A 139,920-nucleotide genomic window follows, 5' to 3' on the forward strand; every position below is an offset into this window, starting at 1 on the left:
TGTCTAACAGTCACTGAGAAGTTGCTTCGACGGGGTTTAAAAGAATAAAAACAGAATTTGTCCAAAAATAAATAAACAAAAGCCAAACGAACCCAGAAGTAGTTAAAAATCGATGAGTTGTGTTTTCATTTACCTACGAAACGTTACAGTACTGGTCACCGGCCACTAAAGCCTCACAAGAGCCTTATGGTGCGATAGGACAAGCAGGATGAGCACGAGTGGGGCTTCGGAGTGGGAACGTGGGGCGTACGGGATCTTTTCCAATCCTAAAGCATTCGTGGTATTCCCAAAAACATTCAGCCAGGCCCAGTTCGGGTTTTCACAGTGTCTGCCGCAGAGGCAGGCCGAATACCAGAACACCATGATTGTAGGAGGGTCGCAGAAAGGGTTGAGGGGTTCAACAGCTCAACACACGGGTATGGAAGTGGAACGGTGGTTCGCATTCACCCCAATAAAAACCACTTTTTCCACAGTTGTTAGGAATGAGGGGGAAACAGGGAAGCTACCTGGAAGCCATGTTCTAAATGAGTCGGGAGTACCGTTTTCCTTGGCTGAGAAAAGATTTTTTTTTTTTTTTCTGGCAATGGAAACATGCCAGTGCCGTGTGGCGACACTGAGGAAGAGTTAGCGTCAGGAACGCTTTGGCCTCATTCAGTTCTTGGCATTGTGACTCCCAGGAACCCTACACTAGCTGCCTAGGACAGATCTCCACGGAGGCGAGCAGAAGCAGGACAACGCACAAACGACTTTCAGGTTTTCTTCAACGATAAAGACACAAAATGCTACTCATTCAAGGTAAATGAAACAAAGCTTATTCAAAAATCTTTAGAAACCACTGAAAAGGTTTCATGACAATTTCACTGCGACAAGACTGGTTTGTTACAATCCCTCGTCTCAGAACGGCGAGCGCGGGTTACCGACAGAGAGGACAGACAAAGAGGTAGATTGATTTGAAGTCAGAGTGGTGGACAGAACAGTAACGACTTAGAGGAGGAAGGTAGACTGGAGGTATACATAAGTGATCCGACTTGAGGCAATACCAAACCACGATGGGAAGGTGGGGATGGGTGCTACATGATTCTGGACCTGTATTGCTCTGGTGATCCAGAATTGAGAGGGACGTGTTGCAACAAGGAGATCTGGTGGGAGGAGGAGGAGTTTCTTTAACACTACAGGCACAGCCGCGCGTCGGCGCCACGCGTGACTGAGCCAACCGACTTGTTGCACAGTGACTGTTGGCGACCTGAGGGCAAGGAACCTTTGGCTCAGAGTTCCATCCTGGTCTTTGAACGTTCGAGAGGGAATCCAGACAGGCAGAAGCTCGGAGTTGGAAATGTGTTTTGGTGCCCACCTTCCATCTGCTTTGCCTGGCTTGCAGAATCCACGAATACGAGTCTTTTCTGCTCTGCGAGCTCCGGCGGGGCCTCGAGTGCCAGCTCAGTCCCAGGGCTCTCTCTTCGGAGTCCGTTCTGGTCTCTGCAGGTGTCTTTGCTCTCTGGAGTGGGCGACCATGGGCTATTTCCGGAGGAACCGCTGGGCGAGGATGGCAGCATCTAGCGGACTGACGGGTTGGGCGTCGTGGCCCAGACGTCTAACAGGTGGGATGCTGCCAAACTGCCGGTTGCTGAGAAAGCTCTTGGCGTCGTGGCAAGTGTTCTTCTCCTCCGCCAGCAGCAACTGCTGGCGCATGTAGTTCTCAAACTCGTACTGTGAAGACTCTTCAATCGCCTTGGCCTGGGTGAAGAGAATATACTCAACTCGGTGTACCGCAATCAAAACACGTTCTCCAATAGCAGCTGTGGATCTGTGGCTTAGAATAAGTTCATCATAAATTAATAATAAGAGTTAATCCAGACGTATTTGTGGTTTGGGCCTGCAAACACACATCTGAGTAAATCTCACCTCTTGTAGATGTTCTGGGTGATTAAGCTGATCATCGATATCTGGAACCACCTGCAGAGGGCCGCTCATCGATGAAATGGACTGCCTACGATTCAAACAAACAAAACAATCAACAAAGAAGAAACTATTCACTGCCGTCCGCAGAGCACCCAACGGAGCTAAGCTCCCCGACTCATCGAACAGACCGACTGCTTTTTGCTGCCTGATAATTTACAAATCCTGATGTAGTTTCTCAACCGTCCAGCAGAGGGTGCATTTACCACGAGGCGATGATGGCGCTGAGCGACTCCAGCACTTCTCCTGCAGTCAGTCTCTGCTGAGGGTCCAGCACCAGCAGCTTTCGGATGAGGCACACCGTGTTCTCTGACACACGGCCGTCTCTGTGGGGCGGAGGGAGAAGAAAGGAGCACGTTTAACGACAAAACTAACCCCAGCCTTACAACGTTCACTTTAAAAAGGTCTTAAACTGGACAGAAAATGGGAAAAGTTTTCTGTAGATGCATGAAATTAAACTTCATCTGAGGCCTGTCCATCATTGAAGCTTTGAATGACGGATGAGGATGGAAAAATACCCTTAAATTGTTAGACCATAACCAAGCTCGATGGTGAATGAATGACCATGAATGAGATAACTCTTGTCTATGTGTGATTGCAAACACTCACTCGGGGATAGAGTACTCTGCAGCTTTGATCTTCCGGAAGAGCTCTTGAGGTATGCTGTCATAAAAAGGAAACTGGCCGTACAGCATGGTGAACAGGACCACGCCGAGCGCCCACATGTCACTGGGTTTGCCATGGTACGGACGACCTATGGCAGGAGGAAAAGGGCATTTGAGTTTGTTTTTCTAATTAACAACAGCACCTAAACACAAGACACAAAGCGTGATGTTAATTTGGCGCAATAAAAGTTTATATCCTCATGACTCAGACGTGAGCGAGCACGGAACGAGTCCAATCCCCGTCGAGCGAGCCGGTCTGATGATTAACAAAACGAGCAAACACAAACACAAGCACTGACTCAGTGTTCGTACGGCTCCTTACACATTCTCAGAACCGTGGGTGGACTTTGGCGTCGGGTCGGGGGGGCGGTGCTAAAAAGCTGACTGGTCTGTGGAAGTGTTTGTGTCCAGTCGCTGGTGGTTTAACTCATTTTAGTTGACTAAAAGTGTTTATCTTGCAGGAAAAACAACTTTATAATTGAGAAACTCACATTTCTGACAGAAAACAGAAAGGGAGGAAGAACGGACCCAACAGTCTGCGGACGTTTCGTGGTAAACTAGCCGGACGTATTGTTGGTTCCACTTTAAAAATAAAAACACGGAAAAACCTTAAGATGCACGACTGCTCAGAGCATGCAAGCTTCTCCTGAGCTGGCAGGAGCAGGATGGGGTTACCATCACAGCCGTGCATTACCGGCGTAGACCATGTTACAGCCAGGGTGGCGACAGCAACAGCAGTGAGCAATTATGTTAAAGCTTGTGACACACACACACACACACACACACACACACACACACACACACACACACACACACACACACACACACACACACACACACACACACACACACACACACACACACACACACACACACACACAGGCGGGGGATGGGAGTAGTTTCCCTCTAGTGAGTCATCAGTGCATGAGTCACTGATGCCGTTTCATCGTGTGCCTGTGTCACATTATGCTGATCTGTGTGTGGAGCTTTTATCTGCAGCTTTTTAACTGGTTGGACAGAAAATGTGTGTGTTTGAAACCATTGTGAATCCACGCTGCACAAGACGTTGCTCAGCAACCCTGTCCGTGATCAAACCGGTGCAGCTACGGTGGAAGAGCGTCGGCGTTAGTGGAGTGCAGTCCTCGTGGACCGTCGTTGGGCAACGAACAACGGGCAGCTGTGGAACAAAAGCCGATCCGAGCTTTTCTCAGACCAAAAGTGTTAGAAGGCAGCTCCCTCTGTATGTATGAGAAGGTGCAACATCCCCGCGATTACAGAGAAGAGGGGTTTTACCAGTCCGGGGTTGCGACATAGCATCCTACTCGTTGCTTAATAATTGGAAAATCAAACAGCGGACTGAACTGCTAACGTTGCACAATGCCTTCAGAAGGATTCCTCGGTTCTTTTGTGACTCACTCACGGGTGACTTCTCTCAGAGCTTTTAGCTCTGAAATTGCCACATTTTATTTGGATTATTGAGTTTCTCTTGAAAACAACATCAAGATTCCTCCCTTTTACCGGCCGTGATGACATTTTTACACTCACGCGATCAATGAAAGCAACACAGGTATGACTGCTGGGAGAGGAATTTCAAGGTGTCAGAAGCAACGGGACAGTCAGACAGAAGCTTGAAACAATTTTCCGCTCATAAAAAAATATTTTAAAGGTTTGACACGTGTCACATTTTCACTCACCACTTAATACATCAGGGCTAATGTAGGCGGGACTCCCTCGCTGGTCTTTCAGCAGGTCGTCCTCACTCACCAGATGCTTCCCCAGACAGAAATTAGTGATGGTGATGCGATGAGTCCTTGAATCAGATCAAAAGGAACACATCTGATGAATACTATGTTGTACTTAACTTAAACCTGGTGAAATGTATCAAATAGTTCCAGTTTAATGTGGTCAATATAAACTCATTTTGAGGATGTTGGGGACATAAAGCACTAGCTGGCCTTGAGAAACAAAGACTTGAGGAAGGATGAGCTCGTGTCGCCTGACATGGTCACGGGCTGGGTGAAGAATTTCAGTTTCAGCTCCAAATAATCACAAACAAAAAATAAAACCACAAAAATTGTCAGCACCAATTTCCAAGGAGCAAAATGTACGTGAATTAACGAAACGGTCTAATGTGTCAGTCGTGTTGGGAGGAAGGTTACATTGAAGCGGATTTCCTTCTCAGCCAGCAAAAACAAAAGAGGGCCGCAGCTACCGTTTCCAGTCAGTGAGTTTGTGAGGTTGCCTAGTCTGTCCTAAGCTAACGCTGCAGCGCGGCATTTTGTAATTCGACACCAGCATTAAACAACTGATGCCAGTAAACAGGAGTGACCCAGAGGTTATTTCTTGGACCACTAAGAAGCCATGACATGTTTTTGTTTTACTCTAATATCAGGTGAAGCAGGCTACTGGCTAACGTTGAGCTAACAATGCTAACAGTGAATTAGAAGCAAATAGTCTGCTTTAAAAAATATCTGAAACCGTTTTTCCAGTCACCAAAAACTCGATATTACAGTGAAATATCGAGTGTGTGTGAAGTGAATAATGAGTCAATCATGGCGTTTTACTTCCTTTAATGAGTCGTTCAGAACTATAACAGCAAGATGGTAAACAATCAGACGTCCTCTAATCTGGGAGACGTATTACCGTAATAAGTGCAGTAAGTGCTCCCTACCATAAAACACCCAACCGTGCCAACACCAGATATGACAATGTTTTATCTACTTATCACCTTGCTGTACGCGACTCATCTTCGCTTATCACCTAGAATCTTCCATAACTGGCAACTGCCTCGAAACTCACAGAACAGCAATGAAAAAGTAAAGTTTTGTTCAGAAAAATGAGCTGCAGTAACCAAATCTGACCACAGGATGTCATTCTTACATACTGCACCTTTAAGGTATGTCTTAATTGATTAAAAGCTGCAAAAATAATTTATAAATATTCATAATGCAATCAATCAAAACTGACTTGAAACGTGTGCTTGTGCCACTGCGACTCTTTTGGAATAATAATAATAAAACAAAACTCTATAAATCGTTGAATTAAAATCTGACACTCTTCACGTAATTTGGTGTTTGAAGAAAGGCGTTAAAATAGGTCATCAAAGTAAATTTAGCTTTCTTATGACAGAGTGAAACCTGCCAGTACTCGTCTGAAGTCGAAGGCACCGTGAGCGCTTGCCTGTAGGGAAAAAAAACTCATCATGACACAAGAAAGCGGCCACCGTCTACGGCTCGGGTCCTCTTTGCATCACGCTCTTTACCCACATCCGCTTTCTTAAAAGCCTGAGGTCAACAGCTTCCCCTTTTCTCTCTCACTTTCACACCCTGGTCCATCACACACATCTATTGCTCCCATTACAGCACCTGGAGCAAACGCCTGTCCAACACGCAGCCTCGATCCTCCCTGCACAGCAGTCACTGTGGGGTTGAACCCTTTTTCTAGCTGCTTTGCTAAGCCACACAGCGGCTTTGTGCACTGCACGCAAACCAGCCAACGGAGAGGAGCTTCTTGCTCAACAGAAAGGCTTCCTTTACAAGAGTCTGCGTGCATCGCGACCCGAGCTTCTATTCTTGCACCGGAGATTGGATAAATGAAATTGTGTGTTTGCCTCATGAGGCAAGACTCCCCGAGGACTGCAGCGAGACCGCACCATCCCTGCTTCCTGGTCACATGATGCGGAGTGTGCTAGGAAACCAGAGACCTAAATGCTCCAGTGACTTCTCCTTTCCGCCCCTTAATAAAAATACACCGGATGACGAGAAAGGAGGTTAAACTCAGGGCAGCTTCTTCATAAAGCAGCAAATATCATTTCTCAGAACTGTTGGGGGTCGGTTATTTAAAGGCCTCGATAACAGCTCGTCGTTTTCGTTGCCAAGTTTTAATTTAAAAATGCCCCCCACCCCCTCACATCTATGCTCTCATCAACAAAAATAAGCTGAGACGGACATCACATTTTCAGGAAATCCTGACTTCCCAACAGCTGTGAGAGGAAAGCACAGCACTGTTGCATAAACTGTTGTCATTGGTGCGATTCCCAGAACGATGACGAGGGGGCTTTTGAACCAGAATGCATCTGAACAGCCTACATGGTCCCACTCTGACTGCACCGTGACACCCATCTGAGCTGGGATGACAAGCAGCCACGCGAATGAAGCGTGGAGATGCACCAAGAAGACAAACGGAAAATGTAAATAGAAGAAAAACAAAACAGAACGTAGAGTAAATAAATGTTGATTATCTGTGTAGACGTGCGTGCGTGCGTGTGTGTGCGTGCGTGTGTGTGTGTAGCCTGCACTGCAGTGAGTCAGTTGTAAGCTATTGAGCCTCTGGCACAGCTCCTTTGTCTCCAGCTGGGACGAAGTGTTCTGCTCGTCTGCTCCTCTCCCCACCAACCCGCGTCCCCTGGCCAAAACACTCTCCTATTTCATCACTACTGCTTTTACTGCTGCTGCTGGTGGTGGAGGGGGTTAGGGGGCTGCCGTAGAAGGCGCAGAGTGTGTGTGCAATAAGAAGATGAGCTCTAAAGGCGCGTACTCAGACCTTTTATACAGGTGAAACAGTTTGGAGAACCTCGGTTATGATCACTGGTGGGAGATGCAAACATGCTTTATATTTAGGAGTCCAGGTGTGAGAAAAAGTAAAAATAAAACAATACGAGTTTAGAGATAATCCCAAACTTTATGTTGGTCGTGTTTTGCTACTGGGAAATGAGCGTGTTACTGTCTGCAGTAAGTCGGTTTTCAGTCCCTCAGCCGGCACAATGTGCTCCGAGTTGCCTGAAGTTCATGAAGAATCTAAACAGCAGAACTTCTGACACGCACGTGTGTGTGTGTGTGTGTGTGTGTGTGTGTGTGTGTGTGTCAGCTGCAGTCCTTTAGTCTTGAACCTGTAGCCACGCATTTCTTTCTAAACTCAAACTACTTTTTTTCAAATGCATGTTCTGTATAAAAAAATTGGCCAATCACAGAGCTCCTTTCACAGAGAGAATAACAAACAAGTCTCTGCTTATGCTTCGGGTGGTTGCCGAGTTTACAGATGACTTGTTTTTCATCCTGCGTGTCCCATCTGAGCTGCAGCCCTCTGACCCGAGGTATCCTCGGCCGGATCGCAGCGTTGCTCGTTCGCCCTCAATCCCAAACACTTTCCCACTGAGATCAAAGCGGAGGCAGACTATCTTTCTGTTCTGCTCAACACCAGAGTTCACTTTCCAAAACCCAAACAGAGCGAATGAATCATATCATTACTCAGCTCGCTGACAGACTCACTCTCATGCACGAGAGTCTTCAGGCTTTCGAGAGGAATCTCACTCTTGGTCAAAGAATGTGACCTGGTTTAAAGCTCCGAGCTGCTGGGGCCACTGAGGCATCCTGCACAGAACTGTGCAGGAGAAAATACCAGCTCTCTCACCAGTAAAGTGATCGACAAGCCTTACCGTTTGTTCAGCACCATGTTTCCCAGCTTGAGGTCTCTGTGCACAACGTTTTTCTGCAGAAAAAGGGAGAAGGGACAAGAAAGTCACACTGTGTTTCAGGGAGGGGCGCGCAAGCTTTGGAAACGACTAATCAAAACAAAAAATAAAGCTACTTCTGCTCAAGTTAGTCCGAAAGCTGTTTGAAAGTTTTCCCCATTAACTCATTCACTGCCATTGACGACAGAAGTCGTCATTTGCATTTTTTACTGTGTGGGTGTCGGAATGAGGCCCCTGCACCGTGAGAACAAACATCCCAGCTCTAAATCCGATCTTCATTCGCATACGTCACGTGACCAGGAAGCAGAAAATCCATGTGTTAAGCCGGGCGTACACTGTGCGACTATTTCACTTTTTTGAGCCGATTTTCCAGTCGTGCGAGAAGCCACGACATCGGGGCGAGTTTTGCGCCGAGCGGTCGTGTAGTGTACAGGGGGTTACGAGAGGCGATTAACACCACGTGACCAGCCGCCGATCAGCAGTCGTGAGGTCGCAGGGACTTTTGGCGTGTTTAAAATTTCGCTCGTCCCTCGTGAGGGTATCGCACTGTTGAAGCGGCGCTGCGAGCAGCTGCGACCCAAAAAGTATCAGAACCACTCACGGCGCATGCGCAATCCTGCATCAACGCCACTCGCTCGCTATTTCCCTAATAACACACGCTGTTCGTTTTTGTTTCTACACGTTTTTTTACTCACAAAGATTATCAAGAAAGCGTGTTTGTGGTGTTCATGTCAAATTAAACTGATCACAAAACACAGATTTACTTTCTTTATTTCGTTTTGCTCATCCAGCCCCCATAAATCCCTGTGTGTCCTCCTGCAGCACTCCCGAAGGACAACAGGCGAAACAAGACAAAAAAGTCTGACGTGTTGTGTAAAAACTGCTATTTTTAGCATATTTTTAGGTCCGACGTGTTGCTACCAGACGTACAGTGTGAGCAGTCAGGTCGCATCCGAGAACTGGGTCGTGCAGTGTGAGCACATGACTCGTGAGATCTGCTCTGCGAGGAAGTCGTACAGTTTGAGCTGAAGCTGAACACTGCGAGTGAAAAAGTCGCACAGTGTCCGCCCGGCTTTAGGAGACCGTTTTGGGCCGCTGCAAAAAAAAAAAAAAAAAAAAAGCGAACCGGAAAAGCTTCTGCTGATCACACTTCCACAACGGATTATTAAAGAACAGATAACACTGGAAACGCTCCGATTCTTCCTGATGTAAGAGGTGAGTCTCCTCTTTGTTTTGGTTGTTTGCTAGTTTTGGCGTTGACATCATCATAGAGCGCAACGTTCTGCGACTCTTAAAAAACAGTGAAAACGCTGAAAAACGCTGGCAGCGAAGAGCTTTTCTGACTAGGAAACGGAAGGCAGTGAATGAGTTAAGGAAAAATAAAGAAATCCTTTTTAAAGGGGACTAATCCTAGGACTGACCTTATGAAGGGTTTCCACCACACGCACCACATCGTAGAAGATGACAATGGCCTCGCGCTCGCTCAGCCGCTTCTCCTTTATGACATAGTGCTGGAGGTTTATTAGATCTGCCGTCTTGTCGCTGAAATCGTGAGCACACAGGCAGTCGAGTACAAGGCAGATCCGTTTCTTCATCTTGCGGACTTTGTGGGCCTCCGTGTCCTCCACGAGTTCATAGGCTCGGTCCTGGCGAGGAAACAGAAGAACAATCAGTGGCTCGTGTGTTGCGTCAGGGAGATAGAAGCCACAGCACGGACACTGGCCTTCACACTCTACTTGTTTTCTGCTCATTTTTGCATCGGGCTCAGCGTTTTCTGCCTCTTTTTTTGATTTTTGCAGATGCAGTCTGCAGCTCTGACAGCATACAGCCACTATAATAATCCAATCAATACTGCGGGCCTAGATGAGTCGGGCTGCACGGCTCACCGCGGCTATTCTGGGAACATCGGGGGGGTTAAATGGACAGGATGTGAAAGAGAGACAAAGAGGAACGCAGAGATAGAGAGCTGATGGAACAATAACAAAGTTAGAGGCAGATGGGATGGCAGGTGAGCGGGGGTATGAATGAATGAGGCCGTGAACAGAGAGTGACTCAGATAAATATAGCTTTTAATGGTCCTTCCGCTTCTCTATTGAGACACCCTTGATACGGAGAGCTGGCTGGACTAATGACAAGCTAACGGCTGCTAACAGAGCTAATGGTACTGAGCTGTTCCTTACACAAGTACGATGAATACGTCATCTAAGCTCAGTTACATAGAAATCTCCCCCACATGGTGGTGAGTATGACCCCAGACACGGTTCTTTAAAACCCGGGACATCTGACTGAAGATGTGTATAAAGGAACTTCTGGGCAGGTGTAAGCCTACCTGGAAGAGGCCATGGTGGTGTACCACCCCATCCTGGTTGTGCAGTAGAGAAAGGAGTGAGTACTCTGTGTGCAGCAGCATCTTCCCCTGCCTCTCCTCCTGAGTCTCCCCGGCAGAGTCCGCTCGCTCTTCCAGCGTGAGGATCTGATGACAGAGCAAGAGGATGAAACCACGACGCTACGTCTGAACAGAATCACAGATCAGAGCGGACAGAAGAACACGGGAGTGACCTCTGCATAAGCATGTGGGTTGGGCATTGAGCATCGACTGCAACTGGGATGCATTTTCCGTTTTTTCCCTGGAGTTATTCCAATTTTTTTATTTGATATCCAGTCTGCCAAATAACAACGAAGAAGAATTTGCAAAAAGCGTTACGAGTTCTAAAGCGTGTGAAAGTTTTAGAAAGTTCTTTAGAAAGTTTAGAAACTTTTGAACTTTTAAAACTTTAGATAGTTCATGGAATTAAAATTCATGGGAAAGTTCAGAAATTCCACCTAGTGAGTCCTTCGGTTAGATGGCCAATTCAAAACGTGTACCGTTTTTGACCCTGCCTCTTGAATCAGAATTGAGAATCGCTCTGAACCAGAATCGAAACGAAGAATTGGAACCAAAATCGTTCAAATTCAAACAACGCCCAACCCTAAAACCAGCACAATGCGTTTCCGGCCATCCTAGACACAATCCCAATCCATGGCTACAGCTTACTGAGCACGCTCACGACCAAAGTCCACCTCCAAAAGTCTTCCAACACTGCTTGAAAACCTACGACTCCCATCTGCAATAAACCAACGATCGTACGCCCAAAGAGTCGCACGAACAGCTAGTGCCGAGAGTAGCATGAGCAGCATTAGCAACAGAGGAGGCCACACAAAGGAACTTCTTTTTGTAATTATGTTTGGAGTCGAATAAGAAAAAGTGGTAAGGGTGGAGCTTATTTCTCTCTTCATCATCGTCTTGGCCGTTTGTCGGCTTTTAGTAACGTTTGCTTTTCTGCAAGTGTGCTCATGACGTTAGCGTGTCCTGCTAGAGCGAGACATCGTGCAGTTTGGTTCGGTGTCATCTTGGACCGTGCACTGTGCCTCGTGGCGTGAAACAGTCATGTGCAACAGCTGAAAAGCACAGTGTGCCCCGGGCTTCACCACCCAAATGGTGATTTTGGAGAGGACGTCCAGGTGAACGGCTTTCCTTTCCTTCTTTATCCTCTCACCCTACTTTAGAGCCCCCCCGAGTTGTTAGAAAAGCATCAGATGATCCTAGTAAAGATGCTTCCAGGCTCACATTCTGCTGTGAAAGACGGGCAATAAAACGAACACCAAAGAAAGGTCAAAGGTTCGAGGATCTTCTGAGACATTACTGCTTTGACTCTGCATCGCCTGTTGAGGTTTAAGCGACTGTGTGAACAAAAGTGAAACAGCGATCGCAGCAAAGAACGCACAGACTCCGACAGACTTACTTTCAGCTGATAGAAGTCGTCTGTGCCGTCTTTTCTGGCCAAACACTGAACTATGCTCGGCACCGGTGAGTTGCCCAGGCGAGGTCCTGCAAGGGTAAGGAAAAGAACAGCTGTGTAAGCAAAAGAGCATGTGCTCTCACTGTAACTCATTAAGGGCTCCATGTGCGTGTGCCCATCAACACCCAACGTGTAACGTTGCCTTTGGCACCAAATGCTGCAAATAGCTTAGGCACAGAAAAACAAACAGGCAACGAGAAAGAATGGAGGAAGAAAAGTTGTTCCAACTCAGACTTGGGCCTTTCTGGCCAATGTCATGGGGATCAGCAAAATTCCTCAAATTCTTGTCCCAGGCGGGAGTAGGTAAGCCCTCCGCAGCTCACAGTTCTCCCGAGTTTTCTGCAAATAAATGCTGCCACTTCTTCTGAACACTTTGGGTAAAACGTGGTAATAAAATCCCATACCAAGGATGAAGGGGCCAGCTCTCTTGGCATTACTGCCATTTATCCCGGGACACTGCAGCTGGCTGGCCCTCGACGTCTCTCCAGCTCCCCTCTCTGACGAGCGCCGCTTGGACATCCTGGAGCTCTACGAGGAAACAAATCTGATTAGTTTGTGGGCTAAAGATAGTCAAGTAAGAGGGAAAACACACACCTGGTGGTAAAGACACATTCTAAAAGGTAGATCGTAACACTTTGTGTCATAAAGTCTAGAATCTAGACGGTAATTTAAGAAAAACGGCATTAATGAAGAATTAAGAGCGAACGTAGAGCTTCAGCAGAGGTCACGCAGGCTGGTCATGAGTAAAGAGAGTTCAGGGCAGCTCCTGCCCCCTCCACACACATTTACACACCTCAATGCTAAAGCAAACCCATTAAGGTTCCATTTAAAATAATGGCGGTTGGTGTCAAGGGCAACACCTCAGATTCAATCTCCATAAAAGCACAAAACGAGCCAAACAGAAGTCTTCATGGTTGGTCTCTTTAATCCTGCAGCGGTGGACTTGGGTTTAGAAAATCCCTGGATTTTTAATCTGCACAGCCGGCTTATCTATACAGACCTCACTTTAAAAGGGAGTGCATGTTTTACCAAGGCAGAAATGTAAAATATAAAAGAAAAGCCACCAGGTTTGTGGGCAGGGCGATAAGGAAGCAGGGTTGTGCATGCCAGTGAGTGTGACACATCGCTGTTAAGCTACTTTAACCGACCGAGCCGATCTCCTTTACCTTCCTGAAGCCAGCGAGTGAGAGGTGTGCATTCTTTTCAGCTGATACCGAACGTCTGTGTGATGAAACACCATCTGTTTCTCGTAATGAGGAAGTAGAGCCACACATCGAGAGGAATGAGCCACCCTGCAGTCATCCCAAGTTTTCACTGGATGGAAATATTTAAATGTCTGGGTGACAACCAATCAAGGTGTCTCCAAACCTCTAACATGTGCGAGTATCTGGTGATGCCATTTGTATAACGTTACAGGGGAGGCGGTACGACATATTGACCCTTTGCACGTGACATCAGGCTGCTCTTCATGGGACCACCCCCTTAAACATGGCGGACAGTAAAAAGACTGTTCACACATGTTGAAACTTCATTGAAGCTAGTCAAAACAAACCAGTTTGTGGCTTTTATTGCTTTCATTTAGTTGTTTTCACAGTAAAATGGTAATAGCTGCTGTGCAGTTGGCAGAACTAGCAGACAAAGTCGGCCCACAAGTGAACTGGGCTTGAACTAGATGAAGCCATACTAAACATTGTTTTGCTCACTGTTTACTGTGCCTTTGCCATCTGATATGGCAGACCCATGTGATCAGGTGACGTTGGAGAAAAAGGATACTGAAAGCCATGAGATATTTGAGGCTGGACTTAATCGGAATATCAGGCCAGATGCTTCCAAGATAGCCTGGCCTGCTAGACTCGTCCTCTGTTTAAATCTGCACAGAGAAGAGAGTCTGGTAACTCACAGGCAGAGAGGCGCATGAGGGGCGGGACTAGGCAGCTCAAAAGTAACCAATCAGAAAAAAAGACTGAAATCCCGACCATATCGCACGGCGCTGTAGTTTTCTAGCTGTAGTAAAAAAAAAAACAGCGTCTAACAACGGTGCAAACATCTTTTATTTCTTTTTAGAAGAAAGGCTTTTAGCGCCTCTAATTGTGGTTTTAGAGACATTCAAGTCATTTAGAACAGAGGAAAGAGCTGCAGCGAACTCCGCTGCTGTCTTTATTGTTTATGAGGAACTGAGCGTCGCTGTGTGTGACGTCCGGGACCCTGTAGTTGTTTAGCTGTAGTTAAAATGGAGTCTGGGGACAGCGCAAACATCTTTCTTTAGAAGAAAGACTTTTAGCGCGTCTACTTGTTGTGTCCAAGTCATTGAGAACAGGGGAAAGAGGCGCAGCGAACTCCGCTTCAGTCGCCATGTTCGACAAACTCGGCGTTATGGTGTGTGTCGTATGCTACTCAGTGTTGATTGGCTCGGTTAGAATTCTCACGAGGTGGGGTTATTTGAACAGGAGAGTTGCCAGACCCTTTCTCTGTGCAGAATTAAACAGAGGAGGAGTCTGGCAGGCCAGGCTACTTCCAAGACACATCCAGAGTTATCGTGAGATCTCGTGGTTCCGTCACAATGAAAGCAGTCAGAACCGCTGCCACCTAGCAGTCGGAGTTTGAATTATACCAAACAAAAGAAACACAGTAAATAAGGGCATGTATATTCTCCGTTAGAAAACAAACACAGTGCTTTTAAATTTTGCTTTGGTATCATAACACAATATCGTTAACTCATTCACTGCCAGCCGTTTCCTGATCGCTAACGGCCTTCGCTGCCAGCGTTTCTCACCGTTTTACTGTTTTTTTAAGAGTCACAGAACGTTGCGTGCTAGCATGATGTCAACGCCAAAACAACCAAAACAAAGCGGAGACTAGGGCTGTCGCGGTTGAGGAATTCCCCCTGCAGTGAGTCAGGGCAGCTCAATATTGCGGTATGCGATATTATTGCACCCCGTTTTTATTTATGTACTTAGCAAATTTGTTTGTTAATTACTAAACTCATGGCAATATTTCCTTTGAAACATTGTGCTTACACATTTAAAAAATGTTAGAAAAAATACATGGCCATTTTTGACACTTTATTAAATGCAGATCGAAGGGCAGTAACGGCATTCTCTGACTGAACTTAAAAACAACATTCAGGAGGTTTAACTTTGAAATGCAAATTTGGCTTCAACATCTAACAAAATGAGATGTCCCAGGCACAGTCAGTTCACTTTCACACACAAGAATAACGCCGGGGACACACCGGCCGCGGAAGCGCCGAGAAGCGAATCGCTCACGAAATTCGTTCGCTGCTCGCCGTTTCTCAGTTCAGATCAGACGCTTAGAATAGCTTAACAAGGGCACCGAATGAAGGCGGTCCCATTTTCGCGGCGCTTCCGCGGCCGGTGTGTCCCCGGCGTAACTGTGATTTATAACTCGGTCATGTCCTTGTTACGCGCAAGGACCACCAGCATGTTAACCTTATGCGGTTTGAGAGAGGATCTGAGAGTGGTGACAACATTTCCAGCGACACTAAAAACCCTCTCGGATGGTGCGCTTGTTGCGCAAATACACATGTACTTACATGCGACTTTGGAGAGCAATGGAAATCTCTCGTGGTTGTTGCGCCACCATGTCAGAGGGTTTTCATTAGGGTCAATGGGTTCCTCCTGCAGGTAGCGAGTGAGCTCCAGCTCGGCTCTAACTCTCTTCGGGACAGTTGCAGAAGACGTCCTTGTCCGTGACTTCAGCAGGTCTCTAAGCGTTTTTTTCTTTGCCGCTGGTGGCAGCACTGCCTGCTCCAAGGTCTGGCTGGGCTGCAGCTGACGCACTGACACCGCTCCCTCCATCTTCCATGTGAACTATCTCCTCGATCAGCGCGGACTTTTCCTCTCAGCATGCGCTGTCGCGAGATTTAATCAAGTGCGGTAATGGCGGTGGCACGTCATGCAGCGCGGTGGGTTTCTTAATATCGCGATATTTTCTTCTTGCGGTTACCGCGACAGCCCTAGCGGAGACTCACCTCTTACATCAGGAAGAATCTGCGTGTTTTCAGCATTATCCGTTCTTTCATAATCCGTTGTGGAATTGTGATCGGCAGACGCTTTTCTGGTTCGCGCCTCACTTTTTTTACAGGAACGGCCCAAAACGATCCCCTAACAAATGGATGTTCTGCTTCCTGATCACGTGACGTGTGACGTATGCGGATGAAGATCGGCTTCAGGGCTGAGATGTTTGTTCTCTCAGTGCGGGGGCTCGTTCAGATTTTCAAACAGTAAAAAAATGCAAATGATGACTTTAGTCGTCATTTGCAGTGAACGGTTGATCTAAAATGACGACTTTAGTCGTCAATGGCAGTGAATGAGTTAAATTTCAGGGTGTCTATAATTTCTCTTACATCCCTAAAAGGTTTCATACAAACCCTCTCAAAAAATGTAAACAAGAACAGCCATATATATAAAGACTTAGTGGTAAGTGGTAGGAATGTCCAGATGCAACTTTTTTCACTTCCCATATGGTACCGATATTGCAGCCTTCAGTACTGATCGATACCGATATCAATCCAATATGAGGTCAGCACAAATCATACATGCTTCTATTCCATGGTGTGGAATGTATAAAAGGCTTGATAAAGTGATTTTACTCAAACAGAAAACAAAAGCCAGCAACAGTAAGTATAAAAAAATGACCAATTTTACATTGGTTGCATAAATGTTAACAGCTGAGGTTAGGGGCATAAGAAAAAAAAAACAATATTGCTCACTGACCAACCTCTACAAGTTGAGTGTGTAAAGTTTAAATTTCACACACTGCAAAAATCCCCATGCAATGTTTTGTGGTCCTGCTTCAAACGCACGATGAGGTTGGACATATTAATGTTCCCCGGTTCTGTTCCACTACAGGAAACTTGTGCATGACAAGTGTTGCACTGAGCTAAACTGTCTTTTCCTGACTTTAACAAAAATACCGCCACATGGCCGACATCGTTCCTTGCTACTTTGCTAGCACACACTGTTCTGATCACGTGGACTTTGCACGCTGGATCTGGGCGCTGCTGGATAGAATTGCTGGAATGGAATTTAAAGTGGAATGTACCGCTAACATCAGAGATTTTTGATGCAGTCCGATATAATCCGATAGTGTTTTTGGGCCGATATCCGATATCAATATCGGAACGGTGCATCCCTAGTAAGTGGCCTGTATTTGATACAACACTGTCTAGGGCCCTACAACCCCCCAAAGTGCTTTACAATACAAACACACATTCACATACTGAAAGTGATGTAGCCACAGCTGCTCTGGGGCTCACTGGCAGAGCACTGGCACTAAAGGTCCCTCCGACCACCACTTGCAGGCAAGGCGGGTTAAGTGTCTTGTCCAAGGACACGACTACTGCGACAGATGGGGCTCAAACCTGCAACCCCTCTGTTTATGGTTAACTCCTCTGCCATCATTGTCCCCAAAACAAAATATTTAATATAAAAAAAACTAATAAAACATTTCAGCATATATATTTTTTTGTCCTGACAGTTATGTTTATAAAAGTGCAAATCCACAAATTCTGCAAATTTTGCAAGGGAGGTATTCCAAAATTATTTTTTAATCAATAAACAACCTCTCTGTGCAGATTGCCAGTTGCCTTTTTTATTTTTTTTTGGGCACAGTTGGCAGTCAGTGAGGGCTAGTATGAATTCTCACTTCCACGAGGCTTTTATGTGATCCCAGACAGCAGACAGTGTCATCATCGTGTCTCTCGCCCATCTGTCTCCATCCATGCTAGTCATCACCCACCGAGTCTGATGAGTTGAGGCTTTATGACAGCATTAATGGTGCAAGCCAGAGTGACACACACACACACACACACACACACAGCCAATACGGCTTCTTACTCAGGTAACATGACCCGCGAAGCCTCTGGATGAGGGACTGCCTCTTTTATCCAGCAGATGAGACAAAAATATGTATAAATTAGCTCACTGCAGGGAAAACGACTCATCTGACTCATTCACATAAAATGATACACACATATACAGCAAACAAACCTGAGGCTATTCGAGTAAATAAAGCCAGCTGCAGAGTTGTGCAGCCAACCCCAGACGCATGTAAATGGCAAAGGTCGACGTAACCCACTACTGCACGCTGACCCAAATGACATCATTGTGATGACAGCATGCTGATATCCTCCTCTGACACCGCTGTGTCTCTCTGCACAGCCACTGGTTCTGGTAGGCAAAACTGCCTCTGAGTGTACCAGAGGGAGGACAAGAACAGATACAGCCTCTGAATCATATCACACAAAAGGAGGAGAGACACGCTGCTAATGCCCACGAGAAATGTGGGCGCCTTAAATAGTATCAGAACAAAACAACCACGTAGGTGTCTCAAGATCCACCAACCTAGACTGCTTGCCACTTGTCTGGCTCTGCAAGAAAAATATGCTTGATTGCAAAAACCAAGACAGCAGAAGCACAGATGAAAAACGGATGGTGCATGGTCATGATGATCCAAAACTGATGAATCTACAAGTCAAAACAATGTAGGAAGAACTGAAGCAACCACACACACACACACACACACACACACACACACACACACACACACACACACACACACACACACACACACACACACACACACGTGTATCCTGATTGGACATCAAAGCAATCTCAATGCCCTTGACCACACGACCACCTTGCGGACACAAGGTCACGCTATAACCCCCCCCCCCCCCCCCCCCCCCCCCCACAACTACCCACGCAGGCTGTCACACATTACAGGATGGTGACATTTTTCACAAGCAGCTCTGGACACTCTGTTCTGGAGTAAAAAAAAACAAACGCTGACGTTAAGCCTTGGAATTCGGACACAACCAGCACATGAATGGCATTTCACCTATCGTGCACCAGCTAATGTGTTGTTTTTACACGCTATAGCGCGCTGCACCGGCGTTTAACACCAGACGCGCTGATGAAACACAAATTCGCTAAAAGCACACAAAAACGAGTTTGTGTTTACACTCGGCACGGCGGTGGAGACAACTCCGTTCGGCTAAATACTGAAACAACAGAGTAGCCACACAAAGGGACAACACACGGAGTGCAAACTGTACAAAGCAACTGTTAGCAACGTCTCTTTGAAATGTTCTCGACAGGTTAAAATACCACAAGGTACCGACTTGAGCTAACGCGAAGCTGGAAGGCAGCCGGAAGGCCATTTAAACAAAGTGGGGAACGTTACAGCTGGCTAGCGCTGTGTCAAGAGAAAAGCCTCGCTTACCTCGAGCCAAAACCGCCGGGTACGATCTCCGTCGTCGCCTCAGATTATAGACATTTCGTGCATGGACGCGGCGGTGGGCGTACGGAGCGATTAGCTTAATCAGGATAGACCACAGAGGTTTGCTTTTGGTTTGTTTAGCTTCTGTTACTGAAATGAGCAATTAAGGAAAAGCCTCCGCTGATCGCATCTTTCCACAGCGACAGCACCACCTGACAACGGAAATGACGCACAATCCCTTTCTTGATTGACAGCTAGGCTCGTCCAATAGGAGCCTCTCTTTCTTCGTCGGTCCAACAGCTCCGCCCGGATGATGATGAAATTCTTTGCATAATAAAAGTTGATAAATGAAACCATGACATCATGGTAGCTTCGCTTGTAAAGTTTTAATGCCTTAAAATTGTTATTTTTTTATATGATGCAAGCTGCGTGATGGAGGTAGAGAAGAAATTAATATAAAAGGGCCCCAAATCCAGGGTTAAAATGTAAACAAGTCCGTAATAATGACAGCAAATACTAATGTTTGCAAATTAAAAGAAGTTAGTGGTAAATTAAATTCAATGAGGACATTTTAAAACAAGACACATAAACAAACATTTATAATACTTGAAAAGTAGTACATTATGAACTTTGTTACAGTGTCTGTGTCATTTATTTCATTTCCACACTCAGGGCTAATTATGTATGGAAGCCCATAACCGCCACCCTGATAAAAAAATATACATATTTGTATTTCATAATTATGACAGATATCTCATTATACTGCAACACCATCTCATTATCAGGAGACACTTTCTAATTATTATCAGATAGCTAAGTCATAATTATGAGATTTTTTTTTCAATTAGATTGGCGGGAATGGGTTTCCATAATATAAGGAATCTGTGACAAAAAAACTCACAAAAATATTATTAAAGTGATGAAAAATTTGGCAAGTTTAGCACATCTTCCTGTTTGAAGTGGCATGCAGTTTCCTGGCGCTAGGGGGCAGTACATACATTCCAGGGTAGTTTTACACCATATCGCCATGACTGTCGCTAGTTTAAACAAAACGCTACAGTAAATGCTGTATACCCGTAGAGCAGAAAGCATCCCTTGCAACCCTTGGCGGGACTCTTCAGACTTTGATTCAGTAAATTCCATCGAGAGAATGCAATGCCAATTGTAGTTTTCTGGCGCTGTAGTTTCTGGATCTGCTCGGGGTCCTGCACCCGCCTACTACTACTGGCCAAAATATATTGCATCTCTTTTTCGATGTTGTTCTTTCCCATAGGTTTTGGAAAGAGTTTAGCAGTTTTGTTATTAAACTCATGTTTCCTACAGCCTACATTTTTTTCAAATGTGATAACATAGTAAAGACGAAAATCCAGCCAATCATCTAGCATGACGTAATTTTCGGGGGCAGGACCCTGAGCCAGCCAGAAGGAAACATGGCATCTAAGATGCTAGATCTGCACCCTATGCACTCTAGACCCAATTTTTATGGTTATGTTATTAAGCCGCCAATATTTTTCAACAACAGGACATCATTTTATTCCTTTTCAACAACATTCGGATGTAAATTTCCAGAAATTAACGCTAAAAACTACACACAGCCACTTTAAATACCGAAATAAGCCTAAAAATCCAGAAATTAATACTTGAACGTTGCAACGCACAAGTGATATTCTATTTGAGATATACAGCATTGCTCCTCATTTAGGAATCACTAAAACTACATCTCCAAACCTAGCTCTTATTTATCCCTTCTATCCATATTTTCACAATACTACCTGTTTAAAGATTGCTTCATGCATGATGAAATGACAATTAACTGCCATTTCCTTGAACACAAAGGTCTTAGCAGAAAGAAAAGTCATGCTGTTTCACAACACTCTGCAGTCCTATTTGAGACTGCATGACATTTTGATTAGCCCACCTGAACTCCTAAAGTAGAATGACTGATTAATCTCAAATTCCGCCCACCGCTGCCAGTTTCCAATTAGTGGGTGGACGTGACAGACCCTGAGAGGCCAACCTAAATGGCAGACTTATTTAGAGTTTCACTCGTCTTCCTGTCTTGACTCAGCAGAGCGTAATCTCCCTCAGCCGCATGAAACACAAGTCAGGCTGCGGCTTTACAGTGTCCTGCCCGCACGCTTCAAAGAGGAAGCTGAATCATAACTAGAATTTGAGTTCTGTGAGAGAAATAGATTCAGAGGAAGACTGAATATTTTTCCCACGTGAAGAACTTTTTGACTGAAAAAGTTTTTTTTTTAACCCTGTGTGAGAATTATTTGTGCGGTTTGTGTCCTGAACAGTATCAAACTTACTCTTGTGCCTTTGAAAAGCTGAAATGTTTTCGAGTAAGTAATACTGAGTTGTATAAGTCCAGCAGGATGACAGGGCTTTGGTCTCTGTTTGCTGTGTCGGTAGGCTGTATCCTCAGGTCCTTGGTGCATCTTGTGTCTCTTTTTAGGAGATTATTGGGACAACCTCGCCAGAATCCTCCTCCCCCGGATCAATTCAGAGAATTGTCTCAGCATGTTTGCTGCTGTGGAATGCACTCGGTGTGAGTGACTGGGGGAGTGCAGATGCACTTTGACTCGTCTGCAGGCAAACACTAAAGGCTGTTAAGTGATTTAAGTTGCTATGGCGATCTTCATCGTAGGTTTGCTGTCTAAGCAAAGATAACCTGCTTTTAATGAGTTTATTTTGCTGGTAAACATTCAAATAAGAAGCACACAAATGCCCCTCTCTGTTTTTTTATTTGAATTTTTTGCCCTGCAATAATTTGGCAATGCAATAAACTCTAGGTTAGATAGTCAGCCTCAATTGTTGTAACTTAAATAAAATCATTATTAGAGCTAAAAGTTGAGACATGTTATGAAATGGCATGATCCTAAAAAAAAATCAACAGCTCCCTCTTCTGTTAGAATGAAATTAATACAGCATAACATTAAGTTTCAGGGGAATACAGTTAATTTATAATTGGGAAAATGGTCTTTGAGCCTCTACAAAGCACAAGGAGCTCTGTTGAGGCTCACAATGACACAGGAGCCCTGATAAAAGTCAAACAAAAACCGATAAATTAGATCTTTAATGAAAAGACTGGTTTGCCCCACCCACTAGGTCAGGACATGAATATTAAAGATGCATGAAGTAAAAATTACATCCTGTTGTCACATTTGGGTAATGTAGTCCATGTATTAAACATGCCCCTCCGGTTCAAGAGTTTCATGACGGTTGCCAGTTACAGATCAGCACCAGAAGACTCTAGATCAGGGGTGTCAAATATGCGGCCCGCGGGCCGGATCCGGCCCGCAAGCGGGTTAAATCCGGCCCGCAAGCGGGTTAAATCCGGCCCGCGAGATGATTGTGTAAACTTTATTTTCATACTTTACAATGTAGAGTGATAATAAACGTATCTTTGTGAGCAAGTTTTCTCTGTAATGAGTATAAATAAAACAAAGCTGTGCTCAAGGCTCACACAAGAACTAGAATCACATCCTGAAGTTGTCCGCCACTCAAAATGTGACTCCTGATATTGATGTGCCGGTGAAAGCTAAAAGATGTAAAGTAAAATGAGTCAAATAAACTTTAAGTGCTGCACGAAACTGATCTAGCCATGTGATCTGTAAGCTCTTTGAATCACTAAGGGATTTTTATTTATTTATTTATTTATTTATTTATTTTTTTTTTTTTTTCAAATTTTCAAGTACACTTCAGGTGTTGTACTTGTACTATTTTGGATACACTGTCCTCAGGCTCCAGCTTTGTTTTATATTGATTGTATTAAAACAAAGAAAACAATCTGAAGTTGTTTTTAATTTACCGGTCCGGCCCACTTGGGACTAGATTTCTTGCAACGTGGCCCCTGAGCTAAAATGAGTTTGACACCCCTGCTCTAGATGACAAGCAGACAAGAGTCACACACAGTAAGTTGACGTCACTGTGATATCGAGTTGTCGGCGATACAAAAAAGTAGCTTCAAATTCGCCGTTAGCATTGTTAGCTCAAAGTTAGCCTCTAGCCTTCTTTATCCAATAGAGTAAAGCAAAAAGATGCTGTGGCTTCTTAGCAGAAGAAGGAAATATCTTCTGGGACGCTCCTGTTACTGGTTAATATTAGGGATGTCCCGATACAACTTTTCCACTTCCGATACGATACCGATATTGCTGCCTTCAGTATTTACCTATACCAATATCAATCTGATACGATATCAGCAATAATCATACTTTTACCTATTATGTAAAGTGGAATGTATGAAAGGCTTGATGAGGTGATATTACTCAATCGGAGAAGAAAAGCCAATAACAATAAGTATGAAAACAAATGACTGTTTTCTTACCAGTTGGTTGCAAAAATGTGAACAGACTGCTTATATTGATTTTTGATGGCGTCCGATATAATCCGATTCACTGTTTTTGGGCTGATATCAAATTACTCCCAATATCAACATCGGAATGGGACATCTCTGGTTAATATACAATTCTGGTGTTTTTTTGCCAGCAAAACAAACTGTTTCTCGGCGGCCATTAATAATTTATACATACAGCAGTGTGAAAACAACACAGGCTTTTTGGTATGCAACAGTAGACATCCCACGCTGGCTTTGTTCAGTAAGATAAATGTGGATCTAAATTCTACTGATCCTTTAATAGAAATGAGTATTTATGTGTTTGTACACAAACCCAAACTATTTACTCAACATCTATTTATTCAAAATACTCAATTGCACATTATAATACAAGCTGAATTAGCAACATTTCCCTATACATAGGAAAATACAAAAAATACATTTTACAATAAAATAGTGATAAATAACCCGCACTTGTACAGCACCTTTCAAAGCCAGAGGAGTCCAAAGCGCTTTACACTTAAGTGCATCAATCATCCATTCACACACATATTCACACAGTGGTGGTAAGCTACAATGTAGCCACAGCTGTCCTGGGGCGCACTGACAGAGGACAGGCTTTCAAGCACAGGCATCACAGGTCCCTCTGACCACCATCAGCAGGCAAGGTGGGTTAAGTGTCTTGCCAGGATTGAACCTACAACCTTCTGATTACTGGACAACCCGCTCTACCCCCTGAGCCACTGCTGCCCCTAATATTCACAAATTCTTGTATTGTCATACTCTGTTATAACAACAGGGTCACAGTGAAGCCCACTGATGCACATTCTCCACCATTATCTCCATCACAGGGTAGTGGTGTTGGGTTATGTTTAATTAGTTTCTTTTAAACTTAGTCAACTCATTTGCGTAAAGTGTAGGGAGACGTTTAGAGAATCAAATCCTCTAAATCCAAGACCATGGTCTTGAGTCAGAAAAGGATGGAATGCTTTCTCCGGGTCAGGGACAAGGTCCTGCCTCAAGTGGAGAAGTTTAAGTATCTCGGAGTCTTGTTCACGCAAATTCATCCAGCCAGCCGCTAAAAGGTGCGTTTTGGTTTGTAAACGAGAACGCCCCCTCCAAAACGGGAAGCCCCTTCTTCTTATTCGGTCCTGAGATGTTACTTCACCTCCGATATTTCAAAATAAGATATTTTCTCCGCTCATCTATCTGTTCTGTCTTTTTTAATACAGTTATTGATCAGCTGTGCTCACCCTGCCCTTTCATTTCGTGCTACTGGTTTGACATGAGCACGCTCCATGCTCTCCAAACCCGAACCTGTGTTTAAGTCCCGCCTCCTGCTTTATCCACGTTAACGTTGTTTTTCCTGAAGTTAAGGCGTGGGTTGCGACCAACAGTGACCCGGAATAAAGATCCGAAACAGAAAGAACAAGTTGGAGTCATGGCAATATCTTTAAAAAAAATGTATAGGTGTGGTGGCTTTTATTTAGCCGTGGCGGTGCGACACGATCAATCAGTGTAGACTTTTATTTCGACGAACGTAGCAGGGAAAATAACGTATTTTGATGTCCATTCTGATTGGTTAGTGAAAAGCTACAACCCCCATTAAGGCGTTTCCGTAGCCCAAGCAGAAACGCCGCGCGGCTGGCTGGACCCTGCTCTGTTCACGAGCGAGGGAAAGAGGGAGCACACGGTTGATAGGTGCATTGGTGCTGTGTCTGCAGTGATAAGTGTGTTGTACCGGTCTGTTCTGTGCTGGAAGGCGAAGCTCTTGAATTACTGGTTGAACTACATTCCTACGCTCATTTATGGTCACAAGCTTTAGGGTAGTGACCGAAAGAACGAGATTGTAGATACAAGCGGCCGAAACCAGTTTTCCCTGCAGGGTGGCTGGGCTCTCCATTAGAGATAGGGTGAGAAGCTCAGTCATCTGGGAGGGGCTTGGAGTAGATCCGCTGCTCCTTCACACTGAGAAAAGCCAGTTGAGGTGGCTTGGGGATATAGTTAGGATGCCACCTGGACACCTCCCTGATGAGGTTTTCCGGGACACGCTGAAGGGACAATGTTTCTCAACTGGCCAGGGAACACCTTAGCGGCTGTATGTCAGCAGCTAATGGGGATCTTAATAAACAAACAAACAAACAAACAAACCTTGGGATTCTCCTGGAAAAGCAGGCCCAAGTGGCTGAGGAGAGAGAAGTCTGGGCCTCCCTGCTTAGGCTACTGCCCCTGCGACCCCAACCCAGACAAGTGGACGGTAATGAACGGATGGGCGGAGACATTTATTAACAGATTAAAATTAAAGAGAGTTCAAACCAGCAGAAGTGTTTCCTTGATTTGTGTGTTTTCATTGATTCTCCCACCCTATAATTTTAAATCACATGATCATTAGGATACATAAAGGGTTAACAACCTCACCAAGAATAAACTCTGAGTAAATCATGGGATTATTTTGCTTTAAACCCTTGAAACTCTGTGGTGGTTTTACATTTGTGACCAACGTCTAAAATAAAATGATTCCGTTTAGTGTAGTTCACTAAGATGACGTTAAAAATGTTAATTTAAGAAACACAAGCTACCTGTAACATCCTTTTAGAATACAGTTTAACTTAATCTCAGCTCAAAACAAATTTTATTGAATGGAGAAAAGCAGCACCTGTGGCAGTAGCCGCTCTCATAAACATCCTAAAACCAGCCCAAAACCGAAGGCTGTTGCAGGAATGGACCACAGACTGATTCTCAGGAGAGAGTTAATGACTTTTGTGTCCAAGCTCATGGGCACCTCTGTCACAGACCGTCCATCATGGCCAAAAGGTCGTCTCCTTTGCTGCCAGAGCTGGGAGATTGAGGTCCAGACTCGGTGAATTCTCCCATGATCTTGGCCAGTTCTGCATTGGTCTGCCGGTCCTGAAAGATAATGTTGGAGTAGTAAGACTTGCATTCTATGACACCAAACCCTTTTAAACCAGTGAAGCCTCAGATTCCACATCAATCGCTGCAGTCCAGTCACATGAGTAATTGGGACTGTGCTGCAAGGCTTTCGAAAAAGTAGCTAAATTTAGGCGCTTACAGGAAAAAAGAAAAGCCTGATGCTAAAACATGTTTGAGTTTGTTGCTAATTACTGTTAGTGTGCACTTTCCATCTGATGAGAAACTGTTGCTAGTTTGGAATAAAACCTGTTTTGAAATTCAGGTAATAAGTCAAACGCCAGATGGGTTCTTTTCAACAGAAAGAGTTTGTTAGTACCTTTGTTGCTTGGATGTTTATGACTCCATATGAAAGCTCATCCGGTCTCGACAAAAATGCTTCTCTGTCATTAAGAGAAGATAAATGTAATAATTCACCTTGAATAAGATACATTTCCTTTGACGAAAAATAGGACACTTACTCTTCTTCTTCATCCGTGGCAAAGAGATTGACCCTAAAGCCACTTTCTGTGTTTCCTGGTTTCTCCACGTCTAGGCCTCCCATCAACCTGGCCAACAGATTCAGTTCCTCTTTGGCCAGAGGGTTTGGGGCAGCATTGACCTGTTGATACACAATAAAGCTTGGTTTATGCTTGACGCATCCACTTTCCGCTTGGTGATGCGGTTCGCGGATGGAACGAGCTTCACAACTTGCAGCGTTTATGGTTCATGCGGCTTATCTCTGCGGTGAGCCAATATTCTCCCAAACTGTAGGGGGCAGCATGGAGCTCTACGGCATGCATCCAACACTACACCATAGTAGAAGTAAAAATTACTGTTGTTTACAACATGGCATTCCAGCATTTTTTTAATAGTGTCCTCGTCTTTTCCGACAGTGCGAGCTATTTCTCTCCAAGAATTATTAACATGTTGAACACGGTGATTTCTGCGAGCTGAATCATACAAATGTCTGTATTTACGAACCTCTGCCATACTAGTTCTTGCCAGTCCGCCATGTTTTTCCACGTCCGCGTGGTTAGAAAATTTCCTAGGTGCGTGGTGCGGAAAGTTTGGGCCGTGCGGAGGCGCGGTGGAGGGGCGTGGTTGTTAAAATGACGCAATTTCGCCGCGCGGAGCCATGCGGACACATCAAGCATAAACCAACCTTAAGTTTGTTCACTTCTGTACGTTTGCAGTTGAACCTGTTAAGTTAAAGTTAAAGTCCCATTAGTTGTCACACACACAGGTGTGTGTGCGAAATTTGTTCTCCGCATTTGACCCATCCCCTAGGGGAGCGGTGAGCTGAACACACAGCCGCGCTCAGGAACCATTTGGTGGTTTAACCCCCCAATCCAACCCCTTAATGCTGAGTGTCAAGCAAGGAGGCATTGGGTCCCATTTTTTCAAAGTCTTTGGTATGACCCAACCAGGAATCGAACCCTGATCTCCCAGTCTCAGGGCGGACACTCTACCACTAGGCCACTGAGCTGGTATATAATGTTGTTTCTCAGCTCCTGTTTCTGACTATAACAAAGGAAGTATAACGTAGTACCACCGACTTTCAGACACACGTGTGATCTGAACACTGCATAGAGGCTAACCTGTCAGAGCTACACTTGTTAATGTGGTTATACTAATAAAAAACCTTCACAACATACCTTTGTGTGCTGAGCAGAGTTTTTAGATGTGCCAGAGATGTGTGTTTCAACGGGGCGGCTTATACTGTACCTGAATGGAAGGATTAAAAAAAAGAACATTAGCAAATATAAGCATGAAAATAAAAATCTAACTCATAATGACTTCTTTACACGATGACTAATAAACATCGGAATAATCAAAAGTATATTATTTTCAGGGAATTTATCACGGGATGTCTCAAGAATCCTGGATAAGGAGCGAGGTCTAACCTCTCAGGCCCAGATGATTGGTATGTATTATCATTCCAAACAGAACAAAGACAGGAAATTGAATTCACATGAAGAAGTTTCAATATTCTTACATGTTGGTGCCTAGTTTTGTAACCCTGTCTCCAAAAATGTCAAAGGATCCTTCTCGGAGCGCCAAAGTGTAGTCCCCTCCGTTTATGAACTGCAGCCTGTTCAGCTCTTCACCAGTACAGCTAAAAGTCCTAAAATTATCGACCCAGACATAAAAACAGTTAAGGTGAGAAAACACTTCAGACAAGAGCTAGATAGCTCTTTAAGTGGCTTCAGTTTGGACAAACATTGTTTTTGATCAAACAGATGAGCTAATAGTTGGCCAACAACACTGATCACATAAATATTGTATCAGTTTGGGTAAATGCTATATTATAGCCTTTACTTCACCATAAATCCTGAATTTTATGGTAATTTAGGCAAAATATGATGTAATTTAGTTCAGAAATGCTAAAGTTGCTTAGCCTGGAATCTAGAACGCCATTTGTCAAAGCAAAAATTACAGTCTAGCAACGCTCAATGGGAACCTCGCAGCCCTGGCCAGTATTGTGGCTGGCCAATCACAGCACGTTTCTGTAGAAAACTACGTGTTATTTTATGTGTTTTTTAATGTTTTATGTTGTTCTTCCAGTGTTGTAATGGCCAGTGTTGGGAACGTTGCTTTAAAAATGTAATTAGTTATAGTTACTGATTACTTTGTCAAAAAAGTAACTCAGTTACTAACTGAGTTACAAGATCATAAAAGTAACTAATTACCAACAAAAATAACTACTTAGTTACTTTTTTCATTAAAGAATGCAAGAATTACCACAATAGTAAAATATAAATGACTAATGACTGGAACATAATAAAATGTATGTCCAAATGTTTTTTTATAAACCTGAATAATTTAAATAAATAAGCACTTAACAGGAGGAACTACTAACAGGAACATTACACTAATCTAGACTATTAAAAGGTCACTGTGTGATATTTAACAAGACCCCAATCAGCTAAAATTTAAAATTGCAAATAGAAACACCAGTAAAGGTTCCTGAGCCTTTAAATGGTCTCTCGGTCTAGTTAAATTACAGAAATAAATGTTATTTTGCACAGTATTCTAATTTTTCCAGCTTCACATAAATGTGTGTTTTTAGCAGCATTTCTGTTGCTGCTAATCTAGTAACGGTTAAATAAATAAATAAATATCCTTTAAAAAGACACTAGAACAGGCACAAGCCTGATGGAGGACTTACATTTACTAACTTGGGTCAGACCCAACCACAGAAGAGCTGAAGCTGGGTGGTAAACACACACAGGTAGTTCTAATAACACCTGAGCTCCACGACGTCTGAGACTGATGCATCAGTGTTACAGCGGGACTAAAGACATGATCAGAAACAGGTTACAGCTGGATGATCTAGGAAGGTAGAAGATCAGGATGTCTGAGCGGTGAAGAGGTGAGCGGACCTTCAGGACGCCCCGCTGTCACGCCAAGAAGGGCACGGCTGCAGACCCGCAGATTCCCACCTGCAGCAGCGAATCTGCGGGGGGTCTGCAGCCGTAGATATCCATCACGTCTTCCTCGTTCTTCACGGGCCGTGATGCTCTTGGATGAAAACATCTACCTCTTTAGCTCCTGATCAGCTGATGACAGCTTCAACACACCGCGCTGCTTAACGCACGCATTTCCTTATCAGTAACAGAAACGACGTTTTGATAAAAGAAGACGTAATTAATTAGTTTGCTCGTTACTGAAAATTTTTTTTTATTAACGCGGTTATTTTAAACGGCGTTATTCCCGTCAATGCTCTGTTGTGTCTACAGCATGCAGCGACTGAGACCGTGAGGGTCTCCGCCCACCCGGCCAATCATCATCGTGTTTGTAAGTGCGTTACCGACACCTCTCTCTCCCTGGCTGCAGCTGAAGTGTGGCGGTCAGAAAGCCTGACACTGTTGCTCAACGTTCGACAAGCACATAGTAACTCACAACCTTCCGTCCCCAGTAACGGTAACGGCGTTGCAATGGCGGGAAAAGTAATTCATTAGATTATTCCGTTACCTATAAAAGAACGCCGTTAGAAACGCCGTTATACTTAAACGGCGTTACTCCCAACACTGGTAATGGCAGACTGCCCTGTTGACTGACATCCATAGCAGTCCAATCACAGTGCTCTATTGGTTTGGTGGGCCAATCACAGCACTCTGTTGGTAGGCGGGATGTTACTGCGGGATGTTACTGATGGCACGGATCTTTTGAAACGGTTTTGGCATCAACTTTGGACTGTTTTGACTTGGGCTTTTCTTTTACTCAAGAGCAGACAGAGTACTTCAGTTTATTAAGAAAAGATATGTATTTGCATCTTCTTCAACGAAGTATGGCAGACTGCCCTGTTGACTGACATCCGTCGCGGTGAGTACGTCACGTTGTTTGTTATCCAACACCATGCGGAGACAGTTTGAAAGACAACTGTATATCCCGCCCCATGACTGAGAGCCGTCAATGGACCATGGCCAGACTATATACTCACATATATAGGAAGGCTGCCAGGCTATAATTTGCTAGCTTTACAGTTAATTTCCACTGCAACTCCCAACTGTGTAAACAACTACGTAATATGAACCTTGTGGTGAAAACATTTATAAAACAATGTTTGCATCAACCACTACAAAATCTGACACTAAGACTGTTTAGAGGCAGCAAAAATATATATATATAAATAAATAAATACATTTTTGTATTTCTCCAAACTGAGGCTGTTCAAAGAGCTATCTGTTTCATAAAAACCTCTCCACAAAAATCTCACTTCAGAAGATGTTAACTATCCCTTGACAGGTTATCTGCAGGTTTAGGGGAGCCAAATTTAAGACATTTTAAGACCCTTTTTAAGGCCACTTTGACCAAATTTAAGCTATTTTTTAAAATAAAATTTAAGCTATAATTTCCAGCTATTGCCTGGAACCGGTGCTAACCACGTCACGAACGTGGGATTAACCATCCAGTTACCATTAAACTTGCACTTCCCCATGGCACGAGCTCCCACTAGCTTAACCAGCTAATGTGCTCATCTAAAAATAGCCCCTTTTCACAACCTGAACGAATGTGTATGGTTCCGCTTACGCCAATATCATACACAAAAAATGCATGAATACTAACTAGAAATTCACGAAAAATTTATAGAAATTAAAGAATCTTGGTAATTTAAGACCTTTGGAAACTGTATTTAAGGATTATTTCAGGGGTGGACATTAACTTCAAAACCAACCGGCCAGCCGGGCCGGTAACTCTGAATATTTACCGGCCCCACCAAGAATCTACCGGCCCCACTGGTCAGCTGCCAAAACGAGTCAAAATAATAACAGAACTGTTTTAAATGTAATAAACCTTTATTTTGTACACATTCACAAACATAATAACGTATTCAAGTTTGAATTTGTTTGTTCCCTCAACAAAACACGATTTTGTCGTCGCATACTTCCGGCATACAACGCAGTACATCACCAACTCCGCTTTGCTGTATTCGAGCCATCGGCTGTGTTCGAGATGAGCCAGTTCTGCGCAGACTAGACCAGCGGTGATCGGCGAGCAGTGCATGCCGGTTAGATTCGTGTCCGAATTGATGCCGACTTGCTCTGACGTCATGCATACGTAGACAACGATAAACTTGTGAGATCAAGGCGGCCGCAGATTTTGGAGCAAGGCGCTGCAGTTGCTCTCCCTCGGCTGCAAAACCTAGATGATGATGGGAAACGCCTGGCTCTCACCTGATCTAAGATCTGATTGGTTCATATTTTGATCCAAACATCCGGTGGTAGAACATGAAACGTTAGTTGGTCACATGTATTCTATAAATCACATATAGGCCATAAAGAGAAATGTGTTTTGTTTTCTTTTGTCACGTTTCCTATGAGCACACTAAACCTACAGCTGATAACCTTTAATTATTACAGTCAGGTCTTCATATACAATATGATATCCACAAGCACGTGAGGATGTTTCAGCTGCTAACAGGCACCAGAATTAAAATTGAAAATTAAACAAATGTGAACGCTGACGCGATATCTTCAGCCATCGTCACCCCCGAGCTACACATGCAGGAAAATCCAAGAGATTCAACTGGCAGAAACAACTGGTTTACAGCATAGTCAGTCAGTCAGTCAGTCACTCTCTCTCTCTCTCTCTCTCTCTCTCTCTCTCTCTCTCTCTCTCTCTCTCTCTCTCTCTCTCTCTCTCTCTCTCTCTCTCTCTCTCTCTCTCTCTCTCTCTCTCTCTCTCTCTCTCTCTCTCTCTCTCTCTCTCTCTCTCTCTCTCTCTCTCTCTCTCTCTCTCTCTCTCTCTCTCTCTCTCTCTCTCACTCACTCACTCACTCACTCACTCACTCACTCTCACACACACACACACACACACACGTAGAGGAAAAGAGCTGAGAAAAGAGAGAGGAAATGGAGGACAAGTAGTTAAAAGAAAAACTACAGCTGAGCCGGGGCGCGTCTGATCTGAACTGAGGAGCGGCGAGCAGCGGCCGAATTTCGTGAGCAATTCGCTTCTCGGCGCTTCGGGCGCTTCCGCGGCCGGTGTGTCCCCGGCGAAACGCCGGCTTTCAGCCACTCCCCCCGCTGCTTCCGTCTTCTCTCGCCTGTTTTCCAGGCGATGCGCTGCTCAACTCGAACACGGCCATTCTCTGCGCCTCCCTTCTTCTTTAAACCGCCAAGAATCATTCCACCTACGCACACGCTTCTCTGCTTCATACCGTTTCGAACTGTCTCGCTTCTCCTCACCAGTTTTAAAGCGTTTTGCCGGAGATTTCATCAAGAAATCCCATCCCTGTGGTGGCGCGATCTTCCTGCGTGCTTGTGTGTTTCTAGCGTGGTTCCACTTCGTCTTTAATAGTGAACTTATAGTTCACGTGACTATAACTAGAATGTGCAGTACGTGCACTAATCGTACAAGTGCAGAACGTGGCTAGAGGCGCGCAGGTTCACGCGCGCGAAACGAAAACGGTGGCTTCCTACAGGGTGGGGCCATGATGTAGGTGAAAGCCAGTGTGTAAATGACAAATAAGGCTTGGGCGCCACCCGGGCGGTAAGTCGTCAAGTATTTACCGCCCGACGAGAAAATTTAGCGCCATTGGCGCTCGGGCGCTTTAACGGTCCACCCCTGATTATTTGTAATTTTTAAGGATTTTTAAGGCCTTAACTTTGGAAAAGCAAATTTAAGACTTTTTAAGGACCCGCAGATACCCTGCTTTAATGGGTTTAAGAGCCAGGCCTTTTAATTTTTCTTAAACCAGATAAACATTTAGCTCTAGATTTAATATGAGCTAATATATCCTTTGTGCTTTGATAAAAATATAGTTTTTTTAATGTAACCCAAAATAACATGCCACCTATCTAAAATTAGAGGTTTAATGCTGGTTTTGCAAAACCCCTGTGATGCAATTAGCGGAGAAAAGGCCGGCTTAACATCCGATTTCATTGTTTGGGTAGAATCGCTAACGGCCTATGTGGAAAAAACCAAGATCTGTGTGGCACCTTATCAAACCTGGAACTTGTGTTCCATGAGGCACGGGACCACTGGTGAGGAGCACAAAACGGCCGTTTGAGTTCTGAACTTTATCTTTTAGGAAAATAGACACCTGACAGAGAACACAGAAGCAAGAAAAATTGCCTCAATAATAAAAATAAATATGAAACGTCTCTCTTCTGTGACAAAAAATGAACTTACCCTTATATGCATGTCTTGAAAGAAGATAAGAAGAGTTTGTCTAATCAGTTGGAATTCACCGTTACATAAGGGCGTATACATCTGAGGAAGAAAAAAAAGCAAGAGGAGATTAAAAATGAACACTTTTACTGTTACTTCTGTATTATCTGCAGTGTTTTAGTTTGTGATAAGAGAAGTAGGGGGATGTGAAGGATTTGTTTCCCCTCAGATAAAACATTTCCCACAATAATTCAAAGGAACATGCTGTAACTACACTAGCATATGCTAACAAGAATGCATTTTGCACCCAGTTATGGATTTTATCACTTGCAGTTTTTTTATGGAGACACATTATTACATTTTTTTTACGTTTTAATAGTTCTGTGGTCGACGTGAATATTTTTATGAAGTTCTTTTAACTAAATTCCTCTCACATAGTGATTTCAGCAGCTTTACTCTTGAGATTTTTAGCTCCTTCCAGAATGAGTCATTTCAGGGCTCTGTCACTTGTAGAAAAAATTTATTTGGCCACACCCACTCATCTGACAAGCTCTGAAAATCATAGTGGTGAGGAGTGTTTCTATTGTAATTTCCCTGTTTGTGACATCACAAATGGGGACTTGTTGAAACGGGTTGTTTTAGGCTCATAATTCCTTAAACAAAACACCAACAGAAAACGGATAAACCTTTTTTTCACATTTGGGTGTTTATTGAGACAGTAAAGACTCACACGGAAGCACAAAAGGATGCACAAGGTGAGTTTTGCATCATTTGTCTCCTTTAATTTATTATTTTAATATAATTGAGATGATACATAATAATTACAAATTATTACTAACATCTTGCTGCTGGTGAAGTCGCAAATAAATGATGCCTGGTTTCATGATGTTCATCAGTCTTATGAAAGCATGCTTATTTGTATTTTTATGTACTAACTGTGTCGGATTACTGAATTAATAACTAAAAATGATCATGGATTACCTTGTTACTTGTTCAAGGAGCAATCCGGATTATATGCTATCAAAACCATGCCAGTGTGACATAATAATTGAATTAAAAGGCCAACATCACTGTTTAAAGGGACTTTACGGACTTTTGAATTTTTATGCTCGCGGTTGCCCCCTCAGGCCAAAAGCGTAACGGCAGCTTCAATAGTAGGCTTGTGCACGAGGCGCGCATGCTGTACGTGCACACTCCTTAACGAAAATAACAGCTGAGACAGTCCTGTGTGTGTGTGTGGCCCGGAGGACAGGAGAACGCGCAGCTAATTAATTAAATAATTTGGTTCTGTACCTTTTTCTTCAGCACAGCCGACAAAGGTTTATGATGGGTCAGTCCTCCTGCATGCTCAGATCATTCCCTTCCCTTGCTTGAAAAACTGTTCCAAAATGAAAGTTGAACTCACATCTTTTTTTATCTGTGAATTCAATGCCGTTCGGCGAGTCTCAAATAAAAATTTGAGCATCTTACTGTAAAAAAAAAATACCATTAATGTAAAAAAGAAACTCTAAATAAACTATATTCACACCCAGAATCGGACCCAGGTCTTCTGCATGAGAGTCAGACATCTTACAAGGTGAGGTACACTCTAGCAACGTTCATAGCATCTGTAACTTTTATATCCTTGATGACAGCTGAAACAACGTGAAACCAAAGAACGGTTCAAAGCGAAAATGGCTATTTTGTTGCTAATTTGCAGGAAATATCTAGAAGAAAGTTCTACAGAAAGTAGCTAAGGGTCCTCAGAAATGTAGCTAGGTTCATCACTAGGCGTTAGGAACAGCGACAAAGTCGCTGAGTTGGCACTACCTCACTCTCTGCTGCTAAAGCTACTGATAGCAAATGCTACGGGCTATGCCTGAGCGTGAACGCGCATGAAGCAGCCTGCTCGACCCGAGCAGCTCTCTTTTTCTGTGATTTTACAGAAAAACAGGCAATCACAATAAAAATGCCAGGGCTCATTCTACAGGACCAGGGCATTGCAGGAGAATGTATGAAGAAGAAATTTATTATTTCTATACATGTTTTGGCTGTCAAAATTCCATAATGCCCCTTTAAAAATGAAGTAACAAAAATGTTCTTCTAATTTCATGATTTTATGGCTTTTTAAAAAAATGAAAAACAAAAATAATTTTTTTTTAGTGGCACAATGCAGAAAAAAAGCCATCTGAAATACAGCAGTGGCAAACATCCTTTACCTCTATGAGTTGTTGGTAAGTTTCATCAACTTGGCTGAGAATGCTGGGTGTGTCTTTCACAAAGTCTTTGATTGCATCCATGTGGTTAAAGGAGACAAGAACGATGTCCTTTGGGCGGGAACACAAAAGCACTTGGTATTTAAACGCCATGGTCATCAAGTCATAGAGCTGTCAAGAAAAGACACAATCGCAAATGAAGCATTCAGTTACCGTCAAATCAGCAGCAGAGGGCGCCACATAGAGTCTAACAAGCTGTCATGTAGTTAGTTGGAAGGAAAACATAAATGCCAGTGTATGTGATCAAAACTATTGAAACATTTGAGTATTTGTGCTCATCCATGAAGGAATGTGACTGAGGTGTGTGAAGCCAAAGCCTTACCTTGTCCATACTGGCCTGATTGAGTCTCATTATGGACGCGTGGGCCAGCCTATCAAACACAGTCCGCAGAGCCTTCTTGGAGTAAAGCTCCTGTGGCTTGAAAAGCTCCTCCAGGAACTTTTTGTTGAACATGGTGGTGATGATGTCATTCATGACTAGTCAGAGCAAAGCAGCACAACACACAGTCCACATAGAATGGACCTAAGTTAGATGAATGTACTTTGCTTTGGACAGTGCAAGTTCAGAAGACATTCTACAATAAAAAGGCTTGCCATAATAATTTCATCCAGAACTTAAGAGGAGGATTTTTAACAGAGCAGCGAGGTGAGTTATTAGAAGCTTCCTACTTGGTAGTAGATCTAGATTAGGAAGATTTTGTTTTGCATTTTGCATTGTGACTTTATCAAATGAAATCAAATGTCTTATAGTTTTACAGTTGAAAGCAGCGATGCACCGATATGAATTTTTGGGCCGATACCGATATTCGATACTAATGTCACTGATAACTGATATTTGCCAATACCCATATACTGACATTAATGCTTCTAAAATCATCAGATTTTGTATAGAATGAAGGCAGAATTTACGTTGTTATTATGTACACACACTACACACATTTATGCTTCTGAGATGATTACAATCACTGACTGTCACGTGACTAAACAAATACACACACCCTCACCCCTGAAACTGATAAACAAATGGAAACAAGATAGAAAACCAGGGTATCTGCAGGTTTAAGGGAGCCAAATTTAAGACATTTTAAGACCTTTTTTAAGGCCACTTTGACCAAATTGAAGCTATTTTTTTAAACTAAATTTAAGCTACAATTTCCAGCTATTGCCTGGAACTGGTGCTAACCACGTCGTGAACGTGGGATTAGCCATTCAGTTACCATTAATGTTGCGCTTCCCCATGGCGCAAACTCCCACTAGCGTGCTCATTTAAAAATAGCCCCCTTTCACAACCAACCGAATGTGTACAGTTCCGCTTACGCCAATATCATACACAAAAAATGCTGAACTAACTTGAAATTCATGACAATTTTATAGAAATAAAAGAATCTTGTTTATTGGGTCTTTGATAATTTAAGACCTTTGGAAACTATTTAAAGATTATTTGTCATCTTTAAGAATTTATAAGGCCTTAAATTTGAAGAAGCAAATTTAAGACTTTTTAAGACTTGTTTAGGACCTGCAGATACCCTGGAAAACATATCGGTTGTTAATATCGGCCTAGTTTTATTTATCGTTTCGATACGTTAAAAAATGACTAACACACTTCACCAAGGCTGCATCGGATCAAGGGTGCAAAAGGGGTGTGATCAACTTCCGCACTTGAGAATAACGGGCACCCTACGCCAGAACTATTCAATTCCGGGCCTCAAGGGCCGATGTCCAGTTTGTTTTGGTTTTAACCCTGCTTCAACACACCTGATTTCAATGAGTAGGTAATTAACAGGCTTCTGCAGAGCCTGATGAGCTGCTGCACACGTGATTCAACCACTGAATCAAGTGTGTTGGATCAGAGAAACCAGTCAAATGTGCTGGATACCGGCCCTCGAGGCCGGGAATTTGATAGCCCTGCCCTACGCACTCGCAACCCTGGTCGGGATCGCGCAATTGAAGGGCATAAGGGTGGAAGTGCGAGTATTGGGTTTAGGCCGTTAAAAATGGTTTGTGAGGGCTGACAATCCCCCCCCCCCCCCCCCCAAAAAACAAACAAACAAACAAAAACCAAATACCCACCATGCATAAACAAGTGCCCCACATACACCACCCCATTAAAAGTCCTGGACACGCCACTGGGTTCAACATATGCAGAAAGCCAAAAGAGCATGTTTAAGTTAAGACAAAATGAAATGTGCCTATTACAGAGTTTATGACATAATTTGCAATTAAATCATAGATGGGGTTTTTCTGCATACTGTGTAAATACAATGAGGCGTCTAGGAGTGCAACATACGTTAGCTATTGCAACTGTTATTGAGATCGGTGCAGTAACAACTACAGAGCACTTTTTTGAGCTAGACTATTAATTTAAAAAGTGTTGTTTAAACGGTGCACGGATTTCAGCTAAGCCAAAGCAGAGCAAAGAGCTACTATGCACAACTGTGTACTTTAGACTAAAATCTTGTACTAATAATACCTCTCTTTCTGTCCTCCTCTATCCAGGTCGCTATGTTTATAAATTAAAAGAAGATACATAAGTCAACTTGTGCTGAAAAATCATAGGCTAGTAAGTAATTTAGACAATTGCAAATATTGAGGTTAATCAATACACCCTTTGATGTAGGTTTGGAAAAAGCTGATTCCCAGAGCACAATAAAATTTGCTAAAAGTGATCAAACTGGAGAGAACAACAATGACTTGTTTACGTTAACATTCACTTGACAGAAACCAGAAAACTTGTTTCACAGTCATTGGTTTTGTGTCATCTGGATTACTGTCCAGTTGTCTGGTCCAGTGCTGCTAAAAAGGACTTGGATAAACTACAGAGAGCTCAGAATAGAGCTGCAAGGCTAGCTCTCGGTTGTCCTTATAGAGCCAATATCAACTGGATGCATCACAGGTTGTCCTGGATGAAGGTAAATGACAGATTAGCCTGTAGCCTGATTCTCTCTTTGCAGAAAACTTGGATATCACATAAACTTTTTAGTTTGTTCACAAAGTTGCTACCGACATGTAAGAGACATGGTTTTAACACAAGGAAAGCCTCCCAAGAAACCTTTACCCTTCCATTGCCAAAAACTAATGCCCTCAAGAGAACAGTCATTTACAGAGCTGTTTCATATTGGAATATCCTGCCTCCAGGAGTGGCATTAAGAAATGATCATGGCAGATTTAAAAAAAATCGTAAGACTTTGGTCACACATAACAATTTAAAACTAAATGACTGATGTGGGGTTTTAATTAGGTTTCTATAGTTATTAACCGGCCTGTGTGTGTGTGTGTGTGTGGGGGGGGGGGGGGGGGGGGGATTGGTATATTAATGGATATGTTTGTTTAAATGTTTTGTATGTTCTTTTTCCTACACTGCATATGTACTATTGTAAATGTTTTTTAATGATGCGGACCCTAGGAAGAATAGTCTTCACTATGGTGAAGACTAATGGGGATCCTTAAATAAACAAATAAACAAACATAACGGATTTTTTTAAATCATCCAAACTTCTCACTGCAAAACCTAGTGAATTAAACTGCCTCCAGTAGCAATGACCTTCTCAGGGTGTAGCATTTTACGTTTTGCTGCAGTAGAATGACGATCGGGCTGTTAGCACATTAGCTGCTAAGCTAACTACCTTTTTTAGCTTTGTCGGCGGGTATATTCTGAGCACGAAGCCGTTGGTCCAGGATGTAAAGCATTTCGCCGCCAAGATTAATAAAAAGCAGCGGCAGAGTCCTTGTAGACATGATGGCAGTTGGAGTGTTGAATCTTCTCAGGTAACAATCGATGGCTGGTGGATGGAGTCAGGGGTTGATGTTTGGTAAAGCCTCTTTCTGGTTGCCAGGCCACGAAGAAAGCAGCCAATCACAGTGGAGTGACGTAAAGACGCTTAACGTAGTGGCTAAAACGTTAAATTTAATGTATTTTCCCCTGATTTTTCCTCAAATAGTGCATACTTTTCGTTATAGACTGCAACAAATAATAATATAATCTTTAATTAATTATTTTTTAATTCCCGTAAAATATTATTCTCCTTGGTGTAACATTTTTCATAGCTATTTCAGATTAGTAAAACCTCATTGACACACCAACAAGTTAAAATTATAGATTATTTTTGAATATTTAGTAGTACAAATTTCAGACAAAATAAACAACAAAACAAAAATATGTGTTAAGTTGTTGCTCTTCTGGGAAGGAATATGACAGGTATGGAATGACCAAAGTTTTTTGGAAAACATCAGAAACATAGGATTTTTGCCAACAAATGCTGGAACTGACTGCAAAGAGAATTCTGAGGGAGCAGTGGGTACATTAGATTAATTTGGGATGAACTGAGAATGCATGAATGTCACAAGTCTGGTTGAAGCCAAATAAAGAACAACAAATTCCACCTGGTCCTGCCCTGGTCCAACAGTTCTTGCAGGATTAGAGTCAGGACAGGTGAATGACCAGATCTGATGTTCAGTGCATTCTGAACTCTCTCCATTAGTCACTTATTATTAAAACTGTGTTGTGGCAATGTTGTCAGTTTCCTTGCCTATAATTAAAGGTGCATCATGTAAGAATGAAGTAAGAGCGACATTCTGTGGTCAAATGTGGTTTCTGCAGCCCATTTTCAAAACACACCAGTCACTTTTTTACATTTCTGTGAGTTGTTCCAGCTATGGATCAGCGCCAGAAGATTCTAGATGATGAGCAAAGACAGGTCATTCACAGCAAATTGATAAATAGATTTCAATGTAATTTGAGAATTTTTTGGGAGGCAACTATTTGTTTCTAATTCATTGTTAGTTTTATGTTAGTCTCCAGCCTGCTTCATCACTGGCTTTGGCTCATTACAAAACACTGCTGAGTTTTGCCGGTCTCTGTGGCAGTACAAATGCTAACGCAGCTGTGCACATTTGGCAACCCTGATTTGTTTACAGATTGTAAACAAAGTTTATATCCCTCTTTGGCCTTTTTAAAAAGTGAAACATCAACAACCTCCCAGCTGGCTGAGAAGGAAATCTGTGTGCATCTTCTCTCCAACATGACTGATACATTAGACAGTTTTGTGATTATTTCACAGTAAAATTTTGTACCTTTGAGAAGGGCCAAACAATGTATCACCATCGGTTATTTATTTTCACCATTTGGTAAATCCCCAATGAAGTCTAGGAAAAACAAAAAATGGTCTTCCAGTGGTTGCTTCTTTTTTTATTTGCAGCCTATGTGGTACATTTTCAAGTGAAATTTCACTTGGATTACATTTATGTATACATGACCAATGAAATATTGTGAAAAAATAATCAGTGTCGTATCAGAATGAAATGCTTTTGGTAATCCATCGCCCTATTGCGTATCCGGATCCAGTGGTGGATTTAGCAATTTGGGGGCCCAAGGCGAACACAGATATGGGGCCCCCTTACACTAAATTTTCGACAATCTTATCTTTAACTGGATTTGCAAAACTGTCCCCTCTTCTGCCATGAGTTATTTTCACTTTTTATTAGTCCTCTTCTTTTTTCCTGTCTTTCTCTCCCTTTGAGTGCTTTTAATATTTGCTCTGCTTTCTTCTTCCTGTCAGTGCTCCTGTGCTTTTGCCTTTCTTTTTTTTCTTCTATTTTCCATTTTGGTCTATGTTTTCCTCCCTTTAAACATTTTCCATTGTCTTTCCTTTTCTGCTTCCTTTTGATGTTTACGTAGAAAAACTACGTCACTTTCAGAAGTGAAGATTAAATCTTTTTTTTGAAGCTAGCTGCTTCTTTCTCTTATTGGAGCCACTAGGATGACTCCATTTTATGCTTAATGTTTTGCCTACCGCTTCGAGTTAGTTATGAACGCTCCCGCCTCTCTTCTTCTTCTTTTTCTGCATTCTCTTATTATTATTATTTGTGGTCTTATGGCACTTGGCAAACAACAATTTGGTGCATTACTGCCACCAACTTGATTGGATTGGAATGACTACCAATCACTTCCTGTTTGTGCATTGGTGTTTTAAAGGAATAGTCCATCGTGGCATTAACAGAGAGGTTCCAGCAGTCAGGGCTAGAGGGCCCCCCAACAAAAGGGGGCCCCAGGCGGCCGCCGACCTATGCCTAATGGTAAAACCGCCACTGTCCGGATCTGGGTTGTGGAGGCAGCAGCTCTAGCTTTGAAACATACACCACCCCACCAGACAGACTCCAAAGTATTATCTGGCCAGTTTGGAGATCGAATCCCTCAAGAGTGTGCTGGTTAAACTCAAAGACCTCTTGCTGACAGGAGACGCAAAAAAACACCTCCTCTGGGAATTGTCCAGGAGGCTTTTCTAACCAATTGCACAGACCACCTTTAGTGGTCAGATCCCAAAAATCTAAAACTGCCCATTAGTATTTGTAAATGTAAATCAAGAAGTCAGATAATACAACTTTTCCAATTCTAGGAATTTTAAAATAGCTCATTAAGGTCTGTCTTAGGGTCTAAACTCAGAATGGTAGACTTCGGCATTTAGGAGACAACACATAAATAGTAGCTGACACTTTTGATTTTATATCACGTCACGTACATTTGCATTTAGAGTTTTCCAATAATTTCACATTTAAATACACAGAAATGTTAGATTTCAAATGCCAAATTTGTTCAAAACACACAAGATTTTATTATAACCAATTTATTTACAATAAAGCTAATTATTAAAATGACCAATCTGTTGTTTCAAAAGTACAAAGAGGCATTTTTGTTTTCATTCAGCATAAACAAGCTCTAGAAATGAAGAAAGGACTTCCACAACTGCTGGACAGCTTTAGAAAGTAACTTGTTACAGTGAAATGTCTCCATTCCTGATGCGAATTTCACGTGCCATCCTGCACATTTCACATGGTCCGCAGAAAAAAGTCATCAGGGTGTCATTGCATATTGTCCCCTGTGATTTAAAGAGAAGGACAAGAGAAATTTAGAAAAAGGAACACTTGTTCTGTTCAGAGAAACGTGATGCAATTCAAATTTTTTTGAGGTCAGAGCAAACCGAGTTCATGAAATCTCTGTATGTCATAAGAGCTCAGAGGTTGACACTTGTTCACACCCAAAAAAGAGGAAATTGATTATTTTTATATAATAATGTTATAAGTTGTTAAAATTTAAATTGAGATAGAAATACCAAGAAAATTAAACTAAAGCTGTGCTGTAGTATGATGTCATCAGGGAAAGAGAAGGAAATTTGAAAATTTAACAGCTAAAGCACCCACCCCCTAGCCTGGCCTGCCAGACTCATCCTCTGTTTAATTCTGCACAGAGAACAGAGAAAGAGTCTGGCAGGCCAGGCTACCCACCCCCTTCTGGAAGGAGCTGAAAGCCACACCTCATACGACGCACACATGCACGAATAGCCTTAGTGCTAACCGACAAGTACTGTTTTTGTTATGTTCCTGCTCACACACACCTGATTATAACGGCTGAATTATCTCCTCAGCCTTCACTGGGTTCTGCAGGAGGTGCTAATCACTCATTTTAATCAATTCTGCAGTGCTCAAACATCTAAGACTAGCAGGAATCTGGCACTTGCGATGCTAGCACACCCGTGCTAACGCTACAACATGCTGAAACAATAGTTCGATGTAGTTCAAGGTAGAAAAAGATGGAGGCTCAGTTAGCATTTAAGCTAGGTTGGTGTGCTAAGCTCAGTGAGCCTCCGGGGATCAACCTGCAGTGCATGTCGGAAACTGGGGCACATTCTAGTTGACTGACGTCTCCCTCTTCTGAATATGCAAATCTAATGGTCAAAGCTTTTTTGCTGGCACTTGGGGGAAATAAAAATTATGAAAGATTGTCTACTTTATAGCGCAGGGTCAGATGGTCAAAAGTAAGCATTTTTTAATACATGAGCAGTCGTATAGTAAGAATGAATGCCTTGTAAGTCGTACTCTGGGCTAATATAGCTCCGGTGCACCAGTTTCAGGAACTAGCAGAAGGCCACATCAGAGGAGAGCTTCAGATGGCAGGATTTAGACTCAAATTTCCTGAGTTTTCGACATCTCGCCTCTGATTGGCCAACAACAAAGTGACTCTACCACTGACTGTTTGCTTTGCAACATTGATGTTTTATCTCCACAAATACCACAAGCCTGGAGGAGTTTTGCTGTGTAGTGGAGTTGCCAAACAGTTAGCTTTTACTAGCTGAGACATTCTCTGCTGTTTCCTGGACGGCAAACCAACAACAGCCTTTCCCGTCACGAGTCAAGAGGGGTGAGTTCATGAATGTTAACTGACAGTGTGACGTAGATCTGTCAGGATTTTCAAATCCTAGAGTTTCAACATGCATTTTCTATCAGAAGCTAAAGCAGGAAAGTAGGTTTAGGAGATTATATTAATGTTCAGCCTGCATGCTAAACTTAGATCATTTTCAAAATAGTAAGTCTGAAATGGTTCCTTAGTGAATTTGCTCTTTAAAAAATCAAACTACATAATCCTGATTTAATATCAGAGAATGATAATATATGGGAGTAATATTTCGTTTTAAATATCCAAATTTTTTTAAATAATTTTTTTCAGTTCAGTAGTTTCTTCTCCAGTTTAGCACAGTGCATTGTTCAGTAAGATGTGTGATGTACCTGCCAGTTAAAGTGTTCATACTGCTGACTTACCTGAATGCCATACGTCAGTCTCATATGAGTCCTTATGGCGGTCATCCCTCCTGGCAACCATGCCAAGCAACAGTTTTCTCCATACTTATTAGCTGTGTAGCAGCTCATAGCCATCGGACAGAAAAGACCAATGGCACCTAAAAATATAAATGCATCATTAAAAATATATTTTCAGAAATAGAAAAACAAAAATATTTATTACTGTTATTATTTTAAACTAAAATGCAAATTAGGAGACTGTACTCACAGACCAAACTGTCACTGCAGCAGGAACACAAGCCTGTGCTCCAGTCTCCTGTTTGGACGTTGGTCCCATATCCGCCTGCTCCAGGCTGATGGGTGATCACTGGGTTTGACATCTGGGAATCTCAACTGTCTAGACTGTATTTAGCTGCCAATGACACAATTGCTGAGCGGCAAGAGATACCCAAAAAATATTTCCATGCATCATCATCAAAGTGAAACACAAAGCTTTGAATTGAGTTATTTGGAATTAATGTTGTAAAATCTATAATTTCTACTTTTCATTCAAATGTATGGCCATGTCTTGTTCTATACATGACTACTTATTAAAATTGGGATGATGATCTTTCAGCAAAGCACACAGATGTTTCATGTCCTGTCTCTTTACTGAGACTTTAAGACAAATTAATTCTAGCACAAAAGCAAGTGAAATGAAACTACACACCGAGGTGTAAAACCAGTTATAGAACCAGAAAGAAGTTTGCAACTGAATCTTATGTCATTTTGACTAAATTACCAGAGACGTTTGAGCTAATCTACTGCCTGAAAAAATGAAGGTGTAACTTACCAGAAGTGCCTGTGAGACTGAGCTCCACCTGATCAAACCGACAAGCTCACACACCACACAGGAAACAGTGACGAACTCGAGCTGTGAAACGTCGCTTTGCCAACAAACTGCTGTTTCTGAGGATGACAACGATCTGTGGTGGTTTGAACTGGGTCAGTTCACAAGAACTGCTGGTGTTTGATGGTCAAGGGTCAGCTGCTGCAGGTCAACCACGCTAACACCTGGATCTTAAGAGTTCTCCCACCAGAAAATGGCTGTTCCGGAAACTAGTATTCTTGTGAGAATCGCTACAACCAAAGTTTTTGTGCAACCGCAGAATTCATCAGGTCCTTATCAGACAGCTTGCGGTTTCACTCAACCAGCATAGCATGACACAGCCGCAGTTTGGAAAAGATTTGCTCTCAGTGTGAAACGGTGAAAAAGCGCATGCAACTCTGGATCTGATTTTGTGCAACTCCCAGAAAAAGGCCTTAAACATTCAGGCTTATGTAGCAGGAACTGATGTAACTTGGTTTTGAGGTTGGAGGAGTGACATCGACTTGAGACCTTTTGCAAAGTAACCCGAATTTTTCTAAATCAAAAGCTACCAAAGTTTCTCGTATTTATTATTTTAACCAACTCCTGGTGTCCTTTTTGTTACCCAGCAAATATCAGAAAATATGACAACACAAATAAACTAAATGACTGTAAACCCCATGTTCCTCGTGACTCCTGGGAAGAAAAACTATTAAAATTGCACAAAACTGGAGTTTTTACCAACTGCAGATGTGAAACTACTGGCTCCTAGAATGTGGACAAAGGTGGACAATGTGGAGTTAAGCCACAGACAACAAAGCAAAAGGTCTCCACCACATGACTACCATTTGATCTGCGTCCTATTTAGTAGACAATTTGCATTATTTTTTCATTTAAAACATTTTTTCTAGCTTAAGAGTCTTAGAAATGAAGTATTTTGGAAATCTGAATATTTTGCACAAATGAGATCCATCTCATTACACTTGCATTGATCTCTATAGGAATGATTGCTTTATAAGTTCTTCTCTCATGAGGAGAAAAGCTCAGATGCGCCTGAATCAGGCTGGAGGACTTAGACCCGATCATAACACTTGCACTTCCACCCTTGCGTCCGGGGGTGCGACTGCGTAGGGCAGGTCTATTCAATTCTGGGCCTCGAGGGCCGTTATCCAGCATGTTTTGGTGGTTTCGCTGCTCCAACACACTTGATTCAGTGGTTGAATCACCTATGCAGCAGCTCATCAGACTCTGCAGAAGCCTGTTAACAGAGGTGTGGACTCGAGTCACATGACTTGGACTCTAGTCAGACTTGAGTCATTATTTTAATGACTTCTGACTTGACTTGATAAAATGTATAGACTTATGATGACTCGGACTTGAACGCCAATGACTTGCGACTTGAATCGACTTCCATCTGTTGACTTGAGCTTATTTGATATTTTAGCACAAAAGTGACACGACATGGACAAAAATCATAAATCCTTCTTCGTTCTGGGTTAGATCTTGTTCTGCTAAATGCAGCAGCTCTTTGGTTATAACCAACTTCAGTTGCACTTTGGACTTCCACATCTTTGACTTTGGACTCGACATGGACTTGACTCGACTCGAGACTTGACTGGAAAGACTTGTGACTTGCAAAGCAGTGACTTGGTCACACCTCTGCCTGTTAATCACCTGCTAATTGAAATCAGGTGTGTTAAAGCAGCGTTGAAACCAAAGCGTGCTGGATAGCGGCCTAGAGTTGAATAGCCCTGGCGTAGGGTGTCCCACATCTCAAGTGCGGAACCCTTGATCCGCATCGATGCGAACTTCGGCGATAGGCATTACCCACAATTAATTACTGCGTGGGAATTTTGAGAAGAACTTATTTTGGCTCGAGGGCCTTTTCTGAAAATATGTATTTTCAAATGACTTGAGACTTCATTTTGGTGCGATTAGTAATTTTTATGCTCCGAATGTTTTAGACAAAGATTTAATGTGAACTCCAATTAATGTAAATCAAGTCAAATCAATGTCTGTTTGAAAGTTAAGGATTATTTTAAAAAGCAGCACAAACGACCAGCATGTTGACGTGCGTTGTGGCTGATGATGCAGTGTTCCATCCCAATTTGGGGCACTTAAGTGCTACGCATTCGAACCCTTATCGTAGGGCGCAGCGCAAATACTGGGATTGGGCCCTAGTAGCATCAGACGGCAAGACTTTCCTGACAACTCGTCTCAGATTTGATCACAGCAACACGACTCAACACGCTGACTTGCAATGTTGACGTTTTATCTTCACGAATAACACAAGCCTGTGTGGAGGAGTCGCTAATGCTAACTGTTAGCTTCTACTAGCCAAGACGTTCTCTGCAGTTTCCTGGACGCTAAACCAGCAACAGCCTTCCTCGTTGTGAGTCAAGATGGGCGAGTCCATGAAAGTTAAGTGACAGTGTGACGTAGATCTGTCAGACTTTTCTAATCCTAGTTTTCGTCTGTTTTCTACCAGAAGCTAATGCAGATGGGTGTAGTTGACTATGTTCATGTTCAGCCTGCATGAAAAACGCAGACACCGCCGGTTATGATCAGAAATAATAATTACAAAATGTTTTTTCAGTGTTGCACACCTCTAAGACTTATAGTCTAAATATACGGGGAACAGATGACGTGAGATTGAAGTTGGAGGTTAAAAATACAAATAAACAGAAAAAGAAGCAGTCAGAACTGAAGGTTACATAGACTACTTTTATTGGTTTTGAACTTTAGTTGGATTTTCTTTCGTCCGTGTTGCGTGAACTCTGCTTCAGCCGTTGCTCCGCTTTCTGCTTCTGCACAGCCTTGAAAACCTGCAAAGCAACACATGACGAGTGTTAGGGTGTGAAAAATAGCTGAAACCAACATCCTGAAGCTCTTGTAGTGATGCTGATGACAAAATAATAAAAACAATAAACGGTGCAACAAATCATCTTTGCTCGCCCCCCTCAGGGACTCGCTGTCATTTGTTAATAGGCTGGAGAAGTTCTTCAACCCTCACATCCGTCCGCTCTGGCGTCAGGCATGGGCGGCGAAGGAAGAGGCCCTCCGGACTCGGATGGCCCGCACCACACAGTCTCTGAGAGAACACGTACGACCGCCCCTGAAGTCCCTGCTCTTCAGAGAGCATCTTCTGAACTAGCACCCTCCCTGCACCCGTCCCCCCTCTCTACCGTCCACTCCTTTGTTCCCTCCTCTCCATGATTGATGTCAAGTTGTTGTTCTTGTTAGCCTCAACGGCAACATGCCGATTATCACTCGTGAGTTGCTTTGGACAAAAGCGTCTGCTAAATACATAAACATAATAAATAAACCCAAATGTGAACAAAACAGACATTTTTCTTTTACCTTGATGCAGAATTCCTTCTTGGCCAGCCAGCGTTTGGTCGCCCGTCTGTAGTACTCTGGGGGGAAGGTGTAGGTGATGCCAAGCTGTTCACACACCTTCTCAAAGCTGTTATAGTTAGTCAGCCGCAGCCTTTTCAGAAGCTTTTTCCTCCGGTCAATGTTCATCAGCATCCGCCTCTTATTGGCTTTGTCCTGGAGAGAGAAGAAAACAAAAGCACCCAAAAATTATACATAAATGAGCAGAAAGGAGGAAACTTTGCCTATTAGGAACTCAGAAATGAAAGCTACAGTTTAAACTAATGGCCCATGTTCAATAACTAGCATCTAAAAGAAGAATCTTTAAAGCGTGACGTGATACGGAAACTTCCGACCATGAGTGTGCTTGTGCATGCTTTTATTTCAAGTAGGGTCGTGACAGGATTTCCTGTAGAACATCGTCTCCTCTCACCAGTGGATGTCAGAGACGAGAGAAGAAACCCGAAGCACGAAATCACTTGTGACACAATCAAACCCTGAAATGAGACTTTTTAAACGAGTCAGTAGAAAAGATGAGACAAATCCATTTCATTCACCTTGCGGTGTTTTTCCAAATGCTCCTGATAGTTTCGAATTCTTGCCGTCAGATCGGCCACTGGGAAAAGAATGATCGTTATAATCCCGTCGACCATCTTTGGATTTCAGTAGAAACGCCTTCCAAGTTCAGCCGCTCACCTCTGACCTCCACCGAGTCACGGTCAGTCTCATCCTGCTGGACCTTTGCAATCAGCTGTTCTTTCTTCAGTTGTAGTTTCTCTTTCTGCCAAAAAGAAAATCATCAATATTATTTAACTACGCGTTTACAGCAGCTAAAGCTTCCCACTAATTACCTAACTTATTAATTATATGTGTAAATAGAACAGAAATTTTTATCAATGTGAAAAAAGTTTTTTTGTCCCACTTCTTTCCTGTAACGGGTCATTTCAAAGAGAAAGATGAAACTTTTCCAAAACCATTAAAACTAATTTTTGCTGAGTCATGAGTCCTTACATGACTTGCCAGTTCCAGAGAAAGAAGACGTTTGACAAGGTCGTCCGTCCTGCAGGAAGAAAATACGAGTGAAGAGCAAAAGATCAACAACCTCCAAATAATACACTATAAATGCATCAAGAATGGTTTTTTTCCTTTTTTGAAAGAACAATACATTCTCACTCCCAAGACGTCTAAATATGACGCGTGACCAAACCTCAATATATGACGATTCGGGACGCCCCAGCGCGTGAGAGGGTGCTCGCTGCAGAACTACAAAGGTGGAGCTGCACCAGCGTCGTCCCCCCCCCCCATTCATGCAAACTCAGCCTAGCCCACTGACTTCTTCTGTTTTTGTTTTCAACTTTATCGCAAACTAACCTGACCCACATGAATTACGGCTGTTACTAGTTTACATTTGTTAATGCTGTGTTCTATGCTCCAATTAAACAAGATAAATATAACTTGCTGCTTGACAAAGCCTGAATATATCCCGAAATAAAAAGGTTTCTTTTAGCGAATATCTGCAAACAGCCACTCCAACAAAAGGGGCGTACAACAGCATTTAAGGCAATCGAATGGGTTTTGGTAGTCCAGTGGCAAGATCATCAGCCTTAAGTTTTGCTTCCCCCTCTGCTGATGCTGGTTCGACTCTCGGTGGGGTCGGCAGCAATCTATTTAGCCAGCTGAAACATTTAATTTGTTTATATTTTAGTTGTAATGTTTATTTTCTGCAAAATATTTTTGTCTCTAAAATTTCTTTGAATTTGTTCGTTCCTAAACAGCATTTTAGTTGAAACTCTGCTCACAAATGTTCTCACACTGGCTAAATAAACGAATAAATAAAAAAATCCCACATTAGTCATTATATTGTAAACGGTATACCAATAAATTGTTGTAAACATAGTACTGGCAAGTGTAGCTAGAAAAGAAGAAAGAGGGTTTTAAACTACCTAATGCTTCCGCTACTGGAAGGCGAACCTGCGCATAAACAGCATGTCAACCTGACACAATAACCACTTCACCACTACATCTGATAAAAAGCTAGTGGTGTCACACGTAATTGTGCCATCCAGTGTGTCTTTGTAGATGGGATGTATGGTTTTTCCGCCGGTGTCTCAGTAGAAGTCATTTCAGAAATAATTTGTCAGAAAATTCACAGAATATCCAGATTTGAGAACCAAGACCAGACCCGCTTCGGGGAAGGAGACCAAATTGAAGCTGAGTTGGGAGGAAAATGCATGAATGAGGCCAAAAATGGCTTTGGCGTGTTTCTTATGAGGAAATGACAATATAACATGGTAAAAAGTTCCAAAATTTAGATTTTTAATTATATGGAAGCTTTACAAAATCGGTTCAATTAACCTCTCAACTCCGTCCTCAATCTTGCATTTTAGATGATATTACTATAACACCCTCTTTGGTTCCAGAATGCTATCAAGTCTGACAACTGGAAGGAATTGGACTGACTCTGATGGAATGGGCGGGGCTGACTCTGGTGCAGCTCCACCTTCTGGTGCAGCTCCGCCTTAGTGGTTCTGCAGCGAGCACCACTTGCAGCGCGTCAGGAGACGACGATCAGGGACAAGCTGGGTCACGTGGCTCCGCTGGCGTCACTGTTTGACGCGCGCGGTCACACGGACATTATTCGACTATTTAACCTTCCCCTCACCCCAATCCTGACCTTAAGGTCCATAAACTGTGACCTTAAGGTTAGGATTGGGGTGAGGCGAAGGTTAAGTAGTTCACAAGTAGTTCTAATGTCCGTCTCACCACAGGCGTCGGATACCGACGCTCTGGGGCGCTGCGTCAGCTGTTTGTCCCTGATCGTCGTCTCCTGACGAGCTGGGGCGTCCCGATTCATCAGATATTGAGGTTTGGTCACACACGTCATATTTTGACGCCTTGGGCGTGAGAATGTGTTGGAAAGAACGATTGTGTGTTTACGATTGCGCAAGAGGGACTGCAGCATAATCCTTCTTCAGCAATGATGGAGGAAGATCATCGAGTTGGCTGACAGAGCCTGGAAAAAAAGATGAACAGAAAAAAAAATGTAAGCAAAAAAAAAAAGTGTACATGTGACCTTGTGGAATATTGCCAAATTAATACCAGTCTTCTTTTTCGTTGCGACACGAGCGTAATTTCTAACCGGCACATCGAAGCTTCCTGCAACTGAAGAACAAACAAGCGGTTAAAAATTAGGACCCACTTTCTCATTTAGATTTTCACTTTAAGTCATCTCGACCTTAAATGGATAGGTATAGAAATTAGGAGCAAATAAAAACGTATGAATAACTTTAAATACATTTTATTTTCCCTTGAAGCCACCAGCCATTTTCTTTGTTGGCTGAGCTGCAAACTAAAGTTGGGCAATTTAAAATGTTTTTCTAAGCGATATTTGTCAGTTCAATAAATGACCAAGGGCGAAATATTTAGGAGATGTTTAGGTGTTCTGTGGGCCTTGCACACTGCAAGGAGTATCCACCAATCACAATCGTTCTTACTCAGTTAGCAGACGCAGCCCACGAGCGTACCACATGAGATTTTGCTGTTTTCCTGTATTTTGTTTGCTAACTATAGACTTTGGCCAAAGTTGGTTGGCTCTACACATGTGATAAGAGGGTGGTACTTCTGACCCGTCAATCAATAGCTGATGACGTTGCCTCATGATTTTTTTTGTCATTTTTTTACCTTTTTGTTTTTGATTATTTTTGTTACCGGGTGTTTTTTATTTATTTATCGCAAGTAATATCGTCATTGCAATTTTAACCACTGTTATCGCATATCGCAGGTTTTCCTAATATTGTGCAGCCCTAATATAAATGTGGCCACTGGCAGAGATTTAAACTCTACAGTCCAACCGCGACTGTGCATGAACGTCGTCAAGCGGCGTCACCGCTGGACCAAAGCAGCAGCTGTAGGAGCGAGGATGAAGACGTTCTTGTAAAGAAGACGGAGTTACGTCGGATCTACGGACCTGGTTTGGGTTCAAGGAGCCAGATGGTGATTGAAAAAACATCCTCATTAAAATGTTCTCGGCGACAGTAAAGCTGTATGTGCGTTAATAGCTTGCAATGCGGATTTTAGGCTACATCTCCCATTCCTAGTTGGTAACCCTTCAACTGTTTGGTTTGGGAAGATGCCATCTGGGAGTATAAGAGATGCGTCTGAGGGAAAATTTGAATGTTTTCCTCTGTAAATTATGTTGGATTGTGAACATAAGACTTGTTTTGGACCAACTGGGACTTCTGGATATAAAAGGATCATTCTTGTTGGAGATAGGCTCGACCCCGTCAATGACGCGAGTTAGGCTCTACCCCGTCAATGACGCGAGCTAGGCTCTACCCCGTCAATGACGCGAGCTAGGCTCTACCCCGTCAATGACGCGAGCTAGGCTCTACCCCGTCAATGACGCGAGCTAGGCTCTACCCCGTCAATGACGCGAGTTAGGCTCTACCCCGTCAATGACGCGAGCTAGGCTCTACCCCGTCAATGACGCGAGCTAGGCTCTACCCCGTCAATGACGCGAGCTAGGCTCTACCCCGTCAATGACGCGAGCTAGGTTCTACCCCGTCAATGACGCGAGCTAGGCTCTACCCCGTCAATGACGCGAGCTAGGCTCTACCCCGTCAATGACGCGAGCTAGGTTCTACCCCGTCAATGACGCGAGCTAGGCTCGACCCCGTCAATGACGCGAGCTAGGCTCGACCCCGTCAATGACGCGAGTCAGGCTCGACCCCGTCAATGACGCGAGTCAGGCTCTACACCGTCAATGACGCGAGTCAGGCTCTACCCCGTCAATGACGCGAGTCAGGCTCTACCCCGTCAATGACGCGAGTCAGGCTCTACCCCGTCAATGACGCGAGTCAGGCTCTACCCCGTCAATGACGCGAGTCAGGCTCTACCCCGTCAATGACGCGAGTCAGGCTCTACCCCGTCAATGACGCGAGTCAGGCTCTACCCCGTCAATGACGCGAGTCAGGCTCTACCCCGTCAATGACGCGAGTCAGGCTCTACCCCGTCAATGACGCGAGTCAGGCTCTACCCCGTCAATGACGCGAGTCAGGCTCTACCCCGTCAATGACGCGAGTCAGGCTCTACCCCGTCAATGACGCGAGTCAGGCTCTACCCCGTCAATGACGCGAGTCAGGCTCTACCCCGTCAATGACGCGAGTCAGGCTCTACCCCGTCAATGACGCGAGTCAGGCTCTACCCCGTCAATGACGCGAGTCAGGCTCTACCCCGTCAATGACGCGAGTCAGGCTCTACCCAGTCAATGAAGCGAGTTAGGCTCTACCCTGTCATTGACACAAGTTAGACATTAATATGAATTTCCGAGTGATAAAAGTGTTTGCTATGGCCGAATCCTTGATTGCAATATTTCATTGGAATCACAAGAATCACGGCTTTCAAATGATGTGTACTATGTATGTCTACATTAAACAAGTGTAGAAAAATGATGCTGATTTGATGTGGGAGTTTGTAATGTCCCATCCGTGAGACTAATTCATAGGCATAAAAAATTTCAGTGACAAAAAATGATCGGCGAAAGGCGTCAAATCGCCCAACCTCAGTTCAAACCCTTGGATGCATTTCTGTTTGCTGCTACTGGCAAGAAGCATGTATGTATCCACCTACATAGATGTCCTACAGCACTGATGATTATACTTGCATGTGATGAAAACAGACTTTTCAGTATCATCACAACAACATATGAAAAGCCTTCCCCCAGATACCAAAAGCTGTCTTAAATTAAAAACTTATTCAGATTTATAACTGATAATAATTTATGTGTGGTTTTGGTAAAAAAAAATTGCAAGATACGGTTTTGAGACAATTTAGATGAATTTGGCTGCAGGTTTCAAGCAGTTCTTTGCTGATTATAGCGGTGTTAAAAAAAGTAATCAAGCAAGGCTGGGGGGAAATGGGAGCACAGCTTAGACACTCCTGATACGATGACCACAAAGGAAGAAGATGCTCAGATTGAATAGATAAAACAGGACTCACACACAACCACTTAAATGAAACAAACTTATGACTCTAGTGATGGGACTTTTTTGAAGGGGCCTGTTCATTCGAGAGCTGTTTACCTCAAAGTCCTGCTTGAAACTATTCTGTATTTTTGTTGTGTTTATTTTCTTTTTGCAGACATTGTTTTACAGCTCCTAAACTGTGATTTATTCGGCATAAATGTTGATATTAGCAACACGATTCGTGTATGCATTGGTGTTTAAATCTACTGCTTCCTTGCAATCACTTCTGTTACAGTCTGCCCATTCTCCTCTGACCTCAACACGACATTTTCATCCACTCAACTGTTTCTCGCAGAAAATTTGTCTCTTTTTCAGATCATTCTTTGTAAAAACCCAACGATGACTGTGGGTGAAATTCACAGCAGATCTTAAAGATCAACTTGATGCATATTTTAATACATTTGCAGTGGTCTCTAGGAATGAATGCCCTGCAAGTCGTTCTCCGGGTGCAAAAAATACCGGTGCACCATTTCTAAGAACTAGAAGTGAGCCACATCACAGCTGAGAGCTTCAGACGGCAAGTTTTAGAGTTTTGTTTCCTGATATTTGGACATCTCTCCTTGGATTGGGTAACAGCAACACAACTCTACCACTGATTTGCAACGTGGCTGTTTTATCTTTACAAATAACACAATCCGAGGTGCTTTACTGTGTGGTGGAGTTGCTAATGCTAACGGTTAGCTTATAATAGTCAGGATATTCTCTGCTGTTTTCTGGACGCTAAACCAACAACAGCCTTTCCCCTTATGATCATCAAGATGGGTGAGTCCATGAATGTTAAGTGACAGTGTGACGTAGATCTGTCAGGCTTTTCAAATCCTAGAGTTTCACCGTCTGTTTACTATCAGAAGCTAATGCAGGAGATAGGTGTAGGAGACTATTTTCATGTCCAGTCTGCATGAAAAAGAGGGACCGATTATAATGAGAAAGAATCTTTAACAATGTAATATTTTTTTAGTTCTACACTTTTAATGTATTGCGTTGCTGCCATGCGAATGGCCGATTAGCTACTTTTCCTAATAAGCAATTGCATTTGTGCACCTAATAAAGTAGCTCGTGGGTGTTGCTTTATTATGAGCCTGCAAATGGAACACAAAACACAAATAATAACTGAATTCATGACGCAAATGGCACGAATTCAAACACACCAGAACATAGTTTTTTTGTAGATTAAAACTGTGATGTGGAAACTGAATATTTATGTGGAGCAAATTAACAGTCCTGGTTAATATTACACTCCTGTCAGTTAATTAAAGCTAAATGTTATAATCCGTTCCCAAAATAATTACACGAATCGTGATTTCCACTAATATAATCAATACCAACTTGATGCTAATAGCGCCCTCTGGTGTTGATGCCCGCTAACAGAAGATTAGCTAAACAAAATGCTAACTTTGGTGGATTCTGACAACAATTTAGCATAAAGAAGAGCGGATACTGGTAGGTTGTTTTTTTTCCACAAAGTAGCAACTGTTCCGTTGACTGTTTACTCACCTCCGTTGCCTGTCGGTCCAGATAAAGTGGAGCTGCGCCTCCAGGGCTGGACGCACACCGCGGAGCACAGAGCGGAACTCTCACACAGAACACCGAAAGAAGACCTCACTACCGCCCGCAGACCAAAGCTGGACAACATGGTTCACTAGACAGATGGCTGCTTTCTTTTAAAATGCTCGAAATGTGACATGAAATCACACTCGACCCCTACACGAAGCTCGCCATTTTGGCTAGACCTAACTAGTTGAGCGTGAAACAAGGCTAAGCAATCTATCCCAGAACGCATCGACAGTAGACTGATATCAATATTTTTACTTGTTTTTCGCGTATTGAATAAAATGGGTTTAAGTGAATAAATTATATTATAGATATAGCTGGCGTACCGCAAAAATAACTCTCATAAGCTCACATATGTAAATGTGGTCACTTGTCTGATAATTTGCATAAAATATGTAGAAATCTAATATGTAGGACAGCATATTTTCTAAATACAGCTGATTTAGCTTTTAGTAAAAACTTAACTTAGAGAAAAAAAATCATGTGTGCTCCAACAATAGAGGAAATCATTATGATTAAAGTTTATTGGGCGTTTCCTGTTTCCAGTGTTGCACTCCGGTGATAGAACATGAAGTTAGTTGGTCACATGTATTCTGTAAATCATGTTATGTTGATGACAACTATATAGGTCATAAAGAGAAATATGTTTTGTGTTATTTTGTCACGTTTTCTATGAGCACACTAAAATTACAGCAGCTAACCTTTACTTATGTAGCAGGATGAGGTAATCTGCTCCTGACTTTAATACCAGGTGTTATTTATTAAAATCAGGAGCAGATTGCCTCATCCTGCTACACTTATTATTACAGTCATGTCTTCATATAGAATATTTGATATCCACAAGCACGTGATGATGTGTTTCAGCTGCTAACAGGCACCAGAATTAAAATAGAAAATTAAACAAGTGTGAACGCTAACGCGATATCTTCAGCCACCGTCACCCCCGAGCTGCACATGCAGGAAAATTGTGTCCGATTATGCGCACAGCAGATCTGTTCCGTAACATAAGGAGCCATATGATTGGCTGAAAGCGAACAGCCGTGGCAGAATCATATATTTGATTGACAGATTCATTAGCCAATGGTGACGTTTGTTGATCTGCGACGTTAGGAGAGTCTCAAAATTCAGCACACAGATTTCACTCACGAACGCAGAAAGGTCCACAAATGAGAAGCTGTTCATAAATGCAGAGCCGGATTAAATAAATGGACTACACTAGGCAGGCTGCATTTTTAGGCCCCCCCTCCATCGATGTTATTTAATGAATTGGAATCTGAAACTTACCAAAGTTACTTATAAAAGTTCATTCACATTTTACATAGCCTAGTTTTTGGTTACAAATTGGTTGTTCGTATGCCAAAATAAGTCATGTGTTGCATGTTAAACATTCTATCAGACAAATTTTTTGATATTAATAATTTATACGTCATTACACAGCTGTATTAAATGCTAATAAATTATCCTCATCTTATTGATTGGGACTGCCATTGTCAAGGCGGTACCAGTAAATAACCACTAGGTGTCATTAAACTATGTAAACAGAGCAAATATGTGTCTTTGCTCTGTTTACATTTAATCACTACATTTAATTAAAAAGATTTTCTGCTAAATACAATAGCTTACAACATTTATAAATGTTGACAAATTAATCACATGATGGTGGAAAGACATTCAAGAATAAATAGATTAATTTGAATGGACTGAAGCATGTTTTAAAGTCACAAAAACAATCTATAAACTTGCAGCCTAAATTATTACAGTATAAATTTAATACAATCTATAATCTTAAAAGAAAGTATTTTAATAATATTTGGACACTCTACTTTGCTGGAGTTGCTCCGGGTGAGAGGCGGAGGGTTGGGGTTGGCTTTTTGTTAGCCCCGAGACTCTCTGCCTGTGTGTTGGGGTTTACCCCGGGGGACAAGAGGGTAGCTTCCTTGCGCCTTCGGGTCGGGGAACGGGTCCTGACTGTTGTTTGTGCTTATGGGCCAAATATCAGTTCAGAGTACCCACCCTTTTTGGAGTCCCTGGGACGAGTGCTAGATAGTGCTCCATCAGGGGACTCCATTGTCCTGCTGGGGGACTTCAATGCTCACGTGGGCAATGACAGCTTGACCTGGAGGGGTGTGATTGGGAGGAACGGCCCACCTAATCTGAACTCGAGCGGTGTTTTGTTATTGGACTTCTGTGCAAGCCGCAGTTTGGCCATAACGAACACCATGTTCGAACATAAGGATGCCCACCGGTACACTTGGTACCAGGGCAGCCTAGGTCACAGGTCGATGATAGATTTTGTAGTCGTATCATCTGACCTGCGGCCGTATGTTTTGGACACCCGAGTGAAGAGAGGGGCGGAGCTGTCAACTGATCACCACCTGGTGGTGAGTTGGATCAGATGGCAAGGGAACATGCCGCGTAGACCTGGCAGACCCAAACGCATAGTGAGGGTCTGCTGGGAACGCCTGGCAGAAGAACCTGTCAAGACGGTCTTCAACTCCCACCTCCGGCAGAGCTTTGACCACGTCCCGAGGGCAGTGGGGGACATTGAGTCCGAGTGGGCCTTGTTCCACTCTGCGATTGTCGAGGCGGCTGTTGCTAGCTGTGGTCGTAAGGTGGCCGGTGCCAGTCGTGGTGGCAACCCCCGTACCCGCTGGTGGACACCAGAGGTTCGGGGAGCCGTCAGGCTGAAGAAGGAGGCCTACAGGGCGTGGCTGGTCTGTGGGTCTCCGGAGGCAGCAGACAGGTACCGGATAGCCAAGCGGGGTGCAGCAGTGGCAGTTGCCGAGGCAAAATCTCGGGCGTGGGAGGAGTTTGGTGAGGCCATGGAGAAAGACTATCGATCGGCTCCAAAGAGGTTCTGGCAAACTGTCCGGTGCCTCAGGAGAGGAAGGCAGCAACTCGCTCACACTGTTTACAGTGGGGATGGGGAGCTGCTGACGTCAACTGAGGCTATAGTCGGACGGTGGAAGGAATACTTTGAGGAGCTCCTCAATCCCACCAATGCGCATTCCGAGGAGGAACCAGAGCTGGGAGGCCTGGGGATGGACTGTCCGATCTCGGGGGCAGAAGTTGCTGAGGTAGTCAAACAACTACACAGCGGCAGAGCCCCGGGGGCGGATGAGGTTCGTCCTGGGTATCTCAAGGCTATGGATGTTGTAGGGCTGTCATGGTTGACACGTCTCTACAACATTGCGTGGTCATCGGGGGCAGTTCCTAGGGAGTGGCAGACCGGGGTGGTGGTCCCCATCTTTAAGAAGGGTGACCTGAGGGTGTGTTCCAACGATAGGGGGATCACACTCCTCAGCCTCCCTGGAAAGGTCTACTCCAAGGTACTGGAGAGGAGGGTCCGATCGATAGTTGAATCTCAGATAGAGGAGGAGCAATGTGGTTTTTGTCCTGGCCGTGGAACTGTGGACCAGCTCTATACCCTTGCAAGGGTGATGGAGGGGGCATGGGAGTTTGCCCAACCAATCCACATGTGCTTTGTGGATTTGGAGAAGGCTTATGACCGTGTCCCCAGGGGCACCCTGTGGGGGACGCTCCAGGAGTATGGGGTGGGTGGCTTTCTGTTAAGGGCCATTCAGTCCCTTTACCAGAGGAGCGTGAGTTTGGTCCGCATAGCCGGTAGTAAGTCGGACCTGTTCCCAGTGAGGGTTGGACTCCGCCAGGGCTGCCCTTTGTCACCGGTTCTGTTCATTACTTTTATGGACAGAATTTCTAGACGCAGCCATGGTGTGGAGTGTGTCGAGTTTGGTGGCAGGAGAATCTCGTCTCTGCTTTTTGCGGATGATGTGGTCCTCCTAGCTTCATCCAGCTCTGACCTTCAGCTCTTGCTGGGTAGGTTCGCGGCCGAATGTGAAGCGGCTGGGATGAGGATCAGCACCTCCAAATCTGAGACCATGGTTCTCGACCGGAAAAGGGTGGCTTGCCACCTCCGGGTCGGGGGAGAGGTCCTACCTCAAGTGGAGGAGTTTAAGTATCTCGGGGTCTTGTTCACGAGTGAGGGTAGGAGGGATCGGGAGATCGACAGGCGGATTGGTTCGGCGTCTGCAGTGATGCGGACGCTGAGCCGATCTGTCGTGGGGAAGAGGGAGCTGAGCCAGAAAGCCAGGCTCTCGATCTACCGGTCGATCTACGTCCCAATCCTCACCTATGGTCATGAGCTTTGGGTAATGACCGAAAGAACGAGATCGCGGATACAAGCGGCCGAAATGAGTTTCCTCCGTAGGGTGGCCGGGCTCAGCCTTAGAGATAGGGTGAGGAGCTCGGACATTCGGGAGGGACTCGGAGTAGAACCGCTGCTCCTCCGGATCGAAAGGAGCCAGTTGAGGTGGTTTGGGCATCTGGTCAGGATGCCTCCTGGACGCCTCCCCGGGGAGGTGTTTCGGGCATGTCCTGCCGGCAGAAGGCCCCCGGGTCGACCCAGGACACGTTGGAGAGGTTACATCTCCAATCTGGTCCGGGAACGCCTTAGGGTCCTGCCGGAGGAGCTGGTGGACAAGGCCGGGGAGAGGACGGCCTGGAGCTCCCTAGTTGGGATGCTGCCCCCGCGACCCGGACCCGGATAAGCGGAGGAAGACGAAGACGAAGACGATTTTAATAAAATGAAAACGTTATCTTAAGTTTTGATCTTGCTTTATGCTCATTCAGGCTGTTTTCACCTCTGCTGAATCAGAAATTATGTGTCAATTTTCGGAGTGTGAACTTATTGTTTTGCTATTTGAACATTAATAAAATTATTTGAAAAATAATTAATAAAACCAGCAACACTTAACAAGGAAACCATTTAGTATGCTCCGCTCCGGGATAATCTTCAGCCTTCCAGCATCCCAGGCCTCAATCACAGCAGAAACACGTCTAAAGAAATGTTCCTTGGTTAAGCTTCGGTTTATGTCTCCATATTTCCTCTCTGATGCCGAAGAATATCCAATATTTTGAGAGGGATGGTTTAGTGCAAACTACTCACGCATCCTGTCATCAGTTTGGTACCACTTTGCAGGATCAGATGGGTAGCTAGTTGTTATTACCCTTTCTGGGTCTAGAGGCTCCTGTCAGACTATATTGGGCTCACTTCTGGCTGGCTGCTGATCTTCCAGTTTGTCCTGTGAAGGCGCTGATGTTGACGGCGTTGGTGCTACAGCGTCTTCCGCTGCATATTTCACCGCGTCTTTGGGTCGTGTCTCCTCCGGGTCTGACTTGGGCCCGGCCTCTGGCTCTGCTGACTCGAGCAGGTTCACAGCTGTCGGACGGCTGCCCGAGCAGCCCGACAGAAACGTCTGAAAAGCCCCCCGCTGTCTCTTCTTTTGTTCCTCTTCATTTATTTGATCTTTTTTAACGTTTTGCCGCACCCGAAAGCATCGTGAAAGTTAGCCTACTCACAAACACCTGCTAGCTTTGTTGTGTCCCGCTCTGACTCTGACCGCTTCTCTGACATCCTTACTTGGGTGGTGCCTTAATGTGACGTAGCCAATGAAACGGTCTATGGTTAAGATAAACACTGTCACTATTTTCAATTAATTAATAAATATTGAAATAAATTGTAGATAGGAGTCCTATCTACAAATTCTATCATAGGACATTTGTACATTTAATTTTTAATTTATTTATTTTTAATTTTGTTCCTCTGTCTGGGCCCCATCCACCCAATCAGGCCCTAGGCACGTGCCTACTTTGCCTTTGCGTTAATCCGGCTCTGCGCTAATGCACGTTCAGCAATTCTTATGATCTGTGAGTTTATATTACAAGTGTTCTTACAAATAATATTTGTGAACCACAGAGTGTGAACTTCGGAATTAGCGTGTGCATTTGTGGAAAATGTTGCGTGACTTATTTTTTCACATTATATTTATGAGTCAAAGAGTGAGGATTTCCAAATGAACGTGTGCATTTGTGGAAAACGTTGTGTGACTTAATTCTTATGTCACTGCTTCCGCTCCAATCGGGGTTCCCCCCCCCCCCTCTCCTCTTCCTGAGGAGGATCCACTCCCTCTTTCCTATTCACTCTCTCTCTCTTTCTTTAAATTTTTAATCACAATTGTCTATTTTTTGCTCATTTTAATTTAATCATTTTCTAAATTCTTTTTTCTATTTTACATTTTTTGTTTTTGTGAAGCGCCCTGTGATTTTTATCTTGAGAGGCGCTATAGAAAATATCTTTTCTTCTCTCTCTCTCTTAATTCATGCACTTAAATATTAATGTTCTGATTTTATTGAAAAACTTGTTCTGTAATAGTTCCTTTACTATTGTGTTCAAAAAAATTTAATCTCAACTCTGAGGCTGCTCTGTAAATAGTTTTCAAATAAACAATACACATAGCAACTTCTGATCAAACTTAAAATAACGTATTGATGTAAACCACACCCACTTCCGGTTAAATTACACCCACATCCGGGTTAGGCCACGCCCACTCCGAGTACAGATACAGATAATTTAGATGGTTGAACAGATACAGATACAGATAGTGGTGTACTCGCTCATCCCTAATAGCCCCCCAAGGTGCTTCACATAACTATCTTTCGTTCATCCATTCACACGCTGGTGGCGATGATTAGCCACAGCTAGCCTGGGGCGTGCTGGCAGGCACCACCACCACCACCACTAGTAGGCAAGGTGGGTTTAGTGTCTTGCCCAAAGACACAACAGCAGTCTCTGGAGGGAACCGGTATTGAACCTGCAACCTTCTGATTGCTGGACAACCCGCTCTACCTCCTGCTGCCGTCCACAAACCCTTCAGATTATTTTGGGTTCAAATCCCAGTAAACCAGCAGGTTCTGAAATACTCAACCAGTACTAAGTTACTGAAGTGTCACGTTTTTCTCCATCTGATGTTCAGTTTGGAGTCCAGTAAAGCACCTACCTAGACGACTAAGGGCATTGACTCGCTGCCCTGTGATTGGCTGAGCAGACATGCTCACCTGATCAGTATATTTAGACCTTTAACTAAAACTCTTGTTTTGTGTCTGTGTCTCTAAGCCAAGGAGTGGTGGTTGATCGGAGCGTGTGTGTATCAGGACAGCTGGGGATGGATCCGGCCAGCTGGTGGGAGGCGGTGTTCAGGCCCAAACCAGACAGGTGTCATCGTCCATCTGCTGATTTCACACCCGCACACCTGAGATGAGGCTATAGTTACTTTAGTATTCTGGAAAGTAACTTTTTTAGCATGACTTTACATTAATAACCAGTGTTAACCAGCAGCTGTGTGGGAAAACATTCTTTACAGTAAACCAATGAATGATGAGTGAATGAATGATCTAAAACAACACAACAGCTGCTCTGCAGATGTAAAACTATCCAAACATTCAGCCGTATTAACAAAATAATCCGCTAAGTACGTAGCAGCTGCTCTGACTGTGCTTTGGCTTTAAAGTGTCACCAGGATCATGTTAGCTCTTCATGGGACAAAGTTCAGGTCCATGTGTTGCAACAGTCTGTTGTGTTTTATTCCTAGGCTCTCGTGAACATGGGGGAGATCCTCCGAATGGCTGGATGCACTTATGAGATCGGTGAGGCGATCCTCTGTGTAGAAGCCATTGTTCTGCAGATGTTCTTCATGCAGTTTACTTTTATTTCTGGCAGTTGTTAAAACCACCGTGCTTCTCGCTGACATCAATGATTTCTCAAATGTCAATGAAGTTTACAAGCAGTGTGAGTTGGCTTCCCCTCTATAGATAAGAGCTGTTGTACAACCCTGACCGCTGCATGTCAGCACAAACTAGCTATACCACAAGTCCCATTTATTTAGCATGAGGAGCCTTTAGATCTGCCCGCTTTGCCCATCTTTCCTTAGTTTACTCCATATATGTTTTTATATTCCCTACTTCTAAATAAAGTGATCTTCTGTCTGGAAGAGTTTTTATGGCTCCATGCTGATGTGAGGAGAGATCACCACATGTTGCATAAGCCAGTTAAACACCGAAACCAGAGATGATTCAATGTTACTGTAGGGTTAATGACCTAAACATAGGAATTAAAGGCTGTTGCTATCAGCTTATATTTTAATTCCTAAGATCAAACAAATTGACGAATGAGATTATATATGGATATATAAATATAATAGGTATACATTCATACACCAACTTGCTTGGTCTATGTTTAATCAAAAGATTATAATATTTACTTTTAAAGATTTAATTTAATAGCAAAGATTATTTGTTAATTCAGAAGATCTAAAGATCTTTGCCTGTTCAGTGATCAATGTACACCCACTCTGTGTTTATTTCAAGAAAGAGTCAAGTTTAAGAAGGTTAAGAAATTTATTACTAAACAATTATAAAACATGACAATTTATAAAAGACTTTGATATTAAAAAGACTTTGGTATTAAAAAGCAACCCTGTGTTTGGATGAATCTAATATGAAGTGTTTGTTTGCGGGTGAATGCAATGTCTCAGAACGTGTCTGGCGCAGGTGCGTTCTCTGGAGGGCCCTCGGTCGACGCTGTAGCGTAATGGTTTATTGACGTTACAACTCGCAGGTGCAGTCAGAGATCAGGGTCAGCCAGTGTGGTCACAGGGTGGCTTTCAACCTTCCCCCTGTGGTAGGCGAGTCACCAACGTCAGGTCTAGAGGTCACTAGCACCAGCTGTAGGAGTAGGGTCAGTGATGTTGTCAGCCCCCCCCTTCAGCAGGTGGCATCCCCACCGCAAGGTACTGGGCTTCAGCTGGAGTCTCAGCGCCACCATCAACTCCCCCTTCGGCAGGTGGTGTTCCCACTCCAGTGTGCGGAGTCTCAGGTGCAGTGCCACTGCAAACTCCCCTAGGTTAATGTTGGTTTATGCTTGACGCATCCGCGAGGTTGCGTCATTTTAACAACCACGCCCCTCCACCGCGCCTCCGCACGGCCCAAAATTTCCGCACCGCGCACCTAGGAAATTTTCTAACCATGCGGACGGTCGGACGTGGAAAAACATGGCGGACTGGCAAGAACTAGTATGGCAGAGGTTCGTAAATACAGACATTTGTATGATTCAGCTCTCAGAGATCACCGCGATCAACACGTTGTTAATAATTCTTGGAGAGAAATAGCTCGCACTGTCGGAAAAGACGAAGACACTGTTAAAAATGCTGGAATGCCATGTTGTAAACAACAGTAATTTTTACTTCTACTATGGTGTAGTGTTGGATGCATGCCGTAGAGCTCTACGCTGCCCCCTACAGTTTGGGAGAATATTGGCTCACCGCAGAGACAAGCCGCATGAACCTATAAACGCTGCAAGTTGTGAAGCGCGTTCCATCCGCGAGCCGCATCACCAAGCGGAAAGTGAATGCGTCAAGCATAAACCAAGCTTTAGGTGGTTTTCCCACCTCCGAGTGAAGCAATCTTGCTGCAGAGACGACACAGACTCTGTGGGTGTCACTGACCTTGGAGGCTGTGGATCGACTGGTCACTCTGACAGCGCCGTTGTAGTTAACAACACCTAGAGAGGGAATGACACGAACACGAAAGAGAGCCCATAGCTCAGGAACGGAGTCAAGCTTGACAGGAGAAGGCAGATGAGCTGTTGGATCAGAAAGGTACAGGATCATCCTGCTAATATCAGAGTCCTGGGACTGAAGACTGACAAGGTTGTTTTCAGAAAAGACAGGAAGAACAGACTCAAAACCATCGGACGGTCGAGAGGTGGACGCGTTAACGGCCTGAGCTCAAGTCACGACACACACACGGGGTGGGTTTGACCGAGAAGACACACTGTCAGGGAGCCACAAGGGGTTAAAGGACCATGGGGTACCAACAGCTGCACCTTGTTTGGCAAGACAATCTGCAATCAGATCCTTATCAGTTCCGGGTACACGAGAAAGACCTTTGACTTCACGCCAATAGATCTGCATGTCATGTGATGTCGCTAGGGTTTTCACAAGCCATAAAGAGGTCTTGATGTTTAACGGGCTTCCGGTTAGAGGTTAAGAACCCGTTAATTTTCCAAGAAGGTAAGGGAGGTGGTGGAGGACCTAAACTTGGAGACGGCCACAGAAAAGGAAAGCTCAGAAAGATAGGAGGAGAACCACTCCAGAGCAGTTCCTGATAGAACTGCCCAGTCTCTGAGCCTCTCCAGTAGCAGGTGATGGCCAACAGTGTCAAAAGCTGCAGTCAGGTCCAGCAGGACCAGAACAGAACAGTCCCCTGCATCACTGAGTCATAAGGTCATTAGAGACCCTAAGAAGAGCTGTTTCAGTAGAATGAGCTCTACGAAAACCTGACTGGAAGCAATCATAGATGATATGTTCATCAAGAGCAGCTGTGAATTGTTTAGCCACAACCTTTTCCAAGATCTTGGAGATGAACGGAAGTTTAGAGATGGGTCTGAAGCTGCTATGGAGAGAGGGGTCAAGACTCGTTTTTTTAAGAAGCGGGTGGATTACAGCGTTCTTAAAGTAAGCAGGAACCTGACCAGAAACCAGAGAAGCATTAATTATAGAGAGCACGCTGGGACTGATGGACTGAAAAGCATTATTTGAACAAAGATGAGGGTAAGATGTCAAGGGGGAATGCAGAGGTCTTCATAGAGTTAACTAGTTTGGTTAACTCTGGCAAAAAAACAGGAGCAAAGCTATCTAGGATGATGGGTCTGGTTGGAGTTGGGAGAGACAGCGATAAGGCTGAAGGAGAGATGCTAAATCTAACCTTATTGACTTGTCCACAAAGAAAGACAAAAAGTTCTCACAGTCTGCAACAGAGTGGATGGAGGCTGTAGGAGAGGCAGGAGAGACGATACTGCTGATGGTGCTAAACAGCACCTTGGGGTTCCCTTTGCTCTGGGACATCAGGTTGGAAAAATAGGAAACCCTTGCATCTCTGACTGCAGAGTTAAAGGATGTCAGAAGATCTTTTAGGTGCAGCAGATGGACGTGGAGATGAGTTTTCTTCCACAAACGCTCAGTTTTTCTGCATTGGCGCTTCAGGCTGCGAAGGCTGTCATTAAACCAGGGAGTAGGGTTCACTGCAGGAACTGATCTGGTTCTGACAGGACAGATATTGTCCAGAATGGAGAGGCAGTGATCGTTAGACTGAGAAGGTAAGGAATCTGGGTCGTTATCAGAAGAACAGGGTGGATCAAAAGCAGCAGAAAAATTTATAGCTGTGCTCTCACTAAGAAAACGAGAACTAACCATACGGCGAGCAGGAGGTGGGGACGCAGAAACTGACAAGTTAAAGAAAATGCAATGGTGATCTGAAGTAAAAACAACGTCCAGAGTGTGCCCCCTGGTGTGTGTGGGGCCAGAAACATGATGGGTAAAGCTGAAGGAGTCCATAATGCTGGAGAAATTCATGGCAAAGTGATGGGAGGGATCATCAACGTGGATGTTAAAGTCACCAACAATCACCAGTCTGGACAGCTTCACAGTGGAGGATAGAAAGTTACTAAACTCCTGAAGAAAATAACTGTTTGGACCAGGTGGACGATAGACCACAGCACAGTAGAACGGGTCCTTACGCCCGACTTTAATCAGCTGCAGTTCAAAGGAAGCAAAGTGACCAGAGGTTGTAGAGCCACATGGAAGATGGTCTCTGAAAACAACAGCTAGGCCTCCCCCACGACCAGAACCCCGGGGCTGGCTAAGAAAAGAATTACCACTCGGGCAGAGTTCAACCAGACCAGAATATCGTGGGCGATCGTGAACAAACGGAAGGACAAAAGAGTCTGGCGATCATAGGAGATGGTAGCAGGGACACTACTGAAGAGTATCGCAGACAGGAGCAAGGTGGAAAAGAGGAGGTTAGCGGAGAAAAGTTTGAAAAAGTGGCCGGTGACTGCGGCTAAGCCAAGCACAGGCGCCATCTTGTTACAGACCGGAAGCGGAAAGAAGGTCACCGGCCGATGTTGTGTTTCAATGACGATGATTTTCTGTCCACCAATGTAGCTGGAAAAGTGTTTAACTGCCCACATGGTGGAAAGCAAAGCTTTTCACAGTCAAGAGTATTTAAACTCAGGACCGGACAAGAGCTTACTAGCAGACGCTACGACACGCCTGTCACAGTCATATACTTGATAAAGACCGACACTGAAGCAGTTAGATGAGAACACGACCTCAAGGTGGAACTCTTTGTCACAATCAGGAAGCGCCAGGCACGGAGCTGAGCATAATGCGACCTTCAGGTCGTACATGGCCTGTCGTTGCTGCTCAGTCTGAGGATGTGCCTTTCGAGTAGACTGAGCCATGCACGCGTGGCCTGTTGCTGCATCTCATTCCCTCTTTGGGTGTTGTTAACTACAACGGTGCCGCCAGGGTAACCAGTCTGTCCAATACCTCCAAGGTCAATGACACCCACAGAGTCTGTGTCGTCTCTGCAGCAGGATTATTTCACCCAGGGGTGGGAAACCCACCTGCCCTAGGGGAGGGAGGTTGACAGTTGCAGTGGCACTGCACCTGAAGCCTGATTCATGCTTCTCCGTCTGCGTCAGTGCGGAGACACGCAACGTCCTTGCGGGCCTGCCGGAGAGCTCCGCAAGGATGGATGGAGTCGAGCTCTCTTTTCTAAACATCCGTCAGTCGAGACGGACAACGCAAGCTTGTGATTGGTCAGGACGCCGCTGTTGTCTACACCGCTGCCATTGCGCCCTCAAAAGCATAAACAGAGCCGAGGATAACAAGCGGCAGACACGGAAAAGCTTGAAGAATACATCGCGACTTAACTCTAAAACATGAACGTTTAATTCCCCCGTGACTGGAGGAGTGAAAAGATACACAGCAAGCGTTTTATTTGTGGACGAAAATGACAGGAAACGTGGGTTTAGAGGTGGTGAGCGCATGAAGAGGTGGAGGAGGATGAGAGACAAATTTGTCTGTGTTAAAAAGTCTCTTATATACAAAAAAACACAATATAAACGCACTATCTTGGACCGGATACACGACAGGATACCACAGAACAGCGCTACGCCCTCTGTGGTCCTGCCGGGCAATTGCTTTGCAACACTCTCCAGGAGACGGAGAAGTATGAGGGCAAAACGCTTCCATCAATCCGTGCGCGTCTGTCCCTTGCGGAGCTGACGGAGAAGCATGAATCAGGCTTGAGACTCCGCACCCTGGAGTGGGAACACCACCTGCCGAAGGGGGAGTTGATGGTGGCGCTGAGACTCCAGCCGAAGCCCAGTACCTTGCGGCGGGGACGCCACCCGCCGAAAGGGGAGGGCCGACAACATCACCGACCCCACTCCACTACAGCCGGCGCCCGTGACCCCCAGCCGAGCCGGCGAGTCACCCACCGACGGGGTGGCCGAACGCCCCCCGCACCACCACCGGCCTACCCCGATCTCTATGACTGCACCTGCGCGTCGACTGAGGGCCCTCTGGAGCGCACATGTGTCACCCTGAATCAGTTTTTCCTCTAAAAAAACAGATGTGTCACTGTCTATTTCCTCTAATTCTTCATCAGTAGGAGACATTTCCTCCTTTTCTTCTAAAGAAAGTGATATTTCATCAATCTCCCCAAAGTTCTCCTCCATAATTGTGGAAAGACCAGCTTGATTCTCCCAAATATCCCTCTCTGTAGTCAGAGACAGACCAGCGTCCTCCCCCCATTGAGTCAAACACATCCACATCTGACGTAGTTACTTCATCTGACGTAAAACCAGAAAGATGCTCCACCTGAGACTAAATCTGTAAGGCTTGTCACCAGCATTCAGACATCAATTCTGTTTGCTTCACAGCCAGACAGGACACGGTAAAAAAAAAAGAGAAAAAAAAAAGAAAAAGAAAGATTTTTCAGTCAGTGGTTCTGCGTCTTCATGGGCCACAGAGAGACTTGTTTGGGATCCAGAATCCTCTTCATAGAAAACCGATTGTTCGACGTCTCTGAGTAGACTAGTTTCTATCTCCAGGCCAAAACCATCGCTGCTTTCATATTCTGGTTTTCGCAAAGTGGATAAACTGTCTTCTGTTTCTCCGTAAGAATGTTCAACATCAGTTCTGTCCGCTTTCAGAGAGAGACGATTCGTCCCTTCATCGTCTGTAACCGATGGGTCGATGTCTCTGTAAAGAAGAAGAAAGTATCATTTCTATAGCGCTTCTCAAGATAAAAATCATGAGGTGCTTCTCAAAAGCACAAAATGTAAAAATATAAAAAAGCATTTAGAAAATGTTTCAAATACATATTTAAAATGAGCAAAAATTGGCAATTGTGATTAAAAAAATGTCAAGAAAGAGTGAACAGGAAAGAGGGAAATCAGTGGATCAAGATAAAGACGTGTTGATTTTCCGGGTCCAAGGCTATTAAAATCAGACTCCGGTTGTTCTAAAGAGGATAAATCCTCTTTTTCTGCGTCTCCATAAAAGTATTTATAAGCGTTTCTAACCGCTTTAATAATCAAAGCACCTGCTACCAACCCAGTAACGGCAAACATGGCCGTATTTCTTTGAGTTTTTGATTGTTTTATGCTCTGACATGTACTGTCAAGGATCGTCATGTCCAATCTGTCACACCCTGTCCTGTCTCCCCTTATGGTTTAGTCATGTGTCTCTGTTAATTGCTCCCACCTGCCTCTCATTTTCCAATCACTGTGTTTCGTATTAAAGCCTTTAAACCATTCCTGCTTGTCTGCCTGCCTGCCTTTGCACCCGCGTGTGGATCCTGCCTCAGCTTCACTCACCGGCACGCGCCTGACAGAAACAATGATCCAACACGAGACAAAGAACTGAAGGGGTTTAAATACAAGAGGTTGGGAACTTGGGTGATTGGAAAATGAGAGGCAGGTGGGAGCAATTAACAGAGACACATGACTAAACCATAAGGGGAGACAGGACAGGGTGTGACACAACCAACTGAATTTCACTTGGCAGTTTAGGCTTGTTTTAGCACCCCCTAGTGTCCGTTAGTGAAACCAAACGTAAAACTTATCTCCTCGCTGTGCGTTCGTATTTTTATTTTAACACCTTACCTGGCTTGCCACCTCCGGGTCGGGGGAGAGGTCCTACCTCAAGTGGAGGAGTTTAAGTATCTCGGGGTCTTGTTCACGAGTGAGGGTAGGAGGGATAGGGAGATCGACAGGCGGATTGGTTCGGCGTCTGCGGTGATGCGGACGCTGAGCCGATCTGTCGTGGGGAAGAGGGAGCTGAGCCAGAAAGCCAGGCTCTCGATTTACCGGTCGATCTACGTCCCAATCCTCACCTATGGTCATGAGCTTTGGGTAATGACCGAAAGAACGAGATCGCGGATACAAGCGGCCGAAATGAGTTTCCTCCGTAGGGTGGCCGGGCTCAGCCTTAGAGATAGGGTGAGTAGCTCGGACATTCGGGAGGGACTCGGAGTAGAACCGCTGCTCCTCCGGATCGAAAGGAGCCAGTTGAGGTGGTTTGGGCATCTGGTCAGGATGCCTCCTGGACGCCTCCCCGGGGAGGTGTTTCGGGCATGTCCTGCCGGCAGAAGGCCCCCGGGTCGACCCAGGACACGTTGGAGAGGTTACATCTCCAATCTGGTCCGGGAACGCCTTGGGGTCCTGCCGGAGGAGCTGGTGGACAAGGCCGGGGAGAGGACGGCCTGGAGCTCCCTAGTTGGGATGCTGCCCCCGCGACCCGGACCCGGATAAGCGGAGGAAGACGACGACCTTACCCCGGGTTTCCACAGGAGCCGTCAGCAGCACGTTACTGCAGCAGCACGTTACTGCAGCAGCACGTCTTGCTCGCGTAAACTGCTGCTTGGCCCTTCCCACGGGAAGCGAAGCAGCAGGGCAGCAGCTGTCACCGACCGAGCACGAAGTCACACGAGTGACTTCGTCAGTAAACACAACAACAAGCAGGAGAAAATTACAACATGGTTTGTGTTTTATGTTCTGTCCGTTTTATAATCGCCAATACGGACCTGAAAAACAAAGGAGACCGCTAGCTAGGTGATAACTTCTCACGGGGCTGCACAGTTAGTAACGTTTTTTAAAAGTAAAGCAACCGGAAGGCAGCACGTTCTTTATTCTGAAAATCTCGGGAGCTTCTCTCCATTTCCGCGTCCCATTTCCTGTCTTTCCTTCCCCAAAAATGTCGAACTTGACCCGTTTCAGAGGCGTCGCGCGTAGAAAATAGAACCGGCGCGTAAAGGCCGCGACATGCTGCTCCTGAGACGCGGCCGAATCGCGCTGCCGACGGCTGTTGACGGCTCCAGTGGAAAAGGTTCTGTTGATCACAGCGGTTCCTATCAGCAGCTGTGACGTGCTGCTGCAGTAACGTGCTGCTGACGGCTGCTGTGGAAAGCCGGAGTTAATCTAACAGCTGAAATGTATTTTCATTAGTGTCTACAGGAGTGATTCATCACTAAATAAAACAAATCAGCTGTGTTCATGATCTAAAACATGCAAGAAGCTGGAAGCAGACTGCAGCGCCAGGTATGTCAGCTCCTTTTTCTAAGTCCAGCGAGGAGTGGCCCAACACTCTAAAGTTGCAAGTGCGGTATTTTGGCCACAGAGGGCAATGGGAGTCTGAGTGGCATTTCATTAAACCTGTAAAGGGTCATTTTAGCACATACTGGGTCAAGAAAATGATTTAAAAATATGAAAAATTGGCAAAGTATGGCTTTAAACTTCAGAAACATCTGAAGGAGGATCAGTGGAAACAGGATGCAACAAGACAACATTTAGAGCTTGATGGCAAAGGCTGTGAATATTAATGTACACGATATTTCTCAGTGATCTTTATTTTAATAAATAAAAATAAATTCAAATCATCATTATGGGTGTTGTGTGTGGAATTTAGACTATTTTGGTATAAGGCTGTAATATAACAAAATGAGAGAAAAGTGATGTTCTCTGAATATTTTCTGAATGTACTGTATTTTGGAGAAATTATCATGCTTTTAAAAGGGATATTCCACCCCTAAGTGAAGTTTGGTCTACTTCCATTTTCCCCACAGTTAGAAAAGTGAGAAAAAGCATTTAGTAACCAGCACAGAAATTCTCCTGATCTGGCAGCAGTACGTCTGCTTTTTAGCTTAGCATCAACAGTGAATGACAGATACAAGCAGTTTGTGTGCAAAAGTGATTAAAAATAGTCAATGCAAATTGTTCTTGGTGAGCTCAATAATCGTGTCGACGGAAAATATAAAGTAAAAGGTAACACGAAGGATTTGCAGGAGCCGATTTAGACTTGGAACTACATTACGACAAAGCACCACTGTAGCCTGCCGCTGCATGGCGTATGGATATAACACAGCGGTCCAAAAAACCTCCGGCTTCTGTAAACAAACATCTGTGGGAATAACGTGAAATACGCTGCAGCTGTATGTCTTTGGCTCATTTTCACATCCCTTTGCTACATAAGTAAGGCTTTTTCTTGTATTACACCTGTATAACAAACTATGAAAAAAAATACTGTGCAAATCACAAGTAATTTTTGACCACTGTGTTATATCCATGCGCCATTCAGCAGTGGTTACAGTGGTGCTTTGTCGAAAAGTAGTCCCTAGTCTAAATTGGCTCCTGCAAGTCCTTTGTGTTATTTCCTAGTTTTTATTTGCAGTCAACATGATTACTGAGGTCACCAAGAATAATTGGTATCATTATTGAGTAATTTTAATCACATTTGCACACAAAATGCTAACTTTTGCTATTCACTTCCATTGTTTATGCTAAGCTAAAGCAAATGGACTGCTTCCAGATCAGGAGAATTACTGCGTTGGTTACTAACTGCTTATTTCTTACTTATTCAACTGTGGGGAATACGGAAATAGACCAAATTTCACTTAGGGGTGGAACATCCCTTTAAATATATTGAAACCCCATCAACAAATTTGCCAACTTTTGATTATGACCAGATTGATAGTTTTGAAATCTTGGCATTGCTGTTTTTTTCTACAGCGCCGTGTTTTCAAAATAAATAAATTCACGGGGATCATTTTACCGTTGCACAAACTCCAAAGTCTTTGCTGCCTCATCTTGATATTGCAGGTTGAAGATGTAAAATGTGGCAAACACCGCTGCAAGCCCTGTTGAAAATGTTGGCAGGACCCCCTCAAAGATGACATGGCCTTCAGCACTGACCATCCATCCACTCAGTTTTTGCTCATTGCCACCTGTGGTGGACAAAGATGAACGTTTTTGTTACATTTTCTCTCAAATTTTTATCCACACAATATTTTAAAACATCAGAACTTCATTTAAGGTCGGCAAGACAATTCTATTCTAGTAAAGGCTTTTTAACAATGTTAGGCAAGTACCTTTGGATCCCCTTTTTTACAAGTGTTTATATTCTTTTTACATATATACATATTAAGCAACTTTAAGCGAAACATGTGAATAGTGCTAATAAGTTCTGAACTCACTCAAAATCAGACGAGGGCTGGCTGGCAAACTTAGGCTGGTTTCGACATCCGCTGCCATTGCAAACTCCTGTAAAACATGGACAAGTGTACATTAGCAAGACAGTATGCATGTACATACAAAAATGGACGAAGCTCATAATATTTATGTGCAATAAGCCTACATCAGTAGTCAGAATCAGCCCATCAGGGGACTCCTTGAAGTGAGCCATCAAAAGCTGGACAACAAGCAATGTTAGATCATCAGTTTCTTCTTGTGCCAGGATTGTCTGGACATTAGCAGTCTTGACTTTAGTGCGGAAGTACTCCACAATGGCATTAACAAACTCCTCAATTGACAGTTCCAAGGCACGGAGGATGGCAACATCAGTCAGCAACTCAAAGTGAGAAAAAATTCCACGTTGTGTAAACAGGTAAGGCCAGCTGGTTTGCAGATCAGTTAAGGAGGGAGCAGGGATCCTGTTTATATGTTTGCGCTGAAGGCTAAATGTGGTGTTCATCAAATCAGTCACTTCGGGCCTATCCTGTCTGTTAATGCCATACTTGCTGTGAGTGCTCTGTAATCTTTGACGTTTCTCTTCCACTGTGTCATCAGTTTCCTCTGGAGGAAGTTCTGGCTGGAATCTTGTACATCCATACATATCAGTTGGTCCCCGCTCGCAAGTGATTCGGACACAATCACGCTGCCATCTTTTTATTATTTTTACAAAACGCAGGACCAGAGCGAATACGGTTTGGTTAGAAAATGAGACAGTCCAAATGTTACAGTTTTTTTCGATTGCTAAAACACGTTTTTTCAAAACTGTACGTTTCTTTCAAAACTGCACACACAAAACCCCAAACATAACACACAAATTCCTAAACCGTGGCTTCCCTTTGCAACAAAACCCTGACATCACGCATCTTAACATGTTCCCAAAATGGAACACGTGTTGTCATTGGTAAACACAGCCACATTTTCACATGACACACACATACCATTCATTGCTAAAACACAAGTAGCCTTTGGGTGAACACTACCAAGCATGGAAAGAACAGTGAAGAGCAAAACTGAAAACACAACTGTCTAAACGGAACACAATGAATTACACACTGAATGTATGACAGTGCCCACTTTTCTCTGAGGCCTAGTCCACACATAGCCGGGTTTTTTTTAAACGAATATCCGCCCCTCCAAAAACTTGCATCCACACCACCTCGTTTAAAAAAAAAACTCTGTCCACACGTACCCGGATAAATACTTTGTAAAGGACATGCCAGACCTGTAGACAGCAGTACTTCCCCCGTTCTTAACCTCGTCCTTCGTCTGTGGTCTTCCGCCAGGAGCAGTAATTCCGCTTGCAAAAACAAACAAGCAAAAAGCGCTTGGACAATTGATAAAGTGAGCGCAGCTCTGAGGGCATCCATGCTGTCGGCTAGTGTAAACACAGGTCGCACACGTGATGTCAGCATTTTTTTGTCGCGGAAAGTGACGTTGCGGACCTTAAAACTCCGGTTTTGTCTGTCCACACGCAGACACCCCAAACGGAGAAAACGCAGATCTTCACTTTGGCCGGAGTTTTTAAAAAGATCCATTTTCGTGTGAAAAAACTCAATTTTCGTGTGGATGACAGGCCAAAACGTAGAAAAATATCTACGTTTTGGCAGATCCCCGGCTACGTGTGGACAGGGCCTAAGACAAACATTAGACATCACACAAATTTTGAAACAAAACATTTTATTTTTACAGTTAACCCCCCACCCCCACCCCCTCTCCCATTCAAGCATAATCATGGGCATCATGCCTCCTGTCTCTGTCTGGCCAGAGGGCCTCATCAACATCACAGGCGATGTCCTCCTGGTCCAAATAACGCTGGAAGTACTGCCTCGAGTGCCTCATGAAGCCCTGACAGGCCTCAAAGGCCACATCTCTACAAGCCTCCTCCATGGCTTGAAGCAGTGGGACCTTGCTCTGTGGATTCCTTTCGTACACCTTCCACCTCCAGGCTGAGAAAAACTCCCCAGTGGGATTGAGGAAGGGGGAATAAGGTGGAAGGTATAAAATGGAAAACCGTGGGTGGTCCTGAAACCACTCATACACCTGGGTAGCCTTGTGGAAACTTACTTTTATGCTGCAGTCCCTGATTGCAAATTGCTCGCCAGACCCGACAGTTTAGAGATTTGAATATTTGTGTGTTGTTGATTGAAGCTTTGAGAATTTATGTGAGAAGTGTGTGTAAACCTGAAAATTGTGTGTTGTGTTTTGACAGCAAGGTAATGTGAAATTGACATCAGAGTTTAAAGGAGGAAAATCAGAGTTCAAATATGATAAGGAAATCTTAAGTAGTGATAAACTGAGTCAAGCGAATGGGAACAGAAGTAGAGGTTGTGAAAACTGTGCCTCATTTTTGCTTTTTGAGTTTTAGCAATAGAAAAAACTGTAATAGGGCCACTGATAGCTTACTGCTATTATGGACCAGTCCGAAGTCGGCATAAAAAGCGTTGGTACCAAGCCCCCACAATGCGGCTCAAAAATTGAGGCCAACCCGGAAGTACCAAAAATTGCAGTTCCACTCTCATCCACTGGGGGCTGGTGTCAGAAGCGAGCAAATCCTCATTGACTCCCATGTTAAAAATACCATTTTCACAGCAGAAATAAACATGTTTACAGCCTGGTACCAAAACATGTTTTTGGTTTAAATGATCTAGTTTACACTCATGACAACTCTGAGGGGGGTGAATTTTTTTCTCACTCTTCTGTTTAAGTGTATTAAAAGCCTAAAATTCTGTATAATTAATGAGCATCAGACCCACGTGACCACAGAGCCAGCTCAGGGGAAAGGCCTCAGTAGAGCCTCGGTCTGGCCTGGAAACTGTTCTGGGATTTTGAGTCTCTGTGTTTGTGTATTCTTTTTTGGATATTTTTTGTGCAATTGTTGGACAAAATGACTTGCTGTGGCATTAATTGCACTAATAGAGCGTCCAAGGAGTCTCCACTTCATTTTTTTCGGTAAGTAAAATTATATTTATGTATTTTAGGTCACTGCCGAGCTGAGCTTAGATTTTAACATGTACTGTTTAACCATGAAATTTAAATGTAATAGGGTAAAACCCAGTGCATTTAACATAATGCTGCACTTTAGAAAATGGGTTGAAATATAACATGTTGGTGGAGCTGGGTTCCGACTATCGGCTTGTGGAGCTCTCGGGAGACCGATGTTTTCTACCCGGTTCTCCCCTCCCCGCAGCTCCGCGCATCTCTGATCGCGGCTTCTGTCTGCTGCGCGGTAGAGCCCTGCACGGGCCTAAAATCTGAGCCCGTGTTCAGCCCGGCCCGAGGGGGTGGAGCCCCAGCCTGACCCGGCCCGAAAAGGTTTTCAGGAGTCTCTGGCCTGACCCGAGCCCGACTATTTTTAACCAACTAAATGAAAATAAAGTGCGTCAATCCTGACCAATGTGTTAAAAGACGTGCAGGATCCGATCAATTTGTTTTTCCCTCATTTACCGACACGGAGATAACAGCGCAGGCTCTGGTCTTAATCAAGTTAAATTTTATCTCTTTCCAACAATTTTCACAAGAAAACAGAACAGTTAAAAGCAGGGCTTGTGTTGACCGGACAGTTCCCGTATTTGACGGTTTATTTTGACGGAGAAATAATAGAAAGAATTACCCCGACGCATGCAGACGAACTGACATTTTATTCTACACACATCGCAGATGTAGCTAAATCACTCAAGAAAAGATTCCCATCTGAACATCTGAGCTGGACACTGCTCAGCGCAGCTCGCTGTCAGCGTGTACTACATAAGGTACACAGCGAGCTGAAGATGTGGAGAGGAGCTTGGAGCGCGTCGCAGAACCAGAGCGCATGCGGGAAGATTCCTCCCACTGAAGCGAGCGTTTTCCAAACCCTGACTCTCAGAGAGAACTGTCAATTAGAAAATGTTCCCTGATTATGAAACTTTGGCTGAATAGTGCTTGTTCCTGTCTCCAATGATGTGTAAGCGAGTGAAATGGCGTCACATAGCCAGAGTCAAAGGCGCTGGGCCAACAGCGCTTGCCCAAGGGAAGACTCCCTGTAGTGCACAAACATGATTTGTGAGCGGCGAATCCCTGAAGTGCGTGACACATATCGTGCGAGCGCGCGCACTGGGCAGAGAAGATGGGAAGCCGCCTTCTCCTCAGAATTATGGGGAGGAGGAAAAAGTCCAGCCAATGAAATTGACCTGGATTTGAAGGAAGTATTAATGTTTTTTGGGCACAAAGGCTGGGTTGGGGCATAAAACAGCAGACCCGCCATCTTTCCGGATCCTGAGGCATGCGGGAGCCACTGAGAGGGCGGTTTGGTCGCTCACTCTCGTGACTGATGCCAGTGCCAGCAGCAAGGCAGTTGTAAGTGACAGGAACTTGAGTGAGACCTGGTCCAAGGGCTCAAATGGGGCTTCAGATAAGCCACGCAGAACCACCGTTAGATCCCACAGGGGAATTAGCGGACGGGACACAGGTCTGTTCCTTCTGACACCTTTTAGAAAACGTTTTGTGAGGTGATGATTGAAAACAGATCTATCACCAAAACCCTGGTGACAGGATGAGATAGCTGCAGCATATGTTTTAATAGTGCTGAATACGAGGCCCCTGTCCGTCCGTATCTGCAGAAACGATAGGACATCCGCCAGCTGGCAGGAGAGCGCTTGAACATCCCGCTCTGTGCCCCAGTTCTGGAAAGCTGCCCATTTAGCAGCGTAAGATGCAATGGTAGAGGGCGCCCGCGCACTCTGAATCGTGATGACCACATCATGCGGCAGCCCAGAAACCCCTAATCGAAACCGCTCATCGGCCAGACCCACAGCCGATGGCTTATTTCCGGAGGATGTCTGATTATCCCATCCGCCCGGGGAGGGGCGTCCTCCCTTCGCGGGAGTCTCCACGGGGAGCCGGACAGTAGCGCTTGCTGGTCCGGAAGCCATGACGCGGACAAGCGTCTGGGAGCCACCAGAATTACCGAGAGCTGTTCTGACCGAACTCGGTCCAGGAGAAGGGGAATCAGAGGGACTGGTGGAAACGCATAAAGGAGCGTTCGAAGCCTGGGCTGGTGTGAGAAGGCGTCCGCTCCGAGCGAGGTTTGGTCCCGGAGACTCAGGGAAAACCACAGGCGACACTGAGCGTTTTCGCGAGCCGTGAACAGATCCACACGGTTCCCCGAACCTTATCCAAATCTGTGATATCAGCGCGGGATGCAGACGCCAGTCGGAGTCGCGGGGACCCCCTCTCGACAGGATGTCTGCCGCTACATTCAGGATCCCCGGAATGTAGGTGGCACAGCAGGTGGACATGTGCCCAACACAGTAAATCTGTGGCTATGCGCAATAGAGGGGGGGATCGAACTCCCCCTTGGCGATTTATGCAGGCTGCCGCCACCTGGTTGTCTGTGTGAACTTCGACATGACGGCCATCGAGAAGGGCAGCGAAGTGCATGAACACATTCCTCATTGTCATAAGCTCCAACACATTCATGTGCTCGTGCGTGTGGGAGGGCCAGCGATCTGCTGCGTAACAAGCACGTGCCCTCCACCCCAGACAGTGACGCATCCGTAAACACAGATACGTGTGACGCAGGATGTCCGATGGGAATCCCGTGTGAGGGGATGCAGGGATTCCCCCAGTGAGCGAGGTCCCCGCCCACTGAGGGGGGAACCCTCAACATACGTCTCTTCTGACGTATCGGGTGTACCCGGAGGCAGATGAACCAACTTTGCAAGGCGCCTCGAGTGCAACAACCCCAGCAGCACCACCGAGTGGGCTGCAGCCATCATGCCCAGAAGTCTCATGACTAACAGGGCTCTCACGATCTCGCGGGGTTGCACGCGGGAGATCACCGTGGTGAGATCTGCCGCTCTCACCGGCAACGAACGTGCTCTCATTAGAGAGGCGTTCAGCTCCCCCCCCCGAGAAACATAATCAACTGGGATGGAAGAACAGAGTTCTTCCCCCAGTTTATAGAAAACCCCAGGGTTGACAGATGCTCTGTTAACCTCCTGGTTTGCACTGACGCCCCGTCCTCGGACCAGGCGCATCGGAGCAGATCGTCCCGGTAAAATAAAACCCTCGTTTCCGCCATGCGCAGTGGCTGCAGCGCGGTCTCCGGACATTTGGAGAAAGTGCGCTGGGCTAGCGAGTAGCCGAAAGGGAGGCATTCGTGCGCGCGTTCCGACAGCGGACGTGTGCTCGAGGTCACGTGAGCAACGTCTGAGGATTGGTTTCGCGCCCTTACCGCCGTCGCTCGTACCAGAGAACTGGGAGCGACCCATGGAGGGCTGTGCTCGAAAGAGCAAGTGTGAAACAGCTGGAAGAGGCTGATCCGCACCGCAGAGCGTGGAGTCCATGAAGGACGAGTGGGAGCCGGGCCCGTGCACGGGAACGTCAAAGTGCCAGCGGATGGAGCCGCGCAATGTGCGCGCTTTGCGCGTGGTCGCGACAGCGCCATGACATCCCGTCCCACCCAAAGTTGTGGGGGAAGCGGGATGAGTCGGGCCTGGCCGTAGGCTGGGGGCGGTGTGCAAATGGAGCGCACCCTTACAGCTACCCATGTAACATGACCGAGTCCGACTGTGTGAACATGCAGATGTGCTGCAGTGCTTGGTGCGGGGAACATCATGTGTGAGGATTCGGCAGAGGGTTCTGCAGAGGACTGTAGGATTGTGCTCTCGATGTGACGTTTTTTGGGTTTTTATTTCAAAACCAAAATTATTCACAGAGTTAACATTGCAGCCATAAGCACACATATTCCCCCCAACGAGTCGTTTTCGTGGTTGTTTTCGGCGAGGTTCCTGTGACTGCCAAGGCTGTGTCTGCTGGCTCGTTCGGAACCGTTTGCCGCCAACTCCCTGGTCCCGCCTCAGCGGGAGGCCGGCTCCGCGGGGCGGGCCGTGCAGCTGGGCGCATGGAGTTTCCGCACCGTCCGTCCCATCCTCTGGGGGAACGGCCGGAGTGCAGGCTGACCGAGAGTGGACCAGGTCTCGCACCGTGGCTGAAAGTTCAGCTGCTGAGCCCTCTAGATGATGCTCGTAAGATGGGGACCAAACAGAACGTCAGAGGTGATGTGGCCTTCCAGCATCTCTCTGTGCAGGTGTTCAGGAATGGAGGGCAGGGCCATGAGCCACAAGGCCGCTGGATAAGGGTCTGCCAGGCAGCAATGCGAGCAGAACCGGTGAGTACAGCAGCGCACAGATTGAGGATGGCATCAGCAGTTTTAGTAATGATGGTTTTTGACTCGACAGGAGAGTCAAGCTCCTCCACCATTTTGGAAACGCCAAAGGCGAGAAGGCGATGTTATTTCCTGCAGCGCCGGTCTGGAAGGCGCACTGGCGTGCGCGATCGGCGAGCCGCCTCAGCAGCTGATCATGCTTAGTGGGAACTGCTCGCGGTCCAGTGAGGTGGTTCTTGACGCCACACTGGAAATTGGCGCCTCGAGCCTGGCAGGCTCGGAGAAGGCGGCGGACCAGCAGCTCATGGCAGCGGGGAAGTGCGGCCAGACGGGGTCTGGACAGCGCGTCTGTGTTGCCCCAAAAATTCCCGCCAATTCATCCGCCTCAGGGGAGCCGGTTCTGGAACGGCTAGCCACCTGCGGGTCGCAGCCGCGGAGATGATGGCGGGCAGCTCCTGGAGCAGTGCTCTAACTGCTGGCAGGGAGGAGCGAGAAACCACTGGGGCAGAAGGACCCGCTGAGCGAGGCTCGTCGACCTCCGTGTTGTACAGGAGGGAATAATGGCTGCGGCAGCCAGCCTCGTCGTGCTCCTCACGAGGCTCGTCGACCTCCGTGCTGTACAGGAGGGAATAATGGCTGCAGCAGCCAGCCTCGTCGTGCTCCTCACGAGGCTCGTCGACCTCCGTGTTGTACTGGAGGGAAAAAGGGCTATGGCAGCCAGCCTCGTAGTCGACCTCCGTGTTGTACAGGAGGGAAGGGCTATGGAAGCCAGCTTCGTCGTACTCCTCGCTGTCGATGACATCGTCCAATCGGTAGGAGCCAGCCGGCTCCTGGCCGACGTTGAAGAACCGTAACGCCTTGTCCAGCGAGTACGTGCCAGCCACCGGAATTTCCTCGTCGGTGGAGGGGGTGAAGTACTCGACCCGGCGGACCTTTTCAGCCACGGGCAGAGCGGTACAAAACGGGCACGAGGCCTGGGGGTCAAGGCCAGGCCAGCGTGGTGAGCCCCGAGACAGACCTCACACTTGGCGTGCAGGTCGCCGCTGGAGATGGAGCCCGTCTGGCAGGCCGGGCAGGTCCTGGCGTCGCTGGACATGGTCGGTGAGTAGATTTTTCTTGTATAATTGCTCTTAAAAGAAGCTCTTAAGCTTGGCGTGAAGAGAAAACGGAGGCGAACAGTGGAGTCGCTCCACTTATATAACCCACAAGGGGTGCCCACGTGGTGGGCGTACATTTAAGCTCTTCATGATTGGCTGATGCTGAGATCACCCTTCCAATAGCAGCTCGCTTAAGGGCTAAGACTAGACGAACTAGAACTAGCAGAGGGATAGGAAACACATATAACACAATACCCAGAATGCAACTGGCTTACAACCCCAGCCAGGTCATTACAATATGATTCTGCCAGGGCTGTTCGCTTTCAGCCAATCATATGGCTCCTTATGTTACGGAACAGATCTGCTGTGCGCATGCGTATTGCAGTTCACACGGCAGAGCGGGATGGACCGGTCACAATCTGTGAGTAACAGTTTTATCTTATTCCCTCGTTGTAATTGATGCAATGTTATAGAATTATGAGTAGAAGCGTTCTTCATTGTCAAGTAAAATGTTTTATGTTCAATTCAGTCCAGACGTTACGTGAAGTCTGGTCCATTCTTCATCTAGTTTAACATCAAGCTAAACTCAAGCGAACATTTGTTTAGTTAGCGTGTCTAGGTACCATTTTTTTAGGCCACGGTTGTCAAACTCAAGCCCTTGGTCTATTTTTATTTGCCCCGCGAAATCAAATATCAAATATATAATATTAAAACTGGCTCGCCGGGCGATTTTGCTGATAAGACTACTAATCCCACAGTGCTTTGCGGCGTTAGCGCGCGAGACGAAACAAGCCCTCTTTTATGTTTACGATCATTAGCATCCATGCTAGTAGAATCAGCGTGTGCAGCGTTACCCTCAGTCTTAAACAACTGAAGATACTCCTCTAAGCGCCCAGTTTCCTCAGCGAGTTTCCGACTTTGAACGCCTAGAAAGAAGGTATCTGGCTGGAACAGGTGACCATCAGAGTGGAGAGAACTGAGCTTGAAACATTTAATCGTCATGAACTTTTTCTGCTCCAAAGCATGAAAGTTAATAACTGAGATATTTTCATAGAAGATAATTGCTATTTTTGGTTTTTGTTGTTGGCCTGTAAAAAAAAAGATTCAACTTACTCTAAAATGGGAACTGGACAGACTACAAATTGAAGAATAGAATAGAAAATCCCTTTATTGTCCCTCAGTGGGGAAACTGTGATGTCACAGCAGCAATAATGTTCATTACAGAAGCCAAACAGGAGAGTAAAACATAATAATAAAGAGTAAACTAAAAGAAAACATAAAACAGACAAACTTAAAATATCCAAAAGGTAAAACAATCTAAATACTGAATATGTACACATTGTAAGGAGTAAAAAGAGTAAATAAAAATTGAGACATAAGTAACGAGTGATGTGTTTTATTTAAAATGTACTTGCTCGTGTGTAATTTGGTCATACCAGATTCTGTGTTCAGATGCAAAAATAAGTTTCTTTCCAGTTGAATAACAAGACATCTTTAAATAAACTTTTCAACAAATATTGAGTTTGGCCCGCAATTTTGTCCCAGTTTTTAATTTTGTCCCATTGTGAATTTGAGTTTGACACCCCTGCTTTAGGCTGTGCGTGCAGTAATAAGGAGACAGACACTGGCTGAGCCGGTGCATAAATGTTAGATTTTCTCGTGGTGTGCGATAGTTAAAAGAAATATTATTTTTAAAAAAATAAAATACATCTTTAAATTTTGGCCAATGAGCTCTGGCACATAATAAACAGAAATACTGCTTCATCATTTCATGTACCTTTGAATCTACCGTTGGTCTTATTTAAAACATGTTTTTTTATTAAAACTATCATAGCTGGAGTGTAAAAAAATAAAAGTGCCATAAGATATTTGGAAGTTGTTATTTTATTTCTATTACCCAACAGTTATCCAATTCATGTTTGTTCTGTTTTTGTTTTTTTTCCTCTAGGAATCATTGAGGCGTGACATCCTTCAGAGGTTTTACGATCGACTGTCAAGCATCTTGGAGAGGCAACCTGTTGATGGGGAAGGGCTATAGTTGTCTTGTCACCATTATTTAGTTTTATTAGGTGCTCTAGGTGACATTGTTGATGTGGGAGGGAGAGGATATACTTTCTGCTCTTTCCGATCTGAATACTATTATCCAGCAGGAAAGAGATAATCAAAAGACATTAATAACAGTACACGTTGAAAGAGGTTCTCGTGGCCATCAACGATTGGCGGTGTCGCGAGAGGCTCTCAAACACCTTGTGGAAATGGGTCTGCCAACAAGTGTCATTACCAAACTCCTTGGTGTATCCAGAGCAACTCTATTTAGACGGATGTCTGAAAATAATATATTTATTTATATATTTGTATCTGCCACATACAGTAAATGCAATGATGAGGAACTAGATTATTTTATCACAGTAATTAAGAGCAACATGCCAGATGCTGGGTACAGGGTAGTCCGAGGTGCTCTACTTGCCCAGGGACATAGAGTACAGTGGGACCGACTGTATGCATCCATGCATCGTGTGGACAGTGCGGGTGTGCTTGCTCGAATGACACATCTGGGATGTGTAGTGAGAAGGACGTACACAGTTCCTTGCCCAAAGTATATGGTGCACATTGACACCAATCACAAGCTCATCAGGTAATGTCTGTGTTTAATTGGAGATGTTATTTTTTGTTTTGGGAGTTACATTTTTAATTGTCTGTGTTTTAACGTTGCACTAGCTGTTTGGTGTTTGGGGCTCGCTAAAACTGATTTAATTTCTCTGTACTGGGATATCTCTGAGTTATTGTAGCACACAAGCACGCTAAAACACACATTTTCTGTTGTTCCACCTAGCTTTTAGGGAACCATTTGAGTTCGCACGCAGTTTATTTGGTGTTGAACTGTTTGCTCGTCCAGTTAGCTTAGCCTCAGCACGGCTATGGCTACTTCTGTCTCTGCTTCTCCGTCTCCTATCTCTTGCTCTCTGTGTCAGATGTTTAGTTACTCCTCTGCCTCCTTTAGCGATAATGGTACGTGTAATAAATGTAGCATTTTTGTAGCTTTGGAGGCGAGGATGTCGGAATTGGAGTCCCGGCTCCGCGCTGTTGAAAAACCCGTAAACAACCGTATGTCTGTGAAGGTTCTCAGTCATCCAGGTCATTGTAGTCTAAGGAGCTTTGAAAGAAAAGCGTCTGGACTTCTTTGAGTTGCTTGAAGACGTTTCACCTCTCATCCGAGAGGCTTCTTCAGTTCTAAGGTCAAATGGTGGAGAGTCCCAGATTCAAACCCAGTGGGAGTTTCCCCGAAGAGGGAACAAAAAACTTTGTCTACTTTTAAGACTAGGCTTAAAACATTTTTATTTGATAGGGCCTATGGTTCAAATCTGATGCTAGCCCAGATCTGGGCAAGTGGAGGGAGGTGGAGTGTACAGTCGGTAAAGACGGCTCTCCTTTGCCCTGCCTCCAACATGCCTCCATCTAAAGAGCTAGGTTATCCAGAGTTGTCTCTGTAGTTATGCTGCTATAGGCTTAGACTGCTGGAGGATACACTGACCACTTTCCAGACTCTACTACTTTCTTCTACAATCTGCTCTTTAACTGTATTATTTCCTGCTATTTCAGCTGTTAACTTTATTTTTTCTCTAAGTGTTTTTCTCCCAGAAGAAGCTGCAATGATGTTCTGCTGAGCTGTGGTGGCCTCATGGAGGGGGCCTTTGTCTAGCTAGCACTGCTAACCACTTAAACATTCTCCCTCTCCTGATAATAACTTTTTGCTTTCCTTGACGTTGGATGTGCTACTACTAGTTTATCCATTTAATTATAGATCCACTAGGATAAATACAATAAAGTTTATCTCTCACCAAATAGAATATTTACTAAGAAATCACAATATAACTATAGACACATTACTTGTCTTGTGTGTGTGTGTGTGTGTGTGTCTGCTCTGTCTTCTCAATCCCCATGGGGATTGAGAAGACATATAAATATAAATAAATATATATATAAATAAAATTGAATTGAATTGAATTATGTTGCTATTTGAGAAAAGCAAATAAGATGAGTCCCATCATACTCTAAAAGATGACCTGGAATAGCGTAAAACTAATCTATTAAACAATGATAATAAATTAAACTTTCAGACATTTTCATACAAAGCAATGTAAAAACATTTTATTTTCTCAAGAAGCATGTACATGCTATATGTAGCCATCAAAATCAAGAAATATTTAACAGATTTGAAAAATAAATCTAAAATGTACAAGCTAATTAACAACAAATCAATTTATTCTCGCAGTCAGCAGCACACTTTCAGTCATTTTCTGCATCATTCATTGCTAATGCCTGGAGAAAAGGAAAGTCATCCCAAACAATGGTGGACTCTTTCTCTCGTTCAGGTGAACAACCATCACATGGACTGAAAAAACACTGCTCCCTTGACATCTCATCCCTCGTCACGTTCTGGTAGCATTTGGGACTGAAAGACTCTTCTGTTTCTAAGAGGGGCTGCGTGGATTGTGAGCGCAGATAGACATGAGGCTGTTTGAGTGGCGGGCCGGAGAAGAAGACAGTGGCATAAGGAACAGAGTCGCTGTTAGAACCAGAACATCCAGGAGTAAACGGCGAACCACAAATGGACTCTCCAAGATCACTGGTGTCATCAGTGCTGTTTAACCAAACGTCATCTTCTTTGTTCAGAATTGCGGTCGACTCCAGGAAGCTAAGGTGCGACAGATATACTGGATTTGGCTCCTCACTTTCCCAGGAAGAACGGATGTACTGCAAAGAAAACAAACATATACCCCCACAGTTATTTATACATTCAGTAATTCAAAGCCTTTAAATGCAGCCTTGAATTGCATGAAAACAAATTTGGACACATACCTTTAGCAGAACTGTAAGCTTGTTTTGGGGTCTTGTTGGACGCAAATTTTAAAGACCAAGTTCACTCATTTTTTCAATACATCTGCAGTAGTCTAATATAAATGAATGCCTTGTGAGTCCATCTATGTCTCTAAAAAACACTAGTGCTCCTGCTTCAGGAAGTAGAAGTTAGCCAGAGGGACAGAAAGCAGCAAGATTCAAAGTCTTATTTCCTGATATTTGGACATCTCCTCTCTGACTGGTTAACAGCAACGCGACTATCACTGACTCTGTTCGCTTTCCAACATTGATGTTTTATCTCTATAAAAAACACAAGCCTGAAGAAGTTCTGCCATGTTGTGGCGTAGCTGCTAATGCTAACGTTTAGCTTCTACTAGCTGAGACGCGCTCTGTTCTTTCTCCTGGACGCTAAACCGCCTTCCTTGTTTCAAGTCAAGATGAGTGAGTCCATAAATGCTTATTTTCAACATGACACACTACTGACTGGCTTTCCTGATCCGAGTGTTTCCACGTCTATTTTCTATCGGTGGATAATGCAGGAAATAGGGGTCGAAAACTACTTTTATGTTAGGCCTGCATGTTAAACTCTGAGTGGCCAATCCTATTTCTAAAAGAACAAGTAAAAACCGGTTTCTCAGTGAACTTGGTCTTTAAAGATTTTAATAACACACTTTTATTAAGTGACTGCTAAAACCATCACGTGGCTCTAGTTTGATTCCTGACTAATTTGCTTCATGTCAGCTCTCCGCCCACTTTCCTGTCTCTATCATTTCCCGTCAAATAAAGGTCCTTTTGGGCCCTAAAAATCACATTTTCAAATAAAGGTCCTGTTGGGCCCTAAAAATCACATTTTCGAATAAAGGTCCTGTTGGGCCCTAAAAATCACATTTTCAAATAAAGGTCCTGTTGGGCCCTAAAAATCACATTTTCAAATAAAGGTCCTGTTGGGCCCTAAAAATCACATTTTCAAATAAAGGTCCTGTTGGGCCCTAAAATCACATTTAATCATATTTAGGGTGGTGGAACATCCCAACGATTGCATATTAACTCTTCTTCTTCCAGCTCTTGGAGGGTGTAGACACTTTTCCCCTCCTCTCCTCCATATCTTATCCTCCCCTCAGAACTCCCTCCTCAGAAGATATGTGGAATGTGCTGTCACTATGGCAACTCAACTCTGTCTCCTTTCCCAGCCTGGGCGGGACTGCGGGAAGGCCGCTGAAACGTTCCAGGGTCACTGCAACCCTCCAACCCTCAATGCTCCTCCCCCTATCCACACTGAGGGTGATGTGTGCTGCTTATAGTGGCTGCAGGAACTGAAGTGGGGCTAGTCCCAACCCACCACCCCACCTAGTGGACACTTACGTTGTGTTGTCTGAAGTCTGTTGCATATCTGACTGAGGGTTTTTTTTTTTGCAGAGCAAAGCTGCCCTCCTGCTGTGGAGGGTAACTCTGAAGTGCCTTTTTTCCCTCCACCTGAACCAACCCTCATGTAACCCTCTTATCTCTATTAAGGTAGCACGATTCAAGGTTGCGAATGACCACAGACAGCAATTCTTGTCATGTGTCTTACCCATGTATGTGTGATCTGTGAATTGTGTGTACTGAAACTCTAAGTTCCCTCTGGGATTAATAAAGTATCTTTGATTTCATTGAAATACTGTTTAGTTCATTTAAATATTCTACACTCAGTTTTCCAGGTAGTTCTCAAATTTTAGAAATCCTCTTCCTGTACCTGATTTGATTCTAATGTCCATCGTTTCACGCTGCTGTTGGCTGGATCAGGAACAGCGGGACAAAAGTGCCCCTTCAACCTAAAAAAAAAGAGGAACAGAAAAAAATCTGTTATTTGTCTAAAGTAAGGACCCTACAAGCATCACTAAACGTGATCAGTCTCTAGAAACAGGAAGAAGCCTTTGGACCGGACAAATATTCACAACTAGCCAGATTTGTAACAAATTATTGTCTAATTTGGTCAGATGGAGACTCACAGCTAGAAACAGCACAGTGATAATCCTACCTTTTGTGTTTGATTAAACAAGTCAGGACGGTAATTATTATAAAAATCATCAATCCAACACCTGAAGCAATTACAGTCATTGCAACAGCGACCACGTCTGGGGAAAGAAAATCAGGTCATGGTGTCAAATCAAACGAGAAAACAAACATGCTGATCTTCTCTGATCTCTAAGACAACAATACCAACCAAAGGGCTCGACTTCAAAATGAATCGTTGACCCATTCAGGCTCCCGCCAAACGTGCTGACCATCATGAACGCTTCACACAGAGTCCCGGTGTTCAGGTCTCTCAGGATCACTGTTCTCTCTTTTGGCTCTACAGTCACAGCTGGAAAGAAAGTCAAAAATGAGAGAGCATCAAGTGCCACCAGAAATGTAAGGCCTTTAACTTACCCTTAACTACTCCTTTGTCCTCCCAGTAGAAGACTTTATAGTCTTTGATTATCCCGTTCCTTTGCTCTAAAGGTATCTCATCCCAGGAAAGCTCAAAAGATGACTTCCAGATCTTTTTAATTTGCATTTTAGGAGCCACATCTGGAGCTTTGAAGAGAAAATACAACCTGTGATCCTAGAGACCAAGAATAGAAACCTTTTCCCTCCACAAGAGGGCACTACTTCCTCACACATCATGCCTCCAGTAAGGGGATTGCCCAGTTGATGTCATCTGATTTTTGCCAGTGCTTTTCTCACTACTTCAAAGTTGATACAGGCTGACTCTTGCACCTTTGCTTGCTCTTTGCACAATCCTCCATGACTCACCCTTTTGTTGCAAGAAGGCATCAACAGTTTGCGGAGGCCCGATCCCATCCTTAAATCTGGGATATACGGAGATCCCGTAGGGCTTGTAGGGCTCAAAGCTGCCTATTGATGAGGGTGGAGAGGTTAGAGTGGATCAGTGGCTGCTGGATGGTAACAGTGTGTACAGACGGCTTATGCACGACAGGAAGAGGGAGGAGGTTCCTTCTAAAACGTGTGATAAAGAACAGTTTGCTTACCATAAAGGGAAAGACTGGACTGGTTTTTGTCCACAATTTCAAACAGGATGTGTGAGAGGTCTGATTTTAACAAAGGCCTCCATTCTACCACGTAACCAGTGAGGTCTGATGGGGCCGCGGTTGTCCACTGGACCAAGAATGATCCATCATGAGGAACAGCTGTGACATCCAACACCGCCGTCTGAGCTGCAAACATAGAAACTTTTAGTTGCGTGCAGAAACCAGATGTTCCCAACGATATTTTCAACAATTATTACCTTTAGTTTGGTAAATCCACACTTCAGTAGGGGAAGATGCTCCTGCTCTGTTCACAGCTGTCAGATATACTGTCTTTACTCTTGCAGAAAGCTTGAAAGTACAGTGATTCATGCCTGTGGAGCACACTTTCCACCTTTCACCAAGCCGTTTCTGGAGCGAGACCACGTAGGACACATTTTGTCCGTTTGCGCGGAAACGTCTTGATGGCTAAAACGTTTAGAAAGAAGTAACAAAAGCACAACCTCTCAAGCTCTGCCAGAACCACAAGTGAAAAGGCATTCACCTTCCAGAACAATTGTACGTCGAGCTGCTTGTGCATTTGGCTTTTGGAAACCTTCATCCACGTGTTCAAACGTCCAACAGGAGCTGAAAGGAAAGAAAGTGTCATTAAAAAGCCTCCAAACACTTTAGAAAGTGGAACTTTTTTTTGTTCAAGGCAGGTTTTTATAGATCCGCTGGCGAGGTAAACGACAAAACGCGATACTTGCAATTCAGCCTAAGCTACAGATGCAGACATGCATATGTGTGTTGTCGTTGTCGTCTTCCTCCGCTTATCCGGGTCCGGATTGCGAGGGCAGCATCCCAACTAGGGAGCTCCAGACTGTCCTCTCCCCGGCCTTCTCCACCAGCTCCTCCGGCAGGACGCCAAGGCGTTCCCGGACCAGATTGGAGATGTAACCTCTCCAACGTGTCCTGGGTCGACCCGGGGACCTCCTGTCGGCAGGACGTGCCCGAAACTCCTCCCCAGGGAGGCGTCCAGGAGGCATCCTGACCAGATGCCCAAACCACCTCAACTGGCTCTTTTCGATCCGGAGGAGCAGCGGTTCTACTCCGAGTCCCTCCCGATTGTCCGAGCTCCTCACCCTATCTCTATGGCTGAGCCCGGCCACCCTACAGAGGAAACTCATTTCGGCCACTTGTATCCGCATCCGCGATCTCGTTCTTTCGGTCATTACCCAAAGCTCATGACCATAGGTGAGGATTGGGACGTAGATCGACCGGTAAATCGAGAGCCTGGCTTTCTGGCTCAGCTCCCTCTTCACCACGACAGATAGGTTCAGCGTCCGCATCACTGCAGATGCTGAACCAATCCGCCTGTCGATATCCCGATCCCTCCCACCCTCACTCGTGAACAAGACCCCGAGATACTTAAACTCCTCCACTTGAGGTAGGACCTCTCCCCCGACCCGGAGTTGGCAAGCCACCCTTTTCCGGTCGAGAACCATGGCCTAAGGTTTGGAGGTGCTGATCCTCATCCCAGCCGCTTCACACTCGGCCGTGAACCTAACCAGCAAGAGCTGAAGGTCATATTTGTGTACTGAAACAATTGAATTTCCCTCTGGGATTAATAAAGTATTTTTGAATTGAATTGAATTTGAGAGTAGAAAGAAAAGGGCAAAGATTAAAAGTGACTGTGTCATTTTAAATTGATCTGAGCCCGACCTGTCTCCGGGGTGACTCCAGACTTGCTGCTGCTCCACTCGCTCCAGGGGCTCTGCTTGTATTGGACTCTGATCTGGGCTAAATACTCAGTCCCAGGAAGGAGACGACACAAATCCATCGGTCTGGGCGATCTAGTCCTGTTTGGGAAGGTCTGACAAAAATCGTGCAGCCATGACTGTCTGCAACTATCAACACTGCATCTTTACTCTCTGGAGACTTGCTGAGGAAACACAAGAGCACGCTGTCATTTTATATTAAAGGTGAATTGATTTAAACTCACCAGTGGGTCGGACCATTGGCCGCTGCCAGCAGCTTTAAACTGCACTTGTAGGTTTAAACAGTTAAAGTACATCCATTCCTGATTTTGGGACAAGCGCCACACCAGCTTCAGGCAGCCCAACCTTTTGGGGTCTGCTGTGATGGCTCGAATCTTTGGTGGGTCAAACTTTGCTGAAATAACAACAATCAACATTTAAGACCTTAAATAGTTTTGGCTTATCAACGTGAGATTTAGAAGATCGTGCAACATCTTTCCATTTTAATCATTAAAAAAAAAGCACTGAGCTTGTAGGAAAAAACACAAGTGACTTTTTAAAAAGGAACACCTTGTAAAGAGCTAAAAATAGCTGTAATCCTTGTTTACTTTTCTAACCATCTGGAGAAAAAACGAAGTTTGCGCAGAACAGGGGCACCCCTAGAAAATTTTCATGTGGGGGCCAGAGAAAAGTTTGGGGTGGCACACCAAGTTGGTCCTTACATAGCAAAAACTGGGTTTTCAAGACCATATAAAAGCTACATTTGTAGATCTTTTTTATCTGAAAAGAAAAAAAGTCTCATCACAAAAAATATGCATTCCCTAAAATATCATTAATATTCCTAAATGTGATCCAAATAGTCTTGTTTTGAATTTTAAAAAATCTGCTTATGGGGTAAGGAAAAGCTGCTTAGCTAGAATTTTTCAAACTAGTTAATAAAATAAAAACATTAAATTATTTCTCTGGATTTTAGAAAAATTAGCTAAGCAAATTTTGCTCAAAACAAGAGAATTTGGATCATATTTAAGAACATTTACCTTAATTTTAAGTAATAAAATTTTTCTAGATGTGAAATGTTTTTCATTTTAGAACAAGGTAAAATATAAAAAAACAACTGGGCTTTTTTACTTTCTTGAAAACCAATCACCATAAGGACCAATTTGGTTTGCCACCTCTGGCTCCCTCATGAAAATTTTCTGGGAGCGCATCTGTTCTGCACAAAACTACACTGCTCACAAAAATTAAAGGAACGCTTTAAAGAAACACATTAGATACATCAGATCTCAATATGAAGTTGGATATCTATACAAATAATGACAGGGCAATGCCTTAGGAACAAAAGGATGCCAAGTCTTTTAATGGAAATAAAAGTTATCAGCCTACAGAGGGCTCAATTGTGTAGACACCCTAAAATCTGAGTGAAATGAAGATGTGGCAGGCTAGTCCATTATTTCAAAAACTTCATTTCTGCAACTCAAATTGCTTTTCAGTATCTTGTGTGGCCCCCACGAGCTTGTGTGCATGCTTGACAACGTCGGGGCATGCTCCTAATGAGACAGCGGATGGTGTCTTGTGGCATTTCCTCCCAGATCTGTGTGAGGGCATCCCTGAGCTCTTGTACAGTCTGAGGAGCAACCTGGCGCCGCCTAATGGACCGAAACATATTAAACCTTCTTGCTGCAGCACGTGTGGATGTGCCATCCTGGAGAAGTTGGACAACCTGTGTAACTTCTGTAGGGTTAAGGAATCGCCTCGTACTGCCAGTAGAGAGCCAAAACTAGCACGAGTGGGAAACCAGCCGAAAAAGATCAAGAGGGAGAAACTTGAAGTGACCTCTACATGTTAAACCAGTCCTGTTTTGAGGGTTTTGTAATTGTTGCCACTTTAGTGCACCTGTCGTTAAGTCCATGAACACCAATACAGCTGAAAGTGATTAACAATGCCCTCAGCTGCTTAATCAACCAGGAAATTATCAGACAGGTTTAATGGATTTCACGCCAGGCCCAATAAAAAGTGTTCCTTTAATTCTTGTGAGCAGTGTAGTTTCTCCTCCAAATGGTTAGTAAAGCATTTGAGGATTCTAGTTATTATTATTATTTTTTAGCCCTTTAGGCCTTTTTACTTTCTTGAAAATCAGTTTTTGCAGTTTTGTGTTTTATGTAGCTCCTTTGTTAACTTTCATTACAAAAACAATGCACACCCAACCCATTTACATCACATTTGAGAAACAGAAACATTTCAGAAAGACATTTAAAATATTTATTTGAATGAATATTTTAACAAAAATTATTTAAAATTAATTTTAGAAGAGTTTGATGCATGTTGCAGTCTTCACAACAACTATAGAGATTTGTACTTGTTTAGAAAATGATGACCAGCATTTATTTAAATTAATTCTATATTTTTATAGGTTTTACATTTATGTGTTGATAAAAAAGTGAAGATTTATGTGAACCTGAATAAGATATTTTATAATGGGGGTCTTCCCTTGGACCAGTGGTGTGGCCAGCAATTTTCTAGGCGTGGCCATGCCCCCTCTGACCACCCCTTGGGGGCACCACTGGTGAAAAATAGAAAATCTATTCTAAGTTTTCCCGCTTTTTCCATGTTATTCATTGTGATAAGATATTGACATGCTTTTATTTTTTCATATTTAATATCAAACAAATGTAAATTCTATTTTTAGTAACTTGACTACATAAAATATTATTTTTATTTACAATTCAACAGCAATACATGAAACTGGAACGATAGACGGTAAGATCAGATTTAAAAAAAGGGAATATGAGCTAGATTTTTTTTTCAATTTTGAAAAAGTCCATAAAATTCTATATAAAAACTTTACTTGACCAGTAATTTTCATAAACTCCTACCTGCACCAACTGGCTCCAGGATGATGGGCACTGATGCTGCCTCTCCAAGGTTATTCTCCGCCTTCACGTAGATTTTCATTTCAGAGAACAGAACAAAGTTAGAGCGAGGGATGGTGTAGTGGTGGACTCCTGAAGGTAGCTCATAGGTATAATTCTTGTCTAAGTCCCTGAAATGATCACAATATGTGGGAAACTCAGTTCTACAGCCTAATGAAAATACACTCTCAGTACATGCCACTGTTTTGTAGAATTTACAGTTACCATATCTGAGTGTAGAGGGTGTATTTTGTCGGGAGGTGTGTCTCCTGCAGTCCTGGGTCCCATCTACAGGTGAGGGTGGGGCGATAGGTGAAGTTTGCCTGACAGTTCAGGTTCTGGGGGATTTGTGGTGGATCTAATAGTCAAAATAAGCGCTAAAAAGTAAGTTTTACTGAAAATTTACCCGCACATTGTAACGCAGTCAGTAGCTCTTGTCTAGGTGTAAGCATAGACTGAAATTTGATTATGCAAAGTAGACATATTCTGCAACAAATCCCAAAAATGTTCCCTAACTGACCAGGATGCAGCGATCTGCTAAAACAAGACAATTTGTTTTTTTTTTACAGGTGGATAAAAACATAATAAAATCTGATTATTTTTAATGAATACTTCCATCAAACACGTGAAAGAACTCAAAATGTTCTTACATCCAGCTCGGATCTCAACTCCTGCATAGATTTGAAATGAAGACTCGTTGTCGGGTAAACAAACGCCGCAGGTGAGGACTGCCCTGGTGTGATTGAAGCTAGATACCACAACCTTAGAAACCCTGAACCTCTCATTGGCCACGGGGCTGCTGGGAATAAAGTCAGAGCCAAGACGCCACTCAATCGGAGCAGCTTGTGCGGTGACCAGAAGGCAGTCCTTTCTGATGACGCAGGTGGCGGTGACAGGTGACCCCAGAGGCACAGCCGAGCTCGAGGTGTGGACCTTCGCACATGGCTGGGTGTCGTCCTCTAAAGACGAAATAAAATCAACGGAAGTCAGAGAAATTCTGAATGAAGAAAAGAAAACTTGTCTTTGTAAGGAGTGTTTAGACATTTCCATTTTGATGACTTTCTAAAAGCAGCACTCACCGTCGCTCGCCCCACCGGCAGATGTGACCAGCACGGCCGTCACCAACATCCATGAAGACAACATCATGACAAAACCTGTTGGGCAGCCAAATTGAAGTCCATGCTCTTAAATTTACAAACTTGCATGCTTTTTCTATTAAAAATAGGAGAAACATCTGAACTGCCCTGCTTTTCAAGTGATGAAGGAAAAAATTAGAAAGAAAAGTAACATCAAGTTTGATGTTGTTGCTGTTTTGCTTTGGTCTCCACGACTCTCGATACATCTGTCTTTATTTGTTGCCTCTGAATCAGTTTGTCACGGTGCTTTTGGAGCTCAGAAATGTTCACATTTATGGTTTCTTATGTTTAAAGGTCAACTTCACTTATAGTTTTAATACATTTGCAGTGGTCTCTAGTAGAAATGCATGCCTTGCAAGTCATTCTCTAGGGGAAAAAAAAGCTCCGGTGCACCTGTTTGAGGACGTAGGAGTCAGCAGGAGGGGAAGTTAGCTTCAGACAGCAGTATAGAATCCAATAATGTTAAAGTAGAAATTACATATGATTTTTCAGAAATCCGTAAAAGTGATTGTCTTACCGTGTAAGCAATGCATATTTTTCTTTTCTTTGCTAAGCCTGCACCGCAGAGCTCTGTGCAATAGGAAACTGAGCGCCGACCAGAACTAACCAATGGCGTTAGCTTATGTGCTTCAAATTTAAGGAAGTACCTCAGCTGATGCAGAGTTGATGAACTTTTTACAGACAAGTAAGTCTTTAAAATATAAATATATGAAAATGCAACATGACATGAAGATAATACTTGTGAAATAATGCGTTTCAGCTTTGTTTGTCGGCTATAGAAGCACATAAATAAACAAGAAACGTGAAGTCGCCATCTTAATAAAACGGATCGACAGACGTTTTGTGTGATATGCTTGTCAGCCACTAGATGGTGCCATCGGATACATGAAATACTCCGTATAGCTGCTTTAACTGACAGTGTGATGTAGATCTGTCAGGATTTAGTGAACCGAGAGTTTTTTCATCTATTTTTTTATCAGAAGTTAATGCAGGAAATAGGGGTGGAAGACTATTTGGTGACGCTTCCTTTTACAGTCTCCTAATTACTAAGTACTTACATGGTAATTACATAGTAAGTTAAAGTGTGTTATTGTTTCTGAGTTCTTAAACTGTTCTTACCATATAACTCAGGTTCAATTCTAGTTTTTATAATTATGAGTCATTCCCAGTAAATACTGCTTTACACAATAATTGCATTTTATTCCAATTATATACTTTAATTATACAATAATACACTTTAACTTACTATGTAATTACCATGTAAGTATTTAGTGATTAGGGGACTGTAAAAGGAAGCGTTACCGACTAGTTTAACTCATTCACTGACAACTGGGCGGGCATGAACAAGCTCCCGCACCTTGAGAGTAAACATGACGGCTCTGAAATTGATTTCATCCATGTGTGTCACTCATCATGTGGTCAGGAAGCAGACAATCCATGAATTAGGAGATCGTTTTGGGATGCCACTATGCCTAAAGCGAGGCGCTAACTGGAAAAAGCTTCTGCAGCTCAAACCTCAACAGTAGATTTTGAAAGAACGGAAAACGCTAGAAACACGCTGATTCTTCCTGATGTAAGAAGTTAGTCTACTCTGTCTTTTGGTAGTTTTGGTGTTTACATGATCATAGAGCACAATATTCTGTGACTCTTAAAAAAATGAACTGTAAAAATGCTCAAAAACTCTGGCAGTCAGGGACTTTCTGTTCAGAAAACAGCTGGCAGCCTGCAAATGAAACTCGGGGTGACCGATCATTTTCACAAGCAATAAGTAAAATAACCTGGCCTTTAAAGGACATGACATCCAAAGTTCCAAAATGTGGTTAAAACAAAAGTTTTTAGATGAAACAATTTTACTCTTTGCCAGCTTCCTGGTGAGGAAATGCTAATTGTCTAGTTTGGTGTTTGGTCATGCTTTTATAGATGGATGTCTAAAAGCAGATTAAAGTAATTATCAAACTTAACTGACACCTGATGTTAAATCAACATGTTTCTTAAAAATGAATTTGAGGTACAACAGAGGAACTGGAGGCGTAGAACAAAATTTGAAGAATGTATTTTTGAAAAACTCACCATTACACAAGCTTGGATGCTTGATTTTCACAAAACTGTCATTTCAGGCAGCCAGGCTTGGACATCCTTCACAGCCCAACTGTGTGTCTGCATACAGAAGTCAGAAGAACTGAATGTATGTTGATCATTTCAACTTTGTTAGCAAAAGTTATGAATAAAAATTTTCTAAAATGTCCATTATTGTAAATTATGTAAGAAACCCAGTAGTCATATTATTTTATATTAGAAAATAAATGTGCTCTTCATGATTAGTAGTGATTTATAAAATTCACTCAACATTTAATTAATCCAACACTTTGTTATGCGTTACATTATAGACAAGAAAACACACCTGAAATATACTAGATGTACAATTTCTTCTTTGCAGCGGTAGTCCAAATACAGGTGCTGGCCAGTAAATTAGAATATCATCAAAAGGTTGAAAATATTTCAGTAATTCCATTCAAAACGTGAAACTTGTACATTATATTCATGCAATGCACACAGACCAATGTATTTCCAATGTTCATTACATTTAAATTTGATATTCATAAGTGACAACTAATGAAAACTCCAAATTTGGTATCTCAAAAAATTAGAATATTCTGAAAAGGCTGAATATAGAAGACACCTGCTGCCACTCTAATCAGCTGATTTACTCAAAACACCTGCAAAGGCCTTTAAAAGGTCCCTCAGTCTTGTTTTGAAGGCACCACAATCATGGGGAAGACTTCTGACTTAACAGCTGTCCAAAAGACAATCATTGACACCTTGCACAAGGAGGGCAAGACACAAAAGGTGATTGCTAAAGAAGCTGGCTGTTCGCAGAGCTCTGTGTCCAAGCACATTAACAGACAGGCGAAGGGACGGAAAAAATGTGGTAGAAAAAAGTGTACAAGCTCAAGGGATAACCGCACCCTGCAGAGAATTGTGACGACAAACCCATTCAAAAATGTGGGGGAGATCCACAAAGAGTGGACTGCAGCTGGAGTCAGCGCTTCAAGAACCACCACGAGGAGACTCATGAAAGACATGGGATTCAGGTGTCGCATTCCGTGTGTCAAGCCACTCTTGAACATGAAACAGCGCAAGAAGCGTCTCGCCTGGGCCAAGGACAAAAAGGACTGGACTGATGCTGAGTGGTCCAAAGTTATGTTTTCTGATGAAAGCAAGTTCTGCATTTCCTTTGGAAATCAAGGACCCAGAGTCTGGAGGAAGAGCGGAGAAGCACAGAATCCACGTTGCATGAGGTCCAGTGTAAAGTTTCCACCGTCAGTGATGGTGTGGGGTGCCATGTCATCTGCCGGTGTTGGCCCACTCTGTTTCCTGAGGTCCAGGGTCAATGCAGCCGTCTACCAGGAAGTTTTAGAGCACTTCATGCTTCCTGCTGCTGACCAACTTTGTGGGGATGCAGACTTCACCTTTCAACAGGACTTGGCACCTGCACACAGTGCCAAAACCACCAGCACCTGGTTCAAGGACCATGGTATCCCTGTCCTTGATTGGCCAGCAAACTCGCCTGACCTTAACCCCATAGAAAATCTATGGGGTATTGTGAAGCGGAGGATGCAATACGCTAGACCCAACAATGCAGAGGAGCTGAAGACGACTATCAGAGCAACCTGGGCTCTCATAACACCTGAGCAGTGCCACAGACTGATCGAGTCCATGCCACGCCGCATTACTGCAGTTATTGAGGCAAAAGGAGCCCCGACTAAGTATTGAGTGCTATACATGCACATTCTTTTCATGTTCATTCTTTTCAGTTGGCCAACATTAGAGAAACAAACATTTTTTCATTGGCCTTTAGAATATTCTAATTTTCTGAGATACCAGATTTGATGTTTTCATTGGTTGTCACCTATAAATATCAAAATTAAACGTAATAAACATCGGAAATACATTGGTCTGTGTGCATTGCATGAATATAATGTACAAGTTTCATGTTTTGAATGGAATTACTGAAATATTTTCAACCTTTTGATGATATTCTAATTTACTGGCCAGCACCTGTACATCCTTAAAACAACATTAAACAGCTTTTAAAAACTTGCTTTCAAACTGGTTTTAGTGGTTTTTCAGCCTTAAACTAGAGCAAATTTACGTTGAACAGCATGTGTAGCGCCATCTTGTCCCATTAACCATCAAATCAGAAGTTGAGTCAATAATCAAAGTCTGCTAAAGGTAAACATGGGTTTGAAATGTCCCTTGTTTTACTTGTGGTTGACGACTACTTTTTGATTTCTCCATCAGAGACGAGCTTTTTGGACATGTGCTGAAACCTACAAACCACACACACACGCAGTGGGACAAACTACACGTTGAGGAACTTCTAGTCTTGTGTTCTGTCTTGGTCTCACTGGTTCTGCTAACAAGCTGACAAAACAAATCCGATTTCCTCCACTCATGATGACAATATACACAGTTTTATCAAAAGATCCAAGAGTTCAAGTCAGCTTACAAGATAAAGATTTTATAAGTAATTCAACACAGTAGCGACTACATATGTACTGGGTTTGCACCTTCAGGTGTATTCACAAGGTAACTTTATGGTATGTACAGGGTACTTGCAGATAGATATGGAGTACTTGTAGGGTGCCTAGAAGGTACTGGTACCTAAGTATCCTAAGAGTGTGATAGGAGAATGACCTGAGTATTTACAGTGTACATGTGGGAGTCTGCATGCCATATGTACCTGGTGAGTACCTACAGAGGAACAAGCAAAATACTTACAAAATGATTCCAGTGATGCATACAGGTTTACAAGTCACTTCATAATACAGTCCAGTCCTTTCTACGTGTCCTACGCTGTACATACCCCAAAACAGCCTGTAAGTACCCTGAATGAACCCATAAAGACCCTTTAAACCCCAGTACATACCCTGTCCATACTCCAAAAGTACTATGTAAGTATCGAGACTAAATCCAGTTAATATCCTCTAAGTTCCCAGTACTTACTCTGATAAACTAATTGTAATTATCCAGTACATACCCCAACAAATACCCTGCAAGTACCCTGTTCACACACAGAAACTACTCTGTTCGTACCTTTAATATACTGAGTATATACCCTTTAAGTTCCCAGTACACCAAAAAATAAATTCTAATTATCCAGCATATACCCCAATAAATACCCTATAAATATCCTGTCTATACCCAAATGCTACTCTTTAAGTACCCTGAATGTACCCAGTAAATACCCTTCAAGTACTGTAACTAATTAGTCAATTTCCCTCTGAGATTTATAAAGTATTTTTGAATTGAATTGAATTGAATTAACTACAGGGGGAAAGCACTGCAGTCGGCATATGTACCCTTCAAATGCCCTCACACCCACAAGTACTCTATGAGTAATGTTAAAGTAAGTAATTTGGATGTTTAAAGTTCATTCTAAAGTTTCTCGTATAAAACAACTTGCCCTTGTGTCAGACAGTTTCACGTCTGGACCATCAGTTTTCAACAGCTCCATGAGTTCAGGGAGTATTACTTCTGATTTGTAGAATTTGTAGCTATCACTCAAGCTGTGAGATCTGCGCTCTTTGTCCAAAACAACAGAGTATTTGGTGTTTGTTATGCAACGTGACAGAAATGGAATTCTCCCATTTTCCTTATCAGCAGCGTGCAAAAAGGCCTCCATTCCCCCGCTTTCCTTTTTAGAATTCCTTCACACTACTAATGGATAATTGCCTGTGGCTGCAACAAAAGGCAGCTGGGAAAATGAGAGACGGACAGAAAGAGAGAGAGGGAGAGAGGGAAGGGACGGAGAAGGAGAAAATATTCAGCATGAAGTGTTTTTTTTTAACAAACAAAAACAATCAAAAGCACACATTCAGTCTGTCGGGCTTAAACGTGAGTATATCTTGCAGATTTCTCTTTTGTTTTTGTCTCAGTGAGGCATGTCACAATGTCTATTTCCTTTCCAGTTGCTTTTTGGGGGGGGGGTTTTTACAAAAACGCCCACTTTCAGGATTTGGCAATATCCTTCACACACAATGACAAACTTACCACTAGTTCCCTTTTTGGGGGACCTTTTCCTCCTACAATGCATTTAGTCTTAAACATATACATATATATATATATATATATATATATATATATATATATATATATATATATATATATATATATATGTGTGTGTGTGTGTGTGTGTGTGTGTGTATATATTTATATATATGTATGTATATATATTTATGTATATATATATATATATATATATATATATATATACATATATATACATACAGATATATATATACACACACACATATATATATATATATATATATATATATATATATATATACACACACACACATATATATATATATATATATATATATATATATACATATATATATATATATATATATATATATATATATATATATAAGTATTTGTATCTATATCACTTTCTTAATGTTCAAACAAAAGGACTCTTTGTGACAGCATTTCTGAAGTCCCTCCAAATCTATGAAGCAAGACAACTTGTTTCACATCCTGTTTTAAGATGATTAAGGAACAGATTGTCTGAACTTCTCTTATCTAAAAGAAAATCCCTGACATGAACTGTCAAAGCAACAGCTCAAACGTGTCCGAAAATGAGCTTTAAAAAATAAACCGATAACACTTCATAAAAAGGATCTTTATTAATTTTGCTTAGTGTATTATTAAGCATTAATAAACAAAGGGTCTCCTTATTAATGTTATCGGTATTGATAACTGAGAGGTAAAGTGTCCTTAAGGTATGGTTAAGCAGTTGTTAATACTTTACTAAATGGTTTATTAATGCCTAATAATAGGCTAAGTAATGTTAATGAATGGACCGTTATAGTTACCAATAAACATTTCCAATAAAACCCAACAAAAATGCTCATTATTTGAACCACAAGAAGAACTAAGTGTAAAAATTTACCAATTATTAGACAATGGATGATCAAATTGGCATTGTTTTTAATGAAATCTTAGAATAACTTCTTCATTCGACTGTTAAGCGAGTACCTGAGGTGTAAATATAAATAAAGCTTTGATTGATTGATCGATTGATTAAGCGAGTACCTGAGTCACTTAAGAAAAGCAAGCCTTGCTAAGTTTTCATTTCCAGTCTGACACAAGTGTCATAATGAAAGCAGCAGCAAATTGCTTGATGTGAAGATAAAGGAGAGCCATCAGAGAGGCTCGCCACTCACCACCCCACAGCTGCAGCCGACCGAGGAAGACAAGAGGCTCTCATCTGCCCTGATAGCACCAGATGAAACGGTGGGGCTCAAAGCAGCTCAAATTGGAGGACATAAACGCGTGCGTGCGTGTGTGTGAGTGTGTTAGCCAAGCAGTGGCACCACCAACATCCTTGTTTTGAGTTTGATTTGTGAAACTTCACTATTTTCCAGGAAGAAGCATGTGACTGATGGGGCCCTGTTATGGGAAGAGAAAAAAAGTCGGGTGGTATGTTTTCTGAAAAATGTTTTGTTAATTTGACTTATCTGCAGATTTATTTTTATTTGCAGCTGCTTTATTTTTTAAAGGGGGCATATCATGACTTTTTTTCTTCAATTGTAATACCGTATTGACCCGAACAGGATGACCCTGATTATAAGATGACCCCCATTTCCAAGACTTCTTCAGGAAAAGAAAAAAAAATCGCTTTTAAAATTAACTATTTTCATAGAAACTTTGAGAACAAATACTGAGCAAAAATGCTATTTTAATGCAAACTATCAGAATTTTGCTGAAATGTGAAATCAAAAGTCAAATGAGGTTTTTATTCACAGACGTCCTCTGCCTCGTTCACTCTCATGCTGCTGCGGTCTCGGTGTCCCAGCAGATCACTACACCTGGCTGCCAGCTCCCTCCGTTGAACGTCATCCTCACTGCCAGTTCATCCATGTTTGAAGCCTCTGCTGAATTGACCACCGTCATCTTAGAATTTGCATACCTCTGCCTTAGTGGCCCTACTTTCAGTCCACTCTGCTCCCGACCTCTTGTCTCCATTTTTTTCTCCTGTTGAGAACATACATCCTGGCGCCCTCTGCTGTTACGGGCGTGCAATGACCCCAGACAAATATCAGCACGCGTTACGACCCCGCATTTAAAAATTATTTTTAATGAAAATAACTCATCCTATAGGGTCAATACGGTAGTTCCGTGGCCCATACCAAGGGGTAAACTCTGCCTGTCAAATGTGAAGCCAACACGAAAATAAATAAATAAATAAATAAAATGAAGTTCATCTCTCATCCACTAGGGGCTACCTCCAGAAAAGAGCAAGTTCCATCTTCTTCATCTTCCACACGTCTTTGGGGGCAGGTCTGTGGCCCCGCGCACTCACTTTTGGGCACTCCTATAGAGAAACAAGAATGGACTTGGGCATTTTGAACACATGACCTGTTTGGTGGCTGTGGTTCACACTAAAAGCACTATGAATTATTACCGTGTGTTTTTCAGCAAAAATTGTTACTTTTCTATATCGTCATGTTGTTGGCGCAGTGATATTTTGGTCCTGTTGTATTTTTGTGTTAGCCCGACCTGCCAGACTCGTGCTCTGTTTAATTCTACACAGAGCACTAGTCTGGTTACTCACAGGCAGAGAGGCACACGAGGGGCGGGACTAGCCAGCTCAAAAATAACCAATGAGAAAAAAGGCGGAAATTCCAACTGTGCCGCGCGACGCTGTAGTTTTTAACTGTTGTCAAAAATAGTGTCTGCTCACAGCGCAAACATTTTTTCTTGGAAGAAAGGCTTTTAGCGCTTCTACTTGTTGTGGTTTTAAAGACCTTATAAATAAGGCCCAAGTCATTTAGAACAGAAAGAGCTGCAGTGAACTCCACTTCAGATGCCATTTTCATTGTTTATGAGAAAGTCAGCGTTGAGGTGTGCAGTATAGTAAAAATTACATCCTGTGCAGGGTTTCCCCCAGAAAATGAGTTAAGCCTGGCGGCTTCGGCCGTCAGGGGGGAATCGCGTGCTCCATCCCGCAACGCTCCTTCGTGAGAGCGGGGGTGGGGTGGTTGCACATGTTCCGCTGCTGTTTCTCACCAGTATCAGCTGATGGAGGGCTCTAGTTTCGCTGCACCGTTCGTGTCAGCGGATCGCACGCTCCATCCCGCAGCACTCCTCTGTGAGAGTGGGGTGGGGTGGGGTGGTTGCACACGTTTTGCTGCGGTTTCTCACCAGTATCAGCTGATGGAGGGCTCTAGTTTCGCTGCGCCGTTCGTGTCAGCGGATCGCACGCTCCATCCCGCAGAGCGGGGTGGGAAGGGTCGCACGCTCCGTCCCGCAGCACTCCTCTGTGAGAGCGGGGTGGGGGTGGGGTGGTTGCACACGTTCTGCTGCGGTTTCTCACCAGTATCAGCTGATGGAGGGCTCTAGTTTCGCTGCGCCATTCATGTTAGCGGACACGGTAGGGTCGGGGAGGGGGGCGGGGCATGACGCTTGGCCTGGCGGCTGGGCAAGCAAAGCCTGGCAGCCCACCAGGCTTATAAAGCGCTGCAGGAAACCCAGCTCTGGTAAAATTTGGCTACTGCAACCACTATAAACTACTCTGGAGCTTTTTGTCAGCCATCATCAAATTACAACTATCGGCGCTGCAGTATTAGCTTGCAGGAGACACGGCAACCCCACACTCACAGATGGTAACAGTAGTTAGGTCCCTCCTTCCTTTGTTTTCAAAGCAGAAAAACTGACAAACCCTCGCAGTCAGTTGGATAGGAAATAAGTTTCAGTATAGCCTTCCTTCCAAAATGACTGAAACATTAGACTCTTTAGAAACTTCCTCAAAGTAAAGTTATCACCATATTTGTACATATTGCATCTTTAAAGTTCCACCTTCACAGAAGAAACATGTTAACAGTCTGGTTCAATCAACCGTTTTAGGTTGAACAGGTCGAGTTTACTCTGATGGTGTGGATTTTTTGTAACTTCTAACTCATTTTGATTGACAGGGAGCAGATGAGCTGTCAGTCCAGGGGAAGAAAATGTGTTACTGCCTAGAAGGCTGGGTAGCAGAGTCGCTCAACCACAGTTTTCTGGCCTACATTGCCTACCAACGTCCGTTAGATTTAGTTAGCTCAGTTAGCTCATAACCACATTGGCTCAGAATTTAAAGGGCGTCAATCATCTGCCCCGCTCTCAGCTTCATTTGTGAATTTTCCAGGAGTGACCGCTGTGTTTTTTGGTGTCTGGATTTTAGTGATGGTGATTTTAAAGCAGCGGGAATGGTGCTAATTGCACTAATGCCAGTTGTTTTGGGGAGCGTCTGCTGATGCAATTTCCTTCAAATTTACAACCAATCAGCGTGAGTTAGCCAAATGTTCTGTTTAGCTACTGTACCGGTCCTTTCCGAGTATCTGTTCAGGTACTCCAAAAGTTCCTGAAAATAGCCCAGAAAATGGCCGGTTCGACTGGCCCGGTGAAGTGGAGACACAAGGTTAACCTGACGTCTAATTTTAATAAACAGCTTTTCTCTTAACATTTTCAACACCTTCCAGAAAAAGCCATTTCAGCTGGAGCTGGCCATGCCCACCCATCCCCCACTCGGGCTGCTACAAGGTGAGAAGCCCGATAACTGGGAGGGGCTTGGAGTAGAGGCGCTGCTCCTTTAGCAGCAGCTCTGTCTTGCACGACAGATGGTTTTATTCTACTTTAATGGGGACTTTTTAGAAAGACTTGTTTTCGGGCAGACTAGTCCTAAAATCAAACACTGACAGAAAAATGAATGGATGTTTTTTTCATGTTCTAAGTGTTGATAGAAGCAGTAGAGTCCCACATGGCAGCACAAAAAGATGCAAAATGTGACTTTTGTGTAATATATTCTCTTTAAGAAGTTATAAGAATTATTAACTATGAAAACTAAACATCCATCTGTGATTGAGTGGGGTGTCTAGTTTCACTACTTGATTAAATGAGGTTTTTCACCTTCGCGCAGCACTTTTTCAACACCAGCTGTCAAAAGCCCCACAATAGGAGAGCAGGGAGCCCACCTTTAACGGGATGTGGTAATTTGGACCCTTTTGTGTAGGAAGTGGCATTTTCAGACCTGCTGTATCACTAAGGCTACCGTGACATGTAGTCACCTCCCTCCTGAAGCACCTCCGCACCTTCATCAGCATTGTAACCGAACAGCCTTGCACGCTGTGTCTTAATCCTCCCAAGGGCGCTGGAAACTGGTTGCCATGTCCCATTTATTAGCTTGTTAAATTGTGAGATGATTCCATTGATGAGGCCTCATTTCAAACAGAGAGCCAAGCGTGCCAGCGAGCTCAACCACTAAACTTTTTAATCTAGCAGCTGCATCGCTGCTCGGTGACTAAGCCTCACTCGGAATCATAATGGAGGCTAACGCTTAATCAAGAGGCCGCCGGAGGAGGAATTAAAGACACGTGGCGGGCCGTTTCTGAGCAGGAATCAACAGGAGATGGGAAAGTAGGCACTAATTAAAAACACATTAACTGGTTATCATGAGTTGACACCTTTTGCTTGATCTTATTTCCTAATCAGCAGTAATTTAACAAAGTGTTCTCCATCCACTGGGTTTTACACGCAACGTTTCAGTGAGCAGTAAAATTAGCTGAAGGTCCCCGAGCTAAGCCTGAACTGATGAAGCTTTGCTAGGTTTGATTATGGCTCCTGCTGTATTCCACAAAACGCCTCTCTAGATCCTTATTCAGTTCACAGATGTGGTCGTTCTTAAACTAGTCACTGCTGAAAACAGAATTTAAATTTCATCTGTTGCTGCTCACGCTGTACGCATTCCTGTTCAAACGTAACCCCCCAATTAATCTCATTATAAATGCACGACGACTTGCATTCACTCGCCACTTTATTAAGTACACCTGATCAATTTCTTGTTAACACAAAGTTTTTCAGCCAATAAAGTGGCACAAACTCACATTTAGGCGTCTAGAAGATGACTCAAAGTGGAGAAGAAAGAAGATTTTAGTCACTTTGAAGGTGGTTGGGATGCGGTGCCAGACAGACGGGTCTCAGTCTGCAGCAGTTGTGTGAATAAAAATGTCTTTTTGATGTCAGAGGTCAAACAAGAATGAGAAGAATACTTTTTGATAATAGAAGCTCAAATAGCTGCTTGTTTCATGCGTTTTAGCCGAGGTTGGCAGCATAGCATCTCTGAACTCGTACATGTTGAACCATGAAACAAATGGACTACAGTGGCAGACAACCACACCAGGTGTTACTCTCGTCAGCTAAAAACAGGATACCGAGGCTACAAATTCACAGTCGACCACTAGAACTGGACAATAGAAAGAAAATGCTCTGATGAGTCTCAATTTTAGCTGCAACATTCAGATGTTTGGGTCAGAATTTGGAGTTAAATGAGTGATCGCAAAACCCAATGAAGGCTGAGTTAGACTCAGGTGGGTTTGAGCAGGAACTTATGAAATACATGACTTGTCTTTTAGTGCTACAAGGTTATTTTTCACACGTGTGCAGTATGACATTGGCTTTCAGCTCCTTTTAACCTCCTCCTCTTCTTGTTAACATCATGCTATGATGAGACAATGTGTGGTTTTTACCATTATTTTCTGGAAATATCCATCAAAATGTTGTAAATGAATGAAATGATGCCCAGTTGTTGAAAAATATTGGTGTCTTGGTAACATATATAACATAAAATCAGGTCTAAATTACATGGGAGTGGGTCTAAGTCTCTGGGCGACGCCATATTAGATGCCGTGTTTCCTTCTACGGGAGCCCTTGAGGACAAAATGCATTTGCTGATTTGTAATAAACGATTACAAAACTTTCATCATTCATAAACATTGTTGTTTTACACATTTACCTCTTTACTTGCCAGCGATGAAAGGGAGTCTGTTGTGCTCGTTATTTTGCTGAAGTTTACACTTCCCTGTGCTTTTTGACCTTAATGGGAATCCGTTGGTGACGTCTTACTCCAACACAAAAATACTGCTTGCTTGCAGCGACTTAGGTATCTACTGCCTCCCTTCGCCCGGAAAAATACACGTTGTCACTTTAAGGCAGGATAGGTGTTCTTAAATAAGCTGTACATTCTGACACTGATTTACTCAAAAAACAGATCTAACACAGCTCAACAAAAACCTGAAGCTCATTCACATCAATGGTGATGCTCAGACTTGGTGTTAACATGTGTTGTCGGATCACTGGTGGACTCTTGATGCGTCTGTTCACATCTGGCATGAAAACATGTCTCTGGATAAATTATGGATGAGCGCTTGTGACAGGGTTTTGGCTACCTGCTCTACAGTATGTGCAAACAAACAAGGCACCTGCGTCACACAGTCACCTGTCAGCCCAACAAAGCAGGACATCTGGTGTGTCTGTAATCGCAATCACATCGCCATTCAGACCTCATCACTGAACATTAATGTGATTATTACAGAAACAAATTTTACTGCTAGCATTTTAAACGACTCAGTTATGTAACAAATTGGATATGGGAGAAGTAAAAGGAGCAGTAAGTAATTATTCAGTGCTGCGGTGGAGCGGTGTCAGAGTGTGTTTGCTGACTAATTGAAGCTTTGAATTCTCTGCTGTGATGGCAAAATGTATGCTTGCATTAACCAGCAAGCAAACAGCCTGTGATGCACCCACTGGCTGTGCATACCTCGTAATGTGCGACGAAACTTCAAAGCTTCAATTTTTGCTTTTCTTTAATGCATTAAAACACCAGTTTTGAGGTGATTAAATAATAATAATAAAAACGTTATGATAAGGGACAGTTCAGCGTGACTCACACACTTTCCTTCACTCTGTTACAGTTTCAAGGACAGCTGAGCACACCCCATCCTCCAAAGATGCTGAAAGAGAGAAAGTAAAGAGTGAATTTTTTTTCTTTAGCCAAAGTGTTTGTTGTAAAATAGTCAAATCACATCAGTCTCAGCCATGCACCTACTCTCAGCTAACTACACTGAATTATGGGTGTTTCTCAATGTCAGGGCACCTGGTCTAGCAAGGCGATGTCTTGCTAGGCCAGGCGCCTTGCTTACAGAAACACTGTCCATCCTTGAAAATGGTTAAATGAAAGACTTGCCTCACATGATCACATCACGTCACGTGACACGTGAGGTAAAGTTATATGTTATACGTATACATTTCAGTATAAATGAATAATGAGCCTTTTACTTTTTTATTTGTGTATATAGCGGTTAAATTAACACGCATTACCAAAGGAAACAAGACAGAGCTGAACACCAGCTTCTGTTTACGAGATTCAATGTCTTTTGTTGCCCGTAACTTCAAATGGCGCTTTTCTTTTTGGAACTCTGGTAGTTTGTCCTAAAGTTGAAGTGGTAGCAGCCGGCTGTTTCTCCTTGTCTGATATTACTTGAGCAGAGACCCTCTCACACCACTGGTGTTCTGTTGCTAGAATTTGGATCGGGTGGAGGACCCAGGGAAGTGCGGAAGTGGTTTGGTGAGACAGACGACAGAACCATGTTATTGGTTGAGGTTTTTAAACAAATGTGAGAAAATGATGATGTATTTTTTTTCTTGCCTCCACAAAATATTTATAGCGATACTATGTCAGAGCATTGTTAAAAGGCATGAAAATATGCTTTAAGCTAGCTCGCAGCTTTAAATTTGCTCCAATTACTTTTGACATATTTAGCAAACAACCAGAAAGTGTTTATGATATAAAACTAATGAGGGAAGTGAAAGTAATAAATCAGAAATAAGTTTGTCTCTTTGCGTCTTGATGTAAAACAGCTTAAAAATTAGTCAAAATTAGCCGTGGTTTTTGTTACCTTTCTGGCAGAGAATGAAAAACCCTGTTTTTTTAATCAGCCCTTTAAGACATTTTACAGTGTGAAACAAGCATAAGGGGTAGTTAGAGTGAAATATTTGACAGAAAACGACTAACCTTCCAGCTTTAGTGGCCCCTGCAGGTCAGGGTCGTAAGCTTCGTCCTGCTATTTCTTCTTTGGCCAAACCCAACCAACAGATGTTGTGAGAAAAATGCTGTAAGAGTGGAGATCTTTTAAAAAATGGTTGCATTTTCAGCATTCACACAGTTTGTTAGGTCGGTGTTTTGCTAAGCTGTACAGCCGGGTCTCGCTGCTGTGTCCACTGGAAGAACTGGAAGAGTGAGCACACTGTGTAGATGTGGGAGACGAGAAGGTCAAACAAGCTCAGACTCACGCTCCTGCTCCTTACATGCACCCAATCCACTCCTATCTAGTACCTGTCACACGCTAGCTGCAAAATGGAATTGACTATTGATTTCCCCCTTACCACAGGTCAGTTGTGCTGGCAGGCTATAGTTGGCTTGCCGAGAGCTTTGAAAGGGACAACAAGAGGAGGGCAGCAGATATTGTAGGAGGAAATACACACCCTCCAAATTACACAAGCTCATTCTTGGTAACTATCTTGTTTCTGTTAGTTCATGTGTGAAGGATGACTGTAGCCTTTGCAGTAAGTGTTGTGTGTCGTTATGCACAGAATTGGGCAAAGCTTCGATAACCATGCATGATTTCTTGGAAAGAATAATTAGTGGCAGATTGGTAAAACCTAAATAAAAATCACTAAAAATACGCACAAAACTTTAAAAATGAGCTGTCTCACTTTAAAGGTGCAATTTGTAAGAATGAAGTAAGAATGACATCCTGTGGTAAAATGTGGTTTCTACAGTCACTTTTTCACTGCCACGCCAAGTTTCGCCCTCGGTCTATTCTACACAGAGAACGAGTCTGGATACTGGATACCGTGAGGGGCAGGGCTAGCTGGCTCAAAAATAACAAATCAATAAAAGGCGAAAATGACGACTGCATCGCGCAATGCTTTTGTTTTTTAGCTGTAGTCAAAGATGGCGTCTGGCAACAGCGCAAACATCTTTCTTTTGAAGAAAGGCTTTTAGCACTTCTTGTTGTGGTTTTAAAGACATGTTCAAGTCATCTAGAACAGAGGAGAGAGCCGTAGCGAACTTTGCTTCAGACGCCATTGTTGTTAAATCTGGTGTAAGCACTCTTGAGTGTTTTATGGTAGGGAGCACTTACTACACTTATTACAGTAATATTTCTCCAGTGTTACAGGAAGTGTGGTTGTTTGCTGTCTTACTGTTAGTTTGCTGTTATATTTCTGAACGGCTCATTGAGAGAAGTAAAATGCCACAATTGACTCATTATTCACTTCACACATACTTTCATTGAAATATTGAGTTGTTGACAATAAAAAAACTAGCTTGAGATACTTTTAGAGTGAATATTTGCTAATAATTTACTGTTAGCATTGTTAACTTAACATTAGCTTTCTTCACCCATAATTAGAGTAAAACAAAAAGCTGTGGTGGCTTCTTAGAGGTACAAGAAATAACTTCTGGGTCACTCCTGTTTACTGGCTTCAGTTCTTTAAACAACTCTGGGGTGTTTGCCCACAGTGTTAAATTACAAATGCTTGCACTGCAATGCTAGCTTGCCAGAAACTTAGCAACCTCACAAACTCACTGATTGTACACAGTAACTACATACCTCTTTCTTTCTTTCTTTCTTTCTTTCTTTCTTTCTTTCTTTCTTTCTTTCTTTCTTTCTTTCTTTCTTTTGAAAAGAGAAAGACAATCCCCCAGCTGGCAGAGAATGAAATCAGTTTTAATATCACCTTCCTTCCAACATGATTAAGACATTTGACCGTTTTGTGACTATTTCATTGTAGAATTATTACATATTGCCCCTTGAAAATAGGCATACACTCATTATCTTAATAAATCAGATGTGGTCTCTATGAAGGCTACAGTACATGAGGCTGCACAACTATACATCTGCAGTACTGGAGCTCCCCAGGATATGGTGCTATCGCCCTTACTCTTGACCTTCTACACCTCGGACTTCACTTACAACCCCAACAGCTGTCACCTCCAGAAGTTCTCTGGTGACTCAGCCATTGTCAGCTGTGTGTCTGAGGGGAATGACCAGGAGTTGAGGTCAGTCATCATGGACTTTGTGGACTGGTGTGAGTGTAACCACTGTCACTTAAACACCAGTAAGACAAAGGAAATGGCGATTGACCTCCAGAGAAACAGTCCTCCTCACTCACCAGTAAACATCCAGGGAGCAGACACTGAGGTGGTGGATACCTTTAAGTACCTGGGTGTTCATCTCAACAGCAAACTGAACTGGTCCAACAACACAGATGCTCTGTATAAGAAGGGCTAAAGCAGCCTCCGCCTCCTGAGGAGGCTGAGGTCCTTCGGAGTTAATTCCCAGCTGCTAAAATTATTTTATCACTCCATGGTTGGCTCTGTTATCCACTCTGCTGTGGTCTGTTGGGGTGCAGGCAGCCCTGACCGAGACTGAGCAAGCTAGTTCACAGAACTAGTTCGGTTTTGAGCTGCCCACTGGATTCAGTTCAGGAGATGTGAGAAAGGAGGATGCTGGGGATGATGACCACCATTCACTGCATTCCACTGTGAAGACAATGGACAGCTCCTTCAGAGGCAGACTGAGACATCCCAGATGTAAAACAGAAAGCTACCGTTGATCTTTCATCCCCTCTGCAGTAAGAGTGTAGAACTCCTTAGTTTAAGCTGTACTGGCATTATCCTGTTGCACAATACCATTATTGCAATATCCATTATGTGTTAAATACTCGTTCAATGCCAGATTTACATAGTACATTCTTGTCTCTTGCAGTATGCTGCATAGTGTTGGAACCCAAGTTTTTCTTTTTTATTCGTGTTTTTTAGTAGTCGGAGGTTACAACTCTAGACTACTGCCTATGTGCATATTCATGTACCTTTGTTTTCTTCAAATTATTCTCTTAAGTGTTGGTGCTGCTGTAACAAGCACATTTCCCTACTGTGGGATCAACAAAGTCTATTCTATTCTATTCTATTCTATTCTATGAATACCCTGTGAGGTGTTTTCTTTGGGGGAAAAAGAAGCTCTGGCGCTCCTTTTTCAACAAGTTGAAGTTAGCCAGAGCATAGGGGGCAGAAAATGGCGGGATTCGGAATCTTACTCATTAATATTCTTGATATTCAAACATCTTGCCTCTGATTGGCTAACAGCAACACAAGCCTTCCACTGCCCTTGTTCTGTCTGAACGTGTCTGCCATGTTGTGGGGTTTCTAATGCTAACAGTTAGCTTCTACTAGCCGAGATACGCTCTGCTCTCTCCTGGACGCTAATTTAACATAACCTTCTGCGGTCGCCACACAAGATGGGCGAGTTCAGGAATGCAAATGTTTAAGTGTGACCTAGAGCTGTAAGGCCTTTTATAACCGGATCATTCCCCTGTCTATTTTCTCTCAATGGCTAACGGAAATAGGGTTAAAGGCCAATTTAAACGCCCAGCATGCATGTGAAACTTAGCGTGTCAATAATATCTTAGTCACCATAGCAGACGTTTTGTTACACTGTTTCATGAATTGTTTTGTTCTATTTTAGAAATATCCTGCTGGTTTAAAGGTGACAAGCACAAGCTCCATTATTCCCCCAAAAGCACCACAAGCCATCTGTGTTTTAGAATGTGATTCATGTGAGAGCAAACTATTGACTGGACCTTTTTGTTAGCTTCTGTTTAAGAGGGCAGCAAACAGGAAGCGTGTGTCAAACCAGAGGAAATAAAGCATTTTTAAAAAATTGATGAAACTGAACAACCAACAGGAGACAAAAAGCTGCTTGTGTGTTTCGTGTTTGTGTGGTCTTCTGATTCATACAGCGGCTCATCGCTAAGTTATGTGAACGTAGCTGCCAGCATGGCCGTCGTGCAAAGCTATTTAGAAGTTCTTCTCATTTGCTACTTTCAAAAAACACAATAGGAGCCATTATACAGGACAACGTAGAAAAATGTATTTTCAGTGTTTCCATATTTTGCAGGCATGCTGCTTTCCGAGGCAGGCATGATAAAGAGCCCAGACTTCCTAAACTAGGCCCGTCTGACACTCGGACAAAACCTTATGCACAAAGAGGCTGTGAGGAATGGATTCGATGAATGATTACAGCATTTGTAAAAATGTAAATGTGAGAAAATGATGCAGTTCTGCAAGAAATACATGTAAACGTTTTGTGGGACTTTCAAAAAGGTCTCAGTTTACTGCTAGTGGGGAAACTTACAACAGAAGTAATCTAAAAGGCTTTTTAGCCATCTGTTCCATCACTTGAGCTGTGAAGTTCTGCAAAGTTCTTGTTATGTTCTTTAAAAACAGGATAACTAGTCCATCTGGATTCTGTCACATGCTAATCAATGGGTGCCTAACTTTTTCAATATGAGGACCTACATTTTCCTAGTTCTTGCTGGCCACAAAACTGATTATTTTTTTGTAATTTGAATGCAAAAGTCATTTAATGGTCATTTTTATTTTACCCCTTTAAAACAGGTCTGTAAAAGGGCATGTTGGTAAAAATTTGGAAGACACCTACAACAAAAAAGTCAGAAACCAAACTAATCATTCCAGAAATGTATATGGGCAGACGGCCCCCATGGGCCACCCTTTGGATACGCTTGTGGAACTGCCCACTTCAATGGAAATGTTTTCTTTCAGCTAAATTCTCAATTTTAAGTTATAAAGCTCAAACAAAAAGCTGAAATATTAGGGGCATTATAACATTTTTAGCTAACCCTGATATTTTCTCATGAAACTGATTGTTTTTGTCAAAACAGTCCAGTTTTCCTGGAAGAGGGTACAACATGTGCAGAGCTGATTAGAAAAATGTCAGTTATGACATAAAGGGTGGGAAACTATTAAAGTGTTTTGTAGATCATGCTGACCCAGAAAAGATAACATATTGAGAATATTTCCATGTACACATTTGGGTTCAGTGGCTCGTCCAGACGTGACTCAATGCATCTAAACTTGCACATAATGATTCTGATTATAAAAGTGTTCTGTTTTTAGATACTGCTAAAACTGCTATTCTAGAAAAATCCTGACTAATTGTTCCGGTCATTTTCACGTTTTAAAAGCATATGAATGGTTAATGATCTAAGGTAGAGGCGACACTATGTCTCACACGTGCCGATGACTAAACCCCACGTTAGAGAGGATTTTCTCTCGTTCAGACCATGAGATCTAAATATTTCATGCAAGATTTCCTCCACTTTAAATTAAGCCGAACATCACTTTGTGGCTTCTAGCTAAGTGCCCTCTGATGTATGGCCGCTCTCCACTGCCTTCCTTGCCGCTCCACTGACACGGTTTATGGCTTTGCTTTGTTGTGCCACCCATTTCCTCCCTCCTTCTCCAAACAGCTCCTCATAACCAACTCATTCTTTCACCCGAATGATTTATGCACGTCGATCGGTGGATGAACTCACACACACCTGCTTTCTCATGCACTCCAACTTTTCAAGCTTACATATTTTTTTTATGTTCCGGTTCAAAACATACAAGTAATGCTGCATTTTTTAAATTAACTTTATATCAACACAGCACAAGGCAGATATTAAACATTCTGGAAAGCTAAAACACAAGTTGCACCTTTTACTAAAAACACCTGGTACACCAAACATCTCCCACGTTGGACCAACAGGTGGCACTCTGGTAGCATTTACTCCTCAGCATGTCATTAAGTGAAGGAAAAGAAAAGCATTTGGAATTTTAAACACATTTAAAGTGAGAAGGTGACATCGCTTTGTGATACAGGTGAGGAAGCAACAATGCAGGAACCTGTACAGATAAGTTTCACATACATTTGAAGTGGAGCTGCATAATAGACTCTGAAGACATGCTGCCCCCTCCTCCACCTTACAAACCACTTTTCTGTTAACTTGTGTCATGAGGAAGCTATCCGACAAGGACAGCTGTGCTGTGTCAGGGCCTCTTTACTTCAGGTTTACGTGCAGCTTTGTTTTCGCCTTATGTTTCAGAACAAATTTTGCTCGAGGGGGTTTAGAATCGAGGTGCTTGTGCAGATGCTGAGCAAGGTGGTGGGGAAACCGAAACATCTTCCAGTAACCATTCATAGGAGCTCAGCTCATTTTGGGGTGAGGGGATGGGGCCACTTTCCTAAGGGTACCCTTGATTGCATGACTCCATCTTAGGGGCCAAAATGGTCTACGCCGAGGCATGCCATGTCTATTTGGAGCAGACTGGTCAACATCAAGGTCATACTCTTTGTAACCTTGGGGAGTCGTCAGGTCCAACTGGCTCAGAGGAACAGGTTTGACCTCTTCAAAGCTAGACTCGGGCATACCAGGTGACTGTCCTGTAGGAACGCCGAGCATTGGGTTGGTGCGGGATCTACCCCGAACCTTCATGTAGGCATCATGGCTTGGTAGGATCCTGTCAGAGCTCCTGGGGTGGAATTGTTGGTAGGTCATGTCAAAGGGGCTTTCCTCTGGCTGATGGTGGGAGTAGACCTCTTCAAAGCTGGACTCGGGCATACCAGGTGACTGTCCTGTAGGAACGCCGAGCATTGGGTTGGTGCGGGATCTACCCCGAACCTTCATGTAGGCATCATGGCTTGGTAGGATCCCGTCAGAGCTCCTGGGGTGGAATTGTTGGTAGGTCATGTCAAAGGGGCTTTCCTCTGGCTGATGGTGGGAGTAGACACCCATGTTATGTGGAGTATGAGCCATTTGATCATAACTAAAAGTGCTAGGCTGCTTCACATAATGAGCTGGTGAAGAGAGATCTGGGGCTCCATGGACTCCAGGGTACTCCAATCCCAAAGCAGCTGCACGAGCTGAAACACATTTTATTCAGCTTATTATTTTCTGTCATTTAGAAACACCAAATAAACTCATTAACTGGTCAATTATAAGAAATCAACAATAATTCTACTCGTGCCTTGGGCCGTTTTTGCACAATATGCACCTCCAGCTGACACAGAGTGGAGCACCGCGATGCTGTGAAAGACCAAAGAACCAAACATTTTAACACATCCAGCATGGCTCTCACTCCTGACCAACAAAATGAAGATTTCACAATCAAAATACCTGAAGAAGCACCAGAGATGAAGCCATTTCTGCACTGTCCCCAGGAGCTTCATGACAGCACAATCCACTTCCTACTCCTCTGCAGCCACTTGGACTACCTAAGAAACCTCACCTTGGCTTGATTTACTAATTACAGACAGCTGGTTGTCATAGAAACCAAAAACCAACCACTGAATCCACCCACCTACTGGCAAATAGCTTCTTTAAAGGAAGTGGGTCAGAATTTGAGGCAGAACTCAGCTAGATTTACATTTTTTAAGATTTATTCTCATTTAAGGAAAGAAAACAGATTTAAAGGCAACACAGTCAAACAAGCAGCAGTGGGATTTCAGACAGAGTTGTAGCTCATCAATCTTTTATGAGCTGCAGCAGAAGTTAGCAAATCTGTCTGATTTAAACGTGATCTGCTTTGTTACACCTGATAATCCCATAATATTACCTCTGATGTTTAGCGTAAGAGGTAGCTAATTAAACTTTCTAATTCAAGTGGACCTAAAAAAAATGATAGCATACAATTTCTGCATGATAGCCACAACAAATGTGAAATGATCTCATTAAGTTTGACCTCTTTCATTTCAAGGTTCACAAAACTCAAAAAACACACGGAAGCAACGATACATCAGGGCTAAATCAGCTTTATTCAGCATAAACTGGATCCACTGATTTCCCTCTTTCCTGTTCACTCTCTTTTTTAACATTGTTTAATCACAATTGCCTATTTTTGCTCATTTTAAATATATTTTTAAACATTCTCTAAATGCTTTTTTATATTTTTACATTTTTTGCTTTTGTGAAGCGCCTCGTGATTTTTATCTTGAGAGGCGCTATAGAAATGATATTTTCTTCTTCTTCTTCCTCTTCCTCTTCTTAAACACGCACAGCTCCAGACTAATTACGAATCAGAAAAATGTGTTCCAAAGACAAAATGGTGAGGTCTGAATTCCTGCTGCTGGACATAACAGAAAAAAGAAGATGCCGAGGGCAGCGGGAGAATTTCATGAATCACCTAAATGATTTCTGTCAGGAATGACAGGCCAAACAGGGGCTTGTTTCTATTCTGTAATTGCACGTTCACCTTTACTCTGATCCCATACTTGGGTGACTAACAGGCCCGGGCCTTATTTGAAGTGTGCCATGCAAATTATGGATTTCTAATTGCCGGTGATGTTGCACCAAAGTAGAGCTTTGTCACCCCGATGAGGATAACGCCAGAAAACGTGGAACCAACATATAGCCTAGAAATCTAGGCCAACCACAGCAAAGACCAACTGTCGGTCTAGCAACGCTCCTTTTTAACCTTCTTAGGGTTACCCACCGATCGGGTGGGGAGGTTGCGCTCAGAGGAGCAGAGCTCTCCCAAATAATTGGTCTGCTCCATGGAGGAACATTCATAGGTTATCAGAGCCCATAGACAAGGGACTGTGTCTGGTTTGATGATGTAAATTTGGAGGGACAGCAGCAAAGAGGTAGAGTGGATTGTCCGGTAATCGGAAGGTTTGCAGCTTCATCCACTTCTTTGACGTTGTATGGCAGAAGGCCCTGTTCACTGTTCTCCGTAACGATTAATACGTCACACAGTTTGTTGCTCTGATAGGGAGGCTAAGTCTCCTCCCTTTCCGGTCGGCTCACGGGTCCCTGGAAGAACGAAAACATGAAAGCAAGTCAACGGGGCTAACAACGCTTGCCTCCTGTGGGAAGTTTGCTGAACGGACTGCCCTTTTCCCTGTGTCTGGTTCGATGACGTCACTTTTGTGAAGCGGATTTGTAGTCCTAGATTTATTTTACACCAAACTTAAAATAAGCCCCCCCCCCCCCCCCCCCCCCCCCTCAAAGGGTATCAAAATATGTCTTTAAAATTCACGGACATCATATGTGAAATCCATGGCATAAAACAAGCGGAATTAGAAAATAGCGTTTTTAGCCCCATTTACTTGCATTCGTTTTTTTGTCCTTCTGGGGACCCGTGATGCGGAAGCAGATGGGCGTGACTTAGGCTCCCTATTGGCTCTAGCACTGTCTAAATGACTGCAACGACAGTTTGGAAGACTTCTGTAGATTTCACCCCATGACTGAGCTCAGTGCGTCGGGGCCAGAATGGGACATCTTGCCGGGCTAGCACAAACCTCCAACCAACCCAGAGACTAAACCTTTTACAACACTGTACCCCAGCACGTACCAGTGGCCCTGTGTTGCAAGGGACAATAAAACAGACCGAATACATTTTAAATACACAACACACGGCCTTTTGAAGCAGGTGGCGGCAATAATGTTAACTTTAACTTCAAGGTGTCAATGAGCCTTCTCAGTCACCTCCCATCAACACTTCCTGGGGCTCATTTGGGACCAGCAGGAGAACCGTGTAGTTTAAATTTTCCCCTTCTGGAGCATCACTAGATGGCCAAATGACAACACAACACCCCGGTGATGCTTGTTTCCACCAAAAAGGTGCAATTAAATGCACCGGAATCAGATTCATGATGAAACCACTCGCATTTGTTTTTGGCTAATTCTCTAAACTTGTGTAAATATGGATCAGAATCAATTAGGCCTATTAATATACAGTCCTCAGAGGATTCACATCAAAGCACACAATCCAATTAGGAGTGTTTACTGTGTAGATTGAAATGCTCAGCGTTCCGCTCTTAAACCCAATCCGCGTGTCAGTAAACAGCGTGTGCCAGAGTATCTTCACCAGTGGTTGTGTGTGGGTGTGTATTTGTGTGTGTGAGATCCAGTGTGTTTGCGTGTATGAGTCGAGCCAGAGATAAAGACTGTGAACATATGCAGCCTGGGAAGCTTTAATGTGATATTGTGAATTTGATTTAAATGATAAATTATGGGGGGGGGGGGGGGGGGGGGGGGTCTGATTCTGAATCAGATACGCAGTCAGATGGTTTACACCGGCTTCTCTCTGTCACCTCTTTGTGAAATGCATCTACACACCATTTTGGCTCTGTGTTATATGACATAAGGCAAGGCAGCTTTATTTATATAGCACATGTCATACAATGAGGCAATTCAATGAGCTTTCCATTAGCAAGAACATTAAAATCAACGTGTCAGCATTATTAAAATACACACTAATTAATTTCAGATTTAAGAATAAAAACAAAAAGTTAAAGACTGAGCAGTTACAGCGCAGAAGGTGCAGAATAAGGAACATTCATTCTAAGGCTGATGGATACATGAACGTTTTCAAGTTTGATGTAAAAGTTATTAGAGTCGGGGCACATTTGAGATCACGAGGAAGCCGATTGCATCTGTGTGCAGCATAGTAGCTAAAAGCAGCTTCAACCCGTTTGGTTCTGACTCGGGGTTCTACAAGCTGACTGTTTCCTTAATGATCACAGAGCCCTGCCGGGCATAAATACATGCTAGAAGAAGCACTTTGAAATCAATGATGTAGTTTACTGGTAACCAGTATAAAGATTTGAGAACAGGAGTGATGTGCTCGGTTATCTTGTAGCAGTATTCTGAATAAGCTGCAGTTGCTTCACAGCTTTAAATGATGATAAATGATGTTTGGAGGTGGAGACGTAGTTCTGTGAACACGAATTGTGAGGAAGTGACTGAAATAGTGAGGCAGCAAAAAGGCAGAAATAATTTTTATTTATTGTGAATCATTTTGTTGTAGAAACAGAAATAGTAGTGGTCTACTGGATTATTTTAAAATTTAAAAATAAAATCAAATGAAAAAATTTTCTATTTTAAAGAGAATAAAACTTATATTTACATTTTACCATGGCCATCAGTGCATTTTGGATTTATAAATGTTGGAGCATGCTGCATGTTGGCACATTTGGTAGCATTGTTGCCTCACAGTGGTTGTAGGTGCAAATCCTGGCTGTGTAGTTAGCATGTTCTCTAAGGCCCTGTCCACACGTAGCCAGGGATCTGCCAAAACGTAGATATTTTTCTACGTTTTGGCCTGTCATCCACACGACAATGGAGTTTTTTCACACAAAAACGGATCTTTTTTAAAAACGCCGGCCAAAGTGAAGATCTGCGTTTTCTCCGTTTTGGGTGTCTGCGTGTGGACGGACAAAACCGGAGTTTTAAGGTCCGCAACGTCACTTTCAGCGACAAAAAAATGCTGACATCACGTGTGCGACCTGTCTTTACACTAGCCGACAGCATGGATGCCCTCAGAGCTGCGCTCGCTTTATCAATTGTCCAGGCGCTTTTTGCTTGTTTGTGTTTGCAAGCGGAATTACTGCTCCTTGCGGAAGACCACAGACGAAGGACGAGGTTAAGAACGGGGGAAGTACTGCCACCTACAGGTCTGGCATGTCCTTAACAACGTATTTATCCGGGTACGTGTGGACAGAGTTTTTTTTAAAACGAGGTGGTGTGGATGCAAGTTTTTGGAGGGGCGGATATCTGTTTTTAAATAAACCCGGCTACGTGTAGACTAGGCCTCAATGTGTGTGTTTTCTCTGGGTACTCTAGTTTTCTAACCTGACAAGCCACCCTATATATGTAAATATATAGTCTGGCCACGAGCCATTAAAACCCAGTCGTGGAGCAGAATCTACTGTTGTTTTTAAAACTAGGACCAATCGGAGCAATCAACAACGTGACATACTCACCGCTACAGATGTCAGTCAGTGGGGCAGTTGGCCATACACCGTTGAAGATGAAGCAAATACATCCTTTTCTAAATGAAGGATTCTAGTAACTCTTTCTGCTCATGTCCAGAAGAACGGCTCAAGTCCAAATAGACTACAGTTGATGCAAAAGTCGTGCCGTTCCTGAGTCAGTGCCATCTTTGTGGTTTTTCTGTTGCAGCTTTAGTGTGAAGTCCTCCTAACAAACGCAAACTGTGATTAGTCAAACACAAAATGCTCAGGCTCTTGCTAGACCTGCTGAGCTTACGATGGAGCGTGGCTAGACCAACCTGCAGAGCAAATTCCTTCGCTTCTGTGGTGGATGGTCTAGATTTTTAGTCTACTGGTTTCTTCCAAGAACCAAAGACATGCATCATCCCTGGGTGAGTGGAGGCCTCTTGTCTGTCCGCATGGGCCCCTGTGATGGACTAAGGACGTGCCCAAAGTGACCTTATGACAACGAGTAAGTCGTTTAGCAGCTGGAAACAACACTAAGGTCTCACTGTCTATTTGTGACCTATGGTTGCACATCAGCAGTGAAGTAATACGGCACCAACTGTGGGCCTAGCCGAGGATTGAACAGATTTTTTTTTCTAATATCCAACAGATTCTTTCACTATATTGCAGCACCAATAGAATAAAGGCAGATCCGTCAATAATCTGACTAATGGAATTAGCAGAGTGGGAAATGATGTTTTTCAGGAAATCATCATGTTTTGGTGTATTAACAGTGTGAGAGTGGAGATTTTAGTAAAGGGTTTAGAAAAATTCAGTGTTGTTTTCTTTCAAATAATTCATGTTTTATTGCCATCTCTTTATTCTTCAGTGGACAGCAGCTTCTGTGGGCTTTAGGGCTTTAGCTACTTCTCTGTACACCAGAAAAAGAGTTTCCTAGGTGGAAGAAATGGATCAAACTTTCAGCAAGTGAACTACAAATTAATATATGTGTTCAAGATGCGAAAAGTTGTTTATGTGATGTTTGGTGTTGAGTTTTGCCTGTTTTAGGCTTGCTGAGCTTGCAATTTCAAACAAGTGCTTAATTTGGACTTTTCTGTGACATCTATTCCTCATATTTCGACTGTTCGTAAAGCGTTGCTCACAATCTGTCCCTCCCAGCAGGTTTTCTAAAATAGAGGAAAAGACACAATAAAAGTTTGTGAGAATGAAAGTATAATCACCAGTGACACGGCTGGGATGGCGCCTTCAGTTTCTGTACCAATTAGGAGAAGAGAACAGTCAGCAAATGTTGCTTGTGATTTCCCAAACAAAAGCCTCTTGTGGCTGCAATCTGCATGCATGCAATGTTGTGTTTTGGAGACACAGTCACCTGTAAGGTCTCATTCTGGTGCGCGTCCCAAACTGTCTTCATGACCCTAGGATCGCAGATTAATGAATGCATGCCACTGAAAGGAGAGCTGTTTTTGTGTCCCGCGTCTGTGTTCATTCGCAGAAAAAGCTCATAAACAAGTTGGATTTGAGTCAAACTTTCAGTGTATAAATTCAAGATGGCATCCACAGCTAATCGAACTTTATGACAAAAAATTGCTCTGATCTTGTCAGTACTACAGCCTAGGCTTCGTGGTCTCAGAGCGCTATAAAAAACGGCACTTAGGGTCAGTGAACACCACATTTTTAGGGCGACAGTGGCACAGGAGTAAATGCTCTTCCAATAATCGGAAGGTTGCAGGTTTGAGCCCCGGTCAGTCTGTCGCTGTTGAATGACTGACTGTGTTGTAAAGCGCCTTGGGGGGATCCAGGACTCTAAAAGGCGCTATATCAAATACAGGCCAGCCATTTCCCACATTTTACATCACACAGCAGTTCCCCTTCTCTGAATGGATTGAATTATGATATTCTTCTATAGAATAAAACTACGTCCCTACCCACACCTATGGCAACGAGCTTTGTGTAGTGACCGAAAGAACGAGATCGCAGACACAAGCGGCCGAAATGCGTTTTCTCTGCTGGGTGGCTGGGCTCTCTCTCAGAGACAAGGTAAGAAGCTCGGCCATCGGGGAGGGGCTTGGAGTAGACCCGCTGCTCCTCCATGTTGAGAGGAGCCAGTTGAGGTGGCTCGGACATCTGGTCGGGATGCTTTCTGGACGCCTCCCTGGTGAGGTTTTCTGGGCACGTCCAATTGGGAAGAGCCCCGAGGAAAGACCCAGGACACGCTGGAGAGACTTTGTCTCTCGGCTTGCCCGGGAATGCCTTGGGATTCCCCCAGAGGAGCTGGCCCAAGCAGCTGGGAAGAGGGAAGTCTGGGCCGAAAGCATATGGACGGATGGCCTGAAAGGCTAGGAAACCAGAGTAACCAGAGAAACACGCATAAAAAAATGTGCTAACTCCAAGCTAGAAGAAGAAGGAACATACCGTATTTTCCAGACTATAAGCCGGTACTTTTTCTTACGCTTTGAACCATGCAGCTTATAATGAGGTGTGGCTTTAGTCAACCAGAAAGGATGGATGCTGGAAAGTCTAATGAAGGAATGGTTGAAGGAGTGCTACGGAAAGCGCCCCGGAGGATTTTTTTTCACAGTAAAACGGCGCTGCTTGTTTTCCCAGCTTCACCCGGGATGATGACAGCAACACGGAGGGCGACACCGGCATCGCCACAGAAAAGGTATGTGACGAAGCCTTTCTGAGGCTGTTCAACTCCGACACTGAAGATGACTTCAGTGGTTTCAGTGCGCAGGACGATGAATAAACTAATCAACAACTTTTCTGTTTTGTTTGATCAGTTCGGTTCAGTTACGTTCAGTTAAACGACGTTTTCAGTTCAGTAGATATCTGCGGCTTTTAGCCCGGTGCGGCTTATACTGAGGTGCGCTCTATAGTCCAGAAATTACGGTATTTTCTTCTTCTTCTTTGGCAGACTGCCTTTTTATTGTATTCCATAGTGATGAAAACACTGTGTTGTTTGCTGCTCTGATTGGCCCTTAACTAAGGAACTCCTACATGGATGTGTCTTTGATTATAACAGTGAAAAAATGTTGTAAAGACGCTGAATCCATCAACTGCAAACATCCACACGTGTTGGATAGGGCAAAGTCCACTTAGAATAACCGGATTCATCCAGTCGTGCCGAAATTTTCACCACCATAGCAATAAACACACAGCATGCACAGAATGTATCTTGACACTTTGCTGTTTCGATGTTCCTCCAAGCAGCCAGCCATTTGATCCGTTTGTTAGATATATCAAGGCAGATGGTGACATCAATCTGTTTTGGACAAAATACAGCAATGATGAATTCTGTAATTAGTCATAGCCGTGTAATTTTTCAGCACTGAATGCATCAACCAAATGGATGTAGAATCAAGAGTTATGCAGCATCCCATCTGCACAAACCCTTGAAATGCATTTCAGGTGCAGGAAGGAGGAAACAAATGTTTGGTTTTGCAGAAAGGAACTTTATACAGCGTCAACAGGAAGTTGGTTAAACTTGAATCAGCTTCAAATGTGTCATAAATGGGAAGCCTGGGGCAAGCATTGGCTGGCTGTGATAAGATGTGATTGAGCCATTTGCACGTGGGGGTGAATTTATGCTGGTTTTAGTCTGATCTACATCTGGATCATCACAGGCATGCTGCACATGTGGATGGTAATGAGAAGCTTTTTGATTATTTGGGTTTTATGTCACATTTACAGGTTTTGGTGAACTTTTACACTTTTTCCTCCTTTTTTAGTTGCCAGCCAAAAGTAGATTTGTGTGCACCTCCTCCAACTTTGTCCCCATTAATACCAGCCTTGTCCCCGCTTTGTACCAACCTTGGCAACCCCCACAACGGTGCTGATTTAATCTGCTGGAGTTCACTTTCAAAATGAGCACACGCTGTTTTATTACTAGTATTGTCTCAAGACTGAAGACAAGAAATCAAATAAATGCAGTTCTACTCAAATTGAACATTAAAATTTACGCCTCACAGCAATTGCACTCCCTTGTGGTCCTTGATGTTTTAATGTACTAGAGTGTGTACAGGATTGGTGGTGGAGATTCATGCAATGCAAAAAAAAATAAAATAAATAAATAAATATATATATATAAAAACAAGAGACTAGAGGTGTCATATTTATGAAATATAATAATGCTGAATGAAGCTGGTGCCCCTGCACGCATGAGTGCACGAAGGATCGTATGCATGCAAGGTCATGTGACATGGTACAGTAAATATTTTGTACCCAAAAAGTCAAGGGGGGTTGTAATGGTGGAATGTAATTAAGTTACATTTACTTTGTCATTAGAAATGCAACCAAACTGTTAGTTTATAGAGAAGCAATATGTTTTGGGGGGGTTTGTGACAACATTTTAAAACATAAAGGTATTTCTTGTTTAATGATGATGCTGTTACTGGTAGATATTTGGATCATGGCTTTGCCAAAACTTTATTTCCCTCCCTAGGAATTCTTGCAGAGTAATCCTCCTGTTGTCTCCTGTTCGGCCTGAAGACAGGAGAAGTGCATTTTATAGGTGAAAGGTCTGAGCAGTAATTGGCCTCTGCCACATTAATGAGGAGTGTACAGCTGCTGTAGGTGGCTCAGCATTGACTGAACTGATGGTATAAAAGAGTAAAATACCTCCCAAACAAGGCGCTCTGACTTTAAAACCATCTGTTTTCTTCAGAAGTCGACAATCGAGCCTCGCCTGGTGTCTTTCTGCGGGAAAACGTATTCCTAACAAGCGTCACTGATTCACTTATTATATGAAATTGGATGTTTTCAGCTGAGGTGCTCCGTATGAAATGGAAAATAATTTAGCAGGTCTTTTGAGAATGCTTAACGTGGTTTTTTGGTGCAAAAATAGCTTTTGAGTTTTCCTTTTCTTCATCACAGCTTTGTACTCGTTTCTCACATAGCTGCTGTGTGGAAGGAAAAAAGCTATGATGGAGTCCCCCCCCCCCCCCCCTTCTTTTCTCTCATCGTTCTCCATATGTTGTGTCGTTCGGGGGTACGCTGGTGTCTGTGTGTGCTTGGCAGGTCTTGGCTTCTTTCCTCTGTTTGTGGTGTTTGTGCAGCCCTGGTTGTCAGCACCCACCTGTCCCTCGCCTTCTGGATCTGGCACACTAATCCGCACGTTCGTAGTTTCTGGTCATGATAAAAATCAATAAGGCAGATATGTACCACTTTAATTGCTGAACATGTAAAATGCATCACAACCAGTAGTGTCACGATGGGATACTTCCTAAATAGTAAAGAGAATTGTACATCAGGATTTCTGAAACGACTATAGAAATATTACAGTTTTCACACCCTTATTATTGTTATTACCTAATCTGTTCACTACCACAGTAAGGAGGCAACAATATCTCATTAATATAAAATAGTAGGAAATTACAAAAGGAAGCAAATAAACACGTCTCTGTGGGCTGACGTAACGTTTGTAGAGGTCTGCCATTATGCAGAATTCCACGAATGGGATTTGTTGATTGTTACAGCTTTTCTCCTCAAGATCCTTTGAGTATCCACAACAAGCACATTTGGAAATAAAACTTTTTCACATGTCAGCATTTCTATTTCACCACAAACCAGCAACAGTATTTAACAAAACTTCCAGAGGTGGCAGCTGCAAGATACGTGAGTTCCTAAAAAATAAATCCAAACGGCTTGTAGAATAGCTCAGTGTTGAAGTTCTGTGCATACATTTACTCATTTCAGCCAAGGGGCAAACTCAGCCCACTAGAAGTGAAGCGAATGTGGAAGTGACAAAAATTGCAATTATCCCCTTGTCCACTAGGAGCTGGATCATCGACATATATACAGGACAATTCATTTCCATAGGCTCCAATAACATGTTTTTGAGGCTGAATGGGAGGTGGCCACCACCGCCATTTTGACCGTGTCACAGGTTCCATCAAGCCCAGACAATTCCATAAAAGGGAAGAGAGGTGGAGCTGAGGGTGGGGCTGTAAGGCTGGGATCAACTGACGACGACACCCGGTCGAATTAGCTACAAGCTAACCTGAAGCTAACCCAAAGCTAACGCGTAGGTGGGAGCTAAGCTAACGGAGGTAGCAACCTAGCTATAACCGGAGTTAACTGTGCACAACACCAGAGCTTCTGAGTCAGAGATACGCCGGGCTGACCGCTGGGTAAAACCGGGTGGAACACAGTCTCCCGAAAGCTGCTGAAAGCCGGCAGCCCGCGCAGACGACAGAAGCCGCGATCAGACAGAGAAGCGCCGAGCTGCGGGGAGGGGAGAAACGGGTGGAAAACATCGGTCTCCCGAGAGCTCCACAAGCCGACATTCGGAACCCAGCTCCACCAACATGTTATATTTCAACCCATTTTCTAAAGTGCAGCAATATGTTACAGTAAATGCACTGGGTTTTATCCTATTACATTTAAATTTCATGGTTAAACAGTACATGTTAAAATCTAAGCTCAGCTCGGCAGTGACCTAAAATACATGAATATAATTTTACTTACCGAAAAAAAATGAAGTGGAGACTCCTTGGACGCTCTATTAGTGCAATTAATGCCACAGCAAGTCATTTTGTCCAACAATTGCACAAAAAATATCCAAAAAAAGAATACACAAACACGGAGACTCAAAGTCCTGGAACAGTTTCCAAGCCAGACCGAGGCTGAGGCCTTTCCACGGAGCTAGCTCTGTGGTTACGTGGCTCTGATGCTCATTAATTATACAGAATTTTAGGCTTTTAATACACTTAAACAGAAGAGTGAGAAAAAAATTCACCCCCCTCAGAGTTGTCGTGAGTGTAAACTAGATCATTTATGTCAGAACCCAAGCCCCCAAACCGGCCTCTCCCAGCTAACTGGCCTCCATCTTGGACCACATTTCCCAGCAAGCTCCTCGCGGGAACTCCCGGCATTCTCCCAGTCACACCCAAGCCTATATATGGAAGACGCCGCACCGGCTCTTCACTCAGTCATCGTTTCATTGAAACCCCTGATCAGAGTTCTCTACCGAATAATCCAGACGTCAAACATCCTTACCGAGTTCAACTCCCGTACCCAGTCGACCATCGTGACAGGATGACTGAGTCCGTAGATCCAGCGGAGTTCGAGCGCATGAAGAGAAAGACGGAGCAAATGGAAAATGAACTCATTCAGCTCCATGCCCTGATCGATCGGCTCCACACCAAACAAAACTCCCAGACCGATCTCATCCTACAATTATCCACAGCCCTCCATGCTCTCCAGCAGCAAGCCCTCGCTCCACCAACAGAGGGGCTGCACTTTAGTCTCCCAGAGAGGTGGAACGGAGAGACGGGGAGCCCAGACGGTCTACTCGCCACCCTCGACATGCAGTTTGAGTGCCAGCCAGGGCGCTTCCCCAGTGCGCTCTCTCGGGTGGCGCATCTCACCTCCCTGCTCTCCGGACGCGCGGCTGAGTGGGCCGCTGCGCTTTATAATTCCAAATCACCGGCTTGCAATGACTATGCTGCTTTTGTGTCCGCCCTCAGAAAGACTTTTGTTCCACCCAGCAGCGAAGTGGGAGCAGAAACACAACTCCTAAAGCACCGCCAGCGGGAGCGCACGGTGTGCGCTTATGCGTCGGAGTTCCGCACCATCTCCGCCAAGCTGCGGTGGGATGACTCTGCCCTCCGAGCCGTCTTCTTGGAGGGACTGGCGACCTACATCCGTGATGAGATGGCGGGAAAGGAACTGCCCCAGACCCTGGATGAAGTGGTCGATTTGGCGCTGCGCATGGATCAGCGGGTTCTGGTTCGGCCCAAGCCCTTCACTCGCCCATCCAGGGCACCTGGCCCTCTTCCTCGTTCCCCCACGCCTGCTCCCGGACCCGCTTCTACTGATGAGCCCATGCAATCAGGCCACCTTCCTCCAGAGGAGAGACAGCGACGGTGGCGCGAGGGTCTCTGTGCCTATTGTGGCTCCTCCCACCACAGACGCCTGAACTGTCCATTACGTTTGGGAAACGAAGGAACCCACTGAGTATCGGGGTCGCTCAGCCTGGGTCACCTTCAGCCCCCGCCTCTTCAAATCGACTCCTTCTTCATGTTACCCTCCTTCATGGTGAGACCTCACTTCAGATGCACGCGCTGTTGGACTCGGGGGCCGCTGACAATTTTATGGACATGGATCTGGCTAAGCGCCTACGGATCCCCATGACCCCCTTGGAGAGAGTTGTGCCTGTGACCTCGGTGGACGGTAGGCCCCTGCAACCCTATCCGATCCAAAACCGAACCCAGCCACTCCAGATGATTGTCCAAGGCCACCGAGAGACCCTCCAGTTCCTGATCATATGTGCTCCCTCCTCTCCTCTAATCCTGGGATTTCCCTGGCTCCGTCTCCACGACCCCCGGATTTCCTGGTCCCAGGGCCGCATTTTGGAATGGGGGACCCAGTGCCAGGCCCACCTCTCTCCTCCTACATCCATGCCAGACCGCCCGGACGGTGAAACTGGCCAAACACCGCCCAATCTGCCACTGCCCTACCGGGACCTGGCTGCGGTGTTCGACAAGCGGCGCGCCACCACACTGCCGCCTCACCGCCCGTACGACATGGAAATCAAGCTGCAACCAGGAACCAGTCCACCCCGGGGGCGCCTTTTTTCTCTCTCTCCCGCCGAGTCCAGAGCCATGGAGGAATATATTGACCAGGCCCTCCAGCAGGGTTTCATTCGACCTTCCTCCTCCCCGGGTGCCGCAGGCTTCTTCTTTGTCAGGAAAAAGGAGGGTGATCTCCGCCCCTGTATCGATTACCGAGGTCTGAACAAAATCACAGTCAAAGACCGTCATCCTCTGCCGCTCCTCACATCTGCCCTGGACGCCATCTCCCAGGCGCGGATCTTCACCAAGCTGGACCTCCGGAGCGCCTACAATCTGGTCCGTATTAAAGCTGGAGATGAGTGGAAGACCGCTTTCATCACACCCACCGGTCACTGGGAGTACCAGGTAATGCCCTTCGGGCTGTGCAATAGCCCCGCCGTTTTTCAACGCCTCATAAACGATGTCCTCCGAGACATGTTGGGACGGTGGGTGTTTGCCTACCTGGATGACATCCTGATCTACTCCAAGTCCGAGGCCGAACACCTCCACCATGTTCGCGCTGTTCTAACCCGGCTCCTGGACAATAACCTGTTCTGTAAGCCCGAGAAGTGCTCCTTCCACCAGCGGTCCGTATCATTCCTGGGCTACATGATTTCAGATAAAGGACTAACCATGGACCCTCAGAAAGTCCAGGCGGTGAGAGACTGGCCCCTCCCGACGAGCCTGAAACAACTGCAGAGTTTTCTGGGTTTCTGCAACTTTTACCGCCGTTTTATTAAGGACTTTAGCACCATTGTGGCACCTCTCACTTCTCTCACCCGACCAAGCCCTCCGAGCCAACCGTTCCGGCTGACTCCTGACGCCGTTCGGGCCTTCCAACACCTAGTCGCCCGTTTCATGTCGGCTCCTATCCTCCGCCATCCGGATCATGCAGTCCCCTTTGTGGTCGAGGTCGACGCCTCGGATGATGGCGCCGGTGCCATCTTGTCCCAAGCCGGGCCCGACGACAGGCTTCATCCCTGCGCCTACTTCTCCAGGAAGTTTTCCACCACCCAGCAGAAGTACGGCGTAGGGGATCGCGAGCTGCTGGCCATAAAGTGGGCATTGGAGGAATGGAGGCAGTGGCTACTGGGCACCACTCAGCCGTTCACCATCTGGACGGACCACCAGAACCTGACCCACATCAGATCAGCCAAGCAGCTCAATCCTCGCCAGGCCCGCTGGGCCCTCTTCTTTGAGCTCTATGAATTCCATCTCGCCTACCGCCCAGGGACAAAGAACCAGAAGGCGGACGCCCTTTCCCGCCAGTTCACACATCCAACGCCCACGTCCGAGCCGGCACCTATCCTCCCCGAGCACCGTTTCTTGGCCCACCTGAGGTGGCCACTGGAGGAGGCTATCCAAAATGCCCTCCGAGACGATCCAGCACCTCCAGAGACCCCCGCGGGTCGGCTCTACGTCCCCACGGCCTGTCGCAGCGAGGCATTGTCCTGGGCCCACTCATCACGCCTGTCTGGCCACGCGGGCTTCTCACGGACTCTTAGGTTCCTCAAACGAGCTCTCTGGTGGCCACGTATGGAGAGAGATGTAAAGGACTATACGAGTGCCTGTGACGTCTGCGCCCGCTCCAAGACATCCAACCAGGCCTCGGTTGGTACCCTCAGACCTCTTCCGGTACCCAGCCGCCCCTGGTCCCATGTGGGGTTGGACTTCGTCACAGGGCTCCCACCAGTCAACGACCTTAATACCATCATGACGGTCACTGACCGGTTTTCTAAGGCTGTTCACTTCATCGCCCTTCCGGGCCTCCCCTCGGCCCGACGCACAGCTGAGTTGTTCCTGGAGAATGTGGTGCGTCTCCATGGATTTCCTGTCGACGTGGTCTCGGATCGTGGTCCCCAGTTCACGGCCCGGTTCTGGAGGGATTTTTGTCATCTGTTGGGAGCATCAGTCAGCCTATCTTCGGGCTATCACCCGCAGACCAACGGCCAAACGGAGCGGGCAAACCAACAACTGGGTCGGTACCTCCGCTGCTTTGTCTCGGCCCAACCCTCGCAGTGGCCTAAGTACCTCCTCTGGGCTGAGTTATCCCACAATCTCCACACCTCCTCAGCCACTCTGATGTCCCCGTTCGAAGTCTGCTATGGCTACCAGCCCCCGGTCTTTGCCCACCAGGAACCCGAAGTTGCGGTGCCGGCCGCTCAATCCCTGGTGAGGCGCTGCAGGAACGCCTGGATAAAGGCGCGGGCCTCCATAACCCGAGCTAACGCCCGTTACTCTCACCAACACCTCCGCCGACACCGTCCTGGTCCCTCATATGCTCCAGGGGATAAGGTCTGGGTGTCCACGGCAGACCTCCGTGTCCGTGCCGGGTCCAGGAAGCTCGCTCCCTGGTTCCTTGGGCCTTACCCCGTGCAAAGGGTCATCAACCCGGTCACGTACCGGCTGCGGCTGCCTGCGAGTCTCCGCATCCATCCCACCTTCCATATCTCCCGGCTCAAGCCCTACGTGGAATCCTCCCTCCTTCCGCCTCCGGCTCCGGCGCCTCCGCCTGCCCGCTTCCTCGACGGTGAGCCCATCTACACCATCCGGCGCATCCTGGACGCTCGCTGCAGGGGACGGGGCTGGCAGTATCTGGTCGATTGGGCGGACTACGGCCCTGAGGAACGCTCCTGGGAGCCGGCCCGCTCCATCTTGGACCCTACCCTTGTCTCTGACTTCTGGGACCGCCGAAGTCGCCCTGGGACTTCTGGAGCCGTCCCTGGACCGGGGGGTCCTGTCAGAACCCAAGCCCCCAAACCGGCCTCTCCCAGCTAACCGGCCTCCATCTTGGACCACATTTCCCAGCAAGCTCCTCGCGGGAACTCCCGGCATTCTCCCAGTCACACCCAAGCCTATATATGGAAGACGCCGCACCGGCTCTTCACTCAGTCATCGTTTCATTGAAACCCCTGATCAGAGTTCTCTACCGAATAATCCAGACGTCAAACATCCTTACCGAGTTCAACTCCCGTACCCAGTCGACCATCGTGACAATTTAACCAAAAAACATGTTTTGGTACCAGGCTGTAAACATGTTTATTTCTGCTGTGAAATTGGCATTTTTAACATGGGAGTCAATGAGGATTTGCTCGCTTCTGACACCAGTGTGCAAAACACACACTTCTTCTATGAATAGGAGACTTTAGATATTGTTGGGCATGTAAAGAACATAAAAAGATAATACTTTATCTATCTTTCTTATGATACATGAGGAAATCACCAAATATTGGTTTAGTTATAATAATGCATTTTGCATAAAACTTTTGTGGAAAGTTCTGTACCCCTCACAAAAAAACTTCCACCCTTTAGTCAACATTCATTCAGTCGAGTTAAGCTGAATAAAACAGATTTGGGAGTATTGCATTGGCCCTGAAAACTACACCAGGAACCAGAACATATCAGGACCCGCTGCAGTTTGCTTATCGCCATGGAGTTGGAGTTGAAGATGCCATCATCCAGCTGCTTCAACCAATCCACTGTCATCTGGACAAAGCAGGCAGCACTGTGAGGGTCATGTTCTTTGATTTCTCCAGTGCATTTAACACAATCCAGCCTGATGTACTTTGCCAGAAACTCCAGAAGACACAGGTGGGGGCCTCAACTATCGCCTGGATTAAAGACTACCTGACAAACAGACCACAGTTTGTGAGGCTGAAGAACTGCACATCAAACCAGGCGATCAGTAACATTGGAGCACCACAGGGGACTGTACTCTCACCATTCCTTTTCACCCTGTACACCTCAGACTTCCAGTACAAATCAGAGACCTGTCATCTACAGAAATACTCAGATGACTCTGCAGTTGTCGGGTGTATCAGAGATGGACAGGAAGCTGAGTACAGAGAGCTGGTGGAGCACTTTGTGGCATGGTGTGGAAACAATCATCTGACCTTGAACGTGAACAAAACAAAGGAGATGATTTTAGACTTCAGAAGAAACAGGGTGGAGTCAAACACTGTTTCCATCATGGGAGAAGAAGTGGAGGTGGTTGAGGAATACAAATACCTTGGAGTTCACCTGGACAACAGACTGGACTGGAGAAAGAACAGCGGAGCCGTTTACAAGAAGGGACACAGCAGACTGCACTTCTTGAGGACGCTTAGGTCCTTCAGTGTCTGTAGCAAGATGCTGCAGATCTTCTACAAGTCTGTTGTTGAGAGTGTAATCTCTTCAGCCATCGTCTGTTGGGGTAGCAGCATCAGAAGCAGGGACCTGAAAAGGCTCAACAGCCTAATAAAAAAGGCTGGTTCTGTTCTGGGGACGACTGTGGAACCACTGGAGGAGATAATGCAAAGGATTCTCCAGAGAATCAAGAAAATGATGGACAACCCTGAGCATTCTCTTCACAAGACTGTCCGACAACGGAAGAGTGTCTTCAGTCAGAGGCTTCTTCAGTTTCGCTGCAACACTGACCGCTACTGGAGATCCTTCCTGCCAACAGCCATTGTAATATACAACAACTCTTTGACGACTTGATTATTATTATTATCCTGAGCTACTACAGCAATCAATTTCCCTCTGGGATTACTAAAGTATTTTTGAATTGAATTGAATTGAATTGAATCTTAGGGGTGGTAGCTTATCAGTGCTGACAGACAATATCAGCAATGCTGTGAAACCAGCATTAAATGCATTGTTGTCAAAGAAAAATAAAACAAAGTTACTCTAAAAACATTTTTAACATCAGTATCTCCTCAGATGGTGTATGCGGGGGACTGACAGGTCAAACAGATCAGAAAGTGACAACTGGTTGCTGGGGATTGAAAAGGCAACACATTATAGATGATATATATACCTTTGACATTTTTGTCGCCTTTGGCATTCAGTGTAGCAGAGTTCAGTTCCAACCTCATCTTGGCAAAAATATCTGCTGGCTGTGGGACGTGGAGCTTCCCTCCGGGTGAGGCAGGAACTGCAAGGTCAACCAGCCAATCCCAAACAGCTGGGACAAACCGGCCATAAAGGGATCAAAACAAAAGAATCTCTAATTCCTGGAAGTCTTACATAAAGAAACCAGTGGATGGATTTTGTGGATGTTCTGGGATAATTTATTGCAATTTACAGCAAAGGCGTGAGTGACATGCAGGCTAATTTAAGCATTGACGTCACCGTGTAGAGCCTCATTTGTAAACAACGCATCACCTTTAGCCTACCTTTTTAAAAAAAAATGTAACTCTAGCATCATACAGTGTTGTTTATCAGAGCGTCCAATCAACTCAGAGTGCATTACAATGGGCAAATAGCCAGGGGAAATGAAGTGTGCTGTGACAGAAAACTGGAAGTTCATATCTAGTCTCACCATTAGCAACCAGCAATCAAAGCATTACACAAAATGACAATAACAGTCAAAATCTGTCAAGGTTCACACATTGAGCTACAAATATCTCCTACATCTCTTTATTTATTATCAGATTATTTGTTGTGTTTAATTGATTGAGGCTAATAAACAGAATCTCTCAGGGAAAAAAAAGCACTTCAGACGAGCAGTTCACCACAACACCTTGTTCATCATCAGCAACAACAAAAAAAACAGAACACCTGAAATAGTTAAAAAAATCACAGGAGACTTAAAAAAAGACAAATAGAGCAGACTTTGATTGCAGAGAACACCAGAATGCCTTAAAGTGGAGCCCAATCATAGCTGCCACTTTAGCAGTCACTGTATGATACAGCTTTTCAAATGACGACAAAAAAAAAGAAAAGGAAAAGGAAAAAAAGAGACGTCTATTGCTGTCCGTCTTTCACATGTGCAGAGCTCTTTATTATGAACTGGGCTGTTTGAATGAGGAGAGAATAAAAGTGTTTTTGCACTGAACTGAACTCATCCTGTAACAAGAACGACGATTTTACCTTTCTAACACATGAATGACAAGTTACACATAGTTTAAATAAAGAACATTACCTGGATTGCTTTTTATTAAGCAATAAGTAAGAATTTTACAGTGAAATAATCACAAAACAGTTGAATGTCTCAATCATATTGGAAGGAAGATTACATTGAAACAGATTTCCTTTTCAGTCGGCTGAGGAGTTGCCAGATTTTTAGCTTTTAAAAAGGCCAAAGAAAGACATAGTCATTGTTTACGATCGGTCCCGCCTTCATACTTACTGGTTTTTAGACCCAATCATATGAAAGCCCGCAGGGTTGCCAAGTCGACACTGGCCACTAAAGAGCAGCAGCGTTGTGGACAGAATGGAAACCAGTGCAAAGAGCTGCCCAGAAGCAAAAGAAGGGAAAACAAATGTTGTTTAGTAAAAAATGCTAGTGGCTAACTTTGAGCCAACAATGCTAATGGTGAATTAGAAAAAAAAAAGAATAAATAAAATTGGCTCTCTAAATATCTCAAGCTACTTTTCCAATTTCCAACAACTTGATATTACACAAATGCAATGGCGGGCGGTGCGTTCCACCCCTGGGCCTTCGGTGATTTCCTATTCAGTCCAATCTAAATTAATACACTGTAGCGTATTTCTATATACTAGAATCAACACTGTTTGCTATCAGTTGTTAGATTCTGAGAATGATCAAGCACATTAGCATGTGAAGCTTATATCATGTATAAATATCCAGGATACTTATATAAGTGATAGAAGTTCATACAACAACCTGCTTGATCTATATTTAATCCGGAGATTAATGTTTAATTTAAGATAATTAAATTTAATAGCAAGTTTATTTATTTAATCAGAAGTTAAAGGAATCTTTGCTTTTTCAATAACCAGAAATACACACCATTCTGTGTTTAATTTCAAGAAGAGAGTCAAGTTTTTAAAGTTAAGAATTTATTACTAACAGTTTTAAACTTGACAATTTGAGACGACAATTCAGAAATGACAATTTAAATGACAATTAAAAACGACAATTCATGGATGACAATTTACCAGCTTTGATATTAAACTTGGTATCAAAAGCTTTACCTGTCACTGGATGGAAAGCTAAAATGAAATGAGAGCTTGGATGCGTGAATGGATTCTCAGAAGGTTTCTTTCAGAGAGAGAAGCGCGTTCTGGGTTGGAAATGATGGTTTTGCAGCTAACTCAGTTGTTTCTTAGAGAAACAGCATCAAACACAATCTGTGTGCTACCTCACCCAGCAAGACAACCCTCTGTGTGGATCCAGAGGTCAAGGAGGATGTTGTCAGCCTCAGGGTACTCGGTCCGGTAGAGAAGACGCGAGTAGAACCGATCCTCTGGTCCAGAGATGTCGCAGGGCACACAGTGTCGAGTGTTTGGCTGAACTCTGAAGGAGTTTTGCGTCTGTAACAGACGCCGTCTGTGGCCACTGGGTGGCCTCAGCATCACCACCTGCGCTCCTGACTCTAGCTGAGGCAGGTGTAGCTGATCCAAAGCAGGGATGCTCGTTGTTAAAAGGGAGAAAAATACATTTACGTTTTTGAGTAAGTTTAGGCCAGCAGAGAAGGCTTTGCTGGCCCTGACTGCCCACCACTGCACAAATGTGTTTTTCTATGTATCTACTTACTGAGTACGACTCGTCTTTGTTAGTTTAGAAACTTGGACTGCAGTACCCAAATTTGACCACAAGATGTCATTCTCACTTCTTGCACCTTTAAAATGTGTTCAAAGCACAATAATGAATTAATTTCCCATTGATGCAAATTAATGATTACAAAAATGCTAAGGGGCATTTAAACAAAGCAATAAAATAATGGAAATTGAGCTTTTGTGGGTCAAGTTGTGACTGATTGTAGCCAAAATAAATAAATAAAAAGGAAGATGATTTGAGGTGAAAAAGTGAAACCAAAAATGCAAAGTCCACAGTCAGTAAAATATGGCTTTTATATTTTTAAGAAACTGCTGCAGCTGGAATGTGCTTTGCAGCCATTTTTGGGGGTTGGAAACTAAAGTATATATTTTTACTAAATAGAAATAAAATCGTAAATAAATAAAGGAGTTTGCAAAATTTATAGAAACCCCTGCAGATGTTGAGATGCTAGTCTGAATTAAAACGTTGGACAAACCACCCGTCAAAGAACTGAGAGAAAAATCTCTTAAAATCGGTGCTGATAATCCTTCCACACGCTTGTTTGTGCAGCATAATTTTCATCC

At 44.0% G+C, this 139,920-nt stretch overlaps 6 protein-coding genes across 10 annotated transcripts; all 6 read right to left on the reverse strand.

Annotated features, from left to right (window-relative positions):
- Positions 1-746: 746 nt before the first annotated feature.
- On the reverse strand, positions 747-21,690 carry stk40 (serine/threonine kinase 40). 4 transcript variants are annotated; one of them, XM_054741005.2, is made up of 11 exons: positions 21,485-21,690; positions 12,335-12,458; positions 11,874-11,959; positions 10,421-10,564; positions 9,513-9,737; positions 8,056-8,108; positions 4,316-4,431; positions 2,566-2,710; positions 2,163-2,282; positions 1,903-1,987; positions 747-1,734 (listed from the first exon to the last, which is right to left on the reverse strand). In XM_054741005.2, exons 1-11 carry the CDS (start codon positions 21,611-21,613, stop codon positions 1,516-1,518), a joined length of 1,446 nt encoding a protein of 481 aa, XP_054596980.2. In that variant the 5' UTR covers positions 21,614-21,690; the 3' UTR covers positions 747-1,515. The 4 variants fall into 4 exon arrangements, with proteins under 4 accessions (XP_054596980.2, XP_015805565.3, XP_070407183.1 ...); XM_015950079.3 differs by lacking the exon at positions 21,485-21,690 and adding an exon at positions 19,176-19,390; XM_070551082.1 differs by lacking the exon at positions 21,485-21,690 and adding an exon at positions 15,484-15,605.
- Positions 21,691-26,086: 4,396 nt separating this feature from the next.
- Positions 26,087-40,114, reverse strand: oscp1b (organic solute carrier partner 1b). The gene is made up of 10 exons (XM_015950081.3): positions 39,917-40,114; positions 36,616-36,770; positions 36,237-36,404; positions 34,060-34,140; positions 33,867-33,970; positions 28,418-28,546; positions 28,077-28,146; positions 26,901-27,040; positions 26,759-26,822; positions 26,087-26,418 (listed from the first exon to the last, which is right to left on the reverse strand). Exons 1-10 carry the CDS (start codon positions 40,026-40,028, stop codon positions 26,299-26,301), a joined length of 1,143 nt encoding a protein of 380 aa, XP_015805567.1. The 5' UTR covers positions 40,029-40,114; the 3' UTR covers positions 26,087-26,298.
- Positions 40,115-42,769: 2,655 nt separating this feature from the next.
- Positions 42,770-45,827, reverse strand: LOC107379362 (cornifelin). Of its 2 annotated transcripts, none has more exons than XM_054741008.2 (4): positions 45,694-45,827; positions 45,130-45,273; positions 44,883-45,019; positions 42,770-43,165 (listed from the first exon to the last, which is right to left on the reverse strand). In XM_054741008.2, the coding sequence occupies exons 2-4, from the start codon at positions 45,239-45,241 to the stop codon at positions 43,061-43,063; spliced, it is 354 nt and encodes a 117-aa protein (XP_054596983.1). In that variant the 5' UTR covers positions 45,242-45,273; positions 45,694-45,827; the 3' UTR covers positions 42,770-43,060. The 2 variants fall into 2 exon arrangements, with proteins under 2 accessions (XP_054596983.1, XP_015805568.1); XM_015950082.3 differs by having other exon boundaries at positions 45,130-45,291; positions 45,694-45,745.
- Positions 45,828-48,412: 2,585 nt separating this feature from the next.
- Positions 48,413-56,871, reverse strand: mrps15 (mitochondrial ribosomal protein S15). Its single transcript, XM_070551083.1, has 8 exons — positions 56,601-56,871; positions 52,183-52,245; positions 52,021-52,096; positions 50,095-50,143; positions 49,780-49,864; positions 49,641-49,699; positions 49,069-49,260; positions 48,413-48,533 (listed from the first exon to the last, which is right to left on the reverse strand). The coding sequence occupies exons 1-8, from the start codon at positions 56,737-56,739 to the stop codon at positions 48,450-48,452; spliced, it is 747 nt and encodes a 248-aa protein (XP_070407184.1). The 5' UTR covers positions 56,740-56,871; the 3' UTR covers positions 48,413-48,449.
- A 30,422-nt stretch (positions 56,872-87,293) lies between these two features.
- On the reverse strand, positions 87,294-104,200 carry csf3r (colony stimulating factor 3 receptor). The gene is made up of 17 exons (XM_015976389.3): positions 104,060-104,200; positions 98,895-98,981; positions 96,768-96,842; positions 96,339-96,647; positions 95,914-96,046; positions 95,653-95,819; positions 93,025-93,194; positions 92,745-92,895; positions 91,585-91,667; positions 91,301-91,508; positions 91,044-91,229; positions 90,808-90,909; positions 90,442-90,588; positions 90,236-90,376; positions 90,050-90,146; positions 89,765-89,843; positions 87,294-87,927 (listed from the first exon to the last, which is right to left on the reverse strand). Exons 3-17 carry the CDS (start codon positions 96,832-96,834, stop codon positions 87,460-87,462), a joined length of 2,508 nt encoding a protein of 835 aa, XP_015831875.1. The 5' UTR covers positions 96,835-96,842; positions 98,895-98,981; positions 104,060-104,200; the 3' UTR covers positions 87,294-87,459.
- Positions 104,201-117,192: 12,992 nt separating this feature from the next.
- LOC107396618 (uncharacterized) lies at positions 117,193-118,855 on the reverse strand. Its single transcript, XM_015976388.3, has 3 exons — positions 118,734-118,855; positions 118,585-118,643; positions 117,193-118,480 (listed from the first exon to the last, which is right to left on the reverse strand). Exons 1-3 carry the CDS (start codon positions 118,784-118,786, stop codon positions 117,765-117,767), a joined length of 828 nt encoding a protein of 275 aa, XP_015831874.3. The 5' UTR covers positions 118,787-118,855; the 3' UTR covers positions 117,193-117,764.
- Positions 118,856-139,920: the final 21,065 nt, after the last annotated feature.

Source organism: Nothobranchius furzeri, chromosome 5 (assembly GCF_043380555.1).
Source record: "Nothobranchius furzeri strain GRZ-AD chromosome 5, NfurGRZ-RIMD1, whole genome shotgun sequence".
Lineage (NCBI taxonomy): Eukaryota > Metazoa > Chordata > Actinopteri > Cyprinodontiformes > Nothobranchiidae > Nothobranchius > Nothobranchius furzeri.

Coding starts and splice junctions, on each gene's coding strand:
- mrps15 (XM_070551083.1), bottom strand. CDS start 56,739: ATGTTGTCCAGCTTTGGTCTGCGGGCGGTAGTGAGGTCTTCTTTCGGT. Junction 52,246..56,600: donor TGGACCGACAGGCAACGGAG/GTGAGTAAACAG, acceptor TTTGTTCTTCAG/TTGCAGGAAGCTTCGATGTG. Junction 49,261..49,640: donor ATTTGGAAAAACACCGCAAG/GTGAATGAAATG, acceptor TTCTCTCTCCAG/GACAAAGCCAATAAGAGGCG.
- oscp1b (XM_015950081.3), bottom strand. CDS start 40,028: ATGTCTACAAGGACTCTGCCGCTGCTTTTTATTAATCTTGGCGGCGAA. Junction 36,771..39,916: donor CGCCGACAAAGCTAAAAAAG/GTAGTTAGCTTA, acceptor TGCTCTGACTAG/TCATGAATGACATCATCACC. Junction 36,405..36,615: donor ATCAGGCCAGTATGGACAAG/GTAAGGCTTTGG, acceptor TTTTCTTGACAG/CTCTATGACTTGATGACCAT.
- LOC107396618 (XM_015976388.3), bottom strand. CDS start 118,786: ATGAAGCTCCTGGGGACAGTGCAGAAATGGCTTCATCTCTGGTGCTTC. Junction 118,644..118,733: donor CATCTCTGGTGCTTCTTCAG/GTATTTTGATTG, acceptor GGTCTTTCACAG/CATCGCGGTGCTCCACTCTG. Junction 118,481..118,584: donor TTGTGCAAAAACGGCCCAAG/GCACGAGTAGAA, acceptor AATGTGTTTCAG/CTCGTGCAGCTGCTTTGGGA.
- LOC107379362 (XM_054741008.2), bottom strand. CDS start 45,241: ATGTCAAACCCAGTGATCACCCATCAGCCTGGAGCAGGCGGATATGGG. Junction 45,020..45,129: donor CTGCAGTGACAGTTTGGTCT/GTGAGTACAGTC, acceptor TTATATTTTTAG/GTGCCATTGGTCTTTTCTGT. Junction 43,166..44,882: donor GACTGACGTATGGCATTCAG/GTAAGTCAGCAG, acceptor TTTAAATCACAG/GGGACAATATGCAATGACAC.
- csf3r (XM_015976389.3), bottom strand. CDS start 96,834: ATGATGTTGTCTTCATGGATGTTGGTGACGGCCGTGCTGGTCACATCT. Junction 96,047..96,338: donor AGTTGAGATCCGAGCTGGAT/GTAAGAACATTT, acceptor TTTGACTATTAG/ATCCACCACAAATCCCCCAG. Junction 95,820..95,913: donor ACCCTCTACACTCAGATATG/GTAACTGTAAAT, acceptor TGATCATTTCAG/GGACTTAGACAAGAATTATA.
- stk40 (XM_054741005.2), bottom strand. CDS start 21,613: ATGCACCAAGGACCTGAGGATACAGCCTACCGACACAGCAAACAGAGA. Junction 10,565..11,873: donor ACGACTTCTATCAGCTGAAA/GTAAGTCTGTCG, acceptor CTCTGTCATCAG/ATCCTCACGCTGGAAGAGCG. Junction 8,109..9,512: donor TGGTGGAAACCCTTCATAAG/GTCAGTCCTAGG, acceptor CTTTTTCTGCAG/AAAAACGTTGTGCACAGAGA.